Source organism: Simochromis diagramma, unplaced genomic scaffold (assembly GCF_900408965.1).
Source record: "Simochromis diagramma unplaced genomic scaffold, fSimDia1.1 OVJJ01000816.1, whole genome shotgun sequence".
In the NCBI taxonomy this organism is placed as follows: domain Eukaryota; kingdom Metazoa; phylum Chordata; class Actinopteri; order Cichliformes; family Cichlidae; genus Simochromis; species Simochromis diagramma.
Window position 1 is genome coordinate 4,650,833 of NW_024386908.1, and position 127,850 is coordinate 4,778,682.

The 127,850-nt window shown below is 40.7% G+C and overlaps 5 protein-coding genes across 8 annotated transcripts; 1 reads left to right on the forward strand and 4 right to left on the reverse strand.

The window, feature by feature from the left end:
• Window positions 1–4,724: 4,724 nt before the first annotated feature.
• On the reverse strand, window positions 4,725–17,388 carry il17rel (interleukin 17 receptor E-like). The gene is made up of 18 exons (XM_040036075.1): window positions 16,785–17,388; window positions 15,441–15,468; window positions 13,725–13,874; window positions 11,867–11,973; window positions 10,986–11,100; window positions 10,615–10,659; window positions 10,061–10,200; window positions 9,592–9,663; window positions 9,443–9,497; window positions 9,164–9,327; window positions 8,455–8,499; window positions 7,327–7,384; window positions 6,997–7,142; window positions 6,370–6,429; window positions 6,223–6,280; window positions 5,657–5,764; window positions 5,213–5,269; window positions 4,725–5,116 (listed from the first exon to the last, which is right to left on the reverse strand). Exons 1-18 carry the CDS (start codon window positions 16,884–16,886, stop codon window positions 4,995–4,997), a joined length of 1,632 nt encoding a protein of 543 aa, XP_039892009.1. The 5' UTR covers window positions 16,887–17,388; the 3' UTR covers window positions 4,725–4,994.
• A 4,803-nt stretch (window positions 17,389–22,191) lies between these two features.
• Window positions 22,192–55,997, forward strand: LOC120735643 (protein phosphatase 1H-like). The gene is made up of 10 exons (XM_040035134.1): window positions 22,192–22,750; window positions 31,754–31,943; window positions 34,046–34,411; window positions 39,005–39,117; window positions 39,223–39,307; window positions 41,204–41,322; window positions 45,469–45,532; window positions 47,680–47,787; window positions 51,451–51,602; window positions 51,848–55,997. The coding sequence occupies exons 1-10, from the start codon at window positions 22,515–22,517 to the stop codon at window positions 51,993–51,995; spliced, it is 1,581 nt and encodes a 526-aa protein (XP_039891068.1). The 5' UTR covers window positions 22,192–22,514; the 3' UTR covers window positions 51,996–55,997.
• A 6,614-nt stretch (window positions 55,998–62,611) lies between these two features.
• On the reverse strand, window positions 62,612–85,697 carry LOC120735642 (ubiquitin carboxyl-terminal hydrolase 15-like). 3 transcript variants are annotated; one of them, XM_040035131.1, is made up of 22 exons: window positions 85,570–85,697; window positions 84,740–84,867; window positions 84,312–84,442; window positions 82,114–82,240; window positions 81,121–81,266; window positions 79,208–79,269; window positions 78,604–78,693; window positions 74,332–74,479; window positions 74,009–74,182; window positions 72,215–72,373; window positions 71,861–72,085; window positions 71,664–71,747; window positions 70,711–70,805; window positions 70,311–70,499; window positions 70,073–70,191; window positions 69,674–69,955; window positions 69,491–69,561; window positions 68,052–68,167; window positions 67,816–67,965; window positions 66,912–67,015; window positions 66,234–66,322; window positions 62,612–64,510 (listed from the first exon to the last, which is right to left on the reverse strand). In XM_040035131.1, exons 1-22 carry the CDS (start codon window positions 85,656–85,658, stop codon window positions 64,175–64,177), a joined length of 3,114 nt encoding a protein of 1,037 aa, XP_039891065.1. In that variant the 5' UTR covers window positions 85,659–85,697; the 3' UTR covers window positions 62,612–64,174. The 3 variants fall into 3 exon arrangements, with proteins under 3 accessions (XP_039891065.1, XP_039891066.1, XP_039891067.1); XM_040035132.1 differs by lacking the exon at window positions 78,604–78,693; XM_040035133.1 differs by lacking the exons at window positions 62,612–64,510; window positions 66,234–66,322; window positions 66,912–67,015; ... (10 more) ...; window positions 74,009–74,182; window positions 74,332–74,479 and adding an exon at window positions 75,785–76,218.
• Window positions 85,698–87,650: 1,953 nt separating this feature from the next.
• On the reverse strand, window positions 87,651–96,853 carry LOC120735733 (sodium- and chloride-dependent GABA transporter 2-like). Its single transcript, XM_040035339.1, has 15 exons — window positions 95,966–96,853; window positions 95,630–95,818; window positions 94,809–94,943; window positions 93,868–94,008; window positions 93,679–93,766; window positions 93,456–93,588; window positions 93,215–93,349; window positions 92,413–92,516; window positions 90,945–91,069; window positions 90,717–90,829; window positions 90,457–90,594; window positions 89,428–89,530; window positions 89,185–89,285; window positions 88,883–89,053; window positions 87,651–88,799 (listed from the first exon to the last, which is right to left on the reverse strand). Exons 1-15 carry the CDS (start codon window positions 95,970–95,972, stop codon window positions 88,650–88,652), a joined length of 1,833 nt encoding a protein of 610 aa, XP_039891273.1. The 5' UTR covers window positions 95,973–96,853; the 3' UTR covers window positions 87,651–88,649.
• Window positions 96,854–96,970: 117 nt separating this feature from the next.
• kdm5a (lysine (K)-specific demethylase 5A) lies at window positions 96,971–116,692 on the reverse strand. Of its 2 annotated transcripts, XM_040035338.1 has the most exons (29): window positions 115,691–116,692; window positions 115,225–115,563; window positions 114,670–114,747; window positions 113,196–113,318; window positions 112,771–112,941; window positions 112,317–112,502; window positions 111,912–111,990; window positions 111,710–111,801; window positions 111,412–111,570; window positions 111,042–111,161; window positions 110,771–110,929; window positions 110,165–110,346; window positions 109,799–109,961; window positions 109,583–109,702; window positions 109,287–109,481; window positions 109,014–109,195; window positions 108,759–108,883; window positions 108,477–108,627; window positions 108,193–108,313; window positions 107,813–107,989; window positions 107,354–107,532; window positions 106,936–107,254; window positions 106,269–106,829; window positions 106,000–106,158; window positions 105,520–105,648; window positions 105,278–105,425; window positions 104,911–105,131; window positions 104,250–104,723; window positions 96,971–98,213 (listed from the first exon to the last, which is right to left on the reverse strand). In XM_040035338.1, the coding sequence occupies exons 2-29, from the start codon at window positions 115,369–115,371 to the stop codon at window positions 97,908–97,910; spliced, it is 5,226 nt and encodes a 1,741-aa protein (XP_039891272.1). In that variant the 5' UTR covers window positions 115,372–115,563; window positions 115,691–116,692; the 3' UTR covers window positions 96,971–97,907. The 2 variants fall into 2 exon arrangements, with proteins under 2 accessions (XP_039891272.1, XP_039891271.1); XM_040035337.1 differs by having other exon boundaries at window positions 115,225–116,692.
• Between the last annotated feature and the right edge of the window lie 11,158 nt (window positions 116,693–127,850).

Here is a 127,850-nt window from a genome sequence, read left to right on the forward strand (position 1 = left end):
TTCCTTTTCTGTTGATTAACTAATTTGCAAAAGTCTCATTGTCAGTTTTCTCAAAATTAAATAAAAATTACATCCACGTCAGGAGGAACCTCAGCCTTTAAGGAAGAGCACACACTAACTCCATCAAAAACACTGATGACAATTTGTTTTGTCATTATGGAAAGTAATGATTCAACATGCATTCACTCAGTGTTATGTTTCCTCATTGTAGCTGCTGATGATAAACAGAAATTGCACTAGATAAAGGTCACGCACATCACAATGTAGCACGTTTACACCAAAAAAGGAAGCGTTCCTTGTATATGCAGGGAGTGGGGACAAACATGGCTTTGTTATTTTTTTTTTTTTTTAATATATTTTTAGTTTTCCAGCCATCACGCGAAAAAGGATAAAAATATCTTTTCAATTTCCCCCTGCTAAGTAATTTCCAAACAATTTTCGTGTTGTACGACCAGCCGAATATTTTGCATGCTTACATACTGCCTGATATTAATCTAACAGGAAAATGTGCCCCAGTATATCTGAATGAAAATACTAGTGCATGTAGCCTTTTAATGTAACCAAGTTCCTTGTGTGTCTAATCGTTTCCACAGGATGGATATATGACTATCGTATATGACTTTCGGTGTAAGTATTGCACAGAGAGGGCTCTGTTCTGTTACTGGTACTGTTTTGAGCAATGTCATTTGCGTATGTAAATCACAAGGAAGTTCGAGAAACATTTGGGTAGTACAGACAAGTGTCACTACAACAGAAACTTTTTTATTATCATAGCTGTCCAGGATGTTTGGCTGCTTTCCAGACAATCTTTAAGAATCAGAAGTCAAGCCTGTTAAAACAAAAGCCAAAGTGCTCCTAGAAGAGTTTTGCCATGGCTTTATAAATATGGGATGGAACCACAGCTTTTCTTTAAATGGTTTCTGGTACATACAAAAAAAAATTTGAAGAATGTCCCTAGTTAACAGCTTCAATAATATTTATCACAATTGCTGACATGAGCAATGTGTCTGTGTCATCCTACAAGTGAATACCATCCTAATTCATTTCATGTTACTTTCATTTCAATTTTATTTTGATACCACCAAATCACAACCGCAACAGTTGCCTTTAGGCGCTTTATACTGCAAGGTGAAGACCCTGCAGTATTAGATGGAAAATCCCAACTATCGGATCATCCCCTATGAGCAAGCACTAGGCAATAGTGGGAAGGAAAAACTCCCTTTTGACAGGAATAAGGCTGCAACAGAGCCAGGCTGAGGCAGCTGGGAAAGTCTTAACTAGCTGAATGAGCACATTCCTTATACTTTTTCTTCCGTCTGCCTTCTAACTCTTACCACACTATTTGAGTCAGATATGCGTAGCTCGCACCACTGGGAGAGATCAGGAGTGCTGATGAATCGCCGTGTGAGTTTACGTCACTGTCAGATAACATTACAGATGTGTTCTGGGTTACTGTCCAGCTGAAAAACTAAGGAAGATCCCACTAACACAAATCTGAACGGATGATGTGTCACCACCTAAACTTGTGGTTGCTTCGCATGTGAAATAAATCAGCAGTGAAGTTTACCCACACTACGGCACCTCCGCCAGGTTTCACTTCAGTAATCACACAAGACGAATTTGTTCACTTTTTCTCAGACATTAGCAGGGAGACAGGAAATTTCCAAGATTTAGACAAACAGGTAATGCTGACCTACGTCTTCTACTTAAAATCTAAGAAGCCTTATACAGGCTGAATGAGAGCTAATGTTAATGTTCTTTATTAATGCTTTATTAATGCTTGTTGCCATTCGTATATACACACCATTAATACTATAGAAGCCTGTACTATGAACAACTATAGCAGTCAAGTTTGGGTGTTTTCTGACAAAAACAAGCCACGGCCTCAGACTTGTTAAGTAAACAAAACATTCAGTTGGCTAACTTTTACCAAGGCTCACATGTTAACAGAAGCACATTCTGGTCCTTGTGACACAAGAATGCGAGGCTGTGGCTAAAAGGACTATCATATCGTTTATACTGATTCCAGTATAAATTAAAAGTGTAGTATGACAATAACATTGCTAGGAAATCCAGGCATATCTGAGAGAAAGAGCTACATAGTGGTTAGCACTGGCCAATGCAGTTAACGGAGTTAGGTTAATGAATGGTTCTAAATTGCCCGTGAGCGTGAATGGTTGTCTGTCCAGGGTGTATCCTGCCTTTCACCCTTTGACAGCTGGGATAGGCTCCAGCCTCCCCTGCCCCCATGACCCTGATAAGGAGACAAGTTTTATGTTAACCAGACTCTAGACTATGTTGAACACTATAGAGAATAACTCTATTGAACTTAAAATAATCATGGACAGGATTTCCACCTTGATAAATTACTTTCTGTTAGCATTAAGTATTTTTGCAGAGAGGACACCTACTCTGTATCTGTGTAAGTATAAGAGCCCTTTGTTTAGGTGGACCGGACTCCTCGTACCAGCAGGTCACAGTTCTCGTGCACGAGATCAAACAAAGAGCTCTGCTTGGTGTCCAATGCTTTGTGCCGTTGTAGTAGAATTGTCTCGTTCCAGCGGTGGGTCTGTGCCAGACAGACCCAACAGAAAGAAACTTGAAAAATGATATTGAGCAATGGTTTTCTGAAGGTCTTGCAACTTTTTTTTCTTGTTACATTGACTGCTTGTCACTTCCTTGTATCTTCCTTTTCAATGGAATGTGTTTTTTGTTTTTTTAAGCCACTTAACTGGATGACTGGAGGAATGACTGGAGGAAAAAAACAGCATCTAACTCGATCAATGTTGCGCCTACGCATGAACAACAACAAAGGACTAATTTTAAATTGGATCCTTTGAGTATTTTGTTACTAGCATCCTGTTACAAAACCATATCACCTGTTTCCATTCACTTAGTTGAATCTTCAATGGAAAAAAGCCAACCATAACAGGTTTGACAGGTTAAAATAAATTTTTTCCAAACAGCGATTTTCCTATTAGTTGAAAACTTGGCATATCTCAGCATTATTTGTCCTTAAAAATGGTGAGGAAAATGGACAGAAGAAAGTAATGTCCTTAAGAACATAATAGTATCATTAAGCTCATGCTCTCAAACTGTTTGCAGCCATCATTTACAATAATGCCATCTGGTCACCGCAGTTATCTCTAGAACCCGAATTAACTCCTAATGACTCCAGTTTCACTTAAATATATACAAGGCCAGTGTTTTGGGTGTATGAGAGGCCATTAGCATTTTCTGGCTGTTCTTCAACAGGAATCTGATGGGAGACGAACATGCCAGACAAGCTGACACTGGCTCTGATTTCTGCGCTGAGAGTGAAAGCGTATGGAAACAAAGTTAGCATTAGCCGGTAAAAAAGCCTTGGCATTATTTTAGGGTATTTACTAGCCAATTTTGTTGCAATTTAGTGTCATAAATAAAATTGAATTGAACTGATTATTATATAACCGATATGTTTCCTTTTGCTTATCTTAGCCAATATATATAATGTGGAAGAGTTAGGGCGCAGTGTGAAAACATTTCCTCTTCTTTAGCACATTATCAAATAAAGCCCTAGAGAGGAAGCATTAGCTCCTATAATTTCCAGTTTAGCAAAACAGGCAGGTTGAACAGGTGAAAAAGTTGCGGCACTCACCAGACAACCACAATACAAACATATGACTTTATATAATGTGATCGATTACCGGAGATTAAATAAACAACGGTAACAGTAACATTGACCCATATACACTGATGAGGAACATTTATCTATAGAATAAGTTCTGTTACCTTTGATACTTTATGTTCAGGCTGCCATAGCATGTAAAAGAATAAAAGTGCAGAGTCACAGTGGTATTTTTTAATCTATTTGGTTGGGAGTGAGAGGATGTCTATACTTGCCTTTCTGCAACATGCTATCTAGATATTAAAAATAATGAGCACATGTCGTTAAAATGTCAGAAACAGTGCTTTTCCATTACCATGCAGAAACATCACTCGGCCTTTTTGTTTATTTGTGTTTTTAACCACAGCCAAGATTCATTGATGTGGAAATATTAATTACCTTACTTACAATTCAAGATGACATGGTGCAACAGCCTGCATGTTTTGACAGACTGAAAAAGTACCTGGAGCTAAAAACGTAATTGATGAACCAGTTTTTGGCTGTAGAGCAACAAAATGTGGGCTGCCATAAAAAGTGATGCATTTCAAAAGTTGCATTGGTGTTTTATCTATGGTTTTTATATACATGGCAATTATAGTACATCTAATAAGAAAGTAATTGACATGCTCATCATCAGGTAATGTGTTGATGATTTGTTTTTTTACTCCAAGTGAATCAAAATATATTTTCTAGGTGAATGGAAATTTTCCTCGCTGAAGGAAGTTGGATTAAAGTTAAAAGGAAACACAGCTATCAGCAGCTCTGGCTCATGTGAGCAGGTGCACAAGCAGTGACATGGAAACTTTCACTGAAAACTGGGAAACAAGCTACTGAACATAAAGAGCAAAGTGTTTATAAAACTGTAAGGACATAAATAGATATGGAGCAGCAAAATAAAGTATAAGGCTTGTAAGCTTTTGGTGTTGAGGTGAAGTCGGTGTTAATGACTGCAAGTGTTTTAATGCAAATGTATTGCGATTATATTAGATTTGACTTTGTAAAAGCGAAAACAATGTTGTGGAAAAAATAGGGTTAAATGATATAATAATGGTGCATTTAAACAATAATTAAAACAGCATTTTGTATTTTGCCTTTTTTATTGAAAATATACATTTTGAAACAAAAACCTTTGTAGCTGCAAGATTAAATGAAATTTTACCTTTAAAACAACTTTCTCCCAAACAAACACAACCACACAAAATACATTAGCCAGTAACTAGAACAAGCATACAAACCAGCACCTCTGCAGAAAGCTACATACCGTTTGAAATGTCAGTGCCTACAATATATACTGAATTCAACAGAGAACTTAGTTGCTTTTGTAACATCTTTATGCCTCACACTTTGGTCATTCAGAGAGTAAGTTGGCCTTCTCGTTGTTTCCGCACTGCGGTGAATCAGGTATGAAGACCCCACCGTGGACAACCGGCTGAGTTTGTAACACAGACACCAGACAGGTGGGAGGGGGATCTGCAACAAAACAGGAAATATGATAAGATATGCGCACGGGTAAAAGAAAAAAAAATCTGTATGGTATGGGTTAAGCAAATGAAGCCATAATCGTACCTATTTGCTTTTCACCGTTACGGACTCCGGTTATTTTCTGCTTCCTTCTCCGATGCACTAAAATAGAAGACGGGGGAAATGTGATGAGGAAGCAAATCAATAAAATGACAAACTCCGTGGCTGCTTTTCATTCAAATGTCGTCCGATTGCAATTGGATGCTACTGTCTATCCATCCATAAAGAGAGGAAGGCAAATTTGAATAATCAAACATCTAAGATGGAAAGGAAAAGCTAGAAATGAGTGTTAACATTAGGACATTATTAACCAGCCTAGTTTACTGAGGCAAACTCAGCATTTACTCCCTTGCAAAGAGTCAAACACGAAGCCAGCATATACCAGAGCACGCTGCAAAATCTTTGAGTTTGATGGGCAGGCACTGGAAAAGGGCCCCAAATAAAATAAAATGGTAGCCTGACACCTAGCCAAATAACTTTTCAACCTACCTGTTAATAGGGCATGAAGCACCAGAGTGACACATATTACTCCAAAGAGGCAAACACCAGTCAGCACAAATACCCAGGTCAAGTCTGAACGAAGAGGTGATGAGTCACCTGCAATGAAAATTTACAGTTTGTTAGATTATCCATCCGGTTTGCATCTTGCTCTCTGCACTTTCTCAAATGACTGAATCCCCAATTATATGTAAAGGAAAAACTGGTACTTCTTATTTTCCACAGAACCTTTCATCTTGAACATAATAGTATCATTAAGCATTGCACGCACAACAAAGCATCCTTTTATTTTTCAAAATGATGCCAAGACACCAAACTTCAGATGCACATGCATTTGCAATTACCCCACTTCAGAATTCCCATGGCAATGAACGCAAGCTGTGTTACTGTACTGGAAACCATTTACATTTCAAAACTGGTGCATCGCCTAAGGTTTACAAAATTTTATGAGAAAAAATAGTAAAGGAAAAGTTTGGTTAGACTACACAGGACTGAAGCAGAAATGAAGAGCAGAACGTATTTTAATGGGAAGCAGCTCTAGCAGAAATCATACTTACTGCACAGCTTCAGACAGTGGATGACTGTGGCAGCATACTCCACATCAAGCCTTTTTACCTGTGCAAATAAAAAGGATATATTAAAGCAACAGTCTTTTTTTAAATAGGAAGTGCAAAGAAGTCAAAGGATCTACAACACAAACATACCTGAAGACATGAGTTGCAGGACGCCCCTTTCAGGTTTAAATCAACAGCTTTTTGTTTCTCCTGAGAAAAAAGACAAAAGATATGAAATTTTTCCTGCAGGTGATATGGAAGTTGTCATGGTTTCTGTTTTTTCCTGTTTCTTTGATGTGATAATAATCATGATGCGTTCAGGAGAAAGATGTCTTGTTGCACACTAGGTCTTGCTAATCTGTTGACAGATTCCTTTTGATTGCTAGAAAGCGTATTGTAAAAGATGTAATTACTACCTTTTTTGTTCTGTTGATAGCAAATAACTTTTAAAAGTCACGACACCTTCGAGAAAATGTGAAGTTTCCTAGCAACGAAAAAGGCAACATGCAATAAACAGGGATCATGTACGACAAAAAGTTGGAACACAATCTGTGTAAGCGTGCTGTGGCAGGCTGCTTCAAAAAAAAACGCACACATAGGACGTTTTAGGGCAAAAGTTTATTGCATGCAGGGAGCGAACAGACATTTGTTCTGCCACTCTTACTTAGACTCATCAGATCTAATGATGAGCTAGAACTCTGTCGAAGGAATCTGCAACAAGATATGTTTCTATTTTTTTAAAAAGTGCCGTCTGCGCTGGGAATGTGTTGCACCTACCACCTGCACGTTGTGTGTTTCAATGGTCTGACACTCAGGGGATCCCTCGGACTTCACGCACAACTCCACAGAAAAGTTTGCAGAGATCTGTGACAGCATCTTCACTCCTTCACGCCCCTCTGTTCTTGTTGTAACCAACTCCCATGCTGAATTTTTAAAGATATCATCATACAGCCCCACCATGCATAAAGATTATTATCATCATTACAGACATCCATTATAGAACATGTGAACACAGTAGGGTCAATACATTGCCACAGACCATCAGAGCATCGCAAAAAATACTCATGATGTAATTAGCAAAAATTTGAAGAAAATAATAAGTCACACCTTGGAGTCTCCCATCAGCAAAGGGGCACCTGGTCCAGGACTGAGAGCCTGCAGTAAACTGATGAAGACAGAATAACATTTTTGAGCGTTCTTCATCGAGCTGTTGTATCAAACACATTACTCTTAGTTTTAAGAGAGCTTACTAAAATCATTGTTGCACACCCATAGAAAATAGTTTAACAGTCTAATAATGATACTTCTGCTTTGCGTTTAGGACTCAACTCTCACTTCTGAAATGCAGATTTGATCACAACTTCCTGTTATTGGCTCAATAACAGGAAGCTGATATAATAATAACAAGAACTCTAGTATTAAATAAATACATGTTGTTTATTACTGAGTTAGTGCAAATGCAAAAACTTGCATGTGTAAGAATTGCAACCCAGCAGCATTGCTTCTTGTAGGCAGTTTCCTGCTTTTGTAATGAAGGGTATGGATAATTAGGGCCTCCTTGTCTGAGTGTTTGTGACCTGGATTGTCGTTAGCTTTCTGAGCCGGAGAATGTCAGTGGGCATATTGGTTTTGTTTTTTAAAAATGATAGCAAAAATGACAAACTCATGGCATCAGAAGAGTAAACGATGATATCATGGTATCATTATCCAGCTTTTTAAGCCTATTTGGTTGTTAATTCTATACGTGCAGTCATTAAGTACCAGGGACCATCAGAATATACGTTAGTTTAGGTAATGGCTCAAAATAACTACGGATTTCGAAATGACTTCCAAGTGACAAGAAAGAACTTGATAAAATCCTGATAAAATTAAAACATAACATGGCACATGGCACTATTAGGATAGCCATAGAGTTTTTCCATAATGAGTCAGCTAGCTTAATAAGCCAACTTACAGCAGTAATGTCACACACTGACCAAGAAATTAAATATATCTTCTCAATCTTAGCATTTTTAAAGATGTCACACTATACCAAGATGATCTCAGTCATCTGAACTGTCAGGTCAGTTCTGATATTTGAGTTGCATTATGCTAACGTTGTGCAAAGGTCATTTTGTAATCAAATACAGAAAGCAAAGAAAAAACGGTTTTGTTTGTTTCACTGTTGCTAGCGTATCACGTTGACATGCCCTAGTGAAATTTGTGGAATGAAAAGAGCGAAAGAAAGATTGTTACCTTGACGCACAGTCGATCATGGGGATCCACCTTAGAGAATGCTATCTGAAAAAGCATTAAAGAAGTATTTGTGAATGAATCACAAGTTCTTATAAATAAAGAATTGCAGTTACACAAGTGATGACCTAAATCATTAGCCTGGGTGACTCATATTGTGTTTAGATTCAAAGAGCTATATTTGTCTTTCAAGTGAAGCATCTGCCTAAGTCTTCCCAAGTATCCCTTCAGCCTAAATGTCTTGTGTCAAAATAAGGACTCCTTTAGGGTTTCCCTTCATTCTCCCGATATACTTTATATGTAGGTCTGGCTTGACTTATATAAACAAGAAACACAGCTCAACATTTATGTTGTACTTTTATGTACTTTTATGTGATCGTTTGAGGCTTCCACCTTTTAAAGAGGTTACAACTGCAACTACAAGCTACATCTGAAATCAGATCAGTCATGATTTTCCACTTCAAGCTGACGTGTCCGCATTTTTTCTGCATTTTCTGTGACTCATCTCTCGGATGCAACCAGGCACCTGACTTTCAGGTTGTTCAAACCTCTGTCAAGCCTCTCCGTAAACTGAGTGAGAGTTCTGGCTTGTATGTGTGTGCTCATGTGCAATGTTGCCTAACAAGGGCATCGGCTTAATTACACTTAAGCGATTTGTAAGGATAACCAAGCTTAAGAAAGCTCCCTTTATAAATATCCGAAAGGTGTGTACCTTTTCTCTGGTAACATTCTGGGAGGAGTGTGGCAAATCCACACAGATGCCATCATCTCTCATCTGACACAATGCAGCCGTAGCTGTAATTGGGCAAGCAGGCTCCCATAACAGAGTCTCCTCCAGTGGATCAAAGGTGATTCCAAACCACAGTTCCTCAACACCTGCAGGCGAATGAAGTCATAGGATTTTGGATGGTTATGATACACTGTCAGCTTTCAAATGCTACAGCACACACTGGCAATTTTCTCATCTGTTTGAATGAACAATGGGACTCACGGTCTTTGAACGGGCAGACCTGGACTCTTGGGGCGTCCATCACCGCTGACCAGCCCTGTGATGAATTTATCAGTGATTATTGAAGGTCTTTTGTGGAATTTATGGCAGAAACTCAAACCGTGATTAAAGACCGGGAGTCATAGCATTACCTCAATGCAGAGGCAGGGCAAAGGTCGAGTGTATGGGAAGGTGGCACTCTTTATGGGTTGCTCCTTCTTTATCTAGAAAATGAGAACAGCTTTTGATTATTTGTGAAATGACTGTCTGGGTGGCAGTTAATGATGGTTCTTGTGTTCACTGTGCACATTTTGACTTTTGATCCTTACTGTTTCAGTTGTCCCTTTGTTCAGGGAATACTGCGCTGTCCTGATTGTCATTTATATGATCGTTAAGCAGTTTATTGAGTGAGTACATTTAAATTTAGAATCACACAGGGAATAACCCAATGACTCACTTGAGGAGGAAAGTCCACAAGTGCGGCTTAGACCTGTTACGCTTTTCTTGAACTGTCACATAATGGAACATTACCCCATCTCTCACTTTATATATATTCATATTATTGAAGAACACAAATAATTGCACTGATTCCATTCATATTTATTCCAATAAGAGTCTCACCAGCATATAAGCCCCTGTGCCAGAGCAGATGAAATCCTTTCGGCAGAGTCGGAGGTGATAGTTGTGATCGTTGAGCATGTCTGAAACATTTACGCTCAGCTCCTTCTTGTCTGGGTTTACTTTGTACGACAGTCTGCCAGCTGAAAGAGACGTGAAACAGTCCGACAATTAAAACAAAAAATTAAAAGGTCCAGTTGAATAATTCAGTTACATTTTATTTATATAGATATTACATATATATTTATATACATATCACAACAGCATTCACCTCAAAATGCTTTGTAATGTAAGGTAAAGACTCTACAATAACACAGAGAAAACCCCAACAATCAAACAACCCTCTATGAGGCAACAGCAGGAAGGAAAATCTCCCTTTTAACAGGAAGAAATCTCCAGAAGAACTAGGCTCAGAGAAGGGCAACCGGTTTGGGGTGAGGAGAAGAGGACAAGCCCTAAAAATGCATATATACTGCATATTTGATATTTTATTTCACTCCACTGCATTAACTAAAACATGTAAGGAGAAAGCAGATCCTGAGCATATTTACACTTACTGATGCACTCCGGAACATGTCTTCTAAAATCTTCATGACTGCATCCTGTTGAGAAAAGTGAAGCACTTAAAAAGAAACAACTCATGCGTAAATAAATTCCCGTCATTCACGTGTCATCACGCATGTGGGAGTAGTTTTTACACAGTACTCACTTAAGATGTTTACACTCTTTGAATCACTGACATTCTTCATTGCAGCGCAGTGGAACACACTACGAGGTTTCCTGTTTTTTTCTACCAGTTACAAGGAAATACTTGGCAGGGCTGGTTGTGTAACACTGTTTATTAGTTACCCATGGTTACAGTCATATGCCCTTGAGTCTGTGTTTGCATAATTATGCAAACACATGGACAAAGTGCATGTAATCCTACCTGGAGTATGATAGGTGCTGGTCCAGGTCATTCCACAGTAACTTGGGACTGTTGTCACTGTTACTTGCACTTGTTGGTTTGGAGAAACTTCAGTGCAGTTGTTCTCAATTTCAACCTGCAGGAAAGAGGCAGGTAAAAGCATACAAGCTGTCACATGTCTGTTAAACACTGCGCCGTATAGAAATATGCTTAAATGACCACATCCATTTCAGAAGCAGTTGGAAAGCCAGTTAGCCTGGCCGGACCACTGTTCTGTCTTCCTGAGAGACCTGAAGACGCCAGCTAGACTATGGAAATATTCATAGGCACGGTGATGCTAACCACATTGAACTGTTTATTTCCTCTGTCACTGTTTTCATTTTACAAAATCATCTACAAAGTGGGGTGTGGCTCTAAACGCGAAAAGAGGACACGCCACAAACCCGGCAGCAATCAAAATTTTGGTATGTCGCAAAACATTATCATGCTTGATGATCTTTCTGTTTACAGTTTATGTGACACACCGATTCCACCATCGTGGGCATCAGCTGGGGAAGGCTTTTAAGCTCCGTAACCTTTGTGAAGGTTACGATGGCATATGAGTCAGTTTTCCAGTGACCTTTAAGAGCAAATGGGATCTTCCAGATGTGTGGAAAAAGGTCATGTATTTTTCCTGACCGCAAGACGAGAGGAACCCGAAGGACATCGAGAGTTGCCTCATCAGCAAACTCCCCGATTTGCGGGACGGGAAAGACAAAAGAGGGCAGGAAGGCACTACTGGGTTGGCAACATTTGAGTGCTACACACAGCAAATTTAACAGAAAAGCTACTCTAGCATAACACTCTGGATTAATTAATGTCCCACAAACACCCAGCGATGCCAGTTGTGCTAGGGATTTTACCTGCAGTCCAGACATCCTTTCTCTTGATGCCCTTGTGAAGCTAAAGGTTCTGCACCCCGTCATCCTCCCTGCGGTTGTGATACAAAAGGTCACGCCGTGGATGGAGTCTGTGGAAACATAAACCAGAATATGTTTTGAAGTTGCTGTAGCAGTAACCAGCACCAGCCAGTTAGCCATTCAAAAGATTTTTAAATGGTTGATTTTGGTGCAGGTTGGCACTGTTTTAGGTGCCATACAGGAAGAAGTTATTTAGGTACTTTTTTTTTTCTGAGCAAAGGGTTTCCTCAATTCCAAGACGGATAGTCTGGAAATCTACCAGGTTTACTGTATTACACTGTGCACACGGATGGACGTGTCTGACAATGTGTCTTCCTGTGTAAACCTTATCAGACTGTATGGGTTGTCAGCATTATCAGGAACATGAAGTGTCAATTGGCATGTTTACCACGCAAAAGCAGAAGTTTTTTCATGGAAGCTCGTAGCATTTTATAAAATGTGACTTCCTTCAGCAAATGCCTTTAAGGTGTGTCATCTGTGATTATCATCTCTAACATCATTAGTTTTCAGGTTGAGTTGACTACACCCTAAGAGTTCCATTTGGTGCTTCCTTGTTAAGAACGTTTTGAATAAGGAGAAAAGAAAACAACTGAATAATGACCTTGGTCAGATGGAGGAAATTAAACAATATCACGTGCCATGTATCTGTTGGCATGAGTGTGTTAGGACAGAGGCATGGGCTCTGTTTAGTTAATGATTGTCCTCCAAAAACAATTAAAAAATCCTTCTATGTATAACTTAATTAATTACATGCGATAACTTCAGTCACTCAGCACCTCTTTGTCAAAGTTTCCCTTAAGCTATACTGATTCACCACGCCTATGTCTTCTGTGAAAACAGAAAGAAGATTTTGTGGTTTAACAAACAGTTTGGCTTTATTCTGAAAGCATTAATTAACAATTCTGAAGCCTCCCAATTACTTCCAAGTATCAAAAGAAATTCCGGTGTAGTGTTTTAACAGCAGTCACATCTGAAATGCACAGCCCATACCAGGAAGTAGGTTGCTTTAAGTGAAGAAGACAAAGACACCACACTGAACATGTAGAGATTAGTGTGACATCGGCCGTCCACTGACTCCTCGCAAGACATCAAACAAGCAGGTACGCTAAAAGCATCAAAGCGGTACTGGGATTAGAGTAATGTGATTTCTGGGCATGTTTACATGTGAACTTAGATAAATCACTTTGGAAACCCACTTAAGCTGACTGCCTCTGGCGCCAAAGCATCATGCTCCAGTGCAGAAAAAGACCACACACAGTGTGCACACACAGGGTGATACACTGAGACAATGAAATGGTATAGTTGAAATGCCAGCATTAGTCACTTTGATTGAAAGTGAGATTATCTTTTGAAAGTAAGAGATCCAGAAAACTGTCTAAAAATAGTACAATAGCATAAGTGGATAACAGGGGCTTTGGGAGGTGGGACATAAAGGAAGAAAAAGTGGGAAAAGCAACCTGGATGGTAAACTGTACATGGAAAATGATTTGGTGCCAAACTAAACACTGCAACATGGAGCTCAAGTGTAAGTGGATTTTAATACTATAATAGCTGCTTTTGATAAGCGGCCAAACTAAATAATCCAATAGGGTGACACACTGAGACAGTGGTTCAGTAATTTCGCATTGCTATAAGACTGAGAGAAGTCAAAGACTAGACCCTGTGCCAAAGCAAACCTCTGTTCACCCAAACAGATTTTCATTCATTGCTTGCCCTGTAAAAACTGTTGCCATTTTTGAGCACATGCATTTCATACAAACAAATATGGGACCATCTATTTTAAGCCATCACACTTACGCACCAGCGATTTGCACCACTGCTTTGATTCCGAGCCACAGCGAGCACTTCTGCATCCTCTCACACTTCATGACCGTGGAAAGGCTGACGTTGTGGAACACGGTGGAGGTGTTGAGACTCTCGGCGGGGTTCTCGCATGGACGTGGAAGTGAATCTGCACAGCAACGGGGACAGAGAAATATTTTTTAAAAAACGAAAAAGTTACACTGTGGGATTTGTGAGGAAAATGAAGGTGTGGATTTTGTGTACCAAATGTGGGTAAAAGGATCTTTGAAGTATGCTGTTACTTACTTATAGAGAGCCAGTGTTGGGGAGTAACGGGATACATGTACTGGCGTTACGTATTTAAGATACAAAATATGAGTAACTGTATTCCGTTACAGTTACCGTTTAAAAGGTGGTATTCAGTACAGTTACTTTTTGAAATAAATGGATTACATGGCGGTCTTTTCCTGTTTCATATGTCAGACTGCCCCCTCTCTATTTTTGGTAATTCCACGCAGGCGGAAACCCAAACAAAACACGCATTAAGACGCTCTACTGCCTGTGTCTCAATCTCGCGGCCCGTGACACCCCTACTTGCGGCCCGCATAATGACGTGAAGAAAAAAAATTTTTTTAAATGTTATTCAAAAAGTTATGTAATATGAAAGCAATAGGCAGAGTGTTACAGACATAACCCTAAAGAATGTAGGCTCATGGGCAGGGTAGTCCAGTTGTAAGTAAATAATTAAGACTCGACTGAACACTGTGTTCGTGTTTTCCTCCGTTGGAGCAGCCTTTCAACGCCTCTCTCTGTCTCTCGCAAAGTTGACCCAGACAACAAAGTAAAGATAGTTTTCGGCTACGAGCCCGACATGAACCTGATGTATTAGCCAGAGGTCCCTTTACTACGGTTCAGAGCCGCGGACCTGTTTTATATACACACGGAATAGTTTACTATACGAGATCGCTGCAGCCTGACCTAATGTCCACCCTACTCTTACTCATTTTATATCAAGATTTAAAAATCTGGTCGGTATTGGTATGGCGAGTAACCTTCAGTAATAGTAATAAATCACATTCATGTAGTTGTAAAAAGCTTGTTAATATATTAAATAATCCAAAGTATTCAGAATACGTTACTGTCATTGAGTATTGTAACGGAATACATTACAAAATACATTTTGGGGCATGTATTCTGTAATCTGTAGTGGAATACATTTAAACGTAACCTTCCCAACACTGTAGAGAACAAACCACAGCAGCGTTCCCACCTTTGCCGTCTGCTATACAAAGCATCTGAATTTCTCTTTAGCATTTTACACTTACACTCAGTATTTTGTGCAGAGATTACAGATAGCAGCAGTGCACTGCTTCTCAAGCTTATCGTGATTTTATCAGGTCTTATTTAGCATGTGAGGGAGGAAAAAATTGTTTTAATGCTATGGGTGGGGTTCATTTAAAGATCTTTGAATGTGGTTACTGTTTCTCACTTAACTTCAGAGGCACGTAATGGTCTTTGTGTTGTTTCACAGACCTTTTGAACCCAGCCTTGAATTCTATGTTAAATGCTGAATGCAGTTGCTTTGGCAACATTGCAGTAAAATATAAAGGCAACAAATGCAGGCATTATCAGTTTTTCCTGTTCGTCGGCTAATATTAGCTGAGTTATTGTGCAAGTAAACACCCAATGGGGATGCATGACTGCTGGTGTAAAGTGGCAACAAGTCTATACTCACAGCCTCCTTTGGTCTTGCAGTGAAGTCCCTGCAAAAAGAAAGAAAAGGAGAAAACACAGAGTGATTCATGACAGGCTCTTTTCTGTGAATTCTGTGTAGGAGTTTCATCAATAAAGTTACTCTTAGCAGAACAAAGGTAGCAGCTCTGCAGGACAGGGGATTCCCAGACAACAATGAGTTTTTACATCCTCATTGCTCCTTTCAGGTAAGACTCTGCCTGTGTGTGTGTGTGTGTGTGTGTGTGTGTGTGTGTGTGTGTGCGAGCGTGCGTGCGTGTGTGTGTGTGTGTGTTTAACCCCACAGCTGGAGCACTGTAACACAGTTGTCTTTGGTTAATAATAATAATAATAATAATAATAATAATAATAATAATAATAATAATGAAGGAATGTGATTCACTGTGGTCTTTAAGGAATGCATCCTCGTTTATTCACCAGTCAAGTATATGAAACATATTTCATAAATCCTTGTGTCAGAATAAACAATGCCTTCATTTTTATGTTGTGGGGAATGTGATTTGTAACCAACAATAGTTCCAAGAATTTTTTGTTGGATTGTTTTTTTAAGAAATGAAATCTTTTAATTCCATTGATCCACCCGTGAGGTACCTCACAGAACCTGATGATGTTTTGACTGTAAACACATCTCGAGTTCATCTTTCAGAATTTTAACCGACTGTCACCGACTGTTTTCTTGCTACAGCGAGGTGCTGAGTTACACTATTAAGCGCTTACACATGTAGAAACCTGCAAATGATAAAGAGCTTTATCTTAACTGTACGCATGCAAGACAAGGGAGGAGAAAGAAGGAAAATGAAGCTTGTAAAGTTCAGGTCACTGAAAAAGAGTAAACATGTTGTGTTGACTATTCACCCTCCACCCAGATACATTTGCAGTTGTTTCCTCCTTGGGCTCCAGTAAATGATTAGATATATTTACCAAAGCGTGTATCACTACCTCCTTTAACAAAAGCTCAGCAGAAGAGGCTTTGCAGGATGTAGCTTTGTAAAACTGTCTCCCAGTAGGTGAATCAGAGTGTCATTAACTGGCTGTCGTGTGTTTTCATTCTATGTGAACTGAAGAGCCTTTGAGATTAGAATTGGATCATCACAAATCAGATTTAAGTTTGATCACAGCCCCAGTAATGACCACAGCTGTAAGAGTACAGAACTCATTATAAACATCTGTATATTTCTGTTATTTTCACTCACTAAAAACAGCCAAATTGGCATATTAAGAAGTATTATTACACAAGTTCATCAGCAGCAGTGACTAATATCAGAAGTTAATACAGAACACATAATATAAGCTGATAATGTGATTTTATCCTTGTTGATTCTTTTACCTGAGAGCACCTCATACATGTCTCCAGTCCTGGGCTTTCTCCTCCAGCTCCAGTCAGACACAAGCAGCAGTGGACCAGGAGCAAGCCAACCCACAGGATCATTTTACTGGCCAGGTGTGGACACTTTCTTCTTTCTGCTGTCCCTGTAATCTGTGCCTCTTCTTGTACTCTCTAATCTTTTCCCTTTTTTTTTTCTTTTCCAGGTGGGGCTAAGTGATAAACTCAGATGTGGGCTTGATGTAGTTGAATGTTGAGGTTCTCTGGTTTGATGTGTCCTGGATGTGATGATATCCAACATGCAGCGCGAACTAAAGGGCTCCAGCTGTTTTGTGTGGGAGGCGGGGCTCTCTGAATGAGAGCCAGTAGCCAGCAGCACTTTCCAAGATGTGATTTTTTTGAAACAGTCCATGTCCTCAGTCCATGTCCTCAGTCCATGTCCTCACTGTACAAAACTTCTTTGGGACCTTTCTACTTACCTGTCACACTATAGTGAGCTGGAATTATGTGGAAATGGTACTGAAACCCAGTCACCAATCCTCTCACCCACACGCCAAAGTCCACATGCTGTGACAGGATTTACTGGAAAGGTGCAAAATTTCACATCCCTTTTTTTTTTTTGCATAATTTCTTCAATTCCTATTGTGTATTTCTGAAAAAAGAAGTTTCTAGAGGAAACCCCTTTACTGTGGTTGCAGCAGTCCCCTTTTACTGACTGGGTATTAATATTAGAAAAGGTAAAGCAGTTTGAGGACTATGGGAAGAGCTTGTTCTTAACATCTGACTGACCTCTTAAATGCTTTCACTATATTAATGTTTTGTAATAATAACTCCTCATATTTCACTCCTGGGTGCGTGAAATAGGCTTCCTCTTGGGTCAGCGTTGCTTTCCCTTATTTGGGCACAGTTCTCAGAATAAAAATGAACTTGGAAGCTCCACTCACGTACACTGCCATTTTTATCTTAGTCATTTATTTATCTTCCAGTTGTCTGAAAGGATGTGCTGGCATATTAAATCATTTACACATTGCACATTATTCTAGTCCTGTGACAAATGGATGTCTGCTTATCTGCTATTGAGTCCTCAAATTAGCTGAATTTCTGTATTGCTAAGGGCAACTACTATGTTGTTGTCACTACACGCCTTACCTCAATCACTGTCTTTACATTTTAATTATGATCATCTGTTAAATTTTATTTATTTATTTTAAGTTTCAAAGTATGGATTACACATGTTTTTGCATAGAATCTATTACACCTACACACTTTTCAGGCCTCAAAACTCCTATAATGCTCTAACTCGGTGCAGCGAATCAAAAGTGACATGATAGCTTTTTCCCCTGAGGATGTACTCACCTTCTAGTTCTTACAGAGTTTCATAACAACTCAGAGCTAGAGAATAAAGAAAGAGACTTGTTGAGGCAAACTTCCTGCTAATGTTAATACTGGGAAGGAGAAGAAATTACAGCTTTTCCAGCATATGCACGTTAATTCCTTGTTATCCGATAGCTCTAAGTGCAGTGAATCATAGTCCAGCTAAATATGGGTCAAGACAAGAGTTATACCTAACGTCTGGGAGAACAGCAGATCCTTTCTTTGTATTTTTACTGTAAGGTGCTGTCTTTCTTTTAAGTGCTGTGTTAAAAAATAACTTCAAAGATTAAGGTCATAAAAATGTTGAGACGGTGAGACAATTAAAGCTGACTATACCTGACTTTTTTCAGTTTTAACTTCTCTGACTCATGACTCAGTGGGCTTAAAAACAAGCACTTTTATGGCACGAAGGCAAGACAACACGCTTTCCCCTTGGGGATAAAAACAATGAGTCCAGTCACACGTGACTCTAATAATAGATTATCAAACTGCGTTGTGACAAGTATTGCGTTAAACTAGCCTGAGATGCGTAGGCGATCACCATCCAACACACCAAACTGAATGAAGTCAAATGAAGATACAAACAAGATTTGCTTGCAAATGGTGTAAAGCGGCTTTAAATGAGGGACAAAACAAACGACAAAAAGTTAGTTTGCATACATCGTTTGAGCTTCCTCGATGAAAGTGTTGGTACCGTAATGCAAATCTGATGAAAGAAGAATGACAGAGCTGCGTTTAAGATCCATTTATTGGGAAATATGTCTTTACAACTCTTGTCATTGTTTAACAGGAGAGCCATAAAAGACTGAAGTGTTTCCTGACACTGCGAAAAAGCCATTCGGACTTCCATGGCTATCCATAAACTGGCCCATCTACTTTTGAGTAACAGCTCTATCTGCTGGGGTTTGGTGTGTATTACACTACAGTAGTTACACCTTTTTCCCTCTCAGGTCAAAGGTTGGTGCTGTTGGTTTAATAGCAGTGCTATAAATGTTAAAAATTGGCTTTATTTTTGTTAAGTTTGTCTCCAGTGTACTGCATTTGAGTCCAAGCCTTTGCACTCAACACATTTTATACAGGATTTTAAAGTAATAATCGTAGCAAATGTATACATTTATTTTGCCCAAGTCCTCCCAAGATGAGTAAATCAATCTGGATGAAATTTGCTAAACAGTCTAGCATGCCAGGATTATTGACATATATGTAGCTTTTTGGAACACCTAAATCCTTGCACACTATATATTTTATACGTAGAAGCTGATGTCAAAACCAATGGTGACCCTACGCCTACGTTAGGTGTACGACTGATTCCCAAAGTGTGGGCTGGGGCCCTCCTGCTGGGCCACGGAGGTACTGCAGGTGAGCCATTACTTACAGTTACATATTTATATACATGTTTGTATTTATTTATATGAAAAGTGAATTAAAACTGGTCATAGGAGGTGCTTAATTTGTGATATGACTCATTACATACTTTTTCCAGCCCTTCCATTTCTTCTTTTGTCCTCCACTTTGATGCTTGCAATGTTTGCATAAAGATTTGTTGTTGTTGTTTTAATTTATTAATTGTCTCATTATAGTGGTTCATCCCTTGAGTTACAGGCCTTTTTGAGTGGTTTTACAAAAAAAAGAAAAGAAAGGGTCAAGTACAAAGACTGAACTGGGAATAAGTGCACTGTTAAAAAAATAAAATCCTAAAAAAAACAGTAATATTCCGGCAGCTGGGGCGCCAAAATAATACTAGAAAATAACTGAAAATAACTTTCTCACAAAAATACGGTTATTTTCAGTAATGACAATACAGTTTGTTGCCCTAATTTTACATCGGATTTTGCCCTTTTCAAGTGCTTTTAAACATTAAATTAGGAACATTTTAATGTGATTAAACAATGAAATTACCTATAAACAAGGTCAATGAATGCGGCAATATGAATAATAGTACATAAATGTACAGAAATATACAGTTAACAGTTGGTTTAAATAATAATAATGGATTGCATTTATATAGCGCTTTTCGAGACCCTCAAAGCGCTATACAATTCCACTATTTATTCACTCTCATATTCACACACTGGTGTATTTTAAAAATCTAAATATGCATATGTACAGACAAATATATTTAAAAAACAAGAAAATTAATGTTTTATTACATTTACAGTGATTTTATGTTATTTTACATTTGAAATGTGAAATCACAGTCTATTTATGCAAATTCAATGACATTCTAGAAAAACAGTACAAAACTGTAAAATACACAGTACAATACTTTTATATTACAATTTCTTTTTGTGTGGGATAAAAAAGTGGCAAATATCCAAAGAAAAACCTTTGACAGCCTGGAGAGCTGTTACTCAAAATTATTTTGCTTCCTTGAAAGCAAAATATAAAAAATGAGGGGCTTGAGACTTTTGCACAATACCCAAGAGAATATGACAGAGACTGTAAGTAAATAACCAGTAAAAGTCAACTACATAATAGTCTCAGTAGTCTAAAACTCTAAAATATAGGCAATGAGAACACAGGAATGTCCCAGGGAAAGCAGCAGGGTACACCAAACCAGTCCATCAGACTAACATCAGCTGTATCACTTAAAAAAGAAGAAAAAAAGAAAATGTCTTGACATATTTAAACACATCAAGTTTATTGACCATTTTGGTTTAGTAACTAACATCTGTGCAGCAGACCTGAGCCTATGGACCTATTTGAAGAAGTGCCAAAAGATAAAAGTAGTAGGCTTGAACATAACTATTTAAGGTAAGATAAGATAAGATACGATAACCATTATTAGTCCCACACGTGGGAAATTTGTTTTGTTACAGCAGAAAGTGGATAGTGCAAAGTTACATAGAAAAATTAGAAAAACACTGGAATAAGATAAAGAATAAGAATAAGATACTGTACACAATACAATAGAATAAAATAAAAATACTATATACAATAGATTAAAATAGAATACAAATACTATATACAATTGAGTATAATACAACGATGCCAGAAAAGAGTATTGCACTTAGCGTTATTGCTATTACGCATGTGTGGATGTGTGTGTTCGGTCAGTTGCAGTCTTTGTTGTGGAGTCTAACAGCAGTGGGGAGGAAAGACCTGCGAAATCTCTCCATCCCACATCGTAAGTGCCGCAGCCTGCCACTGAAGGAGCTGCTCAGTGCTGTCAGAGTCTCCTGCATGGGGTTGGGCATGTTGTCCAACTGGGATGAAAGCTTAGCCACCATTCTCCTGTCACTCAATACCTCCACTGGGTCCAGGGGGCATCCTAGAACAGAGCTGGCCCTCCGGATCAGCCTTTTCACTCTATTCCTGTCCTCAGCAAGAGATGCTGCCCCCCCCCAGCAGACCACACTGTAAAAAAATGGCTGAGGCCACCACAGAGTCATAGAAGGTCTTTAGGAGTGGGCCGTTCACTCCAAAAGACCTGAGTCTTTGCAGCAGGTACAGCCTGCTCTGCCCTTTTCTGTAGAGGGCGTCTGAATTATGAGTCCAGTCCTGTTTATTGTTCAGATGAACACCAAGGTACCTGTAGCTGTCCACCAGAGATGGGCAGTAACGCGTTACTTGTAACTTGTAACGCGTTACCGTAATCCGATTACTTTTTTCAAGTAACGAGTAAAGTAAGGGATTACTATTGCAAAAAAGGTAATTAGATTAGCGTTACTTTCCCGTAGGAACGCTGCGTTACTATTTGCTAAAGCAAAAATAAGTTCTTCGTTTCACAAGTTTCTGAAGTTTATTCACGAAATTTCAACTTTAAAAAAAAAAAAAAAAAACTTTTAAAAAATGTCAATTTTTCTCTGAAATGACCCCCCCCCCCCCAAAAGAAAAAAAACAAAACAAAACAAAACAAGGAAACGCCCCTGGGTATGGCATACACACTAATATATATATATATATATATATATATATATATATATATATATATATATATATATATATATATATATGGTGGGCGTATAGGTAGCCATGGTTCCTGTCCGTACTGCGGTTTTTTTGTTTTTTTTATTTCCAGTGTGCATCCATGGATGCGTCACATGACCATTAATCTTCAGTGCATTTCCGCTTTCACGGCGGCTGAGCTGTTATCAATTGCTTTCCATGCATGCGTGCAGGATTTTAGTTGAAGCATCTCTGCAGTTTCCACCATCCTGTCCTCTGTGTCTCTTGTTTCCGCACTGAATCAATGAAAGCACAATCATCCTAGGATTGCCTCATCCTCCTCCTCCTCGTCGTCTTCTTCGTCCAGCCCTTCGTCGATCAAGCGCGGCCGAGCTGGGGGGGAATCCGGGGAAAGGCAGCCGCGGCGCCCCGCACCGGCCGACGGACACCCCGCCGCGACGCGCCACTAACATGCTCACCCGTGTAAAGTCCGCCGTGGCCGGTTTCATGGGGGGAATCATGGCCGGGGGTAGCTCCGGGTCAGGCGGCAATACCGGATCCGAGCTGCCGCTGAAATTCCCATATATGAGACCTGATTTCCTTGGACTGTCCCCGGATGAGATCGAGTGCTCTGCTGATCACATAGCTCGGCCCATCCTCATCCTCAAGGAAACCAGGAGATTACCGTGGGCCACCGGATACGCTGAGTAAGTAAAACAAATGCAGTCGGCCTCAAAATCAATTCTTGTTGACTTTCCTGTGTCAGATGCATTTAACATAAACCAAATGATGTGGTTTAGCTGAGGCCTAAGAGCGTGCAGCTGCTCACTCAGCTCTTTATCCCTCCAATTTACTCCTTCTGCTCCTCCTGTTAGACACACAAATCAAGGAGCACGAACTTGAACCTGCACTGTGACCTGTGACCTGTATCCATCTCCAATATGTTATGGTTCATTTAGGGATCACACAACAACCTTTTTGTGTGCAGCTTCTTAAGTGTGGCCTTGAGAAGTAGAGGACAGCATGCATCCAAGGGATCACAGCCCAAGCTGGTTTTCACGTGCAAGAGGATAACGCCTTCCAACAGCAGTATCTGGGATTTAGTCTACAGCAGTGCTCCACTCAAAGCTACAGTGTGTCAGTAAAGTCTAGATCAGGGGTGTCAAACATATGGCCTCAGGGACAGAATCAGATTCCAATCAGTAACAAAGGGCATCGATTTGTGGCTTTTAACTGCATTTTCACAAGATTTATATGTGGTATGTGTGGTTATGCACACTACACAAAAGTAACCAAATAATAAATAAACAATAAAATGACAGAAACATTTCCATTCTTTCACCATCTATAATCAAAATTTCATATATATAGTCAGTCCACAGCATTAAAGAATACCCCCAATTAATTGTTTTATTATTAATTTAATTGTTACAGGACATTCTGGCCAGTGAGCTAATTTTTTTTGTAATTTTACACATTGATTCTTACGATTTGGTCCCAATGAACCGTGCTGACAAATTTCTTTTATCTACTACAGCAGCGGTCCCCGGGCCACGGACTGGTACCGGGCCACGAGAGTTGAGGCTCTGGTGTGATCGTTTTTATCGTTAACTCTGTTTCCGTGGGTCTTTTCCCGCGTCACTGGTCTGGCCCACTTAAGGTCAAAATTGGCTGTATGTGGCCCACAATGTAAAATAAGTTGGACATCTCTGGTCTAGATGCACTGTGGCTCAGTGCAAACTCATATTCTGGCTTTAGAAGTAGCTGACTAGCCTTCAGAGCACACTCTTGTTTGTGTTTTTTCTGCTTGCCGTTTCTGCCGCCTTCAAAGATGGCACGTGAAGTATCTGTCCTCTTGCTGTCATGTCACATTTTACACTGGAGCTTTGCAAACACGCCGCTCAACAAATGTTATATAAAAGCTTACAGTGAATTTAAGACTCGTGTGCTGGTTCCACAAATAATCGTAGGGCCCTGCTAACACTGTAAGCGCGCTTACACATTTGTTTTTCAATACTTTTTTTTTCATATCAGGATTTACTAGGAACTATTGCTTAAAAAATCCCTGATTAGAGTGCAGAATATGAGAATGGAAAGCACAATTTACAGAAAATTTAAGAACTTTTGAACTTTTTGAGTGGCTTTTACAAGGGGGGGTGGATCAAGCTCTCCCTTGGAACACCCTGCTAAAATTAATGGAAGCTCATATCTGCAGTTTATGCTGTATCATGATGCTGAGACATGGGAATGCATACGGTCATACAACTAGATGAGTCAGTTTTTGAGTGAGCGTGTTCACCATTGTGGTGCATTATACTTTCCATTGTGGTTAGATATGATTAGATTTTGCAGGAGCACTTGTCTTTTGTTGTGGTACTGCCTTATCAGCCGCACCTTGCTGTATCCATTTCCTCCCCTTTGTTGAGTTCTAGTTGGCAATCTCTCCCCTCCAACCTGCTATGAGCAGTGTTTGGTTAACATTTAATGATAAGGTACACAAATACATGTGCGATTACCCTCAGAACAAACTAGGAATTCCCTCCTAATTAATCACTACCTTTGACACTGAGGTTATCTAGTATGTGTGTAGTAGGTGTATACTTGCTAACCCTAGGCTGGCTACAGTCTTTCAACATAGAAGTTCTCAGCTCCAAGCGATGTTGCCTTTTCTCAGTTAGTCTTTGCAACATTAAATGGGGTTTGGATTTGTAAGTAGTTACACTACACTCACTGGCCACTTCAGTAGGTACTTCTGAAACTGCTCAGTAACATAACTATCCAATCAGCGAATCACATGGGAGAAACGCAGCGCATTTAGGTATGTAGACATGGGCAATACGGCCTGCTGAAGTTCAAACTGAGCATTAAAATGGAGAAGAAAGGTGCCTCAAGTGACTTGGACCATGGCATGCTTGTTGGTGGCAGACAGGCTGGCCTGATTATTTCAAAAACTGCTAATTTGAAGTAGAGAAAATATCCAGTAAGCAGGTGAAATTGAAAGGCGACAGTAACTCAAATAGCAACTTGTTACAACCAAGGTATGCAGAAGAATATACTCTTAAAATAGATGGACTGGTGAAACAACAAATTCAGCATCATGGATGTACAGCTGACAAATCTGCAACAACTGTGTGCTAGCTGTGCTGTCTGGTCAATATGAACCAAAGTCTCTGAGGAATATTTCCAGGACCTTGTTTAATCTGCGCCACAAAGAATTAAGGCAGTTCTGAGGGGAAAAATTGTGGCCTCAGTGATAATAATTCTTCTTTTCTGCCCCATAGGGTTATAATAATGAGAAAGCTGGAGATAAATAATGATTATATGCTATACAAATTCCTGTGTTGGCCAGCAGCACATTATTTTTCTGTTTACATGAAGTTTGAGTTTTGACGTATGATCACACCTCACTTTCTTTTCCTGTTTTTAACACATCACACAAAGCTACACTCAGATCTGTGTGAATGGATGGCTCTGAATGGATCGGTGTGGTTAATGAGTTCAGTTCCTCTCTGCATTTATCTGTAATTAAAGCCTCCAGTGTTCTCATTACAGCAGCCGTTTGGGCTCTAGCCTCTTTTTTTACATTGGGAATTAATAAGCTAAATATTACATTCCCTTTTTTTGATTAAGAAATTTCCAAGGCAAACTTAGACATATAACCGAATTTGTCTTGTTAATTTTACCATTTGCTCTATCCGTCCCATGATTAATGATTTTCCACACCCAGCTTAGGAGTTCTTTTAACCAGGCTTTAAATGTATGCGTGTTGAAGCAGTGTACATGAAGCCTACAAAAAGACAAATCACCAAGCTGGTCTATAAACAGCTTCAAGGGCTGAGTTTTAGCTAATACGCAAGAGAGCATATGTAGGAATTGGTGCAGGTTTAATTGTCATTCCCAGACTTTATATATAACACACAGTCACATCACCCATTTTGTTGCGTTTGTGGAATTGCATTTTGAAGCATCAAGTTTAGGCACTTTGGCTGTGGCTGTCGTTTGGAGCCTGGAGTGACCATGTTTAGTGACCATATATAGATGTGCTGACGCTAATGCTGGCAGGCTTTGTTAGCAGCTGCAACCAAAAAGTCTGTAATGCACATGGAAACAGATACATGCTAATTAGTGTTAAAAAGGCCCACTAAAATGGGAGAATTGCCAAAGGCAGCTGTAGACAGGGTAGAGCTGGGCAGTTATCAGCTAATTCTATTGCTGTTTTGCTAGCTAGGTTACTAAGGTCTATCCGCAATTCACCAGTTTTTAACTGGGATGTAAATTTTAGCTGTTGGAACCAAACTAAATGTACCTGCCAAAGAAACTGAATTGACTGACTTCTTGATGCCTTTTAGCACTGTGCAAAAGTCTTAAGCCACCCTTAATTTCTTTATAAAAAAATGGAAAATAGGTGCAATGATTGATTGAAATACAAACATATATTGAAATATATAAGTATAGATGGTTAAAAACCATTTGTATTATTCTTGTGAGCTTGAAAGCCAATATTTGTTATGACCACCTTTATTCTTCAACACAACTTGAACTCTCATGGACAAGCTCTCTTGTAATTTCTTTAATTAGTTTTCAGGGATATTTTTGCAGGCTTCTTGAAGGACATTCAGAGCTCTTCTTTTGGTGTTGGCTGACTTTTTTTTTTCTGTTCTCTGTCAAGATGATTCCAAACTTCTTCAAAAATGTTGAGGTCCTGGCTCTGAGGAGGCCAATTCATGACGGATAGTGTTCCATTGTGTATTTTTCTATCCAGGTATGCTTTTACTACATTGGTAGTGTGTTTGGGATCATTGTCACGTTGGAAAATGAAGCTGTTGCCAATGAGCCAATCAGAAATTGGATTTACCAACCCATCAGACCCTTTGTTGTTGATTACCATCCTTCCATTTCTGTTGAGGCTTCAGTGAACAGTAGGTCTCTGAGAGATGATTTTCAGATAAAGTTCATCTACTGTGTGTAGTGTTTTTACACCTGCTGCTTCTTCTGAAGACCATTACAATAAAATACTTTTTTTTTTTTTTTTTTTAAGTATAAAAGTCTGGCTCCCTGGAAGCAAAATAAACATCAATGAGGAGTAGCCCAAGACTTTTCCACAGTCCTGTAGAACGTCACTGAATGTTATCAAGACAATATTTTCCATGTCATCCATAACTCTGAGTCTCATTAAATTCAATGTGTGAGATGTACTAAAAAAATTAACCACTTTACAGCTGCTACTAAAGGGGAAGTGAGAGGCTTCAGGGACCTAAACTTTTTTTTTTTTTATCATCCAATAAACAAGTTTATCAGGATAGTAAAGCTGAGACAAGTCTCTTAATTCGAAGAATAAAACTTTGTTTCCAGTATGTTATGCCACTATGTAGTGTTACTAATGTCTCTTTTTTTAATGGTGGTTTAAATAGAAAATGGCTTTTGGTCAAGGCCAATTGGTATGTTTTTAACTCTGGTATCGTGAGTCACCAGTGGTGACTCACCACTGGGAAAGACTGGCAGCAAGTCTGAGTGGAGGAGAGGTAGTGTATCCAGCTCTCCATCCATTTACCAACTTAGGGTCAAGCAGGGGTGCTGTTTTTTTTTTTTGTTGTTGTTTTTTTCCTCCTGTCACTCGGCGGCCGGTATCCAGGTTTCTTAATCAGAGATTCAGTCTGAGAGCCTGGGAGTCCCAGGCTTTTAGCACTACATCATCTTTGCTGCCAGCAAAAAGATCATGTAGTAATTTCAGGGGAGAAAACATGGTTATTATTTTTTTTTTATCAGAAAAAGCTACAACCAGATATCAGCGGTACATTGATTTATAAATTGCTAAGACTTCTGCAAATTTCCCAGTATTATCATAAAAAAACAAATACAATATGTGCCCACTGCTGAAGAAGAAATCCAAACCCATTCATTCCTACAGTCCATTCAGAATTTTTTTGTTAAATTTCCTTATCTTCTGTATTCAGATGGCCCAGTTCCAACCAAAAATCTTCATGAAGTGTTAAATCTAGACTTTTTTTTAAAAAGACTGTTTTACTGTTGAGCTCCTCATTATTGTTTGTTTCCTGTTATGATTAGAGGCACAGTATTAAACCATTGTGCTTCACCAGATAATTATTCCAGTTTTTTGGGTGGGGGGGTATGTCTGCTCTAAAATCTGTTGCTGATGATGGAGAAACAAAAAGCGCATTAGATGTCTGACAATGGAGGGGAAAATTAGGTTTTGTTCCTAATGGGAGGAAAGCTATGTCTTCTGGATGAAACAAAAATTTGTTTGGCAGGGAAATGAAATCATTCTTCCTGTAAAATGGCTGAAATGAGGACAGAAACAAGTTGTGTGAGTACTCCCGGTCACGTGCGCACAATGGGGGCTGTGTGTTTCGTGTAACACAGTGGGATCATTAAATTAAATGCATCGTTAATGTGGACGATTACCATGTTTTCTACAGGCAGATTGGATGAAGCAGAGAAACGCTTCCTGGAATTCTTCTGTTGACAAACTCAAATGTGGACGATGCCTCAGAGTGTTTTATGACCACAGTAACTCAGAGGGCACTTATTGCTGTGGGTGCGGTGCTAAAGTTGGAATGCAGAGAAGTTTAATCGCCATTGACGACCACCCAGTGGTCATGATAGCTTTCGCGGTGAGTGACACATTATAGCCTATGCATTGTCATCCTTAGTCGGGAGCTCTCTCAGTACCACAAGAATACTTTGTGGCAGGAAGGGGAATGATGGAATAAATATAACAGGCACCAGCAAATCAACAGTCCACAACCTACTGGTAATCCATTGATCATCTTAGACACCTACAGAAATGATAGCCAAATAATTTTGTGTTGTGGTTAATAATTCTTTCATTAATCTGCACCATATATTGTTTAACCCTCATCCCACCAACAGATTTAACATAGATGGACTACATCAGGGGTGGGCAACTCCAGGCCTCGAGGGCCGGTGTCCTGCAGGTTTTAGATGTTTCCTTGATCCAACACAGCTGATTCAAATGGTTAAATGACCTCCTCAACATGTCGTGAAGTTCTCCAGAAGCCTGGTAACGAATAAATCATGTGATTCAGGTGTGTTGACCCAGGGTGATATCTAAAACCTGCAGTGCACCGGCCCTCGAGGCCTGGAGTTGCCCACCCCTGCAGTAACTGTATTCATCATTCCTTCTATTAAAACTGCAGAGATGAAATTGGATGCCTTTGACTGGGGTCATAGGACAATGATGTGAGATCATTAGGACCAAATTGATTGATAAGCAATTAAAGAAAAAAAAAAAAAACACCTTTGATTTTGACCACTAAGGTCTGCACAGCTCAAACGCTAATGGCACATAACTAAATATTATTAAGAAATTGGCAAAAAGAATTTTTTTAATCAACCTCAGAATGTTCATATACTGTGTATGTATATTCTTACACTATACAGACTTTTGCTATTATTGCATTATGTATTTTAACAATTTAAAGTATCAGTTATATCGCACTATGCATACACAGACATACACATGTATATGCTCACATCGTGGCTCTTTTAACTAAAGCTAATGAGCATTTGAGACCGGGGACCAGACAAGGCTGCTGCCTCACAGAAAGCAACTGACAATAATGTCTATAAATAGACATGCCAATTTCTCTACTCAGACACACACAAACACACAACAACAACAGCCTCCAGGGATTTTGGCCAGACTTGCCAGTCTAACTTTTTTTCACCATTTATTTGTGACCCAATTACATTATCTAGAGTTAGCAGTTATGCAGCTGGTGTAGTGACCTTTGAGACAGCAAGTGAAAACGAGTGCTTCAAATTAAGAAGCATTTAGTTTAAGCAGAAAAGGTTCACTCTTACAGTGTTGGTGATTTTACTGCTTGGTTATGGCGTGTAGCGTGTGGAGAAGAGTCGCCTGTCGCCTGAATGTTGGGCATTAATAGGAGACTGTTTAAACAAATTCATTATGTCAACTCAAAACATAATACTACTCTGTATTGTTCCAGCAGACTGAAAGAATCCATTGTCACAGGTTCAAATGTGTAAAAGTGTTCACAAACGTTGCTTTAGCTACCTTTTGAAGACTCTTATGGACAAAACACTCCGTGAATGTATTTTAGTGAGTAAAAATATAGATTATATATTTTAAAAACTCATATAGCCAACATGAAACAAACTTTACTTTGCGGACTATTGTTGTCAAGTCATTAGTTTGGTATTCTGGCCATCGACAACTTGGTTTTGTGAAACTAAGGGTTTAATGAAACTGTTTAAGTGTAGACCTAACTTGCAACCCTAATTGCCTGCATGACCATAAAATAGTGGCTTATTAGTGGCAGCGAAGGCACAAGCTAAAACGTACCCTGAATTATCTCATTTGTCTCTAGACAGTACCATAAGCTATTAAATGAAAGACATGAAATTGTTGACTCTGTCTGCATTTTTAAATCAGGCAGCAATTATTTGCAAAGGAGGTTGCTGTCCTATTTTTACACGTGTCACTAAACCATTAGCTTGCACTGATTTAGGAGCTAGCTTAGTCAGGCTTTAATTTAATGCAAGTTTGTTTGGCTAGCATCATCTGAGGATGGTGGTGCCTGAGATGAGATCTCTTCTTCATAGTATGCCCAGAGTTTTTACATTTATTAAACAAAATCTCGATATTTAGTGTCCCTGTATCGATACAATATTGACACATAAAATAAATTGTAACACTGTGTTATACTTTATACCGTTTAGCTACATTCCAGTTTAGTGTCACCTGTTAGAACGTGGTAGAACATGCAAAATCCACACAGAAAGCTCCCAGCCAGAAAAGACATTCAGACTAGGAACCTTCTTGCAGTGAGGTGACAATGCTAAGTGCTGCACCACTAAACCGCAGCTGGGGAAAAACAAACTAACCAAAACTACATATGAGCACAGTGATGTTTGATCAAAATTTCCCAAGATATGTAGAAAAATTGTTATTCTCCAGTATGGGCTGCAGATAACAATGTGGTTATCGTGCAGACTGAAGACAAAAGTTTTTCTTTTCAACTTTAAAAACTGTTAGATTAAGAGTGTGGTTTGCCTTTAAAACAATGCTGTTTTTAAATTGTTAGTGGGCTACATTTTTCTGCAAACTCTCTCTGTGGTCTGCCTGTTTTGGTTTTTTTTTTTTTTAAAAGCACACAAGCACAAATGACGCTCAGCAGGACTGCGTACATGCACAAAGCGCTGGCCATGTACCCTTTGTACAACTGAGCACAAATAGAGTCTTCATATTCACCCAGAGGCGATTGTCTCAATGCATCAGGACACTCCCAGCAGAGCAGTACCACAAATAAGCGTTCCTGTTTGATCTTCATCAGGGACATGAAACGTACAACGCATGCTGTTTCACTGGGTCTGCAGATAGAAACCGCAGGCAGTGGGTCTGACTAATTGTTGCAATCCTGCAGTGAGCCTTAATAACTATGAAAGACCCCGGCGCTGTTTCATCCCACAAAAAAAGCTTCTGATTTCAGCTTTTGTTCAACTGCTCGTTCCAGAAAACAGCTGGGAAATCACAGCAAGCGTTGCATCTGATGTTTGAAGCAAAGACTTTAACTGAAAAAAAAAATGATATTGGCTGAATGTTGACAAATTTGATTTTTAATCATTCTTTGGTAAAGGCTATTGACAAGAAAATGGGTGACTGCCTATAATTTGACTAAACCTGTACATTGTGCCCCATCTTTCAGGGTTATTAATGCTGGTAAGAGTGCGCTGAATGAGGACCAGGCCTGCTGTGAGGTGGTAGTAGCAAGAAGGAGGCCAATGAGCTACTGCCCTCCCTCCACACCCAGCAAGACCCCCACCGCCAAGAGACGCAACTCCTTGCCCAACGGAGAGGGCCTAGGGCTCCATATGGAGCACAGCAGACTAGGAGAGGTAACGGCATGCAAACACACAAATACAGCCTGTACTGTAAATGTTGACAGATTTTGCTAACATGCATACATAGGTTGCAGTGACCTCAAGTGAAGCTACTTGTAAACAACTGTGCAGAATAAAGTTGGTCTTAAAAAATGTTTCTTTTTTTTTTCTTTTTTTCTTTTTTTTTTGTACTAAATGCACAGCAAGAGGATTTCTGTGCAGCTTCTAGTTGGGATTAAACTGTTTACAGGCGAGGGTTTGTTGTCCCCATATTTATGGTCCTTAGAGCTGTTTAATGGATTATTTGGTGTGTTGGATGCAACATGTGCAGTAAATCTGTTCTGATGAAATTAAATGGAAAAACTTCATATATTGTTTGACACTGATTTGGCTCATTTGGAAGCCAGATGATTCACCTCTTCTCCTCTTTGCCAGTTTCCAAACAGAAATGTTTGGTTACAACACAGCAATTTTTACAGGACTGCAATATGTCTTAGGGGGAGTTCCTGTTTAGAGATAGTTGTGGTCAAAAGTTCACATGCACTCATCATGGGCATGGATATCATGGTAATTTGGGGCTTTTAATGATTGCTTTGAACTGTTTTTTTTTTTTTTTTTTCTAGGGTGAAATGATTGTATGGCATATATCTTTAATGACTTAAAAGAACAAGAATTGGGTGGACAAGTTTGAATTTGATTTGTATCCCCACATGGGTTAAAATTACACGTACACCCCCAGTAATATTTTGTTAAACGGCCCTAAGCGAGCTGTACCTAGACCAGATGCTTTCCGTAGCCATCAACAATTGTTTGGCATAAACATTTGACCACCCAAGAAGGATGATCAAACAGCCACCCATCTGGATAAGGCTGAATATTTGACCACCCTCCTTGGTAGGGTTCATAATGATTGGTTTCCTGCCACAGACCCAGCTTTGAGCATTTTCAGGAGGGCTGAGGGTTGGGCTTTGGGAAATCCATTCCAGAAGATGTTACAAGCCTGTTTTATCCATTGCAAAACCAGTTTTCCACACAGAAATGTGTCCAGAGTTTTGGACTGTCTTAATCATATTTACTAAGAGAAGATGAAATTGGGTTGTTGGTATTCGCAGACAGTAAATTCCAGCATATGTGATGGTGTTTTAGAAAATATCAAACTATAAAAGGGCAGTTGTTTATGTTTCATTAAATTGTTCAGTCAGTGCCACCTCCACAAAACTGTGAGAGGCTCTCTGAGTAAATAGCTGAAACACATGGTAACTTTATCATTAACTCCCCAAAGCTTCATATTGAGGGTCATTTCTTTGTAAAATAACATTTCCAGAAAAAGATTATACGGATATAAATGACAAGACATCGTTAGAGGTTTATCTCCCAATACTTTTTGTTCACTGTTCAGTCCAAGGACATAGCGTCAAGAAGTTAAAATTTCTTCAGAACTCAGGTTGTGACTCCATCTGACCCCAGTTTACCCATTCGCCTAAATTGCGAAAAATATCCCAAGAGGGATTTTGTGTTACGTGTTGTGCTGTTGTGTTACGAATGGCTAAACTGTCAAACACACAGCTTTACTTCCAAACTCAAGATTTCTGCAAAGCATTCTGAGTAATGTGTAATGCCAAGGTGACTTTGCTCTGATGCAGATGTGACAAGGTTGTTCCCACAGATAGCTGATAGGGAAGTTTGACCTCTGGAACACTTGTGTTACTGGACACAATGAGTCATGATGTTCTTGGTCTTTCACTGATGAGTCATACTACATAATCTCTTATCAGCATTAGTCATTCAGCAACATGTTTTTGCTGTTTTTTTGGTCCTCTCCTCAAATGTCAGATTGTTTTTTAAAAAGTAGCTATTTATGGATTAAATGACATGACCAGGGGGAAATTTGGAAAAATTTGGATCTGCATGTCTATGTTGGAGATCTCTCTGGGATTTTCCTGCAGATGTAAAGCATGATGTGTTGATGTGTTGTCGAACAAGGGAAGCTATCAATTAATCCTGATTAAAATGCAGCAACAGTATAGTTCCTTTATGAGTCTGTATTTTAATGGGATTATGTTTGATTCAGCCGTTAACTGCCCTTTGTTCTGTGCGTTCTCACCATTCGCCTTCAGGAAAGCGAAGGACTCGTGTTTCACTACTGGGCTTTGTTCGACGGTCACGCAGGTTCAGGTGCGGCAGTTGTCGCCTCCCGCTTGCTACAACACCACATCGCCTGCCAGCTTCAGGCCGTCATAGAGATTTTGCGCAACTTGGCATCTCCACCCCCCACCGTGCTGGGCGAGGAGCCAGACTGTAATCCCTACCTCCAGGGAAACACTCCTCACCGTGCCCTGACCCGGGCTGCTTCCCTGCGCGGGGCCACAGGTGCACCAGGCTCCCCTTGCAGCACCCCGCCTCCACCACGCTTTTTTACTGAGAAGAAGATCCAGCACGAGAGCCTGGTGATTGGAGCCATAGAGAACGCCTTCAAAGAGATGGTGAGAGATGGGTGACATGCTTTTGTTACTTAACATTTCAGGAATTTGACACTCATTTGACAGTCATGACTCCAATATCAGCATTTTCACCAGCTTCCTTCCTCTAATCCATCCAAAGCTATTTACGCTTTTATTAACTGTTTGAATCAGCTTCAAAGGCAATTATTAAAACTAATAACTAGTAATTATAGATCTGGTTTTGTGTGTGCCGCTTCACTTAAATGGCTTACTGGAAGGAAGCAAGCTGTTGGTAGTGGTTATTAGTAACATTTCCACTGTTTTTTCCTGTGGTGACAAGTAATCAATTTGAGTGAGAAATTGTTTGTTATAAATCCTCCCACTAAGCCATTGTTTTGCTTGGTTGTTCCCACAGACTGAGATGACCCGTGTTCCTGAAAGTGATAAATAAGGGTGTTTAGCAGGCACAAACATGACTTTTGACCGGGTCGCTTGTATTTTGACTCACATCTGGAAACATTTTTAAGTTTGCGTTCACACTGTGATTGTAAGACACAAAGAACATGGTGAAAAGGCAACAGATTCAAGTATTTAACAATGAACTTTATTTCCAATAAATATCTGGCTTAATGACTTTGTTCTTGGACACGTGAATACGTGAGAACAGAGCTGGCTCTCACAACAGAAATGGCATTGACACATGAATTAAGTTGGAGGTGGGTTGTAAAGTGGCTTGCAACTCTGGTCAGGTTAAAGCAGCTTAAATGGTCCAACCTATATTAGAGTTATTAACTGGATGTGCAGAAAAGCAAATCTTTGTCCCGCTAGTTGCGGTACTTTTATAATATTGATACCTGACCATTTTCCTAAAGTTTCTTTTTGTTTGTTTGTTAAGCCACTTAATACAAACCTGTTAATCATTAAAATATAAAAAGGTTACTGACTCAAGGCAGCCTGTCCAAAAACACTTAATTTGTTCACTTTTCTTTATTGAATCTATAAGAAAAGTAAAGAGTGTTTAAAAGACATAAAATAATATTTTTACATAAGCAAGGTGATTCCCAAAGAGCTATTAGCTCAATAGCTTATTATAAACTTGGCATATCTCAGCATGCAGTGCAATGAAAAAGATAGAAAAGTGTCGTCAGGCTATCAATACCATCTAGAAAGCATTTGACTGGCAGTGGCCTAATTGTTTACTATGACAATGAGAACAAAACAGACTGCCAGTGCATGGACTGGCCTCCCCAGAGCCAGGACCTCAGCATTATTGAAGCAGTATGGGATCATCTTCAAGAAGCCTGGAGAAATATCCCTGAAGACTACTTTAAAAAAAAATAACAAGAAAACTGCCAAAGAGAACTCAGGGTGAGTTAAAGAATAAAGGTGGTCATTCCAAATGTTGACTTTCAAGTTGTACAAATTCTCTTTTTTGCGTTATATACTGTATTTTCATATATATTGTGTTTAATGGTTTGATAAACCTCTGCACCTATTCTCCACTTTACTAGCAAAATGTAAAGAAATGAGAGCAAATGCACTGTAAGAGTAATTATATGCACATCATGCAGGTGCGGCAGTTAAAGTGTCATTTAACGCTCTTGAAAGCAGCAGATGTTTACGGGCCAAACAATTTTTCCATAGTTGGAAAAAAATAATTACAAATAATGAAGGTTACTCTATGGTTGCAAGCCACAATTATTGCTCTGAACAGACTGTACGATTTCGAATGTCTGTGCCGTTGCAAGACGGCCTGCACACAACGTGGTTGATTTCAGTTGACTGTGGTTCGTAAATTTACTTTAAAGGCCACGAAATGATCACAGACGGATTTTTTAAGCATGCTTTTTAGGAAAAAGCATAACATATTTACATTATCCACATGTGTGCTTTTATGTGTGCACAAACTAAACATTTACAGGGATGCCAAGGAGATGTGCACATGTAGTTGATGAAGGCGTCAGCGCAAGCTAAACAAAATAAAAGCTTTACATACGGCACGCAAACTCGCCAACATACACACTTTGAAAAGGTTCTCACAAATATTTTCTTTGACCATAACCTTTAGCATCTCTGTTTATTCCTTATTTAAGCAAACTGGGAAGTGATGTCGTTTTAGCAAAACGACGCATACGTACACACACATTCATCATATTAATATCTTGATCAAACAGCAGCATTCCATAAAAATTCTGTAAATATTTAGCACTTTAATTAAAGGCACGCAGCTAAATTTATGAAAGAGTGGCAACATCAAACTTATTTCTTATATAGATGTTATCTAAAAGAGAACAGATACTTTTATTCCCTTTCAGTCGTGTGTTTCCTTCAGTTTTTTTTTTTCTTCTTTTAATTGTAGGTTTCTTTTAAATTGGTTTGTAAGATCTTTTATGAGGCAAGGATTATGCAGTGTTGCCACTAGATGGCAATGGAAAGCAACCCAAACAGCTCAGGCTGGACTAAGCTTAGACGCTACCCTTCCTCTTTTGAAAAGAAGCACTTTTGCACCTGATTTGACATCTTTTGTAGAGGATTATCACTTCATCGGTTAAAGCCGTGATCTCTACTGAGTTTAAAAATAAAAAAATAAAAAAAATAAAAAATTCCATCTGAAGCCCGCAAGGGGGCTGCTGCTCCTCATGAAGCTCTTTCTGTAGCTTTTCTCTACACAACTGTAAGTCCGGGAGCATTCATCCATGTTTTAGACCATGCTGGGTTTAACTCACTATATTTTCATTATTGATCAGTTGCTGATCTGACGTGAGAGTTTCTGGGTTGTCAGAAACGTGAGCAAATATTCAGATAAATATGTGCACATGTTTGTTTAAGGCACATAATTACACCTTGTACATCTCATAAGCCGGTCAGCATCAGTCAACATGAGAGCATTGGTTCACAAAAGGTGCAAGTGGGGACGTGCATTAAATTATCATCAATATTATTATCCCCCTGAAAAACGGAGCTTTTTATTGAGTCATATCACAAACCAGCGCTGTGCAATGATGTGCTTCTGTGATGCTCAGAGCTTCATAAAATCAACTTCCAAATGAGGGTTGTCTTCAAACTTATGCCAAAAAACCAACCAGAAATCAGTTCTTTTTGTGAAAAAGAATTGTTGATCTTCACAAAGCATGGATAAAAAAAGTTATCCCAACGTGTCCAGGTGTTGGGATCTGGAGTGAGAAGTATCCTCAAGAAATTTGAACAGAGCCACACAGAACAAGGCTGGTAGAGGTAGGCAGTAGAAGGTTTCTAGAAAACTAGTGAGAAATGTGTCTAAAGATTCCAGAACAACTGCCAAGACACTAGAGACATAAGAGAATGACTTAACCAAGTCAGGAATTGTGATGCCGAAGAAGACAATCACTAGAACCTCGCACAGGGAATGGACTGTGAATATAGACCAAGAAAAAGTCCACTTTTGCAGAAGAGACACCTTCAAACCAGACTGAAGTATCTTAAGGACAACCTCGAGAATGATTCGGTATACTACAAGTCTATCAAGAGACGTCTTGTCAGCGTGTCTTTAGTTGGGAATCTAATCAAGGTGGGAGGAATCATGAAGAAAGGACGTGGAGATTCTGAAAGCAATTAGCAGGAAAATTGAGCCTGGGTCATCACTTTGTCCTCAAAACACAACAACTCAAAACATACATCACTCCTGGCGAAGAACTACCTCTACAAGACCAAAGTGGACGTTACCGACTGACCTGCTGAAAAGCCCTGACTTGATTCCCATTTTTTTTAATAAACAAATAAAAAACCTGTGGGTTGAACTGAAGACCAAGTTTCAAGCCAGACGACCATCAAATCTGGAGGAGCTTGAGAGATTTGCCAAAGAAGAATGGTGTGAGATGTCTCCTGATGATGCTCTATTTGTGTTTTATTGTGTTCCATTGTTAGTGTATTTTATCTAGCCTTCAGTTGGTATAAAACAAGCCAGCATTTTTTTTCTGCACCTTTTAGTTTTGTGCAAATTTCACCCATCCATCTCTTTTTATTATTGTTCTGCCTGCTTATTCATTATGTGAATCCCTTAAAAATACTCTACAGTCTGTGTGTGGTGCATTTCCAGCAACGTTTTATGATTGTGCATTGAAATAAACTAGCAAACTGAATCTCTTTTAAAACAGTAAAGGACTCAAAAAGGAGCGTACATAGCGTACAAAGGAGTGTACATTAAACATCCATTGCTGCTCTGACCTGATAATTATAAGTCCACTTGCAAGCCATCTCATGTATCGGTATCTTCGTGATTCGCTCACAACATGCACTTGTTTACTGACGCAACATCGACTTGAGGTGCAGGTTAAACCAATCGATAGTCTCATTCGATGCCCACACTTTGTTCGCCTTTCTGAGAAGTTGACGAGGTTTCCTCTTGCTCGCTGTTTGCTTGTGTATTTCTCTCTCTCGTGGCTCTTGTGTTTGTGAATAAAGTCTTACTCTGTGTAGTGTATGTAAACTCTCCTTCTGCCTACGGGGGGACCAAGCCATGCAAAAGCTTAACTTGTTTGGCGTTTCCTAAATCTTTGTCATGTGGGCGGTCGTGGGAGTGTTTTCGAAGGTCTTACCGATTGTCTTCTCGCACGATGCTCCTTTAAAGTCTCCGTCTCTTGTCCTTACCTCTGCTAGGACGCCCAGATCGAGAGGGAGAAGCAAGTTTTTAACATCACAGGAGGATGCACGGCTCTCACTGTGGTTTACCTCCTAGGAAAGCTATTTGTTGGGAACGCAGGTGACAGCAGGTACCTGTGCTTATGTTTTGCCCTTGAAGTTTGAAAAAAAAAAAAACACGTCATTTGAATGACCGGTAATGTTTTCCAACACTTTATATGTCTTTGTGTGCGCAGGGCTATCATTATTAGAAACAATGAGATCATTCCCATGTCGACAGAGTTCACACCAGAGTCAGAACGACAGCGACTCCAGTTCCTGGTAAGGAAACTCTCCGCCTTTCACTTTTCCTAAGAAACACAACAAGTGTTTATAATTTCTTTGGAAGTGCAGTGGTGCTTAACATTCACTCATATTTCTATAATGAAATCTGAATATTGATGAACGCACAGTTGGATCTATAATTTGTTAGACCGAGATAATTGTAATTCTGCCTCTGTACACCAGCACAGGATTTTAAATCAATCAAGATGTGAGTCAAGTGCAGATTTCCAGCTTTAATTCAACAATTCAACGACTGCCTCAACTCAACAACTTCACGTCACCACATGTTGTTTCCTCCACTGAGATGCTCTGCTAGGCCTTCAGCTGCTCCTTGTTTGTGGCTCTTTCTGTCTTCACTTTTGTGTTAATAACTTAAAAACTTGCTTTATTGGGTTGAACGAGCAGAGAGTGTGGCCCTGTACACTTCAGAATTCATCCTGCTGCTCCTGTCATACACTTCAGATCGTCAGCTCTTCCTTTACTTCTCCTACAGGTTCATCTTGGTTTCATTTATCCAAAGATTCTTTTTCATAATTGTTCTCTTTGATGTTCTCTGCCAAGTCTAACAGTGTACCTGTTGAGAGTAACCAGTAGTTTGCACCATGTTGTAAAGCCTCTGTATTTGCATTCATGAAGGCGTCTGTTGATTGTAGACCTCGACGAAGCTACGCCTCCCTCATGACTTTGTTAAATATTGTGACATTGTTCTTCTTAACCATGTAAATAATTCATTTTAGTTGACTTCTGTGGTGTTGCTGAGCTGGCCAGTGTTTTCCTTCTTTATAAGAATGAACCAGATTGTTGATTTGTCCCCTAAAGTTCTGGCGGTCCCTCCGATAGATTTATTTTGATGTTTCAGCCTTTCAGCATCTATGACATCTATTTGGGGCTCAGATTTCAAATTGCAGTAATAACAGCTATGAATAAAAAAAAAAAGATTTATTGCTTAAAATGATCTATGATTTAAAATTCACTGTGTTTGTGTACAGAGGCAACACATAAAAAAAAAACAAATAAAAAAAACTTTGTGTCTTTTTCTGACAAATTATGGACCCCACTGTACATGCAGTGGTACTATGTATGCCAAATATACATTTTTCTCCAATTTTTATAATAAATATGACCCATAGCATAATAAGTAAAGAGAACCTAAACAAATTAGATACAAATATTTGACTTGGTAATTTTTGTGGAATTAAATAATCCTGTTTAGCTAACTTAACCTGATATAAACTTAACATTAATTTATATGTTATGTGAATCCTATGTTCAAGCCTGTTTGCTTCAACTCTGTACAAATAACTTGAGATCCTAAGGAAGTGTTTTTTTATAGATACTTTTTTTATTTTTTTCATAAATATACTAGTAAAGTGTTAAAGACTCATATATAACAAATCTAAAGTTAAAAGTAAGTAGTTCGAGTTGCTTCAAGGCTTCAAGCTGCTCTAAATGTTTGGTTTCAAGCAGGTTTTTTTCAGCTGTTGGCTGTGGATATTATTAACATGGCCATCTGAGGTGTGTTTAAATCTTCTGTTCATGAGGGGCAACCAATCAGAAGAAAGTTTGCTTAAAGGGGAGGGACTTAGAACTGGGATTATTTTGATTTTTGAGTCTTTCAAAGTTAGTCTAGTAGAGTCCTTGAATAAAAAAATATGGAGCTGGTAATGAGCATATTAGAGCAAATGTAAGTCTAAATGACACTGATGTCATCACACAGTTTGTGCATCAGAACACTGAGAAGATTCTCTTTCAGCTTCTCGCAGTTCTTTAATAATTAAATTTCAAATAGTGTTTGTTGCAACATTTAAAATTGGGCAAAAAACCTACAGTGATGGGTAAGGATGCTCCGCACATCTGCCACATAATGACTCGAAATTACTGTCTGTCCTCCAGGGTTTCATGCAGCCTCACCTGTTAGGAAATGAGTTCACGCACCTGGAGTTCCCCCGGAGAGTTCAGAGGAAGGAGGTGGGCAAGAGGATGCTCTACAGAGACTTCACCATGAACGGATGGTGCGTTTTTCCCATTTAACATTTCACACACGGGTGTCGTGAAGCACTTAACGACGGCAGACTCCCACATCCCTAAAGCAGGCTGCGTTACCGTGTACGATGCCATTCAATTTATAACGTGGAATGAAAACTGCTAATTTTCGGGGTCTGGCAGACCTCAACCCTCTCCCACTGCATTCTTAATAGATGGAGTTATGATGGGGAAAAAAGTCTCTGCTCCTGCCTCTTTTACTCTTGCTCGTAATATGGCATCCGGTGGGAGCTGAGGAGACCAGCAGAGAGCTAATGAGGGAGAAGCCTAACCTGATTCGATATAATGATACAGCAGAGATGGTCCTGCATGTGCGTTGTTATGTGGGTTAGCAAGGCACCATGCTGTTTGACTGTGGCTGCAGTGGAAGCCAGTAATGAGGTGTGCTTTTACTGACACAATCGCTCCCTCTCCCCGACACACAGGCACATACAGTACTGTTCCTATTGTGTGATGTATATTTCACTGTGACACTGCCCCTCGAAAGCAGAGATGTGCCAGCCAGGATGTAGCGCCGACTTTCTCTTCACATCGGAGAAAGGAAACTGTTTGGAGTCATTTGTTGTATTTGTCCATATTTCAGTAGAAGGAGGTAACATTTGAACATTTCTGGAACTGGTGCAGGTTGAATAGAAACATTTTGTTGCAGATTCCAAACTACAATGGACAAGCGTCATGGTGTGATTGGTATTGGTTTGGGGCATAGACTGTATATTAAAAATGGACTTTAGCCACAGTGATGATGCTTATTGCTTTTTGGACTGCCATCTTGAAGCTTTTTGGGGGCATTTTGCCAGTCATCTCATGTTTGCCTGATGTTCAGCAGCTGCTACTAACCTAGCTGGTGTATGCTAGGTTTATTAGATGCTTTTTGCTGAAGATGATTGTTTAATGTGGCTTTTGATGGTATTGATTAAAGTTTTTTTGGTCAACCAGACCATTGTAGTTAAAAGCGGTAAAACCCAACGATCTGAAAGATGGTGGAAAGAGGGGATCAGCCTGAAGCAATATTTCCGTATGGATTCATCACCACTAGTGGACACTTTTGAAATTACGCTATTCATCTAATCTAGAAATATAAAGAAATTGTGGCATGTTTTGTATGAGTAACCTTTCTTTAAATAAGAATTCTCAAACATTAACTGGTCTGTGGACAAAAATAACAGCTCATCTGTCCACTGAAAATGAGAAACTCACTGCAGTGGAAAAAAGAAAATCCAGGTACAGTAGTCCCTCGTTTATCGCGGCAATTACGTTCCAAAAATAACCAGCGATAGGTGAAATCTGCGAAGTACCCAACTTTTTATAGTTATTATAGATGTTGTCAGGCTGTAAAACCCCTCACTACACACTTTATACACTTTTCTCAGACAGGCATGAACATGTTCACACGTTTCTCTCATGTTTAAACACTCTCAAAGTTCAACCCTTATAGAAAAATAAGTCCAGTATTATAGAATGAAACCAAAGGCACCAGCAGTCGTCGACATTGTTGTGTTTGTTGGGGAGAAAACGTACAAACATACAGTACAGCAGAGTCACACTGCTAGCGATCGAAGATTTATGCAAATTTGACAAGCTGAACGCATTCTGTACTGTACAGGAGACACGGCACAAGATTGATTGACAATGGTCTACAGTCAATCAGCACGCAGAACACAATGCGCTGTTTAAAAAAAACCCACGCACACATGGAAAATTGCACAATAAAAATCCGCGAAACAGCGAGGCCGCGAAAGGTGAACCGCGTTATAGCTAGTAAGAGTTTCTCTACAAGTTATTAAATCATGGGGTGTACGTAGTTTTTCACAGGACTGCAGATCTCAGCTTTCTATTAGGTTCATTTCATCATAATTTGCTGATAGTCGCAAATTGAGTCAGCTGGAGAATAAAGCTGAAGTAGCTTATGGCTTGTTTACTCCAAGCAGTGAATTTTCAGTACTGAGAATGAGAAATGTCATTCAGAAGTTCCCTCACTTTCAACGTAAAATGGTGGGACAGAAAAAATTAGAGTAATCTTTATTTTGCATTTGTCTGTCCGTGTTAAGTTTGACACGCACGGGCAGGAGGGCCACTGATGGATGAAGACGATGTAGAGGTAGAGATGATGCTGGCAAGGAAGAGACAGAAAGAGAGCCTTGCCTGTGGGTCGGGTAAAGTGCATCACTCACTTTTGAGACAGACGGACAGATGGGCAGAAAGAGACATGGACTGACAGACAGAGCAAACCCTTACTCAGATAATAAAGCTGTTTGAAGTTGTTGATATTCTCCACTGACTGGTGACGCCAAACCTAATCTAGCCAGTTTAAGTACATCAGCGTCAGCCAGGGAGTCTTTCAGTCTGACATCAAAGCTCCATTTCTAAGTTCGTTTTTCAGATCTCTCCCCCCACCCACTTTATGCACTTCTGAACTTATTTTTGTTGCTTGCTTGCGGATCCTGAGATTCCCTCCCTCTAGCTTTCTTGCTAAAATATTCAGCTCAGAAAACACTTGTTATTACGCCCTAGACAGTCACTCTGGCGTTGACATGCAAGCAAAATCAAAAACCTAAAAGTGTGTGATTCACTTTGTTGCTAACCTGTGTGTTCGTCCTTAGACACAAGTTATTACTACAGTAAGAAATGGGACAATCATAAATTAACATTTGATTAGAGACAAAAGTAAAATATAGAATTTCCAAAATTATTGTTTGTGTGTAGTTAAAGTTACCTTGATCTGTGGCTACTAGTTATTTGAGAGGTTGGGAGTTGAATAGATAAAGGCATTTATCAGGTAAGAGGTAGCATTGATGATTCTTTCAAATCTTTGCCCATCAGGTGCTTCGCTTTTATAAAAGTAGAACAGTAAATAGCCGTACCTCTTAAACTGCCACCCGGAGGCAACAGGACAATCTATAAATACAACACTGAAGTATTGGTGTGTGGCTAAAATGTTAGCTGTCACTGCTGTAGAAGAAATTGACTTCCAATTTCCATTTGGGTTTCTGTCCGTCCACCCAACTTATGTACAGTGCCCTCTAAAAGCACGTTAACAGCAGGGTGAAAATTTCAAACTGACTTACTCGTCATTACGGATGATCGATGATGCTGATACACGTCATTGCTGGTGATAGATGACACCTGCAGCAGGACGAAGTGTTCAAAGTACAGACTGTTGTTTTGTTCGTTTTTGTCTGGCTGTGTACAAAGCAGTTCCTCCAGACTCACTGGTCACACCTTTCATCCATAAAAATCCCAAAACGCGCTGAAACCAAAGCAACAAATGTCTTAAATGACGTTTATCTGTGAACTTTTTTTGCACATCTGAAACATCAACTTCCGAATTGCTATTTAGACATTATAGCAAACTGTATGCACATTTAAGTCTTATATTACAATAAACCTATAGAGGACTAACAGTTTTATGTCAAATTATTGCTTTTTGGATGCCCTGTCAAGTGCTTGTATCATGAACCGATAAGAGTTCCAAAGTATAAGTTATAAGTGCCCATGTGTGGGATGTTGCTTTATCAGCAGCTGGACTCTTTGTTGCACTTTGTATGAGGTAGATCAAACCCAGAATTATCTCTTTGCTACCGCTTGTTCTTTTATGCTGAGGTGACCAGCCATCACACATAAATCTGCTTATGTTAGGGGGACATTTTTTGCCATTGTGTTCACCGTGAATAGAATTGACGTATAAATGGCTTAAGGGGCAATTGTTGAAACTATTGCACACTAAGTGGTGTGATTTATATTTCCTGGATTATATGAGGTTTGACTGGACCACTGTTTGATGTAGAAGTATCTGCGTTACAGTCCCTGGCGTCCATCTGTAACTCAGTGTACCGCATGTTAGGGAGGAGGTTGTAGAACCTGTTTATTGTGGATCTGCTGTAGAGCAAAATATTCACCATAAGCTACCGAGACACCAAGATGGCATTTAAGATAGGGAAGAAATAAGACCCCTGAGCCCCTCTTTTTTTTCCTTTTTGAAAGTACACATGCTTTTCATGTGTGTCTGTCAAACATAATTAACATATACACGCTTTAAAAAGTGCGCCTATGAAAGAAAAGGGGTGGAAAAGGGAAAAATTCATTGCCTTGATCTGCATTTCTTTTCTCATGCACAGGGCTTACAAGACGATCGAGGATGAGGATCTCAAGTTTCCTCTTATATACGGTGAAGGGAAAAAGGTAAGTGTGTGTGTGTGTGTCAGTGCAAGTTTGACTGAGTTTGTGTGTCTTCACCAACCCTTGTGTGGTTTGTACTGTAGAATTCAGAAGTGCAGAGAAAAAAATCACTCGCTCCAAAATTGTCAGTCTGTCACACACACACACACACACACACACACACACACACACTCTACAAGCCTGCCAGCCTCCCAGAAAGTGGGCGAACTCTCTGAAGTGAGTGCATGCGCGTGTGTCAGTGCGCACCCTCACTTAGAAGAGAGGGGAGACGGTCCATCTATTTCACTCCAGCGGCAACCCTATATCTAAGACACACACAGACATTCAGACAGACACACACCACTCCGGAGATGACAGTTGTCTCTCTGAGAAGCGAAGTTAATCCCCGCTGGGATAGCAGGGGAGAGGAGAGAAGGAGAGACTGAAAATACTCCACCAAATAAACTGCAGCGGAGAAAGGGGGGAAAAACGCCTTTAAATTCTCAGTCACGTCCGTTTGTTTCATATTTTCAATCAATTCCATTTGATGCAGAGAGAGATGTAACGCGAAGCTCCAGAAAGGAAAGCATCTTCTGACGACCACACAGCGCACACACACACACACACACACACACACACACACACACACACACACACACACACAGTGTCGTCCGTCTGAAGTAGTGAATGGCTGCTGAATTCAAAGAGCGGTCACAACAAAGCGTCGTCACAGGGATGAGAGAGAGGAAGGCAGTTGCACAAGAATGCGATAACTGAAAGACTAGTTTAGTCTGAGTGCACTTTTGACACTGTTGCTTTTGCCGTAAATATCCTTCCGCTGTTTGGCCAGCGTGTATTTAACAAATCCATTTTGAAGCTGTTTGTTGTGCCGCTGCCTGATAATGTCATCATCGTGCAAAGCAGTAGTTTTACAGAGAAATTCTGCCCCAGATGCTTCTTTTTTTTTTTTTCCAGTACGTTTGCCCATTCATCCAAAAAAAACGAAAGCTTTATCGCACTCGTCTATCACCAGCCCGCCACCCACTTACATCAGCCCCTCAAAAAGCACGTTAACAGCAGGGTGAAAATTTCAAACCGACTCGCTCGTCATTACTGATGATTGATGATGCTGATACGCAGCACTGATGATAGATGGCAGCAGCAGGATGAATTCTTAAGAGCACAGATGGATTTTTGTCTGGCTGTGTACAAAGCAAGTACCTCCTGTCTCATTGGCCAGCCCTTTCCTCCTTCAGATACACATTGCCCTTTAATATGCTGCAAACAAAGCAACAAAAAGACTACACAACCAAACAATACAGCTTCATAATTTTTATTCCTGAAAACTTTGTTGAATTTGTTTTTTGCATCTGAAATATCAGCTGTTAATATGTTGATATATAATAATAAAAAATGTATGCGGATGTAAATGATGTATTATAAAAGCGCAGACTGTCATTGAATGTTCCCAGATTCACTCGCCCAAAATAGTGTTAGCATATGTTTATGTGATTCCTGTCACTCGGTTCAGTAAGGAGACATCATTTTGGGGGTGAACATGATTTATTGAGATACAGAATTTGAATAAAAGCGTTTTGGCGATTAGACCCGAATAAACCAGCAGCAGCAGAACGGAGACCCAGCAATGACAGGAATTAGGACAGGACCCCCCCCATTGTGTTTATGCTGGTGCTGGTGAAGATGGAGACTTGGGTTATGGCTCAGAGATGCCGGGGAGAGATGGATGGGGAGGAGGCGGGTTGCACAAATGCGAGTCTGAAAGGTGGAATGACAGAAGAGCACTGAGATTTAAAGGCTGATTGAAAAATGGCTGGATGAGAGTAATGATGTCAGTACTGAGTTCTGACAGCGTGGGAAAGAGGAAGTGATGTAAAAAAAAATTCTAGCAGGCAGATGAGTGATTACAGATCTTACTTCTTGAACTTATGCATTAACTTTGTTGCGAAGCCATGTTTATGTCAGTGTCTGGGAGAAGATACTTTCGGCTGCTCTCTCGCCACAACGGGTCACCGAGGCGGGTAGCTCCACATGATTGATGTGGAAGTTTTATGCCGGATCCTCTTCTAAAGAGAACTTGTGTCTCCGGCTGAGATGCTAAATGCTTTTAAAAAAAACATTTTTTTTAAAATCCTAACCAGTTTGTTTTCCAGGCACGGGTGTTGGCCACCATCGGTGTGACCCGCGGACTCGGTGACCACGACCTCAAAGTTCATGACTCCAACATCTTCATCAAGCCGTTCCTGTCCTGTTGCCCTGAGGTAAAGTGACCTGCTGACACACTAAGACGTAACGCAAAATGAAAACAGAGCGTTGCTTTCACCTTTATATTTTGCTACATTCCTCTTAATTAATCTTTGTAGACAGAGAAAGCGTTTCATCTTTTAGAAGCAAAATACAAAGCCTTTCCCTCCAATCATTGCAGCTGTGATGAAGTGCTCGACAGCTCTCGATTTTCCCTGCAACGCTTTGCACACAGGTACATTTTGCCAGTTTGGGGAAAAAAAATTCTGCAACACGTATTTTCACCAGTGTGTTAATTATTATCTTGAGCATTCGCTACTCACCGTGTTTGGTGGATGCTTATCTTTGGTCAAACAGAATTTGACTGCTTTGGGGCTTTCAGTGTGTCTCTGTGAGGTGGGTGGAAACGCTTTCGTGGACATCTGAGCAGACGTTGGATTAGCAGCCATTGCGTTGTTTTTCTGGAACTTAGTGCAATAATTATACTGCCGTCTGCGGTGTGTTTTCAGGCGGCTGATTTGTGGTGTAGACACAACTTTGCAAGGCTCTTAGCATGTGATTTGTTCTTAGTTTCCAAACATCAGAGGATGAGCCAGCTCTTCGCCTTCTGCTGTCCGAGACTTTTTAGACGGCCTATTATCGGCTGTTTAGCTGTTTTTTTTTAACATAGTTTTATTACATCCAGTAAAAGTCACGCTGCACAGTGCAGGGAACTGCTATGATTGGCTCATCAAGCGTGAAGTGTTCCTTTATTTATGTATTTATTTTTTGAGCAGTGTATTTAACATTTAACACAATTGCTACTTTGAAATGCAGTTTTTAAAAACGTGCAAACATATTTAATAATTCACGTTCAATTTTCAAGCTAAAAAAACAATAAAAATAAATAAACAATGAAAGGAACACTTCACGCTTGATGATTTAAAAAAAGTAAAAAATAAATTTCCACCTATAGCCACCCCTGTAATGGTATGTAATTTCATGTAAACTGCTGTTGTTCCTCTGTACATGACTAATCTTCAGTTTCTCTTCACCGGTTCCTCCTCCTTGCGATCATTTCAATTTCTTGAACTATTGAAGCTGCTGGCAGAAAATCTGTGAAAGCATATGGCAATGTGTGAATTGCCCAGCTGTATACATGTCAGGGTAAAATAAAAAAACAACAACATTTTGAGTGGTTTTTATGTTTTCATCTTCATCTTGGATTTATGAAGACTATAAGGATTTATGAAGTCAGCTTTGTAAATTAGCTTTTTACAGCTTCTTGCAAACAAGTCTGACATATAGCATGTGGCTTTTGTCCAGGCGGATACTGAAAGAATAAAAAGCATAATCTGCATCCTGCACTGTAATTATATAAACTCTGCCTGCAGTCCTGGCAAATCAGCTGATCAGTGCCAGCCTATATGAACTTGATAGCTGGTAGTCTTTTATGCATACTCTAACAAATGGTCCTGCATGCAGCAACTACTGTCTCTGCAAACCACATCGCACCCCATCTCCTTCATTTAATGCTATTTACAATATTTTAGATGCCACGTCAGTTGTCTTTTGGTTTTTCCATGTATGTGCATGAAAAGCTCAGGAGCAGTCGTGAAACGAAATATAAGTTAGTGCAGATGGAATAAGTCAGTCAGTTGGCTTAACCTACTTCTGCCTCGGTCATATCTGCACTGCAGTCACTAGAGATGCAATTTTCTGCTTCTCTGTCTGGAAAAAAAAAAGTCCTCTGCTGCTGAAGAACTTGAGCTCACCTGTCTGACTGTCTGGCGCTGGTTTCAAACCGCTTTCATCTCCTGATGCAGTTTGTCTTATAGAGTTTTGCATTTTTCCTCCCCGAGCGCTCTGCTTGATCTTTAATTCATTAATTCCCGGGGTTCATACCAGGTTCACATGGAAGTCTTAACTCCTCTCAGCACTCAGAGCCTCTGTCTGGATCTCTCCCCCTTTCTCTCACAAACGAATCTCTCACCTCTCCACAAAGCCTCTCAGGGGTATCTCGAGATGTTCTCTGTAAAGCAAGAAACGGCATTACATTCATTAAGTCGTAGAAGCGTCAGGCGTCATTGTGTGTAAAGTGTTGGACAGAAAAGACTTCATCATTTCATCTGTCGTAGTCATAGTATACCAGCCTTAATTAAAATTGCAGTTTTGTTTCACTGTTTTGTAATTACATAAATGTGTAAAAGCCAATTAGCAAAACTGGAAAGGGGAAAAAACTACAAGCAAGATTTTCAAAAAGATGATAATAGAATCTCTTATTTATTAATGGATGTGTAGTGTATTATTTTGAATTACAGGGCAGATGGAAATTAATGGTTTACTCTGACTCATTTCGTGGGGGTTTTTTCTGCTTTTTTTCCTCCTGCTGATGAATACATAAATGATTCTAGAAAATAGTTGAATATTTTCTGCACTTTAAAGCCATAGTGATGAGATCCAGCAGTGCAGATTCTTCCTCTATTCTTTTTTATGTTTTTCATGTCAATTTGAAATGAGTAGTGAATAAGGCAGGAGGGTGAAGCAATCCTGTGTTTCAGCAGTGAACACAAGAGCAAAGTAACAACAAAGGTTGATGTGTGCAGTCAGACCAGGCAGTCGATTCAAACAGGGTGGTGGTTGGGGGTACTGAGTACTAAGTTTCTGTATAATAAGGCATCTATAAATTGCTATTAGCAAAGCCCCAAATTGCTTCACAAAAATAAAAAATGCAAACAAAAGAACTACTTTTTTTTTTTATTTAAAAAAAAGAACAATGAGAAACCACAGCTAAATATTTTTAAAAGAATCTCAATAAAAGACCTAAGATGTTGCTAGATGATGCAAGTCTGGTCACTTGATCTCACGAGCTGACAGCTATGGATATCGACCATTCAACCATCTCAGAGAGCGCCGGTGTAACATGAAGGGGTCATGGGTCTTATGGTACGGGGCTATTCAATGCTAACTGATGAGCAGAGTTTTAAAATAATGTGAAAATTAATACTTGGCCAATGTGATTTTGGACATAGCAGAGTGATATAGGGAGTATGTACAGTATGTATAGCTAGCTGTAGCTAACAGTCATCAAAGCGGGAGCAAATAATTTCCTGTATGGCCTTATGTACAATGGATGAAAGAAACAATGTCATTTTGGATTGTATTAAAATCCATTTATTTATTATAAAAGCATCAGAACACTTACAATTACTTAATGGATTTGGTCATGAACCAACTCCACTATTAAGCTGGCAACATCAGGCTTTTCTTCCATGCTTTAGGACTAAGAGTATAAAAACAGTCTTGGGGTCACTGGACTAAAAAGAAAAGTATAACTTAAGAAAATGTAGGTTAGAACAGTCCATGTGAGAAAACGCAAACTGCAATTAACAATGGACCAAGGATCGAGCCTTGAGGAACACCACAACTAAAATCGGTAACAGTGAAATGTTGCCGTGGGAACACTGAATTTGAAATGTATGAATGTTAAAGATCTAGAGCACTTCCCTTAGAACCAACCCCCCTTTTTTATGCAATGCAGAAGAATGGAATGATTGCGTAAAACCTATTAAAAAGGTCATTTGATACCCTCTGTAGAGCTTTCTCTTTGCTATGATGAGCTTTAAAAAACATCCATATTACTACCGATAAAAGGGATCAGTTGAGTTGAACTGATGGCCCTTTTGTTGTTTATCATGCAGGTGAAGGTGTATAACCTGATGCATTACGAACACGGAGCTGATGATGTGCTTGTGATGGGAACTGATGGCCTCTGGGATGTCCTTTCCAACCAGGAGGTGGCTGAAGCCGTCACCACCTTTCTAGCTAACTGCGACCCTGACGACTTACACAGGTTGGAACTTTCCTTTGTTTTATTTCCTTTGTCTAGTTATTTCGTTTTTGCTACATAAATAAATAGGAATTTTGTAAATTGTGCCTCTGTGTTGTGTATTTTATTCAGAATTACATCCTTCTTTTCAGCACCATGCGCTGTTAGACTATAGAGTTTGTTTCAAGAGAGTGCCATTAAATTAAATGAGCTACAGCGTATCACAATATTAAAGCAAGGGCTTCATTGCTGTGTCTTCTATTGGCCAGGTACACAATGGCCGCACAGGATTTGGTGATGCGAGCACGAGGTGTTCTGAGAGACAGAGGCTGGAGGATCACCAATGAGCGCCTGGGCTCCGGAGACGACATCTCAGTCTTCATCATACCTCTCATGTACGGCAACCGCCAACCCTGAGGAGCATTCCACCGATGCTATGGTTCAGTGATGAGAAAGGCCTGTAGACTCAGCAGGATTGATTAGTCCTGAACTCAGAGTCCCCCTTTTAGTTTTCTTATTTATTTGCTTCCTTAGAAGAAGGTGGCACATTAATTTGTTGGTGCTTCATTTCTCTACGGGAGTTCAGGATTGATCAGCTCAGGGGAACTACAGTCAGCATCGCCATGTTAGTTTATTAAGACTCCACAGTCGTGAAAGCTTAAACCGTAGATAATTTTAAGTCACTAAATCATGTCATGAATAAACAATGTCAAGAAATAATTTGCCTGGCAAAACTCAAATAAGCAAATGCTTTTCTGAAGTGAAGAAGAGCTTTCTCGCTCTTTCCCTCCCTCCTCTTGTGCTAAACAATTCTGGGCTCCTCCTCCTACTATTCCCCTTTCTTTAGTTGATCCTTCCTTCTCTTGTAGGCTATTGTATATTTAACTTGTTTGTTTATATATATTTAAAAAAAAAAAAAAGAATACCTCCTTTGTCTTGTGAAAATGGACCAAGCTGACATGTCAGCTGCATTTTCCGTTTTGCCACAGTGTGGCTTTAAAGGACTCACTTGCTGAAGAACTGTTTCAAGTTTGCCGAAGAAATTAAAGAAGTGTCGATATGGGCACAGAACAAGAGGTTATCCTCATTTCCCAAAAAGTCATTAAAGGATCTTAGCCTTTATCAATCGAAAGTTGAGACAGAAGGACTGATGTGGTTTATGAACAAACAAACACATCTGCACAGCAAAAAAAAGTTCACTGTGACAAGTCATTTACTCCAGTAACAAGTCGCCATGTTCTACTAAACGTTTTATTAAATTATTTTATTTTAATTATATTCTTAGATATTTAGACTTTTGTTGTTCTAGCTATTCTCTATCAATTAAATATGAAGCTAAAATCATAGTTCAGCTTAACGAAAGATAAGAAATACTTTGGGCGGGGACCGTGGCACAACCAAACTGATTGTGACCCTATGTAATAAGTTAATGATCTTGTTACCTTTAAAATTGTTGCTCTGAGGATGGGGGCAACATCTGTGACCACTAGCAATCAGCTGTTTTCTTGACTTTGAATCATCGAGATAGTGATGAACCACTAATAAGAAGTGTTCAGTCTGCCATCAGATTGAATTGGTGCAAGTTGGGAATTTTGTGTGCAGTCATTGATAAAAACCTGTTGCAAATTTGTTGCTGTCAACATGCAACATTTAAATGAACTACTTACATTCAGAAAACCTCCATAAATAGCGGTGCAGTTGCTGCAGGACAGCGATGTAACTGCAAAATAACATAGCAGGTTTACCTCTATGGTGCTTGCCTCTGAGTGGTCGTTTGGTTGCCGCAACTTCTTACCAGGCTACTATCCATCTTTTTTTTTTTTCTCTCCTAGTTGCAGTGAGGTTGCGGTCCTATTTTTACTCTAGCGTGGCTAAGCCATAAGTCATAAGTGGTTTCTATCTACTGATTTGGAAAATAAATATTTTTTAATATAATTTAAAATCCTTACATTTTTAAATTTGGGATTTGGTTTGGCAATTCTCTTGAAGTTATAAATAACTGTCTTAACGTGAGATTAAATGACTTGTACACCAGTGTATTTGCACTTTAGGCCAACCCATATAACTCACTGAAGACCCATGGTACGATGAAGAAGCAAATATTCCCTGCAGCAGGGAGGATTGATATAATTCATAGCTGTAGTTTTAAAAAGAAGAATCATGAAGTACAATCAAGGTTGAATCTGAAAGCTTTTGTTTTATTGTTTTGTTTTTGCATGTTTCTTGCTTTAGGTGCTTCATCAGAATACAGATGATGTTGCCTTCAGGGGGACGGGTTTGGGTAAAATGTGTTACCGTGAGTGGATGTAGTGGACTGTGTGTCAGTGCATGCAGTAGCATAATGTAGGCCTGGGATTATGAGCAATGGTGCAATGGTTTGAATTATTGTTGAATTTATATAGACTGAATGAGAACTGGTGATAATGTTATTTGTTAATGTGCAACGATCATGCATATATTATTGATTATATATTATTCCAGACATTTGGCATAAGACCCAAAGGATGAGAGCAGCCACAAAGAAAGGGAATAAGATGAAACGATACCAATGGCTATACACGAAACCAAATCATTTTCTCTTTTTTCCATATTTGTTTCATATTTTTTAGTTTTAGTTTTAGGAAGTTGCAGAAGATATGAAGTAGTTTGTGCTTCAGAAACTTTTTAATCTCCAAATTTTTATTTGTATGTAGAAAATTGAAATTTTGAGATACATAACTTGAAATTTAGAATAATTTTGATGAAATTTTGACTTGCAGATAGGGGGGGAAAGTGGTGGAAAAAACTGACACGTTTCACTCCAAGCTGTTGAGGCGAGCAAACAAATATGTTTTAGAAGAAAAATGTGTTTTGAAAAATTAAACATCATCTTAAATAAATAATTTACCTTCACCATAGTTGATGTATGGGGTTTTGGAATTAAACCGGTGTATTTAAAAGTTGACTGCAAAGTTGGAATATGTAATAAGAGGGTGACAACTATAAAGTCAATTGTTAATAAGTAATGTCCTGAATGATGTCAGATAATTGAGCTGGATGAGAAGAATATTGGTTATTCCTGTGTGTATGGTGCATATGAAACTACAGCTAGCAGCTATCTAGCTTAATTTAGCACTGAGACTAGAAAATCAAATACTGCTGATCTTTACTGATACTATATATTATTATTTTGATCTGTAAAAAAGTCAGAGTATAAAAATTCCAGTTTTGCTGTGTTCTTTTTTTTTGCATATTAAAAGTTGAGGTCTGTCTTTACACGTCAATTTCTGGGCTAGCTGTTTCTATGCTACACTAAGCTAAGTTAAGCTAATAGTCTCCTAGCTGTATCGTTTAGATTTACTCGTAGGAACTGAGTGTAGTATTGAAACATCGCACTTCATTCTTCCTAAGACTACATACATGCAAATTACTCAAAATTATTTTGTGTCACCATACATGTACACATGCTATTTGTCATGCTATCTTGCACAGTGTTTGCAGCTGACAACAATAATCTACCTTTTCCTCCAAGAAGCAGTCATTGATGTTTACCTGAACTTTGCATGGTGCATTTTCCCCTCTTATACATTCCATTAACGAAATATTCCAGTGTTAAATAATGTATTGGAATATTTTCCTTCGGTTAGGTGTTTAGCATTTGTTAATTAATGAAAAACGTTTCTAATAAGTGGTTATTTTCCCTTCATACTTTACTTTTCCATGTAAATGTTTTTGATGCTACCAGATCTTCAGCATCTGACGTGTGCATCAGTATGTGTTTTGAATGTTCATCCTTCTACCTGTGCTTTAGGCTCTTTATTATTGTCATTAAGCCTTTTTCTCTTAAACGAATGTGGAAACATGAGTATATATTTTATTTTTCTCATCCTATTGTGCCACCCAACTACTGTACATCAACTCAGGTTCAACTGTCATGTGTCGATAACGACCTGTTGAGAGTGGTTTTCTAAAGACAGGAAGTGCTCTGTGATGGTCTTGGTTCCACTGCATTTGTAAATATGTGGGAGAGCATTGGTGTGTACAGGAAGCTCTTGATCAGCTTAGTCCCTTCAGTCAACTGTAGGTCTTGCTTTCTGAATTTGCTGTATTGTGAACCTTGTCATTGCTGTTGTTTTTTTCTACCTAAGACTACTAATGGTTATAGAAAGATGCAAAGAGCTGATTTCTTTTTTCTGTAGCAAAGAGGAATTTTGAAGCCCAGTGGGAAACCGTTTTAAGTGACCATTGTGCTACCCTCAAACTCTGTTTGTGAATGTGAACTGCACATTTTATATAACGTGAAAATAACTTATGAGGTCAAAAAGAAATATTTTTAATGTTTCCTTGTGCAACACTTGGACTTTTGGGGGGGGAGTGATGTTTACCTGCAGTGTTTCTTTTCCAGAAATAAAAAAAGAGACAATAAATGTTGAAGATCAATCTAAAGTTGTTGTTTGTCTCACTAAAAAAAAAGACAGAAAAGGAGTCAAATGGAGCTGTGCTCAACATTCATGTGAACAGAATCGATAGTTTTCCAAACCTTTGCACTCTCAGTTCAAATTAATCTCAACGAGCAAGAAACAAAAGAGAGTCCAGAGGAGCTAATCAGTGTTGTTGCTGTTTATATTCCCTTGGTTCTGCTTGTGGGAGAAACTAACAAACACGGTCAACTGGACACTAAAGGACTAGTTTGGCTCTGAGAGCAGACAGCGGAGGGATTCATTAGAGGAAATACAGACTACTCACTGAATGTCAAACATTTTGCCGGAAACGCTAAACAAGATGAGACATTTTTGTTTTTATTTATTTATTTTTTACAGCGAACCGTAAGTGCAATGATTGTGCACAATCATTCAGACACAATTCATAATGTTGATGAGGTAAATATGGGTAAAGGCCATTAGAACAAACTGATTTCCTGTGTGACCACAAAGGAAATGTGGAAAAAATGGATGAATGACCTCACTATTCATATACTGGTAAGTGGTTTATTTAATACTGTCACCATTGGCAATGTTTGATGACTGCCTAAGTGAAAAAAGTGAAAACAAAAAACCGCTGCTAATTCTCTACAAAACATATATACGCTTTATTCTTCTCTGTTGCTTCCAGCTGCCTGTCGAATAATCTTGTAGTAAAAGGTTTGGCCTAATAAGCACGTGCTTCAGCCAGTACCTTTTTGATTAGCCTTATCTGGTGCTTTCTTGCTTTGTGGTTTATCTTTCTTCTGTATTCATTGAGAGATTGAATGCTAATCAAAAAATAAACCAAAAAATATGCACATGCTTGATGAGTAGGTTATAAAAATAATGAGGTGGGGAAACTAAAATGTTCATCTTCACTGTAAAATAAATAAAGAATCCATTACAGTATTATACAATGTACTGCTTTAAAAATATAAATTTTTTATATTTGCCATATTTTTAAACACACAATATTACCATTTTTAACAGCTTTTTTCATGCAGTCAACATGAAACCCTGCCTTTTATCAGTAGTTCAGGCCGCTGATGGTGGAATGGTGTGGGGAATATTTTCTTGGCACATTTTGGGTCCCTTACTATCAGCCGAGCATTGTTTAAAAGCCTACTTATCATTGTTGCTGACCATCCATCCTTTTATGACCACAGTGATGGCTGCTTGCAGTAGGATGACGCTGTCACAAAGTGGAAAACATCTCAAACAGATTTCTTAAAAATGGTTTGAACAATGAGTTCACTGCACGCAAACGGCCTCCACAGTCACCTCAACAGAGCACCTTTGGGATGTGGCACGATGGATTTGCATCACGGCTGTGCATTTGACAAATCTGCAGCCACTGTGTGATCCTGTGATGTCAATTTGGACCAAAATATAAGAAGAATATTTTCTAGCACCTTGATAAAATTGTACCTTGAAGAATGGAGACAAAATTGGGTCCAAGCTTTTACCAGCAAAGTGTAACTAATAAAGTGTCCAGTGAGTGTACCATGAACCATGGCACACATCAGCTTCATTCTAAACTAATTTACAATGCATGTCACTAGGTGACCCTTTAAAATACATAAAAATCCTTTCATTCGTTAAAAAAAAATTAAAGAAAATATATTCTTTTTAAAGTTCTCTCATACATGTACTGTCACAGGGATGGATGTGCATATAAAACATGGCTAACAATTTATTTAATGAACTCGGCCTATGTACAGATAATTGTTCATCTCTAGCTCTCGTACACACAGTGTGTATTTTGTCCTATCTCACTCCCAACACCACAAGCTGATGAATGCAGACGGCTGCCACAGAGGTTTCTTCCTGTCAAGTGGGAGTTCCTTTCCACTATCACCAAGTGCTTGCTGTTAAGGGATCGTTTGATTGATGGTTTTCTATGTATTATTTTAGGGTCTTTACCTTACAATATAGAGCACCTTGAAGAGACTGCTGTTGTGATTTGATGCTATGTGACTAAAACTGAATTGAACTGAATCCTTGTCAGCCAGAGGCTCAGGCAGAGTGCTCTTAACACTTGGTTTCATTTTTCTTTGTTGGCCATCCCTCTGTGTCAGTTTAAGCAGACATCCACAATAAGCCCCACCCACCTGCTATTTAACCTTCTGTTTATAGGGGCAGCCAATCAAAAAACTGGGTTTCAATCGTTTCAGCCATTTCACACAGTGAATGAACTGGTAAGGTCAAATAAAGGGGGTTCCAAACAGCTAGCCCCTAAAAATAATTTTCACATAGCTCCCTAAATACTGTTTCACAGTTCAAACATTGAGTTCAAGCACTACACCAATTTCAAAGCATGCATCAGTCAGATGTGTTTAAAACTCACTCCCCTTATTTTTTTGCCAACTTGTGCATAATTCCTCCCATGGAACTGAGGACAGCCTGCTCTTCACAGCACACATTCTGATTTGCCACAATAGGAAATGTCGATGATGTGTGTTGATGACAGCTGCACTTGAAGGTTGTCCTGCCTTAGTGAATGCTCCTTAATTGTAGACATGGGCGGACTGATCCAAATAGCCACAGTATCGATACCAACACTGGTATCGGTGGATTGGATTGATACTATTTTTCTATCTTCTAAGTTTAGTATGTAGCCCACTTCATTAAATTACTCTTTTGGCAATAATAAAAGAAAATACCTCAAACGCACACTATGAAAATTCTTTGCGTTGACTGTCACATCCATTTTATTTAGAGCCTACAGCACATTTAAACAGAAGCTGCCCCCCCCCAAAAAAAATGTTTTAAAATACATGAAGAGCCGAAATACATTTTATTTGAGAGCGCCTTTTTAAAACCCAAGGTCACCTTACAAAGAGAAGAAAGATATAAATAAAACAGTAGATTATTATAAAATACAAAAAATAAACAATTTTTTTTTTTAAAGGTAAGATCTGTATTAAAGCGAGCGAGCCAGTTTAAACAAGTATGCTTTAAGCTGTGACTTAAATAAGGGAAGGGAATCTATATTTCTTATGACTGGAGGAAGTGAATTCCAGAGCCGAGGAGCAGTGCGACTGAACACTCTGTTCCCCATAGTGACAAGACGAGCAGAAAGAACAAGATGAATGGCAGATGAAGATCTGAGAGAGCAGGAAGCAGTGGTAATATGAAGCAGATCGCACAGATAAGGAGGGGCAAGGTTATGGATGCACTTAAATGTGAGAACTAAAATTTTAAAGTTTATCCTAGCTTCTAAGGGCAACCAGTGAAGCTGATGAAGAATTGGGGTTATATGTTCTCTTAAGGGAGTACGAGTATCAGGACTGGTATAGGCAAAATTGGCCCTATATCTACTTTGTATTGGAGCTATAACACAATTTATAATATGGTACAGCACTAGGTTACCATAAATGCTTGCTAAGACACTTAATGGGACTGGCATCTTTAATTCCATCTTTGCTTTAACACCCCACCCCCGTGAGAAATAAGAATGTCTAAGCAGAACATTAATTATAACAAGATTTGGAATCAGATATACACAAATGCACGTGATGCAAGCTTTGGAAAAAATACTTTATTTCAAGAAATGTTAACATTTATATCACACACAAGTATTTGAATTTTCTTGAAAGCATGCGGTTTTTTATTTTTTTTTTATTTCGTCACTTCTTTTTCTGAACGATGTAAAGTGGGGTTTAGGCTTTTATGTCGATCCGGTTGGCTCCCTCGTTGCAAGTCACCAGCGCCGGCAAGGCAGTAGATTGCGCAGTCATCTCCGCAAGGGGTAATATGACAACCCGACCAACAGCACAAACTACTACCTCAGCCAGAACTTGGCACCAGGGATGCGCTTTTCTGTGGAAAATCTCTTGGTTCCAGATTTAATCAGACTATCAGTTTTATTGGTGTCCCCGTGCGTAAAAGCGCACGGAAAATGGCGCACGCCTAAAACGGGGCCGCAATAAAGCGAGACAAAACCCCACCCATAGTAGGAAAGGAGGGGAAAAAAACACCTCCCGTACATTTCCCATATCTCCTGCACACACGCTCTCCTCGGTTGACCTCGGTGGTAAGAAAAAGAGCAAATAGAGAAGGGAAAAAATGTGGCAGGTAAGGGCGGCGAAGCGCGTGGAGTGGCACGGTGCCATTCATGTAAAAAAAAAAAAAAAAAAAAAAAAAAAGCAGAGAGAGAGAAACACGAAATCCTGCTTTTAAATCTTGTTTTAATTAGAACAATATGGGTGACTGCACGCTATATAAAACATATTCAGGCACAAATCACCACAAACTACGATACTAACCATTTACCCCCCAAAATATATATATTTTTTAGCTCTGAGAGCAACACATTTTTTGGGGGGGAGGGGGGTATTTGAAAGAAAGAGATTACCTAAAAGTGAAAACACTTCCTGTAATTCTGTTTAAATTTTTACCTTGCCGGACTTGTTGGATCTGAGAAAACGCAAACGATCCACGGGCTCTTCACGCGGACCTTCACCTTGCAGCCGAACTGCAGCAGGCTGCATTAGAGCCTATTGTTGTCTGCTTCGGTCTCCGCGCCGTGAGCACAAAGTTGTCCAGCCATCACATCCGCGCGGTTTAAAGGGCAGAAAGCCGTACGAATCCAAACAGGAGACCCGCTTTGCTCTAACCTTTCTGCCTCCGACAGCACGTCAGGTAGTGTGTGCGCCCCCTCCCCGTAACTAAAAAAATGAAATAAAATGAGTGGATGTGGCGGAGCGCCGTGGATAAAATTCGCGGGGAACGTCAGGACGGGTGTAGCCACGACCAGAGATTGGAGAAAACGCAGAGGTCCACCTCTGACTGCTTTCCCAAACACCAGCAGGAGAGGGCACACTGGCAGAGGGCGCCACCAGCTGGTAAAACACAGAAGGTGTTTTTAAAGATGTGCCAGACTGTAGCCGTCGTCTATTAAAAACGTGAAGTGCCAGAAAAATGAAAACTTTATGCTCGTGAGAGAGATTTCAGACTATCCATCCCTGTCACTCATAGCCTCCTTTAATGTCAGCGCGTTCCAACGTCCAATCTTAACAAGCAAAGCACGTTTCTCTTTGAGTTTCTCTTTTCTCTGACGGAGTGAGTCGCTTTGCTCACAGCCGATCCTCCTTCTCCTCTCTCCTATTGGTCAGAAGGACGAGCCTCTTCTCGGTAGAACCGCCTTGGCTGTAAGCGGCCGGATAACCCGGAGGAACCAGGGAGAGAACACAGTGTTCCTGCTCACAGATCATACTAGGAGATGGAGAGCAGAGGATCAAACAAAGGGAAGCATGACAGCCTTCCTTTATATGGCTCATAGCGATGTTCACCTTCTTTAGGGAACGCTAGTGAGATCACTTACTGCTGGGATATGAGCTGAGCATGCTTTCCTGACCATAGATGTTAAAGGCGACCTGTTGTGCTAATATTCAGATTCATATTTTTATTCTACCAGAGCAGCTTTGAATGCTGCACATTTTTAAAATGCCATTTTTTTTTTATCCAAAGCGTAGCAGCATTGCATTAATTATAATTTCAAAATGTATTTAGAAAACCCAAAGAAGGAAAAAGCGATGTGTTTAGAGGAGTTGGATTGTGTTTGTGATACACATTTACATCTCTATGTAAAATATCTATAAAAATGTAAATTCTAAACAGAATGTGTACCAATCACAGTATTGAATAAATAAACCTGTTATTTTATACATTTCAGTCCAGAATCTGAAGTATCTGGTAATTTGACAACTATGTTACGCAAAGGATACAAACAGATTTGTATTTTATTATTGTTCTTATTTATAAAATAATACAGTCAAAGATGTGGGCCAGCTATGGAAGTTGGTCAAGAAAGTGAACCACCAGGCAGAAGCACAGGAAGCTTTACACAACTTTATTGAAGATTGTGTATAAATACACATGCACATTTCAAATGTAAACCCAAGTGAACTCAAGTGCAGCCAAACCTGGTAACTCCCCACCCCCACCCTCACCCCCACCCCATACATCATCATGCAAGGATGTCTGGATTATCTTTACAAAAAAGTCCCAAAACAGAATCATCCTTTGTTTAAAAAATATTCCCTCCCTGACGAGAGCACAGGCAAGACTCTGCCAACTAGTGTGTATGTGTGGACTCGAGCCACGTTACCCCCGACATTTCACGTCTTGCCAAGGTTTTAAATATATTGTTTATTATTAAATGCTTACATATAAATAAATAAATTTTATCAAATGTGCACTCACAGAGTGAACTCTTATGTACAGTATTGTATAAGCCTATAGTAGCAATCACATCTCACTCAGGATGGGGTGAGTTGCCCAAAAAGCAAGGCAGCACTGAGGCGGTAAAGCCACCTGAAGTCGAAGCACAGAGATGCTCTTAAAGGCATGTTACACATCTAATATTCTGAGGCAACAACAGATCCGCTAATGCTGTTTACAATGGAAAGAGCAGGTAGAAAAGAAAACATCGCACTCCACCATGGAGAATAGAGTTTTACCGCGAGTTACGTCGATGGAGGAATATCCTGCCAACGATGTGCCACAAAATATTTTCACTGTATCATGATCCCGAGAAGCTGAAAGGCCTTTTAGGCACACTCACCCCAAAATGTTTTTTTGTTTTTGTTTTTTTAAGTTTTGTCTCCCTCTCTCCTCCTCAAAGCTCAGGACCACAAAAAAGGGACGCATTCAGCTAATACCCATGAAATTCATACAGGTAATATAAAATGCAAAGAACACCCATTTCCATCACCTTTCAAACTCGAAAGGGCCATGGGGAGAAGTGAAAGAAAGAAAGGATGACTTAAAAGGCATCAGTCACATACATGTGGTCTGGTTCATTCAGCATACATTCTGGCCCTCTTGTGGGTTAAAAGAAACTGGTGTGACGTGGCTGGGAGATATCAAGCAAGTAACATGGACATTCATAGACGAGTGCTCGCGTAATATCGAGAGATGGTGTGACGGCCGTGTGCAAAGAAAAGGCGACTGGTCTGAGATTAAGAGTTAAGGCCGAGGCGATTCAAACAAGAGACAATGAAATCACCGATGTCCCTAATCTCAAAGTGCCTAAAATCTTAAGAACGTAGCCACAATAAAGCTTTAAATACCATCTAATGAAGTACAACTTCAGGAGCGGGTGAAGAGGAGTAAAGAATCTCTGCTAACTCCTTAAACACCACTTCACTACATATAGGTTTGACTTCCGGATATAAACTTCTAAAAGAGCATTTCCTAATATTTAAAATATGGAGAGATGCAGTGTGGTTTCTTTGTAAAGTTAGCCACGCAATATCTCAGTCCTGCTTTACTGAAGAATTATAAACAGAGAGGACTATAGACAGAGCAAAAGCAGGATCTTAAGTTCTCCAAGGCTCATGCCAGTATGTTAATCATGTGTAAAAGTCTAAGATCGCAGCAGCATGACAGAGCTAGCTCGGCTGGATGGCTATTTAAAAAAAGAAAAAAAAACCCACACAGCAACGACTGTCAGTTCTCAACATTATTTCTTAGTGTAGTGGCGTCTCAGCACTGGCTTTCTAAAGGCAGCTTCCTAAGCTCTGTATGTGAGAAAACTCTGACACAAAGTTGCAGTATGTCTGGCATCGATACATTTAAAATTTTAAAAAAAGGAAAGAAAAGCGGGGCGGATGGTTGGTGATTGTGCAAGTTCAAAAATGTTTCAGCGCATCATGAAAACTCGGTACAATTCAGTGTTTAAAATATTTACAAAATCTAAACGATGATGCTAAAATGATATGCCAAAAATGCATTCCTCTCAAAGATATGTACTTTAAAAAAAATAATAATAAAACTGAGATTCAAAGCTGTAAAAAAAAAAAAAAACTAAAAAAAAAAAAAAAAACAAAGATCCCGGCTGTTTAGTGACTCTTCTCAGAGAGCAAGTGAGCAAATTCTAAACAAACGAACGTGGCCACACACACGCACACACACACAAACACACACAGTGATCCAACCACAGAGGAGGGCCCTGATTTCTTAGAGTTGCGTACCCCTGTAGCCCCCTGACCCAACAGCTGATGTCTCCGCAGTGGTTCTTCCTGTCGAGCAGCTAAGTCCGAGCCGCTGGGTGGGACCAGTGGCGCCCGCTGTCACGCCGTGTGTCCGTATGGCTTTGGATGGAAAGATCCCATTCTCTCTATATATATTTTCATGTCCTCGATTCCCTCAGTTGGTTTTCATGGCGACGTCTCGAATGGGCGCCTGTTCCGCCGCCTCCTCTTCCTCCTCGTCTTCCTGCTCTTCGTCGTTCTTCCTGCACTGGTTCTCATTAGGGTCCTCGTCGTCGCTTTGAACAGCGGCGGCAGCGGCAGCAGACGAGCCTCCCTGAGCGGACAAGGCGGTTTTTCTCTCCCTCCTCTCCTCGCCCTCGTTCTCCTCATCCTCCCCTTCCTCTTCTTCATCTTCCTCCTCCTCTTCCTCCTCCTCTCGGTCGAGAGCAAAGTAGCCGGTGCCTTTCACTGTGTCCTGGCGCTGGTAGAACAGCACATAGGCTGCTTTGGACTACAGAGAGAGACGGAAACAAAACAGGAAAGAGCGTCACTCAGCTACACTGACACGATGGAGTCAGGCTCACCTTAGAAAACTGACTTTTACCAACTTTTCCTTTTTGTTTTCCTTTGAGAAACAATGAGAAATGCAGTCACTAAAGATTTTTATAAACTGGAAAAGCGGGCTGTATAAATATTCACTAGACCACCAAATCTCTTTTCAATGGAAGCATCCAGGTCTAAAAAATGAAGATAATGCTTAGTGCAAATAAATGCAGTTCCCTTTAATGACCACTTGAGGCTCACTTGAACAGCAGGTCACAGTCCTTACACACTAGTATAAAACTGCTTTTGTCTCTGCATCATCACAGCTGTACAGGGTCTGGATTTTTTTCCTTTAACGGGATTCGCCATTTTACATTGTACTAAGTCATATAGTTTCCATTATTAAGTGTGTGCTTTGAATATATGTAACCATCTGCTGTGCCACATCTTTATCAGTGTGGCCGTGTTTTACATGTTCAATATTTTTAATTTAATAATATGGCCAACAACGTGGCATGCACATGCACTTAGCGGCACTAGCAGATGCCTGAGAAGTAATTTTATTCTGTAGCTGTCGCATGTAGCTGTGTGAACACTCGTGCAGTTTGTCAAATGAACATGCCAAACAGCCTTGGCTGATAAGTTAACACCATCACCACTGACCATGGTCAAATGTGTCTGCAGAACAGTAGTCCACAAATCAGCAGACAACAGCAATCTTTCATATAAACCCATGGTATTAATCTCTTACTGAAAGTAGTCCCTAATATTACATTCAGTCCTTTTAAATAACACAAAACAAAACACAACAACAATTAGAACAACTGTACATTCTCGATGTTTTTAATGAGCGGCTGGGGATGCAGAAGCTGACAGACTAATACACTGTTAGCTTTGGTTTTTGTATAGATTATGTCTCATCTCTTTAAATCCCATCAACTCAGATTAGGATACATACAGTATTCATGCTTGCAACATCATCACTACTGGAGATGTTATTTCCTGGAACATAACATCTCCAACAGTTGGCCATCAAACATGAATTTAAAAGCAAAATGAAGTCCCTGCTGTAAAGAAATCCTCTGCTGAAACGTACATACACTTTGTTAAAATGTATGAAGCCATTACCCATTTTCAAAAATTGTTTACAGAAAGAGCTGGTCTCCTCTGGGGTGGCTCGCTAAATCTCTTCCAGAACATCTGAAGTTCAGTTTGCCTCCAAGATGTGAAAGCCTTTATAAACGCTCTCTATGCACGAAAACATCTCCGTGAGGGTTTACCTGTCTGGCTTCAATCATCCTCCCCACCACAGAACAGAGACCTCTCTGTACCACACACCCACACTTACTTTTTGGGAAATCTCAGCACAGTTGTCATGATGCATGCTCAATCATCCAGGTAAGTAAATCCCAAAAGGTTGATTCTGTTCATCTGGACGTAGCATTTCAGTGGGAGAAACCACTGAAAATGTTACGTCCAGATGAACAGAATCAACCTTTTGGGGTCTCAACACAGTTTGATGCCTTGGAGAACTCAGGCTGTGTGGCAACTACATAACTCATCCTCATTACAGTGCACATACGTGCATTACTCTGATGACATAATTCATTTTTTTTTGCCCAGCAAGTCTGCCTTTAATAAAAATGCAGTAGGACCTGCTGTCTGTGGCTTTTACAAATGAGGACACTCACCACTATTTGATCTTCGCTGGCAGGAGACACGCTGCTGTCATCAAAGTTGTACCACTTTCCATCGTCTTTGTTTTTAGCATAACCAGTATCTGAAAAGTAACAAACACAAGATTAAAAGACAGGAAAACACAGCAATTAGAGCAGAAATTACTCAATGATTAATCATCTAGTCATTCAAAAGGAAATTTGTAAGAGTTTATGCACCAAATCGAAGCTTTGATTTGAAGAGTAGAAACGTGGCAATGCCAAAAACTGTGTGGGAGACGTATCGATTTGAGCAAAAAGAGCCCAGATACACAAGTTACCGCTCTGATTGCATTTATTTTTCTGTTGGAAATCCTGTAGTCATGAAAATTTCCATTAGTTAGAGCCCCGTTTCACCATGTTTCCCCTTTCTGTGTGTCATTTTATATATTCCCACTGCTTGGCTCTTATGTTATAAAGCAATTTGCGACTTCTAACAGCATTGCTAACTAATAAAAGAGATTCTACAGTTTACAGATTCACAACAAGCCAGATTTAAACTGTCTGGTTACTCAGAGGCCACAAGAACATTCTTCTTTCTACCAGTGACCTTTAATGGGGTTGAAATTAAATCCGGGAACATTATAAATCCTAATTTAAAAAATAAATAAAAAAAAAAAAAAAGATACATGGTTGCATGAGTTTGAGTCTTACAGTGGCCCCCTCCCATCCCACCATAGTGGTTGGACACAGCAATGAGGTCGTAGCGACAGGGCCCGGCATTGGGGTTGATCAGGAATTCAGACATGTCCAGATCTCTGGGAACAAACACGAAACAAGCCGTCATTGCACACGTTCAGCGTGGTGTGTTTGTGATGAAGGTAGAAACATGTAGCACGTACAGTGTTGTAAAAGAGGATCAGACCCTGCATTTCTTCTTACCCTTTTCCCATATTTATCACACCGACATGTTTCAGACCAACATTAAAATCTGACTGATTTAAATATGCAAAAAAAGCATCTAAAAACAAAATAATAAAAATAATTTGAAGGTTTTTTGGAAAGTTCATAAAATATGACTTATTTAAATTTTCAGATACCAATTTTCACATCTTGTGTATTATAGCGATCACAATATAATACTCACAAATCAAAGTGTAGCAAAATTTATTCAGGAAAAACAACAAATTAAACATTTAAATTATGCGCTTTAATAACTGAAAGCTGAAGCGTCAAAAGACAGACTCACAAGTCACCTGTTTGCCTTACAGCAGAAATACACACAACTTGTGTCAACACTGATGTCCTTGAGCACATGCCATGTTTGTCCTACCTTTTTGGGAAACAATCATTTGCTGTTGGGTTTTTTCCTCCCTCAAAAAAAAATACTTTGAGTTGACTACAAAACATTACATAAAAAAAAATTATGCAGCAACCCCAATCATCTATCACACAACAACAAAGCAGCTTGTCATTAACTCATCAAGGGTATATTGTGAGTGTTCACATACACACACTGTAGATTTTGAAAAGAATGAGCAGGATATACACTGGATAAACTGCTAAAAAGGCAGTGCCCTGTGAATGTGTGTGTGTGTGTGTGTGTGTGCGCGCCTACCTGAGCGGGAAGTCAACAAGCGAGTCCAGTTTATCCCTCATGTAGCGACTGTATGAGAAGCGTTTAAGATGGACCACCAGCACTGGTGGCAGAGACCACAGGTCCAGCTTCTTTGTGGCCTGCTGGTGCTGCTTACAGTTGGGACAGTACCTGTGAGAAGATACATCACCTTTTAGGTGCTGTAACCAGCCAGACGTCAACAACTAGTGTTTTGAATTGTTTTCACTGCTTCTCACCAAGGGTCCTCTGCCCCCAGTTTTTCCTTTGTAGTGAACAGTTCGATGCAGTCCTTCAGCTTGAAGAAAGCCTTTTTTTGAGGTTTGTACTCCATGCTCTCGTGCTTGTCATAGTCCTGCTCCCAGAGACACGAGCATATAGTTGTTAGAGTAAAACAGTTCTGAATTAGTTGTCTGAAATGACATGAATTAAAATCTGTGGCAAAAGAGAACATTTAACTTTGAAAGAAGCCGTTTAAAAGTACAGTTAGAGATAAGTGTTGTCAAGACCTCAACTGTTAATCTCAACAGTACTGCTTAAGGTACTTCAACTATAATATTAATTAATATTATAATAGGTTTTAAGAGAAAAACCAAAAAGAATTAATGCACATGTAATATAAATTAAACTGTTATAAACACTGTTTCACACCATTATCTAATAATCCTAATCATCATAATCCTAAAACACATTACAATTACATAGCACAATTACAACAACAAAAACAACTTGTAAATCTGTAGACTCTTGGTTGCATCACATATGTGGAGCAACTAGAGATGAACTGCAAGCTAGGCTGTCAAAAGCTGTGCAAACTGTGCAAAGTTAAGACACATTAGTTACGTTTGAACCCTTACATGAAAGTGCCATCACAGACTGGTGAAGTGTCCTTTCTACTATCATTACTAGTAGTATAGGTTAACTCCATACAGACAATAAGACTCTTTCTGGCAGTGAAAACAGTTTGGTTTCAGTTTGTAGTCCAAGTTCTTTAGACAGGAGCATATAAGGAGGGTTTGATTGGATGTAGGTAAACAGTAAGTAAACGCAGAATCAGAGATTGAATGTACCCAAATGCAACCTGAAAAGCAAATAAATAAATAAATAAATAAAATCTGCATTTAAAAACATTAACTAGTGAACAGGAGAGAATGGTTTGGACCAGGTGTTCACCAGTTACACTGTGAGCCCCAAAACACTGGTTTTCCAGATTGATTTTGGAGTAACAAGTAGAAAATAGACCATTTCAATTTCTCCAGCAGCAAGAGCAGAAATGATGGCGCTGGAGCTTGTCCATACCATTACATAATTACCGTTAAATAAATTTAGCCCTGGCACTGTTTAATACAAAGTTATCGTAGCCATCCCTACTCAGTTCCTTTCCCTCAGATTAAAATGCGTGGAGTAAGAGGTAATATTTACAGATTACTTTAACACTTAGATGAGCTTATTCACGGCATCATCTAGTGAGTAGATCTAGAGTTTCAAACCTGTGGGCTCTTGATTAGAAGACATTTGGAATAGTCACCTCGGTTTCCTGCTGCTCTTCTCTGTGCAGTTATCACTACATGATTATGTTCCACACTGCTCAGCGTCTTGCTAAAAATGTGATCGAGCTGCACTACAACAGTTACACCGTGAAAACAGACAATGTCGCAGCTCCCGACATCAGTTTTACCTCAACAACAGTCTCGTCAAAATACTTCTTCTTGATTTCTGGTTCCCAGTCCAAGGAGAGATAAGAGCGGTCTGTAAAAAGATGGGCAGAATGTAAATATGCTGTAATATTTACAGCAGTTAAAACTTTTCTATTTGCCATTTCAATGATGCTAAAACAAGAACAGTAAAGCCCGCTTCCTACCACTAAGTCGGAGGTGTCCCTCGTCAAAGCGGATCTGCCTGGTGTCCTCCTTGATGAGTGAGAAGTCAGTTTTTCCCATGTTATTGAACTGGAATGTAAAAAGTCTCTTCCTGCTGTGTCCGGACGTCTGCTGGCCTTTGGTGGAATTCTGTGGGCCGACCACACCGTTCTCAAGCTCATTGTCCCCACCGACAGAGTCCTCCGACTGGCTGTTGTCGTTTTCAGAGGGCAGCTCCTGATCCTGGCTGGACTCGTCGTCCTGCTCATCGGTCTCCATCTCACCTGAAAGACGGCAGTAGAGCTTTTAACAGCAAACACTAAGCAGCACACTTTTTTTTTTAAAAAAAAGGCATTTCAAAAGGTCAGAACTTTACAAGAAAACTGTGTTGGTGCACTTACTCGGTGACCCCTCCTCCAACAGTCCATTAGTGGCATTACCATTAACAGTGTGTTGTTTAGATGGCTGTGTCTCTTCACAGTCGTCCTCTTCTTCCTCTACAGAAGATCGCACAAACCGACTGCAAACACAAAACCACTTTTTTTTTTCCAAGCACAAGTTTTTGTTTTTATTTTCTACTTCTAAATTTCACAGCGTTGATTATCTGCAAAAAGAGCCTGTCGATTTTTGCTGACTTACCAGAGGCGCTGGAGCAGCATGTTGTAGAGCTTGTCTTCACTAAGGGTTCTGGGGACGGCGATGAGGAAGGGTTGTCCAAACAGCGGCGTGCTCGTGTGGTTATATCCTGACTGCTTGTACTTTTCTCTCAAGTGCACTGGGATCACTACGTGGTCTGTGTCCTCCACTCTGTTCACCGCCACCTCAAAGCTGCAGAGAGACATGTGGTGAATCCTTTAGAGTCACGCTGGTTAAGCAAGATGTCGACAAACCAATGAAAAGTGAAACTCAGCATCCTAGTGTAAAAAAAAACAAACAAAAAAAAACCCTACGTTTTTGAAAATGGCACATGCCTGCAGTTTGTTATATCTACATAATTTGCAGACGTGTTGTCTGTCAGCTGCTCATATCTGACACTCACACATAAATATCATCTCTCTCCATAATGCTGCTGAGGTTTTCATTGGTGGCGAAGATCCGGTGGAAACGGTGGTTATAGATGTCAGTTACAATCATCTGAAGGATAAGAGACAGGAGAGACAGTGCTGAGAATCCTAATTATGGCCAGCAATTAAATTAATCTGCCAACACATCTTAAAAAGCCATTTAGTAGATTGGTAAAACGAGCTTAAGATGACGGGCAACATAACTTCAAATCATGAGAAAAAACTTTTTAGAACTTAAATAACCAGCCTGTATTTGAAATGATCTTTTTCATAGTTTAAATTCTTTCATAGTCCTCTCAACCTCTGCAAAAAAAAGGGAAACAAAAGCACCTTCTTTCTTTAGTATCTGCACTGCAGGAACTAAGGATACTTCCAAAGCCCTGTTTCTGGGGTTTCTTTTACTAGTACTTCAGGATGGCGCAGGCTTTGAGTGACAGTAGGATACACTGCTGTAAACGCAACCCGGATCTGAAAGTCCAGGCTTAATTAAGCCTATATGGAGGAAATACAATGTGATTTTTGACTCATTAAAAGGAAAACATTTCCCTTGTGTGTTATCTCACTTTGTGACCTTGACGAACCACACAGAGAGAAGTCATGTAGGGAAAAAAATGAATAACCTAAAACAGACCTACAAGAAAATAAACGACCACACTGATTAGTGTGGCAGCTTTGCTATTCTGTCTGTGCAACATGTAGTGTAACAGCATAATAGCAGGTTCATACATATTGAATTCCAGTTCCCTTGGTCTCTAGTTATCCTTTGTGTCCCTGTTCCTCATCTCTCCCTTTATCTGAAAAATATGCAACATTTCCCCTCACTAGCTTCTGTAGCTCAGAGGACAACGTCTATTAAAAAGTAGATGTCAGCATTACAACATGATAACAGAGGCAGGATTCCTGCGCAGGCCGATGCTAAATATTCTACCTTTTCAGCAGGCACGCCTGACAGGTTGGACAGGGAGGTACACAGGTCAGAAATGTAGCCCACTTTCGGCACAGTTAGTTTGTACTGAGGGGAAAAAAAAACAAAAACATGATTACGGCCTGCTGTTCATACATGAAATGGCATGATACTGCTTACAGTAGTCATTTTTTTTTCCCTCTCTGTGCTCAGCTTGTTACCTGTGTGGGTTTGGCCAGAGGGTCCAGTCTGACTAAATAAACTTCTAGTGTCCGTTCCTTCTTCATGGGCAGTGGCAGGGTCAAGTAGCAGAAAGGATCAAAGGTCACAGAGACCTTTGAGCACACAGGACACACCAGAGTCGACTTGAAAAGGCCGTGGAAGATGTCCACAATAATGGAGTCATTTCTCTTAATGTGGTTCTCCCACGCCTCCTCTGCCACAACCTGGCATAAAAAACAAAAACAAAAAACAAGTATACACAAAAATTTAATAAAATGTAACTAAATAAATAAAATAAATCTTTTTTTTTCTTTTTTACTTTTATCAATCCAGTCATGAGCCGCTGGTCTCACCTTATCAGGCCGACCATTTGCATCCTTGAGCTGAATGTAGGGCTTCTTTCTGATGCGGTTCAAGTCCTCATGTAGGCCATCCAAAAGGAAAGCCAGAAGCTCATGAGAGTCCTGCTGCTGGTAGCCCGAGAACTGGGGAGCAAAGCGGCCCACCTGGGTCTGGATGAGTGGGGAGGAGAGAAAAAAAAAAAAAAAAACATACTTTTTGGAAAAAAACACATGGGTAGAGGAGCAAAAATCAAGTCGGCCTCATCATAATACATCACACTGAGTAACCGGTTTCTTTCAAAATAATATAAGATGTCCATGTTCTCTATTCTGTAGCCCATAGGTCTTAAACGGAAATGGTTTTAACCTTTATACGCTCAGCAATAAGATTAAGACTAGCTGTTGCAATTAGCTAATAAAAATATGAAAAAGGCATAGTTAAAAACACCAACATTTTATCACTATTAAATCAACATTCCCAGAAGCAATTTCAAATACCTTTAACTTCATACAAAGTGCTGTTTCTATTTTGCTTGTAGATTAATTACTTCATCTGAGTGAGAAAAATCTAGTCTGTTTTGGGCCTGAACAAGTGCATTAAAGTCAGGGTTAGTGTATATGAGGTCTAAATGTGACAGTCACTAACTGAGGAGCTGTACCTGGATGTTAAACTTCGTCAAATTTCAATTTCGATAAACTTCAATTCAAAGAGAACTTACATCTTTGAGCATGTCTCCTTATCTGTAGAAAGTCTGCGACTCTGATGAAGTTATTAAAACTGTTTATACTAGAAAACTATTTTAATTAACAACAACATGGTTCATTTTCAGCACTGGCTTACACGACAGCTCCTGGTGTTTAACACAATGCAGAAGTACCACTTTCAATCACTTTAACTTAAATCTGACATTTGTCCTTGTCAAATTTCGACAGTGAACAAATCCCTCCCTGTCTGTCTCTTTCACTGAGTGCACTGCTGCCAGCTCAAAGTCTTTCGTTATCTCACTTACAAACATAATAACTCTGTTGTGTTGCAGCTCTCATCCAGACCCAAGGAGAAAAACTCAAAATTGTCTGCTGTGATTTCAACTGAAGTTCAAGGTTTCCTACAAAGTCTTTGATCCATCTTGTCACAATTCACCTGGAAAGGGGCACAATCTCAAATACTTCTTTTTCTCAGAGGGTACATCAACTCAATTGTTTGTTCCCACTCTGCATTACTCAAATTCTTGTATTTCTCAATCCAAATTGCAGTAAATAAATGAATGTTGTTTAAAATTCTTCACTCTGGATCAATATTTTTAATTGTTAGTTGACAGCTTCCAGGCTAGCAAACTCAAATCTTTCATAGACATTGATCAATATTCACATTTGCTTACTTGCACAATCAAAATTTCAGGATAAACACACTCACCTTAATAAAACACTCAAATTAAAGTGCAAGTGACAAATTTTCATTTCCCACAAACTACAAAAACAAAAAAACAACAACAAAGACAAAATAAGCTATTCTCTTATGGGGAATATTTGGTGGCTAAAAGAGAGAAAAATGATTTATAACTATGTTTTAATGTCCCATCGACCTCACAGGGCCTACCAATGGACTGGATGTGGCCGGCGGCCATACAATGTCCATGTCTGTTTATGTATTTCATTGGGGAGTGCCATCATGAGATTATTAGCTCCTACAGATTGATGCAAGCCTTCATCTGTCCAACATCGATCAAAAATAGTTTTTTATCACATGTGAAGATTCAAAGATGAAGGTTCCTTCACACATTTAATATATTTTTTCCAAGGAATTACCTTGAAAGGCCTCGGGGTGACGTAGCTGTATTTGCCTGACCACAGCTGTTTAATAAGCTCCGCGTAGGCTTTGGCAATCTCCCCCTTCATGCCCAGTGGATTGTCCTCATTCAGCTCATCTGTGTACTTGTCTTTGAGGAAGTACTCCGTCAGCGGAGGGGTATTGCTTAAACACTAAAACGCAAAAACAGGAGAGAAAAATATCTTTCAAATTAACTGGATTTTTTTTTTTTTTTTGAAGTTTTCTCTGTAGAATTTTGAGTAAACATTGGCGTGCTAATTAGCATAGTTCCAGACTCTAAAGAGCTCCATGAAAAGATTACCTGCACAGCAGAGTTCATGAAACAGGTGTTGCCCAGGTTTGAGAGTCCACACAAGCCTGAGCGCTCGCTCTGCCTGCTCTGGTCCGAGTAGTCATAACTGTTGCTGTAAGGGTGGTAGGATGGTAGACTATAGCTCGAATTCTTCACACTGTACAATCAACATACAGACATTGAGAGATTAAACAGGGTCGTTTGTGGAAAGTCATGAACACTGACGAACAGAGAAATCTAATACTAACAGACAACATCTACACTAAATCAAATTAAAGTTTTTAACAAACAACAAAACTTTACAAAGACTAGAAGCTACACAGCTTCACTATTTCATCCCCTCTCTTTACATCTTCCTAGACAATTATTAAGAGCCTTAAGATAGGCCTGCCCAGCTGCAGCAATCAGCAGACCTCTGGGAGCTCGATAAAGCAGCGTTGGCCGTTTCTGGCTCCCACTGGTCAAGGGAAACTGCTGCGATGGCGGTGGAGGCAGTTGCCTCGCAGTTCAACACTCGGTGGTCCACCCTCCTGCCATCCAGCTCCACCGCCTCAGGCCTCAGGCACCACCAGCAACACAGGAGCATGACATCTCAGCCCCACCCCGGCCCTTGATGGCCTGCATGTCCGCACAAAACTAGACAGCCAGCAGCTTCGATGGGGTTTTCTTGGGTCCCTTGTATGAAAAGTTTGGGTATCTGAGATCAGAAAGGACGGTCCGGCTCCAGTTTTGACTGTTGAGTCTTAGTCTTAACTCAGTTCAAGCCAATCCAGCTCCAGAAGCAGTTTGAATAGTCCAGGTGAAGTTTAGGCCTGAATCTGATTCCAAGTCCAGCACAGGCCAACCTTTAAAACTGTACAATTCAATGCACACGAAAGCACACATTCTGGTCTGTCTTAGAGTTAACTGGTCAGCTCCCCTCTCCTCATTTCTCCCAGTCTTCTTGTTCGGGCTCAATCGCCTGTCATCTCGTTATCCTCTCTGCTTCAATTCGTTTCCCCCCCGTCCTATGCCGTCCTGTCCTCTGCTCCTCCCTCTGGCCTGCCTGCTGCTCTCTGCTGCTCTACGGCTACCAGCAGATATTTATAGCAGCAGCAACAGCAGCAGCAGCAAGGATGCTCAAGACTGCTGCTGGTGGAGGTAGAGGTGCACAGAGAAAGAGGGAGGGCGGGAGAAGCAAAGAGAATGGGGGGGAGGGGCGGACAGTACAAGGGGGGAGAGGATGACAGAAGAGAAATGAGATGAGGATGGAGGAAGCAGCTGATCCACTGCATCCAGCTGAGGCTGCAGTATTCACAGGACCAACTCACTTTTACAGAGAGGAGTCGAGACATACATACAAAGACACATTAACACAATCATGCCAGCACGTAATTTATCCCATTATCTCACACTAGCATGCATATATCACTGTTCTCCCTTTACTCTGCACACTAGCACACAAATTCCTGCTCTTTTTTTCCCTTCTTTTGCTGGTAAAACACAACCTCTGACACTCTGGACTAAGTAAATCACACTTTGACACACCCTTCTTTCATCCTCTTTAATATGTCATGGCTGTCTCCATGAGAGGTTTGAAAGGGGATGATCTAAATAAATAAACTCCAACCCAGAGAAAGAAGTGGTTTTTTTTAATCATCAGGGGCAGTATGCGTGTACAGGCAGGCGATGAGAAGGTGAGAAGTGGGAACAGATGAAACGTATTCTGAAGGTCACTCAGACTGCAGAACATGTGCATCGCAATGAGCTCGGAGGAAAGGAGAGGTAAAGGGATCAAAAGACACAGAGGGAGAGAGTGAGTGTGTGAGAGGAGCAGAGACTGGCTGCCAGAATCAGGGGACGCTACCTCGCAGGACGGTGACACTTAATGCAGTTGCAGAGCATCACTTGCTGAGGCTAAACCGACCAGGCCGAAACCACAGAATCAAAAAGACAAGGGTTATGTAATATGGGAACACTTCATATGAAAGGGGAAAAATTAATTTAAAAAAAAAAAAAAAAAATCCCTATGTATAATTCAGAGAGAAAAAAAAATGACAGCGCTGCTACCAGAGTGAATCAGGGACAGGAGAGCTGCTGAGAGTAAAGATCCAATTTCCCCAAGTCACCCACTCTGTGCATTCAACAATCCATCGACTGTGCAGAAAAAGATGCATCGGCTGTGGCAAAAATGTGCAACTATGCTTCAAGTACAAGTCAGACGTGCGAGCTGAAAAAATGTCTGAGAAAGTATTTTATTGTGATACTTTTACGAATTCAAAGAAAGGCTCAGTTGATTTTAACACCTTCATTCTTTGTCAATATTGATTTTTAAGGTGGCCAAGCCTGTGACTACCATTTCTGCATTTCAACAGTACTGAGAAATGTGATGCACAATGTCTATTATCTACCACGCGCAGGCACACACACACACACACACTCCAGCATGCAGTAAATCACACGCATTACATGAAGGGAGGGAACAGTGAACAGTGTCCACTGGACAGCAAAGGCAGTAAGCTCCACCCACAGAGTGTATGTGTATCTTTTGGACATGGCTGAGAGAGCCTCTGGGTCAAACAATACACAACAAACAATATATTTAGGCAAGAGTTCAATATTCTCAACACGTAGGCTAGCAGTAGAGCTGCATGACTGGGCATAAACTGAATTTCTTTTTGGAGAGTAATGCATTCACTTGTTAACCAAGTTGCATTTTACACTGGGACACAAAGAAAACAAGACTATAATTTTCCATTGTGTCAAAAGCACAGAAACTGCTTTCTGTTAAACTGCCGTCACAGATTGCAGAGCATTACACAAAAAAAAAAAAAAAAAACCCTTAAGAGGGCAGTATATGCTGGAATTTAAATTTAGGGTACAAGGCTAGTCTAAATGTAAGAAACTGCTCTGTTTGGCTAACATTAGCACAGCTAATCATTCAGTTACAGGTTGGCTTGAATGGGTGTGACAAGACAATGCTCCTGGCATGTGGAGGGTGGAGTGCTAATTATTCTACAGCCACCAGGCAGTAGTACCCTGTAGCTGTAGCATAATCAGCTTAACATAGTAGTATTTCTGGCGCCATTTCCCAGGTTAGCTACAATGGCATTGCAAGCTGACTTATTTTATTTATTTATTTTGATTTTTTTTTAACTAAATGCAGAAAGGAAGATCCAAAGTTATGAAAAAGCAGATTCCACCCAAATTCAATTGCCTGATGAGTCAGACAGTCTTTGGCAACTGCGGTCTATGCTTCAGGAAATGAAGACTGATGAAATGAGCAGTCATGTCAGTTTTAGCAAACAAATGCAAAGATTCTGTCCAAGTCTCTGTGAAGTTTGTGGATATGGGCATAGTTTTAATAAGAGGCCACATGCAGACTCCCCTCAGGACTATCAGCCACAAAGAGGCTGCAGGTATTAGAAAGACATTTAAAATAGGAGGTCTAGTCTGCATTACAGATTTATAAATCTTATCAATCACTGAACCCCAGAGTCAGTTATTCCTACTGGAAACTTTATGGTCTTGTACATTATGCGGGAACAGGAGAAAAATCCTCTGACATTACCAGCTGATCTACTAGGAACATGAACTTGAAAGTAACTGACTGACAGCATGCTGTCGTGTTGTATTTAAACAAATGTTCAAGGTTTAAGTTTTTAATTTTCCTGAAAGACATATTTAGATGTAGTCTGGTGTTAAATCAAATAACATACAGAAGCAAAACCTCGTGGAATGTTGCTAGATGAAATAACCACCACATTAGCCCAAATCATGCAACCACAGCTAGCCAGTGCCATCATCAATTGGAAAATAGATTTGCAAATTTGAGTAATATAATCAGAAGCTGAGTGAGGCACCCAGAGGCTTTGTTGTTAATAGAAAGAGAGTCTACTGTCACTGAAGAAATTCTAAGAGATCAGTCCAACGCAAGCGCCCTTCCCCCCTCCCTTCTATCAGCTCTTACAGCTGAAAATGCATCATCAGGAGATTTAGAACACCCAAATTACAACCAGAGATAGACCTGTACAAAACAGAGTTAGATGAATTTCATAGTGAGAAGCTACAAACAGCTTCAGTAATGGAATTATGGAATGAGTCTAAACAGAACTGATAAAAGAGTCAAGAAAAAGTTTACATAAGTTAAAAGCAACAAATTTTTAAGCCAATTCCTTCCAGCATTCTGGCGACTTCAGCGTGAAGTTCTGTCCTGAACTCCAGGCTGCACATCAGGCTCCATCTCTGGCTGTTCCCATCCAAACCCACCCCTCTGCTATTCAACCCACAACTATGCCTTACTTCCTGCTGTTGAAGCTGCTGTTATGATTGTTTGTGAGAGATGAAGGCGAGATCTTTGGCAAAGCAGAGAGATTGGAAGCACCAGATGACCTTCAAAAGATAAAGAATAGATCATGAATTAGAGTGGAAAATAAGGAGCTGTTCCAGAAAGCTGAGTGCCGATCAAATTAAACAGCGATGAAACAAAATAAAACGGAGTGATATGTCAGCAACAAAAGGTCGAGCAAAAAAAGAAGGAAACTCAGGCAAAGTCACAAGGGGAGGAAATCTTTGACGATGATGCAGCGCTGCAGTGATGTAGCAGGAAAACTTTAAAACCAATACACTTTTAATTCTGCAGGTTTTCCAGAGTGGAAGATAATGGCAAGATCGATGGGGGAGATCCCCACAGCAGGAAATCTGATGTGGTGTCACATCACATTACTGTTTTTCTTCAAACTGACTACATACAAGTTATCTGCCATTCAATAATACTTTGCTTACGTGTAGCTTTTAGTAAAGTGACAGTATTGTTAGAGTACAAAGTAGGAATCTGATTCCATTACTGTGGTACAACTCATTAGAGCCAAAGAAATGTAAGCCAGGCAGTGTGTCATTCACTCACTTGGGTGCCGTGGAGCCTCGGGGCCATGTGCCATCCTCGCTCTTCTGCTCTATTACGAGAACCTGCGGGAGAAGGCAGAAAGAAAAGAGGGATCCATCTGCTTCCACTACTTTAAACACACCAGACATTTGAAATTCTACTCTGTGTCCAAGTGTTATTGGCTTGCTTTATCTGAATTTATCTTCCCAACAAGTCAAAGATCCCCGATTTGATCTCACACAAATCCCTTTAGCGTCATTCGGAGTGGCTGTAGCTCAGGTGGCAGAGCAGGTCAGCCATTAATCAGAAGGTCGGTGGTTCGATCCCAGGCTGCCTCCTGGCTGCATGCCAAATATCCTTGGGCAAGATACCCCATGTTTGCCTACTGGTGGTGGTCAGAGGGCCCGGTGGCGCCAGTGTCCGGCAGCCTCGCCTCTGTCAGTGCGCCCCAGGGCAGCTGTGGCTACAATGTAGCTGCCATCACCAGTGTGTGAATGTGTGCATGACTGAATGTAGTGTGAAGCGCTTTGGGGTCCTTAGAGAAAAGCGCTATACAAATGCAGGCCATTTACCATAAAATTCTCCCCAATGGAATACATGGAGCTACCCCTGTGGTGAATCCTTGTGACAAAGCATTGGCTGAAAGTAGCTATTATACTTTATATGTGACAGCTTTAGAATCCATTTGTGGCAGCAGGGTGGAGTACTGGTGTGTAAGGTCATGACTATGCAGAAGAAGGCACACCCACACTTTAGAAAAAAGTAAAAGATATTGTAGACAAGGTGCCTCTAAATATGTAGAGAAATGTCACCAGGTTTGTCCCACAGACGGACTTCCAACTCTGGCGTCATGACCCAAGTTGTCAACGGAGGTCCTTGTTTTGTTCTGCAGCGTTGATGAGTTTACTGTAGCAACAAATAAAGCAGTTCTTCACTTGGTGCAGGTTTTAATTAAAGAGGCTTTCAAAAACAGCAGAACAGTGACTGCTGTTACCAGATTCAATCCAGGACAAGGGGACTGGAGGGCATCTGGCCACCCAGCACACTAGATTCTTCAGAGTGGGCAGAATGGTCCACCACACTGAAGGGACATGGTAGAAAAGACTTGAAGGAATTGACTTGGTAGACAGAGCTTTCAAAATAACTGGTGACATGACTGCAGATAACATCACTCTTATATAAAAACTGAAATACTTGAGTCTCCAAGCATACTCTTATTATACCCGTCCAGGCTCTCCAAGTCCTGCCTATCAGTGGGAAACACTGAATACCATTACTGGGTTAATGTGATTGTAGCAGCAGCAGGTAAGTGGGACAACCCAGTGATGTGGAGCCTGCTGAGTCACTGCAGCCACATGTTTAAATTAATAAATATGTTAAGTCCGCAGTCAGTTTGATGTCAGGTTCTATGCGCGAAAATTCTAGTTCATGAGCCGGCCTCAAACTAGCTTTACTATAAGGTCTTTAAAGTTGAATCTTAATGTCAGGAGTTCAAGTGTTCTAACTTACAGGCCTTTTTCTTGCAACAGCTAGAAAAAGGCTAAACAACACAATCTTGTGGTTTTCCATTATCTGCAATAGCTGTTTATTTTAATTTTAGAGAGGAGGAGCAGAGACAAAAAGAATGGATGGATCAACAAAAATAACCTCTTGGATGCAGATTCCAAGTAGATCAAGAAAAGACAAGTTTTCTGATATGACCTCAAAAAGTACTGGTATCTGCCAAACAATACGAGGGAAACCATATCCAACGGAAACTAGAACTAAAAACATCTTTTCCTGAGCTCAGGAATGACGGTCTATAGAGCAAGCCATATTCTTACACATCTGACAATTTTCTGAAATATCTTGCCTCTCTTGAGAAAAAGGAACCCTCCAGATCCAAATTCTTCTCACATAGTGAGAATTTGAGAGAAGAGTGGAAAAGTTCAAACCTGTCCTTGGTAGAGGCCGGCATCTTGGATGGTGCTGTCAGGTTTGTTGAGAGGCTCAAAGGTGTTGCTCATGTACCTGTTCCACAGCCTGGTCTCCTTCTCATCAGGGATGCTGAACAGCTTCCTCATTTCCTTCTCAATCATATCTACAAACACATTAGCAAAAAGATGCAGTTAACACTGTGCTGTTTTAAAAAAAAAAAAAAAAAAACAACAAACAACAACTCCATCATCTACATCAATAGAATAAAGTAAATATTTACTTGGACACAGTTATTCAAAAACAACATGAGCAGAGTGTTAAGTTCATGTGTTTGAATGCACGCAGGAGGCGATTCTAATATCTGAAATCCCAAGGGTATATTTAGATCTATGTTGTATATCATTTGTGCTTCCAAGAATGTTTTCCTGGCTCAGAATGAGAATTAGTGGGGTGACCATGCACATAAACACAATTCTGTATTTCTAATCTTCGCACTTTACTGTTATCTAACTCAATAAACAAAAATGTCAATCACGCTTGAGTAAATAATTTTGAAAACACGTAAAATTTATTCCATTTCCATTTTATTTTCTTTAGCACAGCCTGCTGAATTATAAACAACAACAGAAACAAAACAACAGTTTTTACTTCATGTTTCAATGCAAGGATACAATAGCTAGTATCCATACACTGGCAAACAATATGGCATTTACTAGCGTGTATCTGTTGTGTCACAACTGCATAATACTTACAAAAAACAAACAACAAAACAAAAACAAAACAAAAAATACACTTAGTTTTATGTACAAGATTTCTTTGTTTCCCCTGCAGCAAAAAGGGGAAATAAATCATCATGTGGCAACAATAGTTGGAAAAACAATTAATTTAAACACAAATACCACAAACAGTAAATGTATTTATATATAATTAGTGTGAAATGTGAGCTGAGATCCAAGGAACTCTGGAACTCTGCGGAAACCAGTGCTTACTACTGCTTAGGCAGTGCCTACCTATTGTGTCAGCTTTACTGAAGCGTTTGGTGATCACATTGTCCATATTGCTGTCTTCACAGAGCTTCAGCTCGGTCAGGTACACTTCTACCTTGCAGTGCTTCACAAACATACCCTGTTCAACCACCTGCAAAAAGAGGATGATTATCAATTTACTGCTTTAAACCATGAATATCTAATGTTAAATTACTACGCAAAGAATGAGGGACACGGGCCTAATTCATGAGTAACCCTGTATGGTTTTGGGCTGTCCCACACAAAAAGATCAATGTAAAAGAACCGTGTAGATAACTCAGAAATGATTGCCTTAGAGAAGTCTAACGTTTGCACTTACAACGGAACATAAAATTTAACTGTGTAAAAATCTCACAATCTGACCGTCCACTAATCAGCCAACAGGAATGTAGCACTACATTACACCACAGACAACAGTAACAAGTCAGGCTGAACAGACAGAAGTAAAACATGAAAAACTAAATGTTTAAGATTCCAACATAGATGCAAGCTTGGCTGAGTCATGCCAGCAGAAGCCTTTGACTGCATGATGTTTGTCCAATTGTTATCATGGCTGAGCTTACCTTTGACAGAAGTTTAGGCACCCAAAAAGAAACCGTGACACCAAGCTGGCAAAAATAATCATGATGCAACCCTTATCTCATGTTTATCAAATTCCTGCTAGACTGAAAGCAAACTCCTAAGTTTAACGTGCTAGAAAATGCTTAACAAAATGGATAACAAAGCACACCAAGTTCTGCTGCGCTGGTCTCTACTCATCTGGAGTCCTGATACTTCACAGTCAGAGTGAAGTGCCTAAATTAGCAGCACCTCGTGGAAACAGCTGAGGGGTCCCAGCCTATTTATTTCACCCCTGAGCCCCTCCAGCACACAGACACTCACGCTCCTAAACTGCAAAAGTCCTTCACACACAGCTTAGACTCTCTCAGCACCACAACCCTCCCCTACTCAAGGCTCTCGGTGGGCTAGTACACCTCAGCGCACAACCCATCTGTGAGCTCAGTCAACGTCCAACTCACCACCAAGCTCTGACACATTTTCTCAAATCAAAGCAGAGCCAAAACCATTTAGGCCACCCACGCCGCTTCTCCTATACTGGTTCGCCTCTCCTCGCACTCCTTTGAAAAGCTTACGCGCTGCTTCTCTTAGTGTGACCTCAGCTGGCATTCCTCCGCTTGGAAAACAAGGACGCAGGAGCTCTCCACCATTGTTGGCAATCAAACCACAAGTGGAAAGCGGAAGGAGCCACAGTGTCACACCAATGACTACAATCCTACAGTTCCCCCCAGCATAATCCCCACCCTCAAGTTGACAATATAGAAACAACAGGGTAAAAAGAAGAAGAAAACCTCCTTCATGTTGTGTCTCGCAGATCGCTCCATGTAGCTTTTCAGTCATCCAGAACGTTGCCTGAAAATAGAAACCTTGCAGCTACCCGATACGCCACATGACATACATGGCAAAAGAGGAGGGTCAATGTACGGGGGGGGGGGGGGGGGGGGGGGGGACAAGAGACAGACTGATAGATATGGAGAGGGGAAGAGGAAGTGCTTCCAGCAGCCATGATGCCATGACTAGCGAGATTTGAAGAGTTGCTTTGATAGCAAAAGTGCCATCACACACAAGTATTCAACTGTAATCACAAACATATAAGCATTCTTCATTTTTTTTACTCCAGCAAACCTTACATACTCTTATGCTAATATGGAAAAAATAAGCACACATACTGCGTTTCATTCATAAAAGAAATGAATGAAAGGCAACTGTTTTTTTTTCTTTGTGATAAGTAAACACCCAGTCTTTCACTATTACTTCTGAGATTCTGTGTAGAGTACACAGAGTAAATCTGTGTAAATCTACCTGACCAACCAAATTACATCAAAAATGAATGTAATGGTTAACTATTCTTTGCAGTTCTTTTTGTTAAATATCTGTCATCATAGTCTTTTACTATTCACTGTTCAGCAACGGTGACACAAGTTCAAAGTTCCTTTTCCAAAAGTGCTGCATGTCTGATTTTCCCAAACAGCCTTATTAGCACAATGTTCTCCCTTTTACCCCAACACAAGTCACACTGCACATTAAACCTTCTGATTCTGTATATGAGAAAACAATCTGAGCTGGCAGCAGAACAAATGTTAAAAAATCCATTCATAATCTTATGCGAATAACTGAACCCTTACCTTGCGCGCGATTGGCTCCTGACCCTCTGTGAGTCCATACCAGCTGACGAGTTTATTCCAGCCTTCTGTTGGGACCAGAATGTAGTCAAGCTCATCAATGAGGTGTTCCTTGATGGCGAGCACATCCCCATCTAGAGGGAGGGAGGGTCATACACGTGCAGTTAAACAAGAGAGGGTAAAAAGCACATTCTGTGGGTCAACACTTACACTATTGATAACACACAAAGAACAAGGTGAGCTGGAGAGTTTTCTATGACCCCCCCTCCAAAGAAAGGCTACTCTCTGGTTAATAGACAATGTTTTTGTGTGCATGTATGTCACTTGCCCACGAAGCTAACCTACCAAAAACTGCTTTCCCATACATTTATCATATACTTTTAGAAGGGATAAAATAGAGATATAAAGAGATGGACTATTACTTGACTTACCTTTGAGAAGACCAGAGTTATCAACCGGTCCTGGGTAGACATTCTGGTCTCCCATCTGGTATTTGTCCCAGCTGTCAAATCCCACATATTTCTTCCACTGTTTGAACCAGTGACTGTCCACTAGGTACCTGCAGAGAAAGCAATCAAGATTACAACATCTCTACTAAAAGCAAGATGTGAAAGTCAAGGGTTATATAAAAGGGATGGTGGGGTGGGGTGCATTAAACTATTGGGCTATAAACCAGGTTACCTTGGGGCTACCTTGTAGTGAGTACCCGAAACAAATCTGGTTTTGGGAGGCATACATTACACAGACTGACAGTTGTAACAGTAGCTTTTAGCCGCCGTGTTGAGTTCAGATTGCTACAAGCCTAGCCAGCTGGCTCTGTGATTTTGACAGGTGTTTTTTTTCCGACTCCGCCCTGCTGAAGTCGGGGGATGAACCCACTGACAGGCAAACCGCTTGGATCATCGGCAAGCTAGCCAATTAGCTGATAGCCTGATAACTATCTGTATCACTCAAACAGCATGTAGCCTTCCTTACACATCCACAGAAAATATGTGACACAGTTTTTTGGAAGTGAAGGATATAAACACCAAAATACAGCATATAAATTTAGTTTAACTGTTTTAAGTCTTAGCGAGAGCTCAACCAGCGCTAGCCTGCCAAGCTGACACATGAAGCTGACAGGCAGCCGTTAGCTAGCTCGGAGCTCACTGTCAACACGGCCCGGCCGTTTTGCTTTCACATCCCCCGTGGGGTTGACAGGCTCAGCAGACCCAGCCCAGAGCCACGCAGTGCCCTTGAAAAGATCACAGTCAATTCTTACCAAGTGTCTCCCTTTCTTAGTTGTGTTTTCAACAGTGTCGCGACCTCTCCTCTTTGGGTATCCAGATCAGCCGCTCCTCCTTCCGCCATCTTTCCTTAGACATTCCCCGGTGCATGGTGGGAAAAAAAGCGGCGAGTCATAGAGGCAAGTAGAGAGCGACGCCGCTGCTGCAGCCAATCATCACAGTGGCAGCGTGACACCCAGTGGCAAAATTATTCTAGAAAATGTTTCAAAAGTGCTCCATCATTGTGGATGCACGGGCTTACAGCTGAGAAAGAAACTGTGCCTTTAAAAATAAAGATGAGGGGAAACAATACAAGTGACACTTTTTAACCCTCCGTGAACACTGTAGAAGAGAAAATCACCAAAGAGGCCAATATAAAGAATCTGAAAGTTGAACCATTTATAATATTGCAATTTTGGGAAAAGTACTGTGAAAGCAGAGTTTTATAAACTGCCAGTTACCTCACACTATAACATATCATACACCCGGAAAAGGAAAACAATTAACAAGTGAATGAAGTTCCTGAAGAAAATGTGGTCTGAATGCTGAAAGCTCAGTGATTTGAGTTTTCAAAGCTGGAAAGTAGTTGAATATCTTTAAAAATGTACATTAGGAAAGCTGACAAATGACAAAAGAAAAATCTGAATGAATATTGAAAGCTCATATTCTTTAAATCACTTGAAGATTGAAGAAATGAGTAATCATCACTGGCTGCTATGAACAGTTTCACCTTCAGCAAAAGACTGACTGAGCCAAAGTGCAAGTCTCAGTACCTCAGGGGGTCCTTTATACTAGCGGCTATAAGACTGTTCAATGTACAATAATAAAAATAATATGATTGTATCCACATGTTTGCATATTTGCACATAGCCATTTTATTTGTTTATATATTTTTCATTTTATTATGAATTGATATGGTTGTGCTGGGCTGTGCCATGTTATGTCTGTGTTTAACTGCCATAGCAATAATTTCCTGCAAAGGACTATAAAATAAAGTATCTCTGGAGCTATCGATCAATCTACAAACCTACTCCTGCAATAGCTACTCGGGTACCTTGATAACACACTCAACATTGTGACACAGTGGTGCTCATGTTCACTGAGACTGGGATTTCTACACGACTGCAAGTCAAATACTTCCACTGTAATAGAAGATTATGAACTTCTGAAATTTTACCTTTGCCAAATAATGCTCATATAATAATAATAAAAACTAAGACAGAGACCAGTCAATATTAATAAAGCAATAACAATATTTAAAAAAAAAAAAAAAAACTAACTGTAAACAGTAATCCAACTCTGGAAAGTAACTGAAACTAAACAGGTACCTTCAATAAAATACTTTATACAAGCTAAGCTCTTGCAAAGTCCACACATGTTATACTTTATCACTTTATAGAACATGACTGTATGAAAAAACCCAAAACATATCATATCAGTAAAATCCTGATGTGATTTGTTAGTGATTTGTTCTCCATTTTCATAAAATTGGAGACTTTTGATAGTTATGGACTGATTTTCCTTTTTTAAAATTACATTTGTAGCAGCAGGGGATGTTCAAAAGACACAGGAAGCCCATTTTCCACTAGCACTTGAATGCTGCATGCATTTGTGGATTTGTAAAAAGTTAAAGTTGAAGACTCTCAAAACCCAACATGCACATGTGACATGTCCCTTTGTATCAGCCAAATGTATTCATTTGTATTTATTAATTTTCTAATATAAAGATTGTACACGAGTGTTTGGATTGGAATGTACCTTTGGTGTTACTCAACTCATAACCATCAAGTTTTGTTAAACCAGACAACAGACACTGAAAACTTATTATATAGCATAACTGAAAATAGCGTAATTTTCAAAATGAACTACGTGTTGTATTCAGCAGTGACTATTGCTTCCTCTTGCTAGCTATGAAAACCAGTGTAGCTGTAAGGCACTTTCACAGTGGCTTCACTTTTTCAGCTTTAACTACATCCTACGTTTACATACAGTCTGTGGTTCAAACCTGACAAAGTGGTGTTTTGCTGCAGGTTCCAACTTGAACAACATGTTTTAGAGAAATGAACCAAGCAAGCATTTAAGTGAGCTTTGAAGTAGGAGTTTGCTCTCCTTTAGTGCAATTGTCACAAGTGTTCACCTACAAGCACCAACCTGTTTTAAATCCAGTTGTATTACAAGCCAGTGTACACAAGGAATGAGGTACCATAGGTGTAAGCCTGAGTAACATAATAGTGTGTTTAATCCACCAGAGTTTCCATTTAAATAGCAGGTAAACACAGGCGTTACTGATCACATTAGTTAAAGGTCTGTGCCTAAGCAGAAAAGAACAATGGCTGCTGTGAAAAAGGTTCTATGCGACTCTTCCCCCCCCTTAAAGCTGCCATGCTTAACATCCAAGTCCCCGAATTTGGATAATTTTTTCAGACTTAGGAAGTTCCCCTCAGAGAGCAAAGAAAAAATGGTTCAGGACAACATACAAAGATTTTTTTAATCCGTACTAACAACAGTAACGTTTCTTTGTACAGTCATTATACGTTACAGTACAAAAAATGAAACTACAGTTTATATGCCATATTAGTCCATATCAGTATTCTGCATTTCCATGTATTTATTCTGCATCCTATTATGTCTACTGTTAAGCATAATTTAATTTTCCCTAAATACAAAAGGAAAACCTCTGCAGTTATTTATCACAACATAACAATATGATACAAATATGACAAAACAGCCATGCAGTGTTGTCAGATACATAAAGGAGCATTAACAAGTTGCTCTCTAAGTGTTAGGTGTGAACATCCAATGATTCACCTGTTCCTCCCGTGACTTTGCTTTTCTTGGGTTACTTATAAACTTTACCGATGGATTCACAGACTCAAGAACAAGTTTGTCTAAATTACGTTTGTCCCTGAAAAACGCTCCTTTCCACTCTGAAAATTCTTAATTCAAATGTCAGGATACTTTTTTAATTTCTTCTGCCTTAATTTATCACTCAAAAATCGTCAACCCACTACTTTCGCCTGAGTCCACCGTGTATGTTATGTATTAAAGTAAGTGGATCCCACAGACCACTGAAGCCTCACAAGTTGGAGTCCGCCTCAGAGACGGGGAAGTAGCCATTTGTAGTCTTGGTGGTGTCTACCTCTGGAGCAAAGATAGCCAGTAACCTCTCCTGCTCCCTCTTGGTTTTAGGTAAGTCGTCAGATGGTCTGATGAGCAACTGGATGCGCTGTGAACGAGCAAACAAAGATTAAAATCAGGAGCACGTCAGTTGGGCACAAATGTTTTCCTCTGACAGGATGATCAGCATACCTCTCTGAGTGTCCCCTGGGTGGTGCTGATCTTATACACCATCCAAAGTGGAATGCAGACCATGGAGGAGAGAGCAAGCAGCCAGCCGATCACATATCCCCACCACGGGTACACATACTCATTGTTGTACTTCAGAGGAGTGTATTTAATGAGGGAGAATGCAAAGGTGCCCTGCAGAGACAAGGTAACAGGGTACGGCAACTAGTGAGGATCAACCTGCTTTATTTCCTCTTTTTTTTTTTTTCCACTAATAGAACATTTATTGTCATTTTTGGAAGTTTATCTACTTTACTGAGACTCACAATGCACGTGGCAGGGGAGAAGAACAACCAACAGCACTTGATATACGGTCCTGGCCGGTAACCAATCATATCCTCAATGTTATCATAAAAGCGATCAGCGCCTGGAAAAACACGATTTAGACACATCTCATCGTGACACAGTATAAAACTCCCAGCTGGGTTTCTGCCAGTAACTTGGGTGAACACTCAGAATTACTCGTCAAAGCTTGTGCTGTAATCTTACATGCAGTTCTGTTTGCTTACCGTAAACCCACGCAATGCAAACTGTCTCAAAGATGGACATGAAGAGAAGACACATGCCGCTGGCTGCGTAGTAATCAAAGAGCTGAAAGACATACATGCCCCCCTAAACAGATACAAACCAAAGAGGTATAATCATACAAATATAGCTTACAGTTACAGTTTTAGACAGTTTTTTCTACTCTTGGCTCCGTATGATGTCACTGAAAGGAGATATCCCTAATATGGTAATCTTAGACACATAGCTTTTGCTGCACACACCTGCAGAACCCCTTTGTTTTTGTCTTTTTACAAGGGGCAGCCAATCAGAAGAAAGCTGGTTTAAAGGGTTTAAGGTTAGGATGGCTTATTGCAAAACTATTCTAATAAGATCCAAAAATAAAAACAGAGACCTGGAAATGAGCATAATAGGTCTCCTTTATCTAAAAATGAATGGTAGCTTGAAAACTGTACAGTAAAATACTGTTATATAGTATAGTGCTGTTATTATACAAAGACCCTGAAACCTTGAAGCCCAAAAGTTGACTATTTCAGCCCTCATCCTAAAATTGGGAGCATTGCATAACAATGCTTGTCACTTACCTGAGAAGGGTCGCACAAAACCATTGACGCACTTGTACTTACAAACTGAGGACTTGTTGACACCTCTACAGAGCATTCATGCTTCCAGCTGTGCAGAGGTGAAACCACGTCAACTACGTTGGATTCTAGTAAGAGTTTATTTAATCAGAACAAAGCATCCCACCACCAGCCGCAATCCCTCCACCCCAGCAACTGCCCAATTTGTTGAGAGTATGTGTGCGTATGAAGACAATAGCTTTAATGTCACATGATCAAGCAAACTGCTGCTAAAGGCATTCATTCCTGTTAGGAAACAAGGGATGACACCACAGCTTTTTAAAAAAAATGAATAATTTTAAGACACTCGTATGAAATCATTTACTACACACTACAGGCCAATTTTACTTCTGTACTTGTTGATCTTTGGCTGTGTGAATCTGTGTGTTTATAGTCCCAGAGTGTGACACCTACCTCCATAAGCATGACGAGGCCCATGAGGAAGGAGACCAGGACCACGGCTAACAGGAAGAGCTCCCGGCGGTACTTTCGACGGAACACGGCTGGGTACATGTCGACGATGGCCGTCACAAGGCTCTCCACGCACACAAACTGATGTAGGAGAGGGGGAAAAGTCATTAATAGGAATGCGATTATCACTAAAGCAATCATGAAAAAGAAAAACCATCCAAGTGGCGGAGCGTGTTATCTGAAAATGGTGCACAGCTTTGTACCTGACTGTCCAGCCCTAGAAAAACAATCATGATGAAGAAGAGGGCCGCCCACAAGGGAGACAAGGGCATCATGGACACAGCACGAGGGTAAGCTATGAATGCCAGGCCAGGGCCTGTGCAGAGACAAAACAAACAACTTAAATTGAACAACCACAAACCAACCTAAGTATCAAAACAAATTAGTGTCACTATGGGATTACTGCTACTTTGCTTGATATCAGGCCTCACCAGATTCTGCCACTTCTGAAATGGGAACATTTTGCTCATAAGCCATGAAACCCAGGATGGAGAAGATCGCAAAGCCTGCCATGAAGCTGGTGCCACTGTTCAGAAAGCACAGCGCCAGGCAGTCTCTGCAACAATATGTTAAGTGTCCTTTTACTGCGCAGTTAAGCATCAGATTCGGAAAGGCAATTATAAAGTAAGAGGTGATGATGATGATGATGCTTGAGTTAGTGATTTTAATTGAGTCTACCCACCTTGGTGACCCCCAGCTTCTTCTTCTAAATATTAAGAATTACTTCGAATATAATCTTAAAAAGAAACTTCAGACTATTTAAAGGGAAAATTCACTCAAAATTTTTATTATTTTATTATTATATCAATCTTTTGATGAGGTCTGCTATGGTACTTGCCTTATCTATTCTGGTGACAGGGTCCAGGGGCTGTAAAACTTTGTGCAAGGAACGTGATATGATTTGAGCCAGCCATGCTCCCTTCTGTCCGATGACAGTGACAGTGAGGTGAGTTGCTGGCGATATCTTGAACTTTTCCGTTAGTAAGCGCTGCTGTTTTTGCCGCTGTGAGTTGCTGTTAGCCTCTGTTAGCCAGCATGAGTAAAACCTTCTTTGAGGTGAATCTAACATTGTATAACATAGAAAATAAAATTTAAAAATACTATGTGAAACTTTAATCAAAGGGTTTATCAGAGGGAAAGTGCGATTTTGAGGACGCTGGAGTCTAACATCATTAGCTGGCATGATGTTAGCTTACAACTAGCTGTTTTTGCTCGTTTAGCTGGCTCGTTGTCAGCTGTCTGGAGATATCAGGGTCACATGTTTAAGCTGCTGACAATAAGTAATTGAGGAAATATCAAGAATAAATATACATTTTATACATGTTTTTATTTGTTAGAGCACTGACTGCAGAGGAGGAAAAGGATGATGTGTGAATGAGGGAGGAGATGTTGAACATATACATGTACAAATCTTAAATTGTCATATATAGTTTGAAAGAGCTATTTGGCATGTTGTGTATGTGGCTGTTTTCTAGCCACCTACATAAAACGTGATTTTAAAAATGCCACATAACATGGAAAGTTATTTATCAGTTTCACATGGGAACTTACTTTTTTCACTGCAGACGGAAGTGTGCACCAACTTCAATGGAGTGGTAATGTTTGCTAGTTGTACAATGTTTTGTTTGGCAAATGTATACGGTAGAAAGAAATGAGTTTGTATGTGAAACAGGCTCACACAGTTTTTCAAATGCTTTGGTTAGCTGGTTGGTTTGAGTGCAACAAAAGTATGTAATTTTAACTTTTAATTTAAAACTGGGCAACTCGCACTAAAAAAATCTAAAAACAAACAAATGTCAAAAATGAGCAATTTATTGGCTTAAATAATCTTGAGAAATGACTTTAATCTATGTAAGCGTGTAATTGAATAAACACATGGATACTGCATTGCGTACATACCTATAGCAGTTATTATTATATTTATTGTAACTGCCCAGAGCAGTCAGCGACCCCAGACAGATGGCATAGGAGAAGAAGATCTGAGTGCCAGCATCCATCCACACCTAACACAGGAGAGATATGAATATAGAGATATAGAGATTTCAAATGCAGTGCTGTGTGACCAGGAGGATTGGTGTGCTACATCTTTCCATAGACATTCAGCCATCACTGACTAAAGCAGGTGGGCAAAAGTGAAATGTCTGTTACTGGATTTGCTCTAGCTGAACATTTATTAACCATGCTTCCATAAATAGCAAACTGAGATGATATTGCACTATTTCAACGACCAACACTTGCCGTGCAACTGTTTTGAAACACCATTGGGCATTTATTTAGGGAGTTATTTTTGGACTTGGTCTGTAAATCTGAAAAAACACAATTAAAAAGTTTGCTTATTTGCCCCAAAATAAGCTAGATTCTTGTAGAAATCCTACTTCTCCCATACATTTTAGTTAAAGATTCTTTTGGTCACTTAAAAAGCCACTTTAAAAGGTCTTGTTCCATAAAAAGGGGGGGGAAAGCCTGATTTTGTGTCTGCTTTCAGCTCAGTCCTGGTAGATCTTGTGTTTACAGTCCCAGTGGTGTCTTGACCTTGCATTTAATCCCCGCGGTCCCTGTCTCTTTCATGGAGAGCAGATGGACCCAGCAGAAACAAGTTTCCCCCCAACCGAGAACCATGGGGTACCTGCTCTTGGTTCACGTCACTCTTTGAAAATTTTGTGACTGGTCTAAGTGAATTTTGTGCAAATGATCTTCATACCTGTGGATCTGCCAGTCGCCCCAAATCAGGGTAAAGGTAGAACTGGATGCCGATTCCAGCGCCAGGAAGGGTGAGTCCTCTGATCAACAGCACAATCAGCATCACGTAGGGGAAGGTCGCAGTGAAGTAGACCACCTATATTGACACACGCATATGTGCAAACAGGAAACATGCCAAAATAATCACCACATGACATCCATCACATACCCCAGAGCTGCCTCTGAGTCCCCCTCTCACCCACCTTTCCTGTGGATTTCACCCCCTTCCAGATGCAGAAGTAGCACATGACCCAGGCGATGAACAGACACAGGGCCAGGTCCCCATTCAGCGAGCCCATTTGGTCAATACCTGGGGAAATCCTTAGTGCTCTTCTCCTATTGAAACAGGGGAAAAAACACACCAGTGACAAACCATCTAAATCATTAAGTCACTATCTGCTTTTCATCGAGGGTGTGACAACTCACTCCCAGAACTCAATGACAGGAGAGGTGGTGTTCGGGTTGATCATTTGGTCAGTTGAGGTGTTTCTCCTCTGAAACTCCACACAGTTTTCTGTAGGGGGAAAAACCACATAGAAATTATTTACCATTGCACTATAAGAAGGGGAAAAATACATTCTAAGAGGAAACATTCACGAAGCTTTGTTGTGTTACCTGTATTCCACGTATTGTTGCAGGAAGACCAAGGTAGGTCCCAAGAGAAGGAGAAAGACAGATAGAAAATCCCCCAAGCCAGAACGATGATGTAATAGAAGTTCAGCAGAGTCACTATCACTTGGGTGCCATAGCCAAGACCTGCACAAATGATGTTTAAATATACGTAACAATATTCACCTTTATAATTAGTATATTCTGAATATGAAAAAATATGTATGCTTAGGGCTGATGTTGGTCTTCCAAAACACCAGTGAGAATAATAATGGAGATGAGGAAGAGAGACCGCCCGCTTAAATTTGAGACTGAATTTATAATCCTTCTTTTTCACGTACAAAGTCATGAAAGATCAGACACCATCATATCATAAAGACCTCATAGTCCCATATTATCCCAGTAAAGCATGCTGGTTTGGACTGAAGGCTTACTTGTGATTTGTAGAGTTTCTAAAAATAGAATGGGAGACAGAGTCTCAGGGTTCAGGAAGCAGATACCCTCTCTACTTTTAAGATTAGGCTTAAAACTTTCTTTGATGAAGCTTATATTATACTTAGGGCTGGATCAGGTGACCCTCAAACATCTATTAGGTATGCCGTTGTAGGCTCAGGCTGCTGGGGGACTTCCTGTGATTCGTTGACAATTTTCATTTTCAGTCCCTATGAAGCTATTTTTTCCAGATTACTCTCTTCTGTGTCAAAATCTAAGAATGTACGTCTCTTTTCTCTTCTTATGCTCCTCCCTGAACCTGGTTCTACTGAAAGGAAGTTCTTCTTCCCCACAATCACCAAGTGCTTTCTTATAGAAGGTTTTGTGCATCAGTGGGGGTTGCCTTTCGCTAACACTGGCAGTTCTTTACTTTACAATACCACGTGCCTTCAGGAGATTCCTATTCTGATACGGCACTATACAGATAAAACCAAATTTACCTGAATCCTCCTTACCTTCAAACAAAGGACTGATCTTTCTCCAGCAGGTAATGCCTCCCTCACTGGTGTACTGGCCCAGTGCTACCTCCAGGAGGAAGACGGGAACACCACAAGTAAACAGGAAGATCAGGTAAGGGATGAGGAATGCACCTGAGTTGAAAAAGAGCAAATGATTAAGGGTTAGAGTTTATACTGAAGGTATACTCTGTTCAAATGCAATGTATTTCTACTGTCTGCACCTTTAATATTGAATCTGATTTGGAATAAAGTACAAAAAAATAAAAAGGAAAGGAGACCACATAAAACCACGAAAGCCCGCAGAGAGGCCGAGGGCATGTGGCTTGTTCAAGTTTTCTGCCTCTCTGCAGAAACAGCTGCTGTGAGCGAGGAGCAACAACAGCTGTCTGACCCCGCTCATTCCCAAACTCTGACCCCGCCACCCCATGGAGGGCGAGAGAGAGAGAGAGAGAAATGGGTATCTAATTTAGCAGTCAAACAAGCATAACATGCAGCCAATGAAGGAAGAGCTGTTTTTCCAAACAGATTTTCAGAAACTTTGAATGCACCCGTTTTTACTTCTATCATCAAATCAATTTAAGGATGAATTTTGCCTTTGAATGAAGTCTGCAACTCGCGATAACAAGTTTTGTCTCTCATTAAGTCCATTAGTGAACAGATCAATTTCGGAATCTGATCAATTTCAGAATAATACTAAGATCTTCAGGTGTTTGCTTAACATACCTTTTGTACAAATTAGTGACATGCATGAATTAGTTGATGGAAAACTGCAGAGGAGCACTCTTTATCTTCTCTACTTAGCTCATCTTCCCACTCACCTCCCCCGTTCTTGTAGCACAGATAAGGGAACCGCCACATGTTGCCCAGGCCGATGATGGAGCCGGCGACTGACAGAACGAACTCCAGCTTATTGCTCCACTGACCCCTCTCCTCCATCTTCACTTCAGAGGGTGGCAAGTCACTGGCATGGCTGGTGTAATTGGCGAGGCCGGCGTTGACAGAGTCTCCTGTACAACAGATGTACACGAGGATTGCAGTAGGCCATGGAAACTCGATGGCTGACACCCATATCGCCTGAATTGGAAGCCGATGTGTCTGCACACCAAACTGTTCCGGCTGTAGAGCGCACCAAGTTCAAATATATGTGCACTTACCTTTCATTGTGGTGTCACTCTTGTGACGAGCTTGAAGCTGAATCTGTAGGTTTCAGTTTGACTGGGGCCAAGGTTTGACTATTTAACGTGGCTGGACAGAGAGGTGGGGTTTTGTAATGCTAAACCAAGGCCAGCCTCCACTCTTTCCCTGCATGGGGTCCCTTCCAAGCAAAGTACAACATCCACCATGTCTGTACTGTTAAAATAAGATGCAATGTAATAGTCCAGGGGGATGACATTTGACCTGTCAGCCATAACTCATGTTCTTGTTGCAATGCACTTTGGCTACATAGGTATAAAGAAACATATTATACATGTTTGTTTACATCAACAGATGCATTCTAAAAGTCAAACTAGTTGATGGAAGGTTTTCCACAAATATGGTGCTAAGGTCTGAAAGAAATACATGTTTTGCTATATAGCAGATAGACCATTGTTTCTCCTTTCATCTATGTTTAGCATTTTGGTCAAAAAGTCTTCTCAGTGGATGAGTCTGAAGACACAACATACAGCAGGTGGTGGAAGATGTGGCTGCATAACAAAACAAAAGTTATGTAATTCTTTGAGTATCCTGCAGCCCACCGTGGTTGCCCTTTCTTTCTGTCTGATAGAGGTGACTCACTCAGACGGTTGCCAAAAGCAGACGGGGTCAGTTCACACTGGATCTGACCTGTCTGAGTCAGGAGAGGACATCAGCACAACCCCCACCCCTTGCCATAATCCTCTACTCGCCCAACAGACCTGCGTACAGGTAGTGATACGTATAAGCTTGACCAGTTAATTTTTCACCGTGATAATCGAGGCCCTGCTTTGAAAATGAATGTCACATAGCTGATGTGAGGTTTAAACCAGTTTGAAAAGAAATCAATCAACCACTCAGTGACACATCTTGAGGTCACTCCCCCCCGCCTTCACAAACAAGAAGTTTAGAGGAGGAGATGGTTGTCGTTTGTGTGCTTTGTCACATGAAGGAGAGAAAAAAAACAACAACATTGCAATTTGTACTTATTTGACTAGGAAGAATTTATTAAAGGTGAGAAACAAAACAAAACAAAACAAAAAGCCACAATCCATTGGTTTAACTGCCTTAAAAGCTATGTACATTATAAATAATTCCACTACAATACAACCATTTGTTTTTCTTAGTCAAGACCTACTTATTGAGATGTTACTGTCTCAAGGGCCTGGCAGAGGGACAGAAGGGGAACTAATGTCCTGGAGCTGGGAACAAATTTGTCTGTTTGCCACTGAATACAACAGCTGGAATAAGTGAGTGTTTGACTGCAGGTAAGTTATTAATGCCTTGTTACTGCTGAACTGAGGACCAGGATGAAGACGGCAGGTTTTTCTAGACCTAAACTGCTGTAGGGGGATTATACAGAGAGGCCACAACATTAAATCCATCTGCCTAATATTTTGTGAGTCCCCTTTGTGACATCAAAACAGGTCTGGCCCTTTGAAGCAAGGTCACAGGACCTCAGAGGGTGTCTTCCGGTTGCGGGCGCCAAGATATTGCAGCAGATGCAGCGATCGGGCTTATTCTGGTGCATCCTGTGGATGGTCCACTGGACTGACATGTGGGGAGGCCATTTCAACACCTCGAGTGTAATGACGAGCTGTTTGTGAACAGGACCTCATTTGGGTGGATTTTAACAGTATCACCCACATGAATACCGATACCAATGGCTTCCCGGCTGAGTGACGCACTGCAACGAGATGATCGAGGTCATTCACTTTACTCGCCTTTGGTTTTTAATGTTGTGGCTGACACATGTAAAGTCTGTTTGCAGATCTCAGCACTCGGAAACAGGAGCGTTTTTCTTGTGCTTGACACTCCCAACAGTTACAGGAACTGTTAACTTGTCTTGAGGTTTAAAAAACTAGCCTGGATACTGGGCATATTGTGAAGTTCTCTGTCATTGGCCCATGTTTTTTTTAAGTGCTAACTGCCCTGCTGAGAATCCTGCTGTTGCTGATGTGATGTCGCTGGGTTTAAGTGAGAAGCCGATGACCAGGAGGCAATCACCGATGACGATGGCACACTCTGCACGCTGCTGCCGCACATTGACGTTGTCAGCACAACGACGCTCTCCTCCGACACCTCCTCGACGGTCATTCCTCCACCGGCGGCCTTCCGGGAGCAGTCCATGCAGATGTAGTCCTCATTCTCGGCCATCTCGCATGACACACCCACACAGACCTGGTGGAACCACTCGTCACAGCCGCCATCACACTGAACCCAGTCGACCTGGGAAATAGGAGAGAAAAGAACAAAAAACTCACGTGATGAATTCAGAAATGTGAGTGAGTGAGACAATGACTTTGTCAAGCAAGACACTAAATTCAAAGATAATATTTAACAGCACTCAATCACGTCAGTGTGGACAGTGAAACAAACTTGCTTTTTTCACCACAACAACAAATTTGAAAAGAAGCTGCAGCTTTAATTCAAGAATTTTAATGAAAATACTGCATTAGCAATTAAAGAAGTCTGTTTCACAGCTACAAGTCAGTCACTGTTCAACTAATGTTTGATGTTATTTACTGGAATACATGACTACAACAGAGTAGATCATCTTGGACACACTTCAATTGTTGATTTTCAAAACATTAGAAATAACAAAACAAAAACAAATGTATTTACCAGCGCAGCTAGAAAAAAGTGGTTTTTGCTGTAACGTGAAGCTAAAAAATTTGAAGTAAATTATTATCATTTTCTTTTAAAGGTTACCTTCCTTTCAAAGTAGCGACTAACACAGCACTATGCCATCGTTTTGGGCTACAGTCACGAGTATGCCCTGGATAAATCATCGGTTAATCAAAAGGACAGAACTGTAGGGCTAATGATTCCTTAGATTTGATTGGCAGCGCAGACTCAAGAGAGAAGAAGACTAGCCACTGGTTAACTTTGTGCAGTCTGCAGTAGCGTTTCTGATCAAGACGACATCAGGTGGCCTTGTTAATATGTTATGTCTAACTCTCTTTAAGGTGTTCCAGTGCGGTTACCAGCTGTTACTATTCAATAAAAAGGTACCCGATGTTCATTGTGAGAAATGTTTGTTATCCACTCTGGTTTAATAAAACAAACACACATTCAGTGGATGACACCACAGTATTTCCCAGTCTCCTCAGATGGAATCATCAAACTGTCGAGCGGCTCTGTATGCAGACTGATGTTCCGTCTGACACCATGCGAACATCACGACACAATCATGGAGACCTACAGTTTAACACTGCAGTATGTTTGATTTCGTGCAGTCAATATGGGCTTAAGGGAATTTCACAGTGCAGAACGTCAGTAGATACAGAGCCCTGACAAAATCCACATCAAGACTTTGAAAGCTCTGCTCGTGCTTGCTGTACAGCTAATCATTAGGGGTGCAACGATACTCGTATCGATATTGAACCGTTCGATACAGTGCTTTCGGTTCGGTACGCATATGTATCGAACAATACAACATTTGTAATTTATTTTATCAACTTTCCTTCTGACGAAGCTGTCTGTGTTGAGCGCTCAGTGAATCTGCGTTCGACTACTCCGCCTAGGCTGCACTGTCCAGCGCAGATCCACTGAGCGCTCAACACAGACAGCATCGTCAGAAGGAAGAGCGCAGGGCAAGCTAGCGAGACAGAAGTTAAGCTCTCCTTGCAACATGGCAAATTGAACCTCCCCCACCCTCATTCAGATCTGGCGTTTGGAATTATTTTGGTTTTCATGTGACATATGACCCTGAAGGTAACCCCGTCATGGACTAAAGTAAAACAGTATGTTGGGTGTGCCACGCAATGCTCAATTACATGGGTGGGAACTAGTGTGTTAGTGCAGTTAGCTCGTTAACATGTTGGCCGTCTAGCCCCACGCAGGGGTAGCTCGTTAACGGAGATTTGCCGTGTTGTGGCGTTAACCTCATTTCAACGAGATTAACGCTGACAGCACTAGTGGGAACACAACGAATATGACTGCACATTTACGCCGACATCATCCTAGTGCAAAGACAAGTGGAAGCAGACAAAAACAACAAGCATGCATGCTACAAACTTTACCCGAGTCATTTAGACAGCCGTTAGCACATGATTCTCCTTATGGGGACCTGATATGTTTAATATTGTGGCGAGCTCAGACAAGGAGGAGACGGAGGTATCGTTTGGTCTTGCTTCCCGTGAGCTAGCCAGGGAGCACAGCCGTTTATTGACATCTGCAGAAGAACACTGCCGCTAGCTAACTGCTCAGCGCGGCAACCGCACAGCAACAACAACACACAGAGCGCCCTCTGACCCCGGAAGGACACACCGTCGCAGCGAGAGGGCGTCACCGGTCACTATGACAACATAAACAAAACATAACTGTACAAACAGAACCCCGAACAGCCCTGACCCGCTACAATATGCTGCTGAGAATATAGCCCAGAAGAAGCGTATAGTATAGCTTTTATTTTGGAAAGAGCCATTTCTCTGTAATAAACTCTCTTTTCCAAAGATGAGTGATTCCTCAATCAGATACAGGTGTTACCGCGCCAGATCCGCGGCCCCGAACCGTAGTAAGGAAACCTCTGGCAGTTACTTGAAGGTTTCGTAACTGACTCGTAGCCGGCAACAGCTTACTATACAGGTCAACTCCGCTAGCAAAAAGATCGAAGGAGGCGTAGGAAACTGCTTCACCGAACTTTATTTCTTCTCTAAGGCACGAACACCGCGTACAGTGGGCTGAAACAGTTTACTCACAGCGAGCATCGCCGACACAACTCTGGCTGTCGAGGGAGTTATTATATTCCTTTTATTTATTTTCTTTTCGTCTCTTCTGTAGCTAACCGTTACTTTTTCCCCTTCTCCGCTCTCTCTCTTCACACACACACACCAGGCAGTCCCGCTACACACATCCCGAATACATTTCCCATCAGGCTTCATCCTTAAAGGGCCATGCCTGTAACACAGGGCTCGCAAAATCGCTAGCCCGACGTCCCGGGGCTAGCGATTTTTCCAGTCGGGCTACCAAAATCTATCTCTGCCCTGCCCGTAGGGCTATCATAGGAAGGAAAAATATATGTCAATGCTTTTGCATTCTTTCGGAAATGTAGCTGGGTAATTATGTCATTGGCATCGGTGAGCCACTGTCAATATGTGACATATTGAAATCGCGTTTGAATTTGCGCTTGTTTTTTGCTTTCACTTTGCAATCGCGCGAACTGTGTATAGAGAGCGACAGCACTGATTGGTGAGTGATGATAATTTGCGCACCAATTCCTCTGACATCGTCTTATCAATCGTTAGCTTACTATGCAAACATGACAAGTGAAATCTCCCGCAGCAAGCTTAAACATATGAGAGGTTGATCGCGCAGAGAATCGCTGACCGTTATGTGTGTGTGTGTGTGTGTGTGTGTGTGTGTGTGTGTGTGTGTGTGTGTGTGTGTGTGTGTGTGTGTGTGTGTATAAAAGCAGCAGGATATATATTTTAGTTCTGCTGAGCCAAATAAGACAGGTCAGGGTGAAGAAGTGACAGCCAAAGAAAAGCTTACCACAAAACGGAAAAGTTATGACAAATCAGACTATAAGGCAAAAAGAAAGTGCAGCTTTATGGTTTCATGGACAAAAGAATTTCTGTGGCTGCAATATGACGAGCTAAATAATAACCAGGGCTGCACATAAGTGGTCCGCAGGTGTGCATTCGCTGTCAAAAAAACCCCAAAAAATAAAAAACGTGCACAAGATATGAAGTTGCAACGCGTGTTTGCATACATAAGATTTTCTGGAGGAGGACAGACATTTGTTTAAAACTCTTAAAGATGTCGAAGAAGCTCCTTTAAGCAATTACTTTGGTGTTCCTCTACCTCCAAACAAATGTCAGAAGGAGTCCGAACCACAAAAGAAGCGCGTATTCTTGGAAAAGTGGTTGCAGGAGGTGAGCTGGCTTCAAACAAATGATGAACGCACAGAGATGTGGTGCAGAATGTGCCGTGAAAATCCCACTCTAGCGGACAAAAACAGTGCTTTTTATATGGACGCAAACGCGCGTTGCAACTTCTTATCTGGTGCGCGTCTTTTATTTTGACAGCGAATGCGCACATGCGGACCACTTATGTGCAGCCGTGTAAATAACATAATGTTCTGCCGGGTGTGTTGTTGGTTTTCTCTCGATTTCTGAGTCGACAAGCGCCTTTGTTACTGGGACCAGTCATTTTAAGAAAGGCCCCCATGAGAAGCCATGAGAAATGCAAGAAATGCATTATTGCTCAGTCTGCAATATCTTTCCCAGAACAAACACCAATTGCAAATAACATACTAAAAATAAACCTGAAAAATCTGTTTAGAACAGCGTACTAGTGAACTACCACTGGCACAATTTAGCAGTCTTTGCAAACTTCAAAAAGCAAATGGCCTCGATCTTGGTTCCACTTGTCTCTTACCCTGTGACTTCAGTGGAAATTTCAAATTCAGGATCTGACACAGACTGATTCATGTCCTACACAGTTCTTACAAGTTCATAGAAATTTCTGTTCAATTAGAACCAAGTATTTGAGTTGATGATTGTAATTTTTATACAATGTTGTAATTTGTTTTTCAACAATTTTTTGATTGATGTTTTGTTTCCTTTACAATATTATACTTTAATGTATAATATTGTAAAGGAAACAAAACAGGAAACAAAACATCAATCAAAAAATTGCTCTCTTTTTTATTCGGGCTACTTACATTTATTTTGGGCTACCAAAAGTCCCTGCCCGAAGGGCTACCAGGGATTTTGAAATTTTGAGAGCCCTGAGATATATTTATTTTTTTTAATTACTTTTGTTTCAGCAACATTAAATTTAAAAACTGTACTTTTGAGTTAAAATATATATTTATAATTTTAATAAATGACAAATTAAAACGGCATGAACATTTTTTTTGTATCGAAAAAATATCGAACCGTGACACCAAAGTATCGAACCGAACCGTGAATTTTGTGTATCGTTGCACCCCTACTAATCATATGACAGCAAATCAACTGCATTTAGGTGTGTAGACAACGTCAACATGACCTGATGCAGTTCAACTTGAGTATTAGAACAAGGAGGAAAAGGTGATTTAGGTGACTTTGAATGTGACATGGTTGTTGATGGGCTAGGCTGAGTACTTCAGAGACTACTGATCTGGGATTTACCCCACACAACCATCTCTAGGGTGAATATCTAGTGAGCAGAAGTTCACTGGGAGAAAATGCTTTGTCGATGCCAGAAGTTGGAGGAGAATGGGCAGACTACTTCAAGCTGAAAGGAAGGCAACAGTAAATAAAACCATGTCCTGACCATGCCACTTAATGACCACCGTATACACACTTTGTACATAGCTTTGTAGATGGCTACTTCCAGCAGGATTACGTCACAACGCTCAAATCATCGCAAACTAGAATCTTGAACATGACAAGGACTCCACCAGTCACCAGATCTCAGTCCTCTAGAACCCATTTAGTGCATGGTGGAACGGGAGATATACACCATGGATGTACAGCTGACAAATCTGCAGCCACTCTTTGATGCTGTCAGATCAATATGGACCAAAATCTGTGAAGAATGTTTCCAGCACCTTGTTGAATCTATGCCAAGATTCAACAATATTGAGAGCTGAGGTGCATCCAACCAGGTACTAACAAAATGTATTTGTAGACATAAATTTCTTCATAATAAACTATATTTCAGTCCTATTTCAAGGACGTAGATGTGGTCTACTACCTTGAATCATGTGAGATCAGTTTAGTTTCCTTGCTCCCCAGGTTTGAGTCCACATTTAAACCAGGTGAGCAGGGAATAACCTCTGAGACCACGATGGATCACAATAAAGTAATGACACAAATAAGATTAAGAATATTCAACAATTTTTCAACATATTATATAATGGTAAAAATGGTAAATGGCCTGTATTTGTATAGCGCTTTTACTAGTCCCTAAAGACCCCAAAGCGCTTTACACAACCAGTCATCCACCCATTCACACACACACACATTCACACACTGCCATCACCAGTGTGTGAATGGCAAGCTACATTGTAGTCACAGCCACCCTGGGGCGCACTGACATCATTAAGTTTGATGGACACAATCTTAACGTTAAGATTGTGTCCATCAAACATCTATGATTTCCCCCTTGTACCCTTTCAACACACATCTGGATCTGCAATGGTGAAACTCGGTCGCAAGTGCCTTGAGGCGATTGTTGTTGTTGTTATTATTATTATTTGGCACTGTATAAATGAAACTGAATTGAAATGTTAGTTAGTTAGTTATGGAGGATAATGACAGGTGTGCTCACCTTATCTTTACACGGCCTCTGGCAGTTTTTGGCTGCACACACTGCATTCTCATCATTGGAGTCCTCTGCCCCCGACCAATCATACTTCGAGGGAATGTCAAGAATCTTCTTCTCCTTCCTCTTCTCCATCCCCTCCCTGATGGCCTCTGCCTTTGCGGCCGCTTTCTCTTTCCTCTTTCTCTCCTTCTCCTCTTTGGCCAACCGTTTGGCCAGTTGCTTCATTTCCCGATTCTTTTCCAGGTTGATTTTAAGTTTTTTCTTTTTGGGTTTACCCCCAAGGCCGAGCTCCAGACCCACCCTCTTTAAGTCTTTGGACTTGGGCGGTCGGATATCTCCCATCGCCGAAGTTCCACTGGCAGCTGCAGCAGCCATCAGCATGTGGTGGTGCTCGGCTCTTTCCAATTTGCGTTTCCGTTTCTTCTCGGAATCTTTGAGCTTGATCTTCAGAGGCTTTTCAATCAGAGAGTCGTCAGGCTGGAAAGAAAGGAAGGGGGAGGGGGGGGGAAAGAGCAAATGAGAGCGATCACTGCCATTTCTTATTCTGCATTTACTGCATACATTGTGTGTAATTACACCATCAGAACAAACAAAAATGATTAATCTCAGCATTAAGTCCCTATCCAGCTGTGCAATCAGGTTGCATAATGGCTGAACTTCCTACCTCCATGACCTGCAGGAATCTCTCCTCAGAGGGTGGGTGAGTGGCCTGCAGGATTCTCCAGATGTGCTGGGTCTCATCCAGGGACACCTCCAGCAGGTCTCCAAGCATCATCAGGTCCTCCAGCTGGGCTTTAGCCTGCGGGGACAGCTCAAGAACAGGTGGCTCAAGGCTCCGAGGTACCAGCGGGGTCTTCCTGGGCTGCTTTCTGGGTGTACCCAGATCTGAAATGTAAATATTTTGAGTATGAAATGGGAATCTCCCAAGGAGTAGTTAATGTAATTGTTTATTATGCAAATAAATGCCAAGAGGGAACAATGGGTAAACAGACTCAAAGCAAAGGGATTGTATTAAATAAATGCGGCCTCACTTTGAACACAGGACTTGGAGGCTGAGGAGTAAGCGTGCTCGACACAGAAGGAAGGCGTGGCAGCCAGCCACATGTGACTGACCACCTCCTCTGACTTCACGGGAATCTCCTCATCACAGAACAGGTAGGGCTTCACCTCACCAGGGTCCTGGAGCCAAACAGTCATACAACAACAACACAAGAAGTCAAAATAAAGTCCTATGACACCCCAATTTAAATCACACCACTGATGCCTCCCATACCTTCATATCATATCCGTAAGTCTCCCTGATGTCTTCGTCTGAATCAGTTTCCTCGTCGTCGTAGTCCACAGAGGGACGCGGTGACGTGGCTCTGCTGAAACCAGACTGCTGGAAAGTTTGGATATGACCCTGGGAAACACATATAAACACACACGTACTCTTTAAAATTTCTTCTCACAGGAAAGCTTTTATCTACTGAACTTATCAAAGAAATAAAAGCAAAACAGCAATGATTCTTCAGCTTGTTGTTGAATAAGAACTGTTTTGCCTGATAATTTCCCTAGAGGGTAGATTTAATTTCAGGTTTCAGCTCACCAGTCTGAAATGTGAACTTTCAGACTGCTAAGCCAATCCACTGGCCTTTTTATCTTTTTACAGATTCCTGCCCTCTGCTGGTGAAGTGCACATTTACATCCAAAGCATCAATCTGTATCTCAAAGAGAATTTCTAACCATGCAAAATCATTAATGATCAAAGTACCTGTAAGTCAGGATTGGCAGCGGCTTTCTGCAGCTCAGCGTTGATGATCTTCTCCGTTTTCTCCCTCGCAGCTTGCTCGACCATACGCTGACTCAGCACAGACAGCTTCGCCAGGGCCGAGGACAACTCCTCTGTGGCCAGAGCTTGGCGTGCTCGGTCCTGTTAAGAAAGTTTAACCAACATAAGCGCAGGTAATAAGCAGAGACCAAAAGAAAAAACACTGAGAAGCTCGGATGCTACCAGTTAGGCACTGTAATTTATATGCGTACCTGCCAGCTCATTGCCCTCTCAGTCAAACACTGCAATGCTTCTCCTTCTGGCAGACGCACTGGCAGCTTCTGCAGTGAAACTAACAATGACAGAATGGTCTCTAATCTCGGCCTCCGTGATCGCTGGCACAGCGGACACAGGAATTTGGAGTCTTTACTATTGCTCTGCCAATTCACACCAATCTTCTTCTGAGATCCAGTCTTAGGCAGAGGGACGCAAGCTCCGTGGAACCAGTCTTTACAAAGTTCGCACTGCAACATGAAGCCGCTGGCAGTCTTTCGACACAAACAGAACTTGACCTCCTCGATGCGATCTGCCATGGCCATCTTAGCTAAATTTGCAGCTCGGAGTGAGTGAATGGACTCCACTTCTTTCTGCTCTTTGGCTTTGAAAGCTGCTACAACAGTAGAAGGGTCCCGCACCTCCTCGTGGTTCTCCTCCAGATCACTCAGGGTGTCTGGGTCAAAGCCGCCCCTCTCCTTTTCCATGAGCTCCTTGACACGCTTTCGCTTGCTCTTGCTGTTGCCGTATACGCCAATGTCCACACGAGGACTGAGGACCTAAGAGATATTTGTTATAATTATCATACAGACTTTAAATTAAAGACATTTAAATATTTCTGCATCTCAGCCACAAGTAACATCAAATGTTTCCATGACAGCCCACCTGGAGCAGTGTGTACGTGGAGTTCTTCTTGAGGAACGTGCGAGCAGTCCTCTCCCTCCAGGCTCGAGCTGCAGCTACCTGAGACTCCACCTGAGCTAGCGGATCGAGCCGCACAGGGATGGAGCGGCCCCTGGCCAGCAGGCTCTCCAGCTGATCCAGGTAAGCATAGCTGCTGCCGTTTTGGATGGCCTCCACCTTGGAGGTCCACTCCTTGGCCTTTAGCAGGGCCTCTCGGAGAGCCAAAATATTTGGTAGATACGCTGGGATGTTCCGAGCTTCCAGCACAATGCTCTCAAGCGTTGCCATGCTGTGACGAGGTCTAAGATTATAAGAGCACAAACAAATGTGTGAACCGTCTGATTTTAAAAGGTAGACTTTTATGGGTAATTTAGATCTCCATTCACATGTGAAACCTTACCTGGCCTGCAGGCAGGCGCGAGCTTTATCCTCCCATCTCTCTGACACGGTAAGGATTTCTTGGAGTTCAGCCATGGCCTTCTCCACGGCATGGTGCGGTGCCAAACCCACCCCAGAGTCGATCAGCCTCTTCATGAGCTCCAAAGTGACGCGGTGGGGCTCAGCAAGGGTGGCACGCACCTGAAATTTGATGATGTTCTCAGTCTCTGTTTTGCTCAATCTTTTGATGTTTATGATTTTGACTCATATCTGTCACTGCAAAGATTTTGCTTCCTTTACACTGGCACAGAACTACTTAGAAATCTAAATAGTTCTAACAATATGATAACATTCTACAGAAACGGAGAGCAATACGATGTTAGTCTTAAGTTGACTCCTTTTCATTTCCGCTTGGTAACAAAAGTGGAAAACCTTGTGTTTTTGCAAGGACAACAACTCATATCGCCTGATGTAGGCTCACCTCATCAAGCCACCGGGCCTGCTGGAGCTCCTGTTTGAGTCTGGGCAGCTCTGGCAGCTCCACATCCAGGCCACTGCCCAGATCCAACAGCGCCTGCAGCTTGGAGGAATCTGGCATCTCATCTGACAGCGCCACCTGGGCCCGTTCATGAAAGTCCTCCACATTCTCCAGTAACTCCTGGCAATACGGGCAGTGACAGACACATTTAGAGGTAAAGGAAAAGTAGGAAATGTCAGGGAGTGGTTTAAGAGTATTGGTTGAATGAGCGGGGGGAGCAGAGAAAATTACACAAGAGAGGCAAAAACAAAATTTAAAAAACCCCAAAACAAAACAAAAAAACAATTATAATTGGGATCTATGTATCGACACATGGAACTAACTTTGACTTGTCGCGCCTGGCTGATGATGCAGGGTAGCCTGTACAGCTGCTCTACGAACGCTTTCAGCTCATCCACAGTCAATTTGGTCCGATTGCGATTGCTCTCAGAACGCAGGCGGCTACTGGAGATGCACACAGAAAAAGCGGGGAGAAAAAAACCCCAAAGATTTAGTTCCTCTTTGAACAAAACCACCTACAAAATTAATACTGAAAAGACTTTTTAAAAAACTGATATCAGGCCCAGTAACTTGCGAGCGGTAAATCAGCACAAATCATTGTCCTGACCTGTGCCTCTGCTTGCGGCTGAGCAGCAGCTGGGCTACAGAGGAGCACGTCTCTGCCTCTTTGACCATCTCCCTCAGGCGACGGAACAAAGCGTTCTCAGGATACTTTCTGTCCTCTGCGTCCTCGAGCAAAACTTTGAGTTCAATGAGATCTGCGAGAGAGCGACAGAAAGAAAGAGCAGGAGAAAACAAAGATGAGAAAGGATTTAGATATAATAAAGACATAAATAGCTAAATTTAGGGAACAAAATGCTTGTAGTTTATAATGCAATAAAACAGAGACCTTTTTTGTTTTTCTGGTCTGCAGCCAAGGCTTCTGTGACCCTCTTTGCCCAGGTATCATAAGACTGAGCCCGAGTCTTCACGCCATACAGCATGGAGGGGAACTCCTCCAGATCATAGCGATACCTGGAATGGATTGGACAAAAACTGCACATGAAAATTTGTTTTAAGAATTTACTACCAACACAAGCTTGTGCAACTCTTAACATGATTAAAGTTTACGCCATGAATTAAAAAAAGGAAAAAAAAATCCCACCTAAGACACTTGTCGCCAAGAGGACAGTCACAGAGATCTTTCGCGTGGTGGAGACAAACCAGTCGGTCTGGGCTGCAGGAACAGGTCAGCGCAGACAGGAAACAGGTGGTCTTACACTTGTAGCACTGACGCTCATCGTCCGGAACGAGTTCAAAAACCTCCAGCTCGGACGACAGTACCCCCTGTTGGCAATGAGGAAAGCGATGCTCAAATAATCAGAATGGGTTGCATTACATGTATAACATCCACAAAACAAAAAAGAAAAACATTCACCATTTCCTGGACAGCCTGTCTGAGTTTTGTTTCTTCATCCATCATCTCTTGCATTTCTTTATAGACGGCAGCAGCCAGCTCCACGTCGAGGCTCTCGGGATCTGCAGCCATCTTGCAAAGCAGCTCCTCGTGGGAGAAAACGCAGTACCGGTGGAGACGCCGGTAATGGGCGACACACTGACGGCCCATTGGCAACTGAAGAATGGGCGAAAAACGAGCAAAGTTTTGGCAAAATAATATACATAAAAAATTCAATATTTAAAATAAAAGAGGAGTTTGTATTTTTGCTCCCTCACCCAATCAGCTGTGCAGAAATTAACAGCCTCTGCAAAGTTGTAGCCCTGGTTGAAGCCGCTGTGGTAGGCCCGGGGAAAGGTAACCACAAACTCCCCGGCACACTGATTGGTCCTGTACACCTGAGGAGAGGAATATATATGTAATAAATAAACGTGAATATCTCCACATGAATATTTAACCAGATCAAATTCCAACCCAGAGTACGGGCTACATACAGGGACACCATGCTCCATGAGGACGTTGGGATTCATGATGGTGACAAGCTGATGAAGGAGGTCAGGCTGGGAGTCAAAAAGCTCTGGAGCTAACTTTTTCATGACAGCCTCCAATTTCTCTGCTGCAGAGGCCGGGACTCCATACCAAGTCTTGGGTTCTCCCCTGAAGAACAGAAGGAAGACATCAGAATGTTCTTTTAATATTTAGGGCTTCTATTGTACCATAACTCCACAGGGCAGACATAAACATAAGATCAACTATAAAAGCCCTACTGAAGCAAAGGATTACCACTGACATGCAGAATTTTGTTTTCATCAACACTACTACTTATCTGCTGCTTCCAAAACTATACTTCATAAACTTGCCAGTGAAGAAAATTGATGGAGTAGCTCCAGTGGTCTTCGATGTGCCAGCAGAAGGAGGAGAAACACATGCCCACGTAGAGCCAGGGTACCTTCATGCCTGAGATGTCCACGTTGATGTGGGTGAGCACAGATTGCTCCAGCACTGGCATGTTGTTCAAGTTCCAGCCTGAGTTTGCATACTCCTAACAGGAAAGGAAAAGGGTGCTTCTATTCAGAGCAAATTTGAAAGTATTAAATAAATAGACTGGAGGCTGGAGTTTGCTAGATGGAACCACTCAATAAAATACTAAATAAGATGATGTGTGTGCAATTAAAAATATTTAGCAGAATATATGAGAAAATGAGCTGACAAATGTGCCTCCCCATCAGTGATGGCATTTGGGGGGGAAAAAAAAGAAGAAAAATATTACTTTTATTAGTTTTTTAAACTTGACTGTCCACTGTACAAGTGTTTGACACACTCTAGGTAACCCCTGTGTTGCTTTTTAATTGGATTACATACACAGTTTACTTGAACAATTCTGTCTCTACGTGTTACTTTTCAACTTTTGTCAAGTCAACACATCACCACGTTACGATATTTACACCGTGTAACCATCTTCTCACCTCCTCATCTCCCATCAGCCTCCTCTTTCCGTCCCTGACAGGGAATCCGCTGCCGACATCCTTGGAGCTGATGTCTGCTCCATACTCTACGATGACATCCTCCTCAATGCTGCTGACCAGACGCCAGAACTCCTTCTCCACCAACTCTGTGGGGACCATCTGAGGAGTGTAAGATGGATCTTATGACATATCCTGTTTTAGATCTTCGCTGAAAGGCTTGAGAGCAGCATCCGTTTACTCATTCTAGCTCTACTGAGTAGATTTCACATACATGAACAGGCATGTTGAAGTAGTCAGACTTGAAGTGGTCGGCCATCTCTCCGAAGCTTTGCAGGCTGTACTCCCTCACAGCTTGCTCGAAGCCAAATGCCTCCCTAGGCTTACTGCATTCCTGTGTAGGAGCATGAACAATTCATTAGAGTTACTGCTGTTGAAGCCACGCCCATTGGAGTAATTAAACTTTAGGTTGGTTGCTAGAAACAGACTTTTGTCTCTGTTCTATATATTTCTTTCAGTCTTCACCCGTATACTTGGTATGATGAGTACTATAGTAACTGTAAGAGCACCAATCTTTGACATGAGAAACATTGGTGGTATACCACAGATGGCTCAGGAAGAATAAAAGCACATTCAGCGCCTACCTCAGCAACACACTTAGGGCACCGCCAGTCTCCTTTGGGTACGTCCTGCAGAGGTGGGATCAAGCAGAAGGTGTGGTAGCTGTCGTCACAGCCATCACAGAGCAGGAGCCGGTCCTCTTCGTCCCCTCGTCCACACACAAGGCAGAGATAGAGGTCGATCTGAGGGTTAGTGCCACATTTTTATTTTTATTTTTATTTTTTAAAGGGAAAACAAAACAAGATGCAAAAATTGTTGTGGTATTGAATAACGTGGTTAATTTTGACACTCAACACAATGAAATGATGAAATCACACTCACAAAGTTGACCTCCAGGGTCTCCTTGCGTGGTCTCATCTTGATGGCGAAGGCCTGGGCTTTGAGGTGCCGCTGCTTCTTGTTGAATCCATCATCTAAGTGAATTGGAAAACTACAGTAAGAGGAGTGGCTCTTGGTTTTTGTGTTTAAAAACAAAACATAACAAAAACAAAGCCTACACAAGTCAATCAAAATTTTTGTTTACCAGCTGATACGATCTCCAAGCCGACCATCTTGGGACTCGCTCCAAAGATTTTAAGGGTTTTTGGCTCCTTGTTTTCCCGCTAGAGAACAACAACAATAACAGCATTAGACTGTGATACAAAGTGATCCTGCTAAATGTTAAGACATCCTCGGTCTTTCCTGACACAGTTAGGAATCTGGATGTGCAGAGGGAATGCCAAAAGTTAACGTGTCAAGCACTTTTTTAAACTTTTATTTTGGGGGACTAATTGTTCTGCTACAAATGATAACTTCATGACCCATTTGCAACAATGTTATCAAATGTTACACTCAATGAAACGCATTAGTGCTCATGGCATTTTTAATTTTAGGTCAGCGTGGGTTACAAACTCAACTCTGAGTTAATGTCTGAGCAGCTTCACTTTACCTCTGATTTCAGGCGCCTGGATCGTCTCTCTGGCAGTAGCCGCTCTTTGGTTTGCAATCCATCACCTTCTCCATCTTTATCCTTCTCATCCTCCTCATCGTGCTCCTCTTCCTCTACAGCCTCCTCGCCAACTCCCTCATCTACCTCATCCCCATCATTTCCCTCATCATACAACCTTTGGAGGCCCTAATCGGAGGCAAAATGATCACTGAATAGGTTACCGAAGAAAACCAGGATGTTATTTGGCCCAAAGGTTATTACAAGCTATTAGTAACAGGACATTTATATACAGTATGAAGTGTTTTGGGAGAAACTTCTGTAAGTACAATACATATGCATGCAATTTAGACAAGAAACCTCAGAATCTACTTATGATGGTCTAAAACATATTAGCTGTTGTTTTCCTCCCAATTATGATATAAAATGCAGTTAAACAGCATTCAGCACCACTCACAGTTAGTGTGGCTCCAGTCTGGAAGAGCTCATAGGGGTAAAGGATCCTCTCATAGTGAGAACGTAGAAGAGACCCGGTGCCTTTTCCAGCAGGGTAGCCCATTCGGCTGGCCACCTTGGACCATAATTTTTCTTTACACACCGTCTCAAAGCCGCCCTCGGATGACACAATCTTTAATGCACACAAGGAAAACATTTTTTTTTAGCTCTTACCACTTAATCTATCTAATCATCCAAAATATGTTTTAACATCATAAGGTAAAAAAAACAACTTTTTTTTTGTGCTGCCAAAGGTCCTTATTTACAAAAGTTCACTAAAAAAAAAAATCAATTTTTAGGTTAAAAAACAAAAATCTGAACACAAAACAAAAACAAACAAACAAACAAACAGAAAAAACAAAACACATCCATGCTGACTGGTTCCACCTTGCTGAGCTGGTAGAGGTCCAAGAGTTTCCTCTCCACATGAGGGAATCGAATCTTAGATCCCTGCAGCTCCCAAAACTTTGCAATTTGATCCAGAAAGTTGAGCTTTACGCGAGTGAGCGCCTGGAAAAGCAGCAGAGAAAGAGTAAAAAGACAGATTAGAAAAATCAGAGGCTGGTATTCATTTTGTTTCCACATTTTGGTGTCAGGAAAACCAAGAAATTTGCATTGGGGGGGAACAACACAAAAAAAAAAACAACAGTATGTCCAGACACCAGATCTATTTCGACAACTTCCATACATAAATACTGTTTGAGATCAGTAAAAAAATAGGTAATGCAGTCTGATAATGATAATCTGCGCATTTCTAATATATATAAAACAACATTGCAGCTGTCCTGGTGCCCTGAACTGAAACAACACATATCCAAAATTTGACTTTAAGGGCATCCATGACATCAAACGTTGGACACAATTAAAACTAAACTGAAAAAAATAATAATGCAGCTTTTTGTTTTGTTTTAATAACCTTTTCCTAGTCAAAATAAAAACTGCAGTGTATTTTTTTCCCCCCTGAGTGAGACTTTTCTTTCTTGGTGTCCACATCTCCTCAGACCCGACATGGTCTGCCCCCATTCAGGTCCAGTCCAAAAAGGCTACATAGTGCCTGTACCACCTCTGACAACTGAGGAAGTTCGGGGTCTCCCCAGTGATCCTCAGGACTTTCTATGCAGGCGCTGTGGACAGCATCCTCAAACAGAACACTGCATCCTTGTATAGGAACAGCTGCGTTAAGGATCAAAAAGCTCTTCAGAGAGTGATCCATACAGCAGAACGCTGCTGCAAGACTGCTCTCCCCTCCCTACAGGACATCTACACCTAGAGAAGCTCAGATATTGAAGGACCCGTCCCAACCAACTGTTCCATCAGGCAGAAGGTTCCGCACCATCCGGGCAAGAACAGAGAGATTCAAGATAAGCTTCTATCCCCAGGCCATCTGTGTCCTAAACCAGAACGTGCCGCCCCACTCCCCACCCACAGCATTCATAAGTGACTGAGAGAGGACTTATTCTCAACACATCCCAACCTGATTCTTCTCGCCTTTACTACAGCACTAGACACTTTAACACCCACTGCACAATGTACATTTTTAGATTTTCAATTTAAACATTTCAAGATTGTTTTATTTTATTCACTTAATGTACATAATTCACTTACTTACTGCATATAATGTGGTCTTTTGTATAATTCACTTAATGTACATAATGTTCTCTCTTTTTGCACAGTCAAGGAGTGTGTCAGGACACGTTCCACTGCGTGTTGTACTCATAACTATGCATGTGACAAATAAAGGATCTTGAATCTTAATTATCTATCATACACACAGCCAAAGCAGTAACAATAATGGCTTCAGTCTCATTATAAACAATGACTGGAGTTATTTTATTTATTCATTCATTTGTGGCAAACTCACCTCAAGTTCATTCAGCCTTTGCACTCGAGGAGTGAACCGGAAGTTGCGTACATCACAGGCAAACGGAGGCTGCCAGTCCTGATTGACAACAGAAAAGAAATATTACATTCACCAAAACAACCTGAGCAATGAGGAAATCATTGTGACAACACGTGACTAGTTTAAAGTAAAAATCAAAATCTAAATGTATCTGTTGCATGTATGCATGTAGACGCCATTAGGCCCAATGTCTACCATCGTTCCACTTTAACTTAGCTAGCCACCACTTTAAAACCAAAACACCAGGTGGGAGTGAGGAAAACAGCTACATTTTCTTCGCACTTCCGCCCACAATTTTTCTGAACAACAAACGGAAAGCAGTGTCAAAAATGTTTAATTAAAAAACTGAAAAGAAACTGAGCCTCGTTTGACCTCTATTTAGACTAATGGCAACTAGTAGCGTCGCTGCGTTTCGTAAAATCCACGCAGGCCCAAAGTAAGCCAGCTCAGGATCACAAAGAGACAACAAACCAAAAACCTCTGCAGACTTTCAGTTTTATAAAAAAAAAAAAATACCTGAGGGGGTCGGATTTTGCAGATGCCCGTCTTCTCTGCAATGGGTCGGATCTTGTTGATGAATCCCAAAGGATCCGAGAAATCCTCCCAACTCGGCTCAAACACCGGGCATTCAGGAGGGGGCACGAACTCCGCAAACGCAGACATATCGGCGTCCGTCCAGTGACAGTCTTTAAAAAAAATATATCAGGGATAAAAGTGCGCAAAGTTGAGCCTCAGGAGTCCATAATTGTGTTAGCTGCAATTGTTTCTTCCTTCTTCTTTAGTGTCCATCGTGATTCTTCCAATGTCCCCAAATAACAAATCACGTCAGTGACAGGAGCATCCCAGGGGCGAAACCTAATGTGATGTGAAAAGTGAAGGCAGAAAATACAACAAGAACCGAGTCAATGATGCATGTCACTCCTGTATCCGTAAACAGAGGGCCAAACCAGGCCGGGGTATCACCACCAAATCCTCCCCCTACCTGGGACGGAGGGCAGGGTCAGTCCAAAAACGCCACCATTGCTCCTCTCAAACCAAAGCTTCAGGAGGAAAAAAAATCTGCGGTGAAGACTTGGCCGCAGACGATTTGGAAAAGAAGTTTCACAATACCCAACACACAAAACACTCCGTCTATTATGTTAAACAAGCTAGCATCGCTTCTGCACTACCTGGGCAGTGCATGATTTTTTTCGTGAGGATGCATTTCCAACAAACTTATCTAAGGTTAGCTGTAATGTTCACTAGCTAACGTAATCACGCTAGTGAACTCGTCGATGTCCTCCAAAATAAACTCCAGCCTCTTCGTCCTCCTACTCTGGTGGCACCAGTCAAGCTTGAAAACAACACGGATAAGCCTAGTACTAAGCGTACACTGTTGACTGTTTCCTTCTCTCCGCACATCAGCCCCCATTCATTGAAGCATTTGAGGCGACGGAGAACTAGCACACAGCTAATTTGGTAAGCTAAAAGAAGCTTAGCTACCGCTTCCCGTTGCGCAGCTAACATTGACGTTAGCTGGCACAGTCGGCTGAGAAGAACGGTCCTCCGTGGTTTAAGCAGGTTAAATGAAATCGCATATACAAAAGCAATACTCTCTTTGCTTTGTTTTACCGGAGGCAGCTTTCCGTATATTTAAACGTCGTCTATACCTATTGTAGTCGGATTAGCAAACGTGCTAGCTACAACTAGCAAGGAAAGGGAAGAGCTCTTATGGTGCTTTCATGGACACTCGGAAAAAGTTTCACTACTTTTGAATTCATTGCTGTTTTTTCATCTAACTTTGATGCTTGCGTGAAGAAAATATATTTGGTAACAAGCGCTAATAAATTCATATTAGTTGTAAAAATCTGCTGGATTGATTGCTGTCACAGTTCTGCATTTAAGCAAAGGTGTTGGAAAAATCAGCAGTACGAATGCGGTTGGCGGTGTCAGTAATGTATCTTCGAGCAGATGTCGGTTAGAGGGGATCTCCTTAATGTGGCACACACTCAGGCTGTCAGCACAGCAGCCCCATACGCCTGTTGATCACATATTTTGTTTATACATGCAACGTGTCAGAAGAAATTTGGTTGGAAGGCAGCTTGTTTCAAGCCGTGGGTAAACTGGGTATATAAAAGCTCAGCAAAAGATAAAGAATGATTATTTGTAATTGTGCACTTAGTTGATTCCAACAATCCAAATGTCTGTAAATGAGCATGTCTCTTTATTGTGTTAGACACTTTGTTGCTGAAGTTGAACATATCTGCCACTAGTTTACATACGCCGAGACAGATTAATTTCTAATACAGCATAATTTACTAGAATACAGTAACTGTGTAAATCCTGAGCCACCCCTCATGACTTTATATTGTGCTAAGTGAATAAGTTGCACCAGTTTATAAAAGTATGCATGGCAAAAACAGTTTGTATAATTCTTATGAGCTTGAAAGTTGATATTTGGTTCGACCACCATTATACTTCTACACAGGCTGAACTCTCTTATGCAATCTCTCTTCTAATCTCTTTAAATAGTGCTCAGGAATAGTTCTCCGGGCTTCTAGAAGAACATTCCAAAGCTTCGGATGTTGGCTGGCTTTTGTTCTGTTTCAATAATGTTGAGGTGCGGGCTCTGTGGTTACAGTGTGTGTTTTTCTATCTAACTATACTATATTGGCACAGTGTTTGGGATCACTGTCATGTTGAAAAATAAAACCGTTATCATTTGGCTTCATTCCAGATCCTATTGCATGGTGGATCAAAATCTGATGGTCCTTTTCTGTGTTCCCCTGAAAATGGTCAGGTTTCAGAAGTGGATTGTATGTGTGTGAAAAACAGCCCATGTCAGAGGAAAACTTTGAAAGCCTGGAGAACTATTGTTCAAGGCCACTTTAAATTAAATTACAAGAAACTCTGGCTCCTCAGAAGTAAAATATAAAGAAGTGAAGGCTGTCTCAAGTACATAAGAATCCAAATATTATAACATAACATGATCCATGTCAATTCTAAACTACTAAATAAATAACAGCTGCAGTGGGATGCACTTTACATAGCATATATGGAGTGTTACGTCATCTTCTGAACCAAAAGCTACGTAAAAATTTAAGTTTTAGAATTAGAGTTTGATTTTATCTGTTGGTAACAGTGGCTGAGGTGACTGTATTTGACTTAATACAATATTTTATTGTGTTTTTATTTTAAGAAGGATGAACTACTTAGGCTGGCACAGTTGCTGCAGTGGGCTGTATCGTCCCCTCATAGCATCAAGTCCTGGCTTTAAAACCAGGATTTATGGCTAGCTTTATAGTTTTCTGATAGCGGTTTTCTCAACACACATGCCAAACCCTCTGCACAGTATGGCCCAGTCACCAGCTTGCTGTCAATGAGTTAAGCAGGAGGGATGACAGGTAGGTAAACAATGCCAAAATGTGTGACTGTATTGTAGCAAACAGCTACTTAAGTTTCAAATCTGTGAAACTGACAGTAGGCTACATCACTGGCAGCCTCTGGCTTTTCCTCACAGGAGGCTAGACTGGCAATCGAACAACTAACTAACCAACTCCAGGCAAAAAATCATCAGCCAACTTAACAACATAGGTATTTACCTCTGTTTGGTCAGGACTTTTTTTCTTTTTTACAAGCAGTTAGTCTTGACCAACAATTAAAAAGTGTCGTCTGTCTGCCTTTTTTCAGGGGGGCATTGTGCTGTATATGTGGGGAAGGGGCTTACTGATGATGCAGTTGGCAGGTGTGGAGGCAGTGTGCTGCACTGTGTGCATGTGGGGAGTGGGCTAACTGGTGATTGCAGTGGTGTGTGTGTGTTGGGTGGGGGGCATTATGCTGTATGTAGAGGTGGGGGGAGAGAAAGGCAGGTCAAACAATTGAGGAATGGTATGTATATGTTATAAGTAAAAGTATATAACATTGTAAAAACAATGTAGTCTAAATGTTACTGTGTTACAGTAAACCTCTGTGCGAAACACTGAAACAACATTGAAAGAAAAATGATCTTAAGATGCTGGTAAGAGGGCAAAAGGTGTTTCAAATTACTCTGAGTCATACATTTGGGTCCAATCTTGCTTTCCACACAGCTTCACATAACAAATTCAAAGCGCATCGAAAAATATCTACTTTGTCATTAAACCATTAATTATTACATTTTAATGTGAAGTATGTTTTAAGGTTTGTTTTTAAAACTTTACATGGTAAAGAAAAGACCAACACAATAATCTAGTAGCACTGTAGCACTTAGAGACATTGGCATAAAAAGTTCTTACTCGTCTGTGATTCCCCTCAGGCCTGTGGTCAGGTTTCCTCTGCAGGTCAATAAACATTATGGAGAAGAAGCTTTGGTTGGTCAGTTTTTTAATCTAAACAACATAATAATAAATAGAAGGATACCTTCAAAATCAACGTGGTCAACCTCAATATAGTCAATGTGAAGGTTCACAGGTTTCCACAACAAATATCAGATCAACAAATATTTCAGAAACACTCTGACATGCTAGCAGTAGTATCTAAACTGTATAATAATAAAAACTAGAACTCATCTTTTCTGGTACCAAAGTCCATTTTAATGTATTTAAAACTATTTTTTTTCTTTTTGTAGAACCTGTGCACCGAGAACACCCGTATCATTGCGCATGACAAAGTTCACAGTGGATAAAGTCTTCACTCCACCAATGGGGAAACATCATGGATGTCTTGAAGGCCGATGACCGCTTCATGTGAGGATCTTTACCATCTGAATCATGTTTCTCTGATGGAAAAGTACAGCAAAAACACTCCCTGTCAACTATTGGCAGCTTTAATGACTCTACAGTGCACCTCAGAGGCACAGAGCAGCAACTGCACCAACTAGGATCAGGGAAACATGTTTTTTGTAGTTTTTAAAAAGTGAGTCATCTGTTAGCCTAGATTATCATGAAGCTGTAAGTTTGGTGTAGCATAATGACTGAAAGAAAACAGAGGTGTTAGTGTGTTGTTGTGTAGTTGCCATTTGATCTAACATCAGTCAGATGTCTATTCATATTAATGTACAGAATTCACCTGCTTGCTGCTACTACTGCACACTCACCCAGTGTATATACTATATGTATATATATATATATATATAATGTTCTTCCTCTACACCCCCCCCCCCCCAATTTTTGCACATGTCGAGGAGCGTGTCAGGCTACATTTCACTGTGTGTTATACTTGTATAACTATGCATGTGACAAATAAAGAACCTTGAACCTTGAACCTTGAATCAATGCCATCCAGAGAGCAGGTATAACTGAGCTTCTGAACCAGCAGGTGGTGTTCACCTTCTTCGCTCCCACCAATGATGCTTTCAATGCACTGCCGCAGGATGAAGGCAACAGGCTGATGCATGAGTTTTATTCAACCACACAGCTTCTCTTTATTCACATTCTTAATTTATCCACATGGACAGTTTCCAGAGACGTGTGTAAAGCATCTCTCTTCTTTACAGCAGTTTATACTGAGAGGTGAACCACACAGCCTCTCATTTGATACCATGTCTCCTTCACCCTCACCTCACGTCTGTTTTGACTAACATCTCTGTATGAAAATGAAATTGAAGAACAATCAAATCGTTATGTCTTAGTCTTTCTTACATTTTTACAACAAAAGTTGCTCTGTAATGTTCTCAGATTCTACCTATAACAGTGGTTGTGACTCCATCATTCTAACATTTGGGAATCCTGCACCAACCCCAATGTGATCGAGGTTTGAAACAGAGCTGCTTTCTGTCCAGTTTAACGTGAAGGAGTGAACATTATGTTAAAATGATCTTGTTTCAAGACTGAACTTCAACATCAGCCGTGAACTGTTCAATGAGTGTTTCCCATCAAAATCTAATTTCAGACATAACCACAAATCAAAACTCATAGTGAGTCTAAATGAAATCAATAATAAGTCACCAATGTCATTTGTTTAACTTTTATCAGCTTCAGTTCATCTGAAACTTTGGAAACGGTGAGGACAACCTGCTCTTCTACAAACATGCTCTCCCTGCCCGACTTCATTAAATTACCAGCATTTATTTGGTTAGTGTGAGTGGACTCTGGAACGTCATGTCAGGGTTAGGGTTGCTCACTGTGTTTGGCTTCTTTTAAAGCAGAGCAGGTCTGAAGCTGCGGCTCAGGTGTGAGCTGCGGAGGTGAGTGACAGCAGCAGGTAATACAGGACAGGTGCTACTCACAGCAAGGCACCACGCAGCGCGCGCCTGGGCAACCAACCGAACGAAGGTGACCCTCAGGATATGGGGAAATTCAACAATCAAAGCATGAACTTGTTTGTTTCAGACTTATAAGTTCATAAGTTGAACTTAAGTTCCAAGGTGCTCCCTGGTCCGCTGAGAAATATAATCTCTTCACATATTTCTAGTTCTTTCCCTGAATTCCCTCACAGTTGGATGCACCTGGAAAACCTACAAAAAGATGCCTGAAAACTTCTTCAACTTTTCCCTTTTGACACAAAGTGGCTCTGCTCCACATTTCTTTGTCCAAGCTCATTAGCCCTTCTCCAAGTCTGAGTATTACGACAGGAGACGTGGAAACCTAATTTCAAAATAAAGACCAACTTTGAGTGAATTTAGCTTTAACATTAACAGATATGTTAAGTGCATAATAACAAATATCATTAAGTCTTGTTCCACACTTTACATCCAAATGACACACCCTTGTACTCTAGTAGGACCCTGTCAATATCAAGGCCATCTTCTTTTGGATTTCAAAGTAAAAGACCATTTCCAATCAAAGGAGCTTGCAAAGAAAAGCGTCTGGACTTGAAGACGTTTGAAGACGTTTCACCTCTCATCCGAGAAGCTTCTTCTTGAAGAAGCTTCTCACATAATTTGCTACGGCATGTCTCCTGACACTGTCTGGGTTAATCCGAGCTCTTCTGCGGGACATTGTGTTTAATAATAATAATAGAACTACCTTCTATTTATAGAGTTGCTAATTATTTGGTATTATTGCAGCAAACCAGCCTATGAAATGGATGAAACGCATCGTGACCGGGTTCCAGCGCTACACAAGGGACCTGCTTCAAACATACCACCATGCCAATCAGATTGCATCTTCCATGTGAGGGTGAAGAGGTGACCCTTCTGGATGGTGAAGGTTTGCTGCGTTTGGTGAACAGTGTGGTAGTAAAACCAGGGAAAAATGAAACTGGCTCCTGTTAAATATTCTTAAGTCTTGTGCTGTATAAATAGTGGTATTTTTTCAAAAGATACAGTTATTAAAGTAATGTTAGTAGTGGGTGATATCATGTAAACACTGTCATGATTCTGTGTAAACATTTTGTCATTTGTAAACTATAAATGACATGGATTCTACATTGTAACTGATGTGATGTTCTACAAAGTGGTTTTAATTAAAAAAAAAAAAAAAGAGGCAAAAATTAGTTTGTTTCTTTATTCAACTTTTGAACAGTGGTACTCAGTCAGTACATATTCAGTAAATGCAAATTATTTACATGGCAGTGCACTACAGGCATAAATCTAGACCCCTAGATAAAACATTTTGGGTCATTCCCAAAACCCACAGCTTTACTGTGTTACAGCAAAGTATCCAATAGCAGTGACAACTCCTCCACAGTAGCAGGTGGGATTTTTCTTTTTTGAGGACGGCTCCTTTTACCTTTCAATACGGATGGTCTGTTTATGTTTTGATCAAGAGCCTTTTTTTGGGCAGCTGAAGAGGAGAGGTCTATCTTATGGCCAACCTCTGGCTGTATCTTGGTCATATTACCCAGCAAAACCCAGTGTGCAGGTTCATCTGTAACAGTCCTTGTGCCACGGATCTGCACTGATGCTTCTACATTAAACAGAAGAGCAGCGACATGGGTGCAGGTCTCCGCGACTCCGGCCATACAGATGCAGTGGGCGGCTTCAGCCTTCCCTGTGATGCTCATCATGACCCATGGCTGCAATGCTGGTTCATTCAGTCTTTGAGAGTGCAGTACCTGAAACACACACGGACAAAGTTAATTTAAAGACAAGAACTAATGAGCCAAGGCCGACATAAATGTGTTTTATCTACTTTATCATAAATGTAACAAAAGTGTTTAGAAAGTTAGCACATACATGTAATTTTTCATTTTTTTTTATGTATCCATTTATAGAACGCTGCATGTTATATTCTAAATCTGCCTGTTCTATCTCAGAAACCTGCCTGCAGAAAATGAACCTAAAGTATGTAATGCAAGGATGTAATCACTTTTGAGATGGAGAAAGCATAAAGTGACAATTATGAATCACTTAATATGATAAGGAGATTCTGCAGGTCATTAATCAATGTATAAAACTAAAATAAAATGTATTTTTAGTGACACAGGATACAAACATGGAAGCAAGATGTATAATTAGAATTATTTATAATAAATATGAATAAATCATTGCAATTTATTTAACCATAAAGAATAACTAAATTCTTCAGGACAATGCACTGAACTCACTAGGTTATCCCTCTAACAGAGCCTCCACATGTTCTCACTCTAATTTCCCCCTGATGAATGAAGTTATGCTGCACTAATCTGAATGTTCGGAGGGAAATCAAACGCAGGTAAGCTGACTTACCTTTGTTTGAATGACGACTTGTACGTGCTGACTCCACAGACAAGGTACGAAAATATATCAGGCTACATCAATAGCGGTTGGTCTTCAGGGTTTCTACTCCACCTCCGTATTTCATACGGGTCCACATTTCCAATGCATGCTATTTTCTGCAAGTACCGCCGCTTCGCCTCTGGACGCAATCGGTCTCTATACAGTCCATTCTCTTTTGACCTATGCATTGTTCCCCACCCCCCTAAATTTCAGAGCCCCCAGTAATAATAATAATAGTAACAATTCAAATAGCTGGGGCTTGATCAACCCTACCTGGGTCACCTGGGAAAGGGGGTCTGATTGTTGAAAGGCCCGAAAACCTCTGTGACTGCCATCAGCAGCAGTTATGCAGATTAAGATAATTTTACTGTTTAAGTTATAATAAATACTTGTTACGGCCCTAGCAGGGCCTCCTCCTGAAGGTGCCTGTATGGGCGTGTCCCACTACCTCTTCTGCCTGAGGTGCCACCTTTCCCTTTTGTGCAGCTGACTCTCGTCAGTAATTAAAGAGATTTAAGCCCAGGGAAAGGTGATTTCTGGGCCAGAGTGCCATGTGAGTGGTTACAGTTAGTGAGCTGCTCTTTTTCTTTTTGGCTTATGGTTTACGGTTTACTTTATTGACCAACGCCTGAGTTTTGTTTTTCTTAAATGGTGATAGTGGCTTGTCTGTCTCTTTTAGTTAAGCTACTTTAATAAAACTCTTTCATTTAACCCTCATGCCTTCTTGTCTCCTTTTTCTGACCCGGACACTTTTTGTTACTTCCCCCTCACCACCTAGACCCGTCAGGGGAACGTAACAAGTGGGGGCTCGTCCGGGATCTGAAAAGGGAGTTTGAAATTGGTGGTGTTTGGGGTTTTTTTTTGGCTTTTGTGTGTGATGGTTGTGTTGCTTTTTGAGAAGAGTAGAAATACACCTTCCCAGGTAAGTTAGGTGAGTGTTCAGCTGAGCTTTTTAAGTTCTTCCTTCGGGCACTCTTTTATTATTTTGTCTTTCTTATTTTTGGAGTAATCCTGGGTGGGGATTAGTTCCCTGTTGGGGGTAGGCAATTCAGTGCTCCAGTTGCTTAAGCTTTTCCTTTAAAGTTGCCTCGAGCCCAGCACGCTCCAGAAGATAGGTAGGTATAGTTTGGTGTGCTTAGGAACTGGGTACGTTGTATTTGTTAATGTGTGTGCAGCAAAAAGTAAGTTGGTCAAGAAGAGGAAGTTGTTCGGTTACCATTAATTGTTGGCTAGCCTGTGAGAGAATTGGCACAGGTGTGTGGTGGTTTTCTTCAGGCTGAAATGGCGTTCCAGTTGAATCAGCTGGAGCTGATGAGCACTGGGCCTACATCTGTTGGTGAACAGGTGTCCAGAGGCTCGTTTGTGAGCAATAACATCCACCTGTTTCCAGTTTTCTGTGAGTCCAGTGTTCATAGCTTTATTGCATTTGAACGCATAGCGACTGCACTGCAATGGCCTCAAGACATGTGGTGCGTGATGTTACTATGTAAATTGACGGGTAAGGCTCAGGAGGTTTGTTCTGGTTTGTCTATGGAGGACTGCTTAGTTTATGAAAAGCTTAAAAGTGCTGTCCTCCAAGTCCATGAACTCATACCTGAAGCCTATAGGCAGCATTTTCGAGGTTTGGAGTTGGCACAGGGTCAGTCCCATCTTGACTTCGATAGGGACAAGGCGAAGCTTTTTGATAGGTGGTGCTCTGCAAGCCAGGTTAACGACTTGGGGTCGTCACGTGAGCTTGTGCTTCTAGAGGACTTTAAGAACACAATGTCCGAGTGTGTTGCTTGTTATTTAAGTGAACAGAGGGTTTCCACTTTACAGCAGGCTGCCATACTGGCAGATGAGTTTACCCTAACTCATAAAACAAATGCTGTAGAATGTGATACCCCTCTGTGCCATAGTACATCTTGGCGAGGTAAGAGTGGGCCAGCTAACAAGGCTGAAAAAGTTGTGGTTTCGAGACCCAAAACGAAGCTTTGTTTCTTCTGCCACAAACCTGGACACCTTGTTGCTAACTGTTTGAGGCTGAAACTCAAACAGAAAGCACACTCAAAGCAAAAAGGGCCTGCTTTGAGAAAAGTCAGTCCGGGTTCTCAAACAGACAAGGTTGCCCGGCCTAGTAAAAGGCTACACTTGGAGCATAATTGCTCAGTAGTGTCATGTAGTCGGGGTAAGAGGTCAACTAACCCTGAGTTGCCACTGGTTGACAATTTCCCAGGTCCTCAAAATGACCCGCAGGGGGACAGACTGTGTATAAAACCACCAGTAAGACCCGCAACCCTGGCTAACAAACATGCCTGTACCGGTGACTTGAGGAATCGTCTGCAAAGTGTTGCAGTAAGGTCTTCTGACTGCCTGCTGTGTTCTCCACATGTGATGGCTCAAAAAAGCCCTGGCTATCACATGAGACATTGTTTTGAGGGTCAGCGGCCACCTTCAGTAAGTATTTTGAACCCATTGAGATGGGGTTGGCAGCTTCCGCTGGCAATGCCTAACCGTTGCTATGGGGTTTGGTAGGTGGAAAGCCTGCAATTTGTTGATGTGACAGTTACAGACTTGATTTGTAGATAGTTTATCATAATCACTTGACAAACCACAGGTTTGTATTTATGGGAGGGGGTGTTACGGCCCTAGCAGGGCCTCCTCCTGAAGGTGCCTGTGTGGGCATGTCCCACTAACTCTTCTGCCTGAGGTGCCACCTTTCCCTTTTGTGCAGCTGACTCTCGTCAGTAATTAAAGAGATTTAAGCCCAGGGAAAGGTGATTTCTGGGTCAGAGTGCCATGTGAGTGGTTACAGTTAGTGAGCTGCTCTTTTTCTTTTTGGCTTACGTTTTACTTTATTGACCAACGCCTGAGTTTTGTTTTTCTTAAATGGTGATAGCGGCTTGTCCGTCTCTTTTAGTTGAGCTACTTTAATAAAACTCTTTAATTTAACCCTCATGCCTTCTTGTCTCCTTTTTCTGACCCGGACACTTTTTGTTACTTCCCCTCACCGCCTAGACCCCTCAGGGGAACGTAACATACTTTATTTTAATATATCAGATTTAATGTATACATTGTTGGTTTAAAAATACACATTTCACGGTTTTACAAAATGCTTCCAGGATGGAACCAATGTTCAGTCTGTTTTCCACCTGTGGGAAGGAGTGCACACTGCAAGATGCGTTTTCATTAACCCCTGCAAGTTAATGCGGCCAATGAGGTATGCACTTTGTATTTTATGTCGTAGTAGAAAAATAAGATGTTTGTGACAGAACTGTCGAGTTTATGGTAGTCACGTGTAATATGTTAACATTTTAAGGTCAAATTGTGAGTGTTTTTATGTTGTTTAATAATGTGCTTTGTTTATTCTCTATGAAAACAATTTATTGTGGAAATTGATTATTTTATGTTCAGTGTTGGGGAGTAACGGAATACATGTACCGCCGTTACATATTTAAAATACAAAATATGAGTAACTGTATTCTGTTACAGTTACCGTTTAAAAAGGTGGTATTTAGAATACAGTTACTTTGTTGAAATAAATGGATTACACGGCGGTACTTCCCTGTTACATATTGTGGCGGGTCAGGACTGTTTGGGTTTTGTTTGACAGCTGTTCTGTTGTTCTAGGCGGCAGCGTTACGGTTGCCATGGTTACAGGGTGACGCTCTCGCTCTGTGTGTTTTCTGGGTGAGAGAGCGCCTTTTTGTTGTTGTTGTGCTAAGCTAATAGGCAGAATGCTACAGGCATAGCTCTAAAGCATAGCTGGACTGGCCATCGGGCATACCGGGCATTTGCCCGGTGGGCCGCTGGCGATTTTTTGTTTTTATGGGCCGATGGATTTATTTATTTTTTTAGGAAGGGTATATATAATGAAAGGTGTTGGATTGGCCAATTGGTCATGATCGACTCTGGGCTGGACCAATTACAGCCGAGGAGGCCGGATGCACCCTCCCCCTTGTTTAGCAATCACGTGATTTTCGCGCTTTGCATGCCGGGAATTAGTGGCAAAACAATCCAAGTACCGCATCAAATGCAAGCATTTGCAGTACCGCAAAACGTTCATTCTCCGGTTCCAATACCTTCTTGTTTTTTCTTTGCCGCACAAAAATGGAATGTACAAAACAAAAGGAGAACAATGCCGGTCCGTACAAAGACAGACTCGACGAAAAGACAAAGAAAAGATACGAGGAAAAATCAAAGGAGTGAAAGGGTCAGACCCTTACGAGCACACAGAGTGGACAAAAGACGTCAGCGTGCTGCCCAACTTTCACCACGCTCAGATTTATAATTATACGGTTCTTGGAGTGAGTGCATGCACTCATGAAGTTTAGTAACTTCAGGTCACTGCAACAAGCCCAGGTACAGTTTACCGACGGATGGGTACAGGACCTTGAAATGCAAAGGTAAGTTTACCAGTCTCACAAATCGTCGTCATAAATACACATTCGTTAACCGTTTATTAATATAACCTTTGAGCTCAACGGTAATTAATTAGTAGGAATGGGAAAAGGAAAACACCTGGCTGGAAAAGTGCACGATAACACCTATAAAGCGCACTGCACTT

What these genes read in the sequence shown, in the direction of transcription:
- il17rel (XM_040036075.1), bottom strand. Translation starts at nt 16,886, where the DNA reads ATGATCCTGTGGGTTGGCTTGCTCCTGGTCCACTGCTGCTTGTGTCTG. An exon ending in CATGTATGAGGTGCTCTCAG is followed by an intron (nt 15,469 to 16,784) that starts GTAAAAGAATCA and finishes TTCTTTTTGCAG; the next exon opens with GGACTTCACTGCAAGACCAA. An exon ending in AAAGGATGTCTGGACTGCAG is followed by an intron (nt 11,101 to 11,866) that starts GTAAAATCCCTA and finishes TCTTTCCTGCAG; the next exon opens with GTTGAAATTGAGAACAACTG.
- kdm5a (XM_040035338.1), bottom strand. Translation starts at nt 115,371, where the DNA reads ATGTCTGCGTTTGCGGAGTTCGTGCCCCCTCCTGAATGCCCGGTGTTT. An exon ending in CTTGGAGATCGTATCAGCTG is followed by an intron (nt 111,802 to 111,911) that starts GTAAACAAAAAT and finishes CAATTCACTTAG; the next exon opens with ATGATGGATTCAACAAGAAG. An exon ending in GGCTGATGGGAGATGAGGAG is followed by an intron (nt 110,347 to 110,770) that starts GTGAGAAGATGG and finishes CTTTCCTGTTAG; the next exon opens with GAGTATGCAAACTCAGGCTG.
- LOC120735733 (XM_040035339.1), bottom strand. An exon ending in CCTGTCATTGAGTTCTGGGA is followed by an intron (nt 93,589 to 93,678) that starts GTGAGTTGTCAC and finishes CTGTTTCAATAG; the next exon opens with GAGAAGAGCACTAAGGATTT. An exon ending in TATAATAATAACTGCTATAG is followed by an intron (nt 91,070 to 92,412) that starts GTATGTACGCAA and finishes ATATTGTTGCAG; the next exon opens with AGACTGCCTGGCGCTGTGCT.
- LOC120735643 (XM_040035134.1), top strand. Translation starts at nt 22,515, where the DNA reads ATGCTCACCCGTGTAAAGTCCGCCGTGGCCGGTTTCATGGGGGGAATC. An exon ending in TCCTGTCCTGTTGCCCTGAG is followed by an intron (nt 47,788 to 51,450) that starts GTAAAGTGACCT and finishes TTTATCATGCAG; the next exon opens with GTGAAGGTGTATAACCTGAT. An exon ending in GACCCTGACGACTTACACAG is followed by an intron (nt 51,603 to 51,847) that starts GTTGGAACTTTC and finishes TCTATTGGCCAG; the next exon opens with GTACACAATGGCCGCACAGG.
- LOC120735642 (XM_040035131.1), bottom strand. Translation starts at nt 85,658, where the DNA reads ATGGCGGAAGGAGGAGCGGCTGATCTGGATACCCAAAGAGGAGAGGTC. An exon ending in CAAATGGTCGGCCTGATAAG is followed by an intron (nt 72,086 to 72,214) that starts GTGAGACCAGCG and finishes TTTTTATGCCAG; the next exon opens with GTTGTGGCAGAGGAGGCGTG. An exon ending in GAGAGAGATGATATTTATGT is followed by an intron (nt 70,500 to 70,710) that starts GTGAGTGTCAGA and finishes GTCTCTCTGCAG; the next exon opens with CTTTGAGGTGGCGGTGAACA.